This window comes from Cyrtonyx montezumae, unplaced genomic scaffold (assembly GCF_038088225.1).
Source record: "Cyrtonyx montezumae isolate F1298 unplaced genomic scaffold, pur_monq_1.0 scaffold_25, whole genome shotgun sequence".
NCBI classification, from domain to species: Eukaryota; Metazoa; Chordata; class Aves; order Galliformes; family Odontophoridae; genus Cyrtonyx; species Cyrtonyx montezumae.
Genome location: NW_027071992.1, coordinates 10,997,859 through 11,142,037, shown reverse-complemented (window position 1 = coordinate 11,142,037; position 144,179 = coordinate 10,997,859). Strand labels below are relative to the sequence as shown.

Below are 144,179 nucleotides of genomic sequence, written 5' to 3'. Positions count from 1 at the left end.
AACTAATTGTGTTGTTAAAGAAGTTAGAAACCCCTGATACCTGACTATTAGTTATATTATGCCAATAGCAAGTCATACTATCTAAAATAGTAAAAAGTAAGTGAACATCGCCTAATGGAAATGGTTTTTTTAGGAGTTTTATGTTAAAAATTCAAAGAAAATTCAAAATATAAAGAGGTCAGCAGGAGTCCTTCTGTTGAATTAAATTGTAATGCAATTAAGTACTTTTCTATTTATGCTGAATCATTAAGTAGATGAAAGTGTTTTTCTCCATACAGTTCTACATGTTTCACTCTCGTAGGCAAGTACTTGTCTAATACAGGACTTGCAGAAATGCTTGGGCTGCTCTCCTTTGAAAACCTCTAGAAATTTGGATTCCTTACGTACTCAGCATGAAAGGATTGCCTTCTTATATTCCCCCAAGACCAGTTTTAATAGTAACTTTTCATCTTTACAGTGTAGGATTCCTTAGTCTGTTAAGATTTAAAATTAATAACTAGTTACATTTTTCTCATCAACTATGTACTCTGCTATAACAAAAATAAATCTCAATTAAGATCCTATTTTAGCACATATCTTCTACTCTTTTTTGAGTTTTCCATGATTAAAACATCTTTGGCTGCCAGGGTACAGAAAGAGAAACAAATATGAAGTCAATAGATTTAAACTTTCGATAATTCTCTCTGATACTTATTTCTGCCAAATATTTGCTTTTCTATTCTTTTCAGACAAGAAAAATGCAAATGAATGGTTCAAAAATATGTTCCTTGTATCTTTAAAAAGTTTAACTTTCAGAGTAAGATCATTGATGTGAAAACTTAATTACGTTAATAAATACAAAATAAGTATTGATTCTGTTTCTTTTCATAGTGTGTTAATTATTGATTTAACCAAAGTAGTTTATTAGGAGTTCAATAAAACAGAACACTTTCTTAGCACATGCCAAAAGAAAGTGGGAAAATGTTTAATTCTTAGCATTTAACTACATATAGAATAATATATCTTTCTTTCTCTAGGCATTACAATATAGCCTAATTTCCTATGAAGGGATCTTAGCAGGAAAACCACTGCTGATAAAGCTAGCAATAACTTAGTAAATATTACCAGAATTAACTGGTAATTAATCAAATAAGAAAAAATATAAACTTCCCAGTAATTCCTTATTCCTGCCTTTCTGTGTGTTTACTGAGATATGCTGAATTGATATTCCTTTATTTGGTACCTTGGCCTCAATTTATAGTATCATCAGATAAGCACTTTGATGTTTAAGTCACGGAAATCTAGAGTGTTCACTTTAATTAGATTTAATACCTCTAAGCCTATGATTATTCTTAGTATTGCATTGCAGCCTAACATGTAAACTGTGAGAGAACATTTTTATCTTTGAGTTGAGCATGCATTTAAGCTCATTGCTGAATCAAGTGCATTCACTCAACTGAGGATCAAATGTCAGAGTCTCGCCTATAAGCATAGAATCACATAACTGTAGGGGCTGGAAGGGGCTTCTAGAGATCATCGAGTCCAACCCCCTGCCAAAGCAGCTCCCTAGCCCAGGTTGCACAGGTAGGCGTCCAGGCGGGTCTGGAACGTCTCCAGAAAAGGAGACTCCACCACCTCTCTGTGCATCTGTGCCACTGCTCCGTCACTGCACTGGGAAGAAGTTCCCACGCACGTTTGTGCTGAACTTCCTATGCTTCAGTTTGTGGCTATTTCCCCTCATCCTATCACCACACAGTGCTGAGAAGAGTCCAGCTTCATCCCTTTGCTTCCTACCCTTTAGATATTTTGGACATGGATCATATCTCCTCTGAGTCTTCTTTTTTCAAGGCTGAACAGACCCAGGTCTCTCAGCCTCTCCTCATAAGAGAGGTTCTCCACGCCCTTTATTGTCTTTGTAGCCTTTTGGTGGACTCTTTCGAGGAGATCACTGTCTTTTTTGTACCAGGCAGCCCAGAACAGGACACAGGACTCCAGGTGAAACCTCACCAGGACAGAATATATGGGGAAGATCACCTCCCACGACCTGCTGGCCATACTCCTTTTATTCACCCCAGGAAGCCATTGGCCTTCTCGGCCACCAGAGCACACTGCTGGCTCATGGCCAACATGTCATCCACCAGGACATGCAGGTCCCTCTCCTCAGAGCTCCTCTCCAGTACGACATCCTCCAACCTGTACCAGATGCTGTAGGAGACAGTGTCAAATGCCTTGCTGAAACCAAGGTAAGCTACACACACTGCTCTCCCCCCATCCACCTAGTCAGCAATGACAGCATAGAAAACTACCAGGTTGGTTGAGGACAACCTCCCTCTAAAAGGTAATAATATTGCCTTATAATGGAATACAAACAGAATTTAGCAACAGCAGATAAAAAAGAAGAAAAATTGGCTCACCCCCCATCACCAAAAATCAGTAATAGCCCAAGAAGAGAATAATCTCTATCCAAAGAGATAGCATTCCCTGGACTGCTAATCCTTACAGGTGAGGAGGGGTTGCTCCAGGCTCCACTACATCCAATTACTCATGTGTATTGCTTGCACCTGAACTCCCTGGGTTAGCCACACCTTCTCACCTTGTGTTCAACCATTGTTTCAGGCCATGTCCAGGCAATTGTGTGCAAGCTCATAAATGAGGTTGAGTGGAAGCTGTTTGGGTTGCAACAACTGTGCCCTGGTTTTGTTTGTGATCTTGTAAAATATGAGCCTAGCAAAGAACAAAATCAGGGTCCTAAACTTCAGATGAGTAAATTTTCAGAAGCTTAAGGAATTACTGGATGAGATCCCCAAGGAAGATGCTAGACAATCACAGAATTGTAGGGGTTGAAAGTGACCTCTGGGGACCATTGAATCCAACCCCCCTGCAAAGCAAACTCCCTACAGTATGCTGCACATGTAGGCATTCTTGTCCTTAATGACAAGGGAACTGACTATAATGGGCAGCTCTTTAAGGATGCCTTTCTGGGACCACAAGAGCTCTCTATCAAGTACGAGATATAAAGTACAAGATATAAAGCAGATGAGACAGAAAACCAACATGGATGTACAAGGACACGACAGCCAAACTGAGGGATAAGAAGAAAATGAGTAAAAAGTGTAAGCACAGACATGTGGATGGGAAGAATGCAGAGATGCCATTGAAGTGTACAGAGGGAGAATTGGAAAAGTGAAGGCACAAATGGAACTGAAATTGAATTTAGTGATGGAGGTAAAAAATAACAAGAAGGGATTCTACAGGCACACTGATTAGAAGAGACAGGCAAAGGATAGTAAATCTCCCCTAATAAATGAGAAGGGAGAACTGGCTTCAACAGACATGGAGGTAGCCTGCATAATCATTGAGATCTGTTCTTCAGTCTTCATTGTCAGTCAGGCTTCCCAAACCTCTTGTGTTTCTGAACTTCTAGGTGGGGGTCAGAGGAATAAAATCCCTACCAGTATAAGAGCAGAGCAAGTCTGAGACTGCATCATAAGACCGAAGGTGTGCAAGCCAATGGAACTAGATCAGAGTCTTGAAGGAACTGGCTGATGTGCTTGCCAATCCACTCTCTGAAATATTCAAAAAGTCATGACTGTCAGATGAAGACCCCAGTGACTGGACAAAGGGAAACAAAACATCACACTCATTTTTAAGAAAGGTAGAAAAGAAAACCCAAGAACCCACAGGCTGGTAACCTTGGATTCTGTGTCTGAGAAGATCATGGAGTAGATCCTCCTGGAAGTTATGTTAAAGCGTATGCATAAGAAGGAGCTGAGGCACAAAGGCCAGCATGGCTTCACCAAGGGCAGGTCATATCTGACCTATCTCATGGCCTTCTATATTGGAGCACCAGTATTGGAGACAAAAGTGTAACTGACATCATCTACCTGGAATACTGCAAAGACTTTGATTTGGTCCTGCACTACATTCTTAACTCTAATTGTAGAGACATGGATTTGAAAGGTGTTATATACTATAGACATGGAATTGTTTGGAATGTTACAGCCAGAGGGTTGTGATCAACAGATCTATACCCAGGGGGTGGCAGGTCATCAGTGGCATCCCTCAGGTGATTCTTAGCCTTCTTAGCTGCAAGCACACACCGTTGATTTATGTCATGCTTTTCATCCACCAGAACGCCCAACTTAGCAGGAGTTCCTCCAGTTTGTACACATATATAGGATTTCCCCAGTCCAAGTGCAACACCTCACACTTAGCCTTCTTGACATATGCCCACTTTTCAATCCTGCCCAGGTCCACCTGGATGTCCTCCCTTCCTTCTGTTCCATCAGCTGTACCACTCAGCTTGGTGTCATTCACAAGCTTGCTGAGGCTGCATTCTATTCCTCTGTATATGTCATTAATAAAGACATTGAAGAGCACAAGTCTCAAAACAGACCCCTGGGGAACAGCACTTGTGACTGGCCTCCACCTGGAAGTTTGACCACAATAATAAGAAGGAACAGAACAGAAAGTGAGAATTTACAGTGTAGTAACTTACAAATGAGGAAGGTTTTAAAAAATAATATTTTTTTATACAGTCTTGAGGCTGGAATCTCAAAATAAACAGACAACTTGGGAAGATGGTCCAGTTCCCATCTCAATATTATCATAGTAAAAAATATCTACAGTAATAACACAGTACATTTTTCATTGGAATCTAGAGACAAGGATGACTTATCATTCATAAGGCCAGGTAGCAACAGGACAAGGGGAAATGTCTTTAAACTGAAAGAATATAGATTTAGACTAGATATTAGAAAGAAATTATTTACTGTGAGGGTGGTGGGACACTGGAACATGTTGCTCAGTGAGGTTGTGGGTAGCCAAAACCTGGAAGCATTCAAGGCCAGGTTGTATGGGGCTTTGAGCAGTCTGGTCTAGAGGGAGGTGTCCCTGCCTATAACATGGGGGTTGGAACTAGATGATTCACTTAAAGGTCCCTTCCAACCCAACCCATTCTATGATCTAATGTTGTCCTATAATATTCGTGTTCACAAAATTTATTTAACATTTTTGTTAATATTTACGTTTTCTCTAAAGACAAATGGAAAAAAATTGTCTCCCACATTTCTCCTCATCCTCTGTGAATCAGACTGCCTAACACAAGTGTATATCTATTGATCAAGAAAAGCAAAATGTAACTTTAAATAAGATAAATCTTTGGATTAATGACAAATCACTTTTTAGAAGAAGTCAATCCTTCACAACTGCTTATAGAGGCACTGGGACTTCTGCTTTTTTACTGATTTTGTTGTGCCTATAGAAAATTGATCCTGGTCTGAATCATTCATTGTGAGAAACAGCTCTTATCTTACTCCATTGTGAATATATTCCTTAAACTTCCTCATCTATTATTCTTTCAATCAAGTACGCTGTTTGTTTGTTTGTTTATCTTCTACAGCATTACTTATTTTTCCCCTCCATTTTTTTTTTCCTTTACTCTTTCAGCTGCTTACCAGAATGCCCAGTACATGATCTATCATCATTTCAGTTGTGGATAAGGTCTCATTGTTTTCCACTGACATAGAAGTGCTTTCCAAAAACAGTTAGCATTTGCAATCTTTTCAGTCTAGTTCAGTATTAAAATTTCCCTTACTCATTGTCTTCATGTGGTTTTTCTCCTATAGAAATGACTATTGTCTGGTCTCCAGAGAGCACAGTTGTGCCGCAGCACCTTTCTCTGCTCGCGTCACTCGAGCATCATAGTCTGGAAAGGGTTTTCCATTTTGCGGTTCACCCATTTTATTTCCTTTGCCTTCTCTGAATTCTTAGCAAGGATTTTTTTTTCCTTTCTTAACTGCAGGGCTTAAGGGATCACTATATTGCAGTTATTTGTGGCTTGGCGTTCAATCACTTTCTCTCTCGTCTTACAATACTACCCTCCCACCAGTTCAAGCTTCTAAGGTAGTTAGCTCCTCTCAAGAAGCCAGAAAACAGAAAGAATATTTTCTTTCTACTTTTTATTTTCATTTAAAGCTGTCAGAAGAGTGCCCTTGTGGCATCTGGAAAAAAAAGATGATGCAGTGGTATACTAACTGCCTTTGTAATCTACAAGCACAAAGAACAAAGGGTCACAGCACATTCTACATGAGTCCATCTTGCCAGTGTGACCTTTCAAGACTGTTAATGCATTAAGTCTGATCTGAGATACCTAGTGTGGGTTCACAGGGGGCAGATTCTGCCTGCCTCCCCTTGATGGACAGGGGAAGGGTGACAAGTGTCATCTACCTAGAATTCTGCAAAGCCTTTGACATGGTCCTTCACCATGTCCTCTCTAAATTGGAGAGGTAAGGATTTGAAAGATGGACTGTTGGATGGACTAAGAATTTGGTGACTGGTCACAGCCAAAGGTTTGTGATCAATGATTCTATGTCTGGGTGGAGGCCAGTAACGAGTGGTGTCCTGCAAGGGTCAGTAGTCTTCAACATCTTTGTCAGTGACATAGATGACTGAATTGAATGCACCCTCAGCAAGTTTGCAGATGATATCAAGCTGAGCGGTGCCGTTGGTATAACAGAAGGAAGGGATGACATCCAGGTGGACCTGAACAGGATTGAAAAATGGGACCATGTGAACCAAATGAGGTTCAGCAAGGCCGAGTACAGGGTGCTGCACTTGGGCTGATGCAATTCCAAGTATTTATACAGAATGAAGGAGGACTCCTTGAGAGCAGCCCTGCAGAGAGTGTCTTGGTGGTCCTAGTGGAGGAAAAGCTGGACATGAAACAGCAGTGTGCACTTGCAGCCTGGAAGACCGACTATATCCTAGGCTGCATTGAAAAAGGGGTGGCCAGCAGTGAGAGAGAGGTGATTGTTCCCCTCTCCTCAGCTCTTGTGATGCCCCACCTGGAGAAATGCATCCAGGTCTGGGGCCTCCAGCAAAAGAAAGGATGTAGAACTCTTTGAACATGTCCAGAGGGGGGCCACAAAGATAACCAGAGGGTTGGAGCACCTTTCCTATGAAGCAAGGTTGAAGGAACTGGGTTTGTTTAGCTTGGAGAAGGCTCATTGTGTCCTTCCAATATTTAAAGAGAGTGTACAAAAAGAACGGGGAATGACTGTTTACATGAGTTGATAGTGAAGGGAAAAGGGGGAGTTGATTTAAACTAAGACAGGGGAGATTTAGTTTGGATGTTAGGAGGAAGTTTTTCACTCAGAGTGTGGTGACACACTGGAACAGAGAGGTTGTGGATGCCCCATCCCTGGAAGCATTCAAGGCAAGGCTGGATGTGCCTCTGGGCAACCTAGTCTAGTAGTTGGTCCCCCTGTCAAAGGCAGGAGGATTGAAGCTAGGTGATCTTTAAGGTCTTTTTCAATCCAGGTTATTCTATGATTCCATAATAAGCCTGTGTGAGTGATGTTGTTCTACTCACCGAAGTCAAGCGCATCTCCTCTGCTGGGACTGAACTTGAATTTTTATCAACTGCATCATCTTTATAGGATATTCCTCATTTTTTAAAATAGTAGGGAAGTAAATATAAGCACTTAAGTTCTTGAAAATATGTTTATATACCATTGTAATTACACATGGATTAAATTTCTATTACACTGTCTTCACATATGCCAATTTAAAGCCATTCTTCATCAATTACCAATGCAGGAACAAGCCTTCTGTGAAAGAATTTCTCAGTTATCCTAGTTTTAGTATAACTTCAGAGTTCATAAGTTATGATAGAATGTGTTCCATAATAATAACGAAGTTGGAGTGTTTCATGAATGCCTTTCCCTTAACTAAGGTTAATAGTTAAGAGTTAATCTTAAAATGCATTTATACTGATTTAATAAAATACTAACTATGTTGTGTCTGAAGAGTCTAGTTTTTATTTGCTAAAATAAGAGAGGCGCTTAGTTTCAAGAAGTTTATGGAGCTAATACTGTCTAGAACTAACACAGTCTCAGCTGTTTTGGTAGAATTTCTATGTAGATAGAATAGGAATTAGCTGACTTTCCAATCCATGGAAATCAACATTTCCTTCTGTAATATACTGCAGATATCAAACAAGGTTTAGTATAATGATAAATAAGTAGCCATGAAACAGCTCTTACATAGCATGAAAGCCTAAATATTGTCAACTTATTACTGTAAACTAACAGAAGTTGTTCTAATATCTTGATGTTACTTTATTTTTCTGCACAACACAATCTAATGTGCTTATGCAGCCAGACTACTTTAAGGAGCAGAATAAGATCAGTGAGTTATTCTACTTTTAATATTTAAAGTTATTAAATTTACAATGGAATATAATCATATTTTAAAAAGAAAAATGTTCTTCAAGTTTATCTGAAGATTGCAGTCTTTAAGTTGATATGACTGAAGTGCGCTTGGTTAAAATTTATTCTCAGAAACATATGTTCTCATATAGTTAACTTGTAGCAATAAACTCCTTGAAATGAGTCACATTTATCTCTTTGATTCAGATAGATTTGGATCATACTGTTAAAAATAATCAATTACAGAAACTAGCATCTAACTTTGAATAATAGAAAGAATTGATCTCTAATAATAGAATATTAATAATACAAATAATAATAGAAAGAAAGACCTGTGGTACAGCAAAGACAGCACTACAGATCCAACCACTCAGCCAGAAAGAAATGCTCTGCTCTTTCACAGGGAGTAAAAATGCATATTGTGACCAACTGAAGGGCAGTGTTGTCTTTTCTCAGAAATAAAATGCAGAGGGCACAGTGCCTTCTAAACCACGAATATATATGAAAGGGAAAAAAATGAGCTATCTCATTGATGTGTTTTTCATTTTTGGTTTGGAATGCTTGCATCTTTAAAATGCTCTTTTAAACAACTTACACCCATTTTCTCTCTGAGACATCAAATGTGCTGAGGAAAGGGACAACATTTCTTTCAGTCAGAATATTATTTTCTGAATTCAAATCTGTGTGTGAATCATAATGAATTTAAATACAAAATATGAGAACGCAGCTATACACTGTAAAAGTATCTGAAACTTTTCTCCCTTGTATATAAATCAGTTTGTAAAGGTCAGAGGAATTTATTCTCTCTCAGTGGATGACAACAATGCTTGTCAGTGGGAAAGACTACATTATACACTGCATGTGGTCATGAAAAAAAAAAAAAAACCAACTATTGGATGCATAAAAGTGACTCTGAAAATTATTCCTGCTGTTGGCATTACTGTCTGTAAAAGTCAGGACTTTGGTGAAATTATTATGACTTCCCTATACTTCCAATACTTGGAACAAACAAACAAACAAGTAATAGCGAGAAAAAGATGGAGGTGTTTAATGCCATTTTTGCCTCCATTTTTAATAGTAATGATAGATCTCGGTCTGCTTAGACCTCAGAAGACCATCACTGCAGGAGCAGTGACTTTTCACCCGTGGTCACTGAATTTGTAAGGGAATAGCTTAATCAGCAAAATGTTCACAAATCTATGGAGTCTGGTGGAGCTTACCCCAGAGTGCTGACAGAATTAGCAGACATTATAGCTCAACAATTTAGAAAGGTTGTGGGAATCTATGAAGGTTACTTCTGGGTGGAAGCTAGTCAATATCATATCCATCTACAAAAAGGGCATGAGAGAAGACCAAGGAAACTACAGACATGCCAGTCTAACCTCAGTGCCTGAAAAATTAACGGGTAAAACTATGCGTAGGTGTTACTGAAAGTCAAAGAACAAAGCTACTTTCAAGCATAGTCACCATGAGTTCATCACGGGAAAGTCCTGTCTTAGTAATCTGATCTCCCTTTATGATAAGGTGAGCTGCTTAATGGATGAAGGTAAGGTAGTGGATGCAATCTTTCTGGAATTCAGTGTGGACTTTCACACTGTCTCTCATGGCATCTTTCTGGACACATTGTCACACTGTGGTAGGTTCACGCTACACTAGGTGATAAATTGGTTGAACAGTGGAGCTCAAAGGATTGTAGTGAATAGCCCTATATCCATCTGATGTTCAGTCACTGGTAGTGTTCCCTATATGCTCATCCCTATGGCCAGTCCTGTTCAACATTTTTATCAGTGATCTGAATGCAGGACTGGAACAAGACCTCAGCAAGTTTGCCAGTGATCCTAAACTGGGAGAAGTTGCTGACTCACTGGGAGGACTAGGGAACTTGCAGTAGGCTCTAGATACCTTGAAGCAATGAGCAATCATCAACAGTCAGAAGTGCCAGGAACTGCACCTGGGGCACAGCAATGCCAGGTACAGACAAAGGTGGGAGACAGCTGGCTGGAGTGCAGCTCAGCAGGAAGGGATCTGGAGGTGCTGGTGACAGCAGCTCAACGTGATCCCAGGCAGTAAAGAGAGTAAACCACATTGTGTGGGCGCTGAACACAGCACTGCCAGCCAGAAGTGATTCTCTTGCTATATTTATTGTTGATGCAGCCTCAACTTGAGTACTATGTGCATTTCAGGTCTCTACAAAATACAGGATGAAAACTCACCTTTATTTTTTAGCTAAGCAAGAATGAACACCAAACAAGAAGCCGGAATTTCTTTAAGTAGCTGTCTTATGCCAGAGTAAAATGTTCAGAAAATTATATATAACAGTTTTCTACTCTGAGAGATATTTTCAAACTTGGTACAATTATACCTGTGAACTTTACTTGGACTAGAAAGGCCCAGTTTGTATGAGAGTAAAGAAGCAACTGGAGCATGCAGTCAAAGAAGGTACAGAGTTACCTGATGGTTTCTGGATTTGGCCAGTCAAAGTCATTACTTATCTAACATCAGTGATAGTCTCGCTTTGTGCAGGAAGCTTGACGAGTTCCAAACACATTCCTGTGACCTGGAACGAGTATTCAATAATCAAAACTAATACACATAGTACCATCTCTTACTGTCTATGTAAACTGACAGTCTCTGTAAATGGTTTTTACTTCTATTCTAAAGCACTCCAGAGATAGAAAAAGGAAAACTCCTTTTTGAAAGTTAGTGTGAAAAGTTGAGATTATTTCAAATGACACCATCTTTTCCTAATACTTGAAGGGCAGAAGAGTAGATAATGGGTATCCTGATTGGCCGTGCACTCTAGCCAACCCATTTTAACCAACTTCCCAAATCTATAGTTATCAGATTCCTACCTGTGTAAGGCTATCATGAAAATATTCTTGAGAGAAGGGACATTTGAACAGATAGATCACTGCAAAAGCCATAGAGAAATATACCTTCACAATGGGAAGTGATGGATGACTCCACTCCATGAGGATAATTTGTGCATGGATATGCAGGACACAGCCTAACCTCATTAGGACCCCAAACCATGTGCTTGGTAGTAAGGGGAGTGTCACAGTTAGGAAGTGCTGAGGAAATATTTCTAATTTAAGATGCAATTGAAGACTATGACCATGAGATAGAGAGGTGGGAGTCAGTTGTGAATGCTCATGAAATTTCCTGAAGGAGTCTTTATTTTCTGAAGGTCATTGAGTCCTGTGCAAGCAGCTACAAAGACGGTATTTGTTTGGCCAACACACCAAGTTAGCCCAGGTGGCTAGATTGTAATGCATTACCCCCTGAGGCCAATGGAATGATGTTCATTAACAGCCATGAGAATCATGGCCACTTTAAGGCTTCTGGTAAAAGCTCAGAGCTTGACTTAGATTTCCATCTGGAGGATTTTACAAACACAGGAATAACTTAAAGCATCTGAGCAGTACCAGTGGAGACAATGCAACTAGTCACTCAGAAATTTGCTTCAGCTGACTCATAATAGAACTAAGGACTGAAACTCTAAGCAAGTTTACTACTGAAACAAAACCCTTCCTTTTAATAAGTGTTTTTAACAGTCTTCAGAATAGTGTTGTAGCACATCTTTTAAAAGCACTGATGAATAAATGTCTGCCAAAGTTCATTCTGAACATTTTCAATTTGTGCTATTTTTTTAATGGTAGACTAAGCACATTTACACATACTTCATTTGATTAAAGCAAGCTGCTTACATATTCATTTCCTTAACAGATATTAGATTATACGTATCTCTACATATCACATCACTTATAGCCTATGGCTGCGCAGGTCATGAGCAGGAATTTACATTAATTTTTTTGGCCTTCAGGTGCACTGTTTTTCCTATAAACTAGCACTTGGATATATCCAGTATCCAACTTGATGAAATTACAGGAAAAAATTGCACAGTGTTTTGCAGAGCCTTGTCATAAAGAATTAGAACAGCTTTTCCACAAACACCAGATTAATGTATTTTAAAGTTTTGAAACACAGCTTTTGTTTGTTTGTTTGTTTGTTTGTTGTTTTTTATTAAAAAAAGAGCTGTCTCATTTCAGGAGCTGATGGTTTAATGTATTATATTGTATTGAGGATATAATATTATGTTGTTTCTTCAATTTGCAGCACAAAGTTAGTAAATGTATCCATGCTCTCATTTTCATTAAAGTTATGTAAATATTTATGCACATAAATTGAAAAGCTGCAGAGTATTTACTGAAATCTGTGGTAAAATCTGCTGTAAGCAGACACTGTGAGTTTAAAAACAAACAAATATACAAACAAACAAACAAAAAAAGTTCAAGTCTAGTAGAAGGTCTGCAACCGCAGCACTGAACAATAGAAGTTGTTACTTTCAAACAAAAAATGGTCCTGCCCTGTTAGCAGTACTTATGGTTATTTTCCCTGTTAGTATGTAGTAAAACCTGACTGTCAACAAAAAGTCTGTCCTGCAGCTTTGCACGCTGAAAAATGAAGGCACTAGAGGTCTGCAGAGAAGATTGATGCAGACAATTTCCTCCAGTTCTGTTTTATTTTACAAGTTCCACAGCAGCCCAACCTGCCTTACATAGGGTAATGATCAAGTTCGTCTAATAAGAGAGACCTAATGACTGTTAACGTTTGAGCCACTAACACATTTGCAAAAAGTTGACAGCATAGATAGAAACTGCATCTTATAGCACATTATCTAAAAGTGGCCACAAAAATACGGACAGGCGTGTAACTGTGTTACAGAAAGTGTCTCCACTACTGGAGCTGTAAACAAATGGCTGTTCCAGTAACATTTCAACTCTGCCAGTTTTCAAATACTCTGAAGAAAAAAAATTGGTAACTCTTTCGTAATTTGTCTTTTTCAAGATTTTATATAAAATACATTTCGTAAGGACTGAAACTTTCCTCTGACAAAGTTAGGGGTTCTACTGACTTCACTGGAACTTGAACCTCAATTCTTAAAAATGAAACTAGATATTTGTTGGGAACAAAAAGTAATTGTTGACTGTTAGAAAATAATTATCTGATTTTAAATGACACTCCTTGTCCAGAAATTATTCTAAAACATTAACAGTTGTACTATTAAGCCTCTGGGAAAATATATATCTGAATAAGAAGCTCCAGTATTGACCATCTGTGGAAGTCAACATATATAGGTTGCTAAATCCTTTGATTTTGATTGTATTTTGTAACAGCAGACAACTTTCTTAATGAATAATTGTAAATTTCTTGTTCCTAGCTCAGGAATCCACATCCTATTATGCTTTCTGTGGTAATAAACATGGTGTAAGTTTTACTCTAGCAATAGCTGTTCACAGAAACAGAATACAGTTTGTTTTGCCTCTTCTACTTGAATAGTAAGTGGGCTTAGCATGAATGGTGGATTAAAATGTCTCAATAATGCACTGGAGTAATCCTACTCAACAGAAGAAAAACAGTTCTTCTATACCTATAATTCTTTCTGAAGAAAATGATAGAGCATATGAACAGACCACTGCTGCAGATTTTAAAACTCATTTTAAATATTCTTCTGTATTTATCTCTACTGACTATGCTCATTATAACATTACTTTTAGAATACTGGTGGCCCTAACTTGCACACTACAAGCATATAAAAAGTTGCATTTCCTTCTTAAAATAAATAGTCAAATTTTAAATAAATCAAAAGCAGCAAGTCTTTAAAAAATTGAGAGCATAGAAGAGAAAGTGAGAGAAACACAAGCTCACACCACTGTAACAGTAACACAGTATCAGGAGAGTAAAAATCTTCAAGACCTATAATGCAAAATGTATTTATTTTTAAGCTTTATCCAGAATTCTGCTATTGCCTGCTGGCGCTAGAAGCAGCTACCCTCATTGCTTGGCTCAAGTGGGACTTCACACTCTTGTAAATTTAAAGGCTTATATTTCTCTTGCCATGGTAAAAAGCACATCTATTGAAATCAGCAGAAACAAATGCTTACAAAAGTTGGTAGATATAAAAAGAAATTCTTTTTATTTCTTTAGGCTTTAGACACCAAACTCCCATCAGATCTCTATTTTCTTTCAATATAGAAAGAGTAGAATCTGATACTGATACAGAGAACACACATATCCATGAGGTCTCCTACACACTGTAACGTAGGTGAGTGCCAGAACTAAGTGGATGTATGTACTGATGAACCATATAACTCATCATTCTTCCTTTATTTTTCTTAATTAATTTAACAACATCATCATACATTTTTGGTGTATGTTTAAAATACCTTTTTCAATTGAATATACAATAAACCAGACCTACCAGCTAACCTGTAGACAAGGCTCGACACACTAAAATAGCATCAGCATACCAGTTTTCCTTGTTTCAGTACAACTGGAACCAAAAAGGAATGACGCTTGCACAATAAGACCTAGCTACAGAATCCAAATAGATACTCATTATGCATGCATTATAATATGAATGATTCTTAATTAAGGAATTTGCTGAAAAGAGATATTCTATGGGTTTGTCATTTGCCATGCAGAAGAAAATCACTTCAGAGCTCAAGAGAAGCCTATTTACCTTCTGGGAGAATGACCCTTAGCACAAAAATGGGACAGTAAATTTCAGTCATCTTTTTATCATCTATCCGCAATGAGTAAAAGGACTACTGAATATTCAGTTTAGCTTACACCTCAGAAACAAGGGGAAGATATGAATCTGACAGTAATACAAGTTAAAATAAAATTACTTATGGGCCAATTACTTATGAGGCTGCAACCATCACTTCAGCGTTATAAAACTGATAAACTCCTGTTCTCTTGAAGGTCTTAGTGCCCCCAGAAAAGAAAGCGATGAACATATCCAAAATTCACAAAAAATTTCTCCTCATTCCCACCATTCACCTCTGGTGTCACTTAACTTCTGTGTGCAAAAGATTGTAGCACCATTACAGCATTTCAGAAATACTTTTTCTTCACAAACCTGAACAACAGCCACAGGGCCTGCTTCTTCCTCAGCTTCTCCCTTGTCCATTTTCTCAAGTGCAGCCTACTATGTTATCTCCAGTGCTTCCATAATGTAGCAAGCTACCACTGTACTTATTAGAGCATAATCTGAATTAACCTAGATTTGTTGATCTCCATCTCATGACCAGTACTCTAGCATCATAGTAGATGTCAGCATAGATAATAATTAGCAGAAAATGTATCTCTGAAGAAGGAGAATTATTTTATTGCCTAAATGTAGACATTATTTTCTGCTGTTCATTCTCAACACCAGACCATGCCCTTCCACTTTCTGAACAGATAGCTCCATTTTTTTAAGAGAAGAAGTCTGCCTCACATTTTGAAACTGATGTGGACATCTGGCTAAATGAGAATAAAACAAAAGAATGATCATCCAGTCAGTCTGATGACACAGGAGTACAATAGTGCAATATAAAAGGTTCAGACTGGCTCATGTAAAACTCTTGCCTATGGAGTTATACTTGTACAGTCTTTGCAAGGAATGAAATCCAAAATACAGCAGAATGATGGGCATTATGCACTAGTCTTAGTCCCAGCAAGAAAGTTTGTACTCCAGACTTTTGATACAATACAGAAGCTACTCAAGCTATTTACCTGGAGTGCTTATGAGGGGAGAAAATAGAAAATCAGAAGACAGATTACATAAATAAATATCCTTCTTCCACTCCTGGTTGCCTGGTTGGTCATATCAAGTCCACAGAATGTATTTATTTCCATCGCACTCAGTAGCCAAACACTGACAAAGCAGACAGCATCCTGGACCTGGTCTTTAAGAAGGATGTAACAGTGATAATTAATGCTTTAAATGCTGAGATGGAGATGCACCAGAATGCCCTGATCTCAGCAACACTCACAGAAGGAGCAGCACAGCTGATGGATATCAATTAGAGTGATTCCTTCTGAATTTCCATAGCAGATAAATTCAGAAGATACTCAAAACAGCATTGCAAACAGACAAAGAAACCAACAGTTCTCCAAATTGCATAGACCAGAAAAACTTTGTTGTTCCACAGAAGCTCACACAGTATTTCATGGTGGTCCCCAGCAAACTGAGGCTTGTCAAGTTAGCAGCTTTTATCCTAGAGAAATCCAAATGAGAAAATCAACACATTGCTGGAGGCATTTAAGAAATGTTTAGTTATTGTACTAAGAGACATGGTTTAGTGAGGAAATTCTGGTGGTAGGGGACAGCTGGTCTAGATGATCTTGGAGGTCTTTTCCAACCTTGATGATTCTATGATTCTATGATAAGATAATCATCTTTTTTTTCGAGTTATGAACAAACAGAATTCCACTATGAGCTCCACTAGGAGGAATAAGATCAAGGTCAAACTGATGGAGTGCTGTGAGCTGTACTGGTCAAAAACCTAAAGAAGCAAGGGTGTTTTCATTGATATAATTATAGAATACATTGTGGCAAGAGGCATAGAGATGAAAATGTACCTGTTCGAATATACAGTTTTTTTAAAACCTCATATTTGAAAACTTTGTAACAATATGGATTTTGCATTTACATTTGCTCCTACAGAATTTATTTCAATTTTACAGCATCCTCATCTTAAAAATTTGAATTAAGATCCATATTGGAATAGACAGATTAAAAGTACTATCAGCTGAACTGATTCTGCCCAAAAAGGGTGAATTTCATTATGAATACATAACATTTCTTTTGCATATATGTAGTGTTTGACAGAATGGTCTTTCCTCAGGAGTGGAAGAAGGAGCAGATAGTAAGAAAGACAGAAAAATGCAGTCTGGGCCAGTGAATAAAAATATTAGCAGACAGGTTAAAAAAATGATAATGTCTATTTATACATAGTACAATTAAGAGAAATGTGAAATAGTGCCATACAACAGATGAAGTGGCTAATCCACTCTTCATCTTATTTTAGAAGTCATTACTGATTGGTGAAATTCCCCCTGATGTGAAAAGATAAAGCATAATCCGCATTTTTTATAAAGGGAAAAAAAAGAAGTCTCTGATAAATTCTGGTCACTTAGTCTTAATTCTGCGCTGAAAACTATGCCAAGGCACATGGAAAACAAACAAGTGCCTGATGTCAGGATGGATTAAATAAGGGCATGTAATGCCTGACAGATTTGGTTGCTCTCTACAATGGGATTACAGCACTGATGGATAAGGGAAGAAGGACAAACAGCATCTACCTGAAATTATGCAAGGTATTTGACACTGTACTGTTCAACATCCTTGTCTCTATATTGGAGAGACAGATTTGGCAGATGGACCTCTTAGTGGATAAAGAATTGGCTGGATGGCCTTCCTCAGAAAGTTGCAGTCAATAGCTTGATGTTCAGGTAGAGATCAGTGGTGGGTGATGCTCTTCAGGGCATGGCAATGTGCAACATTGTCAGAGACATGGATAGTGGGACTGAGTGCACCCTCAGCAATTTTGGAGGTGACACTCATGTGTGCTGGTGGGAACGGATATCATCCAGGGGGACCTTAACATGCTTGAGAGGTGGGCACATGTGAATCCCATGCAGTTCAATGAGGCCAATTGCAAGGCTTTTCCACCTGGGTCAAGGCAATTCCAAACATGAATATACACTGAGCAGAGAATGGATTGAGACTAGCACTTAGGAAAAGGACTTGGGGATCTTGTTTGATAAAAACTTAACATAATCCAGCAGTATGCACTTGCAGCCCAGAACTTGCAACTGCATTCTGGGTTGCATCAAAAGAGGGGTGCTCAGCAGGGTGAGGAAGGTGATTTGTTCCCCTCTGCCCTGCCCTCATGAGGCCCCATTTGGAGTATTGTGCCCAGATCTAGGACGCCTAGCACAAGAAAGGCATGGAGCTGTTACAGCAACTCCAGAGGAAGGCCACAAAGATAAATCAGAGGGCTGCAGAACCTGTGAAGAACTCCTGTGAAGATAGGCGGAGGAAGCTGGGGCTTTTCAGTGTGGAGAAGGCTTTTGGAAGACTTCATTGTGACCTTCCAGAACCTAAATGGGGTCCACAGGAAAGCTGCATTTTGACTCTTTGTCAGGGAATGTTGCAGTGATAGGACAAAGGGTGAAATTTTTAAATTAAGTGGGTAGATGTAGATTAAATATTAGAAAGACATTTACTCATAGAGTGGTGAGGAAATGGAATAAGTTGCCCAGAGAAGTTGTGGATGCACCATTTGTAAAGACATTCAAGTTGAGACTGCATGGGGCTTTGAGCAACATGACCTAGTGGAAGGTGACCCTGCCCACGGCAGAGGTTTGGAACTAAATGATCCTTGAGGTCCCTTCCACCTGAAACCATTCTATGATTCTATGATTCCATGATTCCATGAGCTAAATTCACCACTGGAAGCAGCGTAACTACACTAACGCCACTCTGTAAGGCAATTGTCCAATTCACAACAAGCTGCTTATCATGGGCATTGCTGCACTAATGACATCCTAGTTAGTGTTCACAGAGGCAGGACAAAGATTCTTTTCACAGCACTGTCTTGTGCCATACAAACAATTATGAAGGGCTGTAAAAATATAGGTGTTTCTGTTTGAACACAGTAATCTGGCATGGCTAGCAGCTGAAAGCTACTTGGAGGGAAAGAAAAAAAGAAGACAATCAGAGTCATATCCTGAAAAATAATGAATACCCTGGGTCATGTCTGCAGAGACTAAGATGGTAAAAAGACAGAAAAATCTTAGAACTATGCAAGACACTAGCAACTGGAACATGGTCACAAAATTAAACACAGTTCTGAGCGCTTAGTTCTGACTGTATTTACTTGTGCACTATGATCCAGACCTTTTCTTAATTACAGTACTCACCTGTTTACCTGCCAAGCTGTATAAGTGCTGTATATTCTTAGGCATCAGACTCCCTTTTCAGAAAACATTGTCCTAAGAGTGAGAAATAATTAAAGAAAAGCAAATTTTACAGATGTTCAGACCTGTGAAAAGTAGGAGAATTTTGTCTTTGAAAAAGGACCTGTGAATTTTTTGTAGGAGCTGTTAGGTGATAAAAATCAACTTTATGGTTAACATGACTAGTAAGATATGTTTAGAAAAGGGAGTGGATACCTAAGTACAGAAAGTCAAGGACAGTGAAATAATGCACAGATTCTCAGACAGCCACATCACCTGACTATACAAGAAGCTAAACTGACAGTAAATGTTACTACAAATTGATTTTTATAAACTGCATATCATGATGAACAAGTACTATAAAGCATACGCAAAGGTAGTCTAACCTATTTTTTTCATATATTTCTTGCATTATTATACAGAAGTACAGCAAGCAACCTGGTCTATAGGAAGGAATAAAAAAAAATTAAGCAACTAATTCACTAGTGAAGGTATACCTGAGATTTTTCTTTTCTACTCATTCTTTCTAAAACAATGAAGGCAAACTATCTTCACAGTAATAAAACAAAACCATACTCCTTCTTTTTCATAACTTCATCCTCAAAAGAAAACAACAACACTACAGCTAGGAAAAGCTTTTCACAGTCCCTTGTACGCTGCATAGAATGGTGCTTCAGCAATATTTTTAACAATGAAAACAATAGCTGGGACGTTTAACAAAATCATGATACGTCAAAAAAAAAAAAGAAAAGTAAACAAAGCCAAAACGTGCTGAGGCTGCTCATGCCACTTCTATGTAGCAAGCACACTCTTGACTTAGCAAAATCCTAGGAAAGAAAGATGTAAAGATGTCAGTTAACTATAGGTATCTGGGAAAATAAATACTGGAGGCATCAGTGGAACAAACAGAGGAGACTTGGGACTTTCCTGCTCTTTGACACTCAAACTGGTTTTGTTTTCTCGTGCTCACATCTGTCTTTCTGAAAAAAGCTTTATGTGACTACCCAGGAAAAAAAAGTGTTTTGGCTCTGCACAGTGTTGGAAAAATGTCAACTACATCCAGTCTGTGAAATCAAGTGATTTCATAGATTTACACAATCTGAGTATTAACTGGAAATTGTACAGCATGGAGAATAATAATTAGAAATAGCATGATCTGTGAGGAAATATTGTTTATGCTGAGAAAGGAAGGACTGAAGATGAAACATGAAAACAAAGCACAGATATTTTGATAATGCAAAAGAGAGCAAATAGTCAATCCTCCAAAAGAAGCAACTGTTTTAAGTTTATGGAGCAGATAATAGGTTTAAATAATAAGAAAGACATCGAACATTCTTGAAATTTTTCTAACAGTATGGACAGTTTTAGTTCTGAAACAAATTTCTTGAGATGTATTATCAAAGGTCTCTAAAAACAAACAGTGGGAATAACACTATTAGCCACACTTTGCTCTGACTCCTATGACCATCACATACTCTGATAGTCAGCTACAAGTATGCAAGAGTTCTTTTTGCCATGGAGAAAGATGACAAAGGGGTGATAATTAGAGAAGTAGATTTATTCAGCAACAACCTGGGTCCAGCCCAGGTTGATCAATGGGTCACAGAACAAGTAAGGTGATTGTCTGCTTATTAAAATAAAAAATAAAAGATCAGGCTTCTGACAAAGTTAATTTCCAAATGACACTAATGAAAAATAATAGAAAATATGTGATCCACAAGTCATTATCATAAATTAAAGTTTGATAAGATAATAAAAGAAAGGAGGGGCAATAAGTGGTCTTTTTTTCTCTTTTTTATTTTTTTTTCCTTTTTAGTCAAAAGGCTGATCAGTGTAAGAGTAAGTTATTTGTTACTGTATAAATATAACAACAACAACAACAACAAAAAACTGGAACAAAGGCTGAGCAGTGAGAAAAAACAGCAGGTGTCTCAAAGTTATTTAAGGTGGTCAAGTCCAGACAGGACTGTGAAAAGTTTACAACAGAAACCTAAGCAATCACCAACATGGCGAATGAAACTCAATGTTAGTACATACAGAATAACCCACATTGGACAGAAGAAAAAGGAAGCCTTTCATCATCCTAAATTAACTATGTGAAGCTGGGAAAAGAGTCTGGTATCACTGCTGAAAACTCATTAAAGACCTCAGCCCAGTGCTGAGCTGTGGTAAAAAAAGCAGACGTGATGTTTTGAAGGATAAGAAATAGGATGGTGAATAATACAGAAACTATTGTAGTGCCGTGATATAAATCAGTGGTTGAGTCTCAAGGGGAATGCTATGCATTTTTCTGATTATCCAGTCTCTGAAAGGACATTACAGAACTGGCAGTATTCAGATAACAGCATCCTGGTCTAGGGGGAGGTATCCCTGCCAATAGCAGGGGGTTGGAATGAGATGATTTTAAAGGTCCCTTCCATCCCAAACCATTCTTTGAGTCTATGCAAATGATTAAAGGGATGAAAACCTCATATGCAATAATCAGAAAAGATGAAAAAAATTATTCAACTTCTGAAAGGAACAGACTGTCAGTAGCAAGTTTTCTCTTTGATGAATTATGGAGAAAGCAAACACAAATTTTCTTTCTCCTTGCCTCAAGACACAAAAGCAAGTTCATTAACTGACATGAAAATATTAAAAATTTCAAAATAATAGGAAATACATCTAATGCATTAATCTGTATACAGAGAAAATGCCATTGAAGCCAAGTATATCTGTGCATTCATTTTCGTCTTAAATACAATCACAAGATGGTTGAGGCTGGAAGGGAACTCAGGAGATGATCTCGTCCAACTCTACTGCTCAAGCAGGGTCCCCAAGAATGTACTACTTGGCATTGTGTCCAGACATCTTTTGCACTTGTCCAGGTAAGGAAAAACTGCAGCATCACAGAGCAATTTGTTCCAGTGCTCTGTTACTCTCACACTTGAGAAACTTTTCCTCATGTTCACTCAGAATTTTCTGTGTTCCAGTTTGTGCCCATTGCCTTTCATTCTTTTGATAGGTATCACTGAGAAGAACCTAGCATCATCCTCTTGGCACTCTCACTTCAGATACTTGTATACTTTGATCAGAACCCTCTGAGCTTCTCTTTTCTGGGATGAACAGTCCCAGTTATCGCAGCCTTTCCTCATAGCAGAGATGCTTTTCATCATCTAAATGGCCCTTTGCTGAACTTGATCAAGGAGCTTCGTATCTCTCTTGTACTGGGGAGCCCAGAACTCTGCACAGTACTCCAGGTGAGGTCTCATCAGGAACGAGTAGAAGAGGAGGATCATTTCCCTTGACCTCCTAACTGCAATCTTTTCTATGCATCCTAGGATCCCATTGGCCTTCTTGGCCACCAGGGCACACTGCTGGCTAATGGCCAGCCTGTTATTCACCAGGACACCCAGGTCCCTCTCCACAGAGTTCCTTTCTAGCAGATCAGGCCTTAACCTGTACTCGTGGACCTGGGTTATTCGTTCCCAGCTGAAGGATCCTGTACTTGATTTTGTTTAATTTCAGAAGGTTCATTTCTGTCCCTGTCTCCAGTTTGCCCAGGTCTTGCTGAATGGCAGCATGGCAATCTTCTTTGTCAGTCACTCCTCCCAGTTTTGAATCATCAGAAAAATTGTTGAGAGTGCACTCTACCTCTTCATACAAATCACTGACAAATAGGTTAGGAAACATGGGACACAGAATTGACTCCTAGTGAACACTGCTTAATACAGACCTCCAACTATGAAGTAATTTAAAGAAAGATAAATAAAAACTACTGAGTGGTATGAAAACTTGGAAGAAACAGTAAACCAAATAGATATAAGGAGTAAGCTTAGGAGGCAGACAATCTTTTGCTTTGCAAGCATCTTCTCATATTTCCTCAGCTAACAGGCAATGGCCAGAGTTGACTGCAGCTTTCTGACCCAAACCAACTATAAAACTAGACTTTTTCTATCCATTTCCCTGTGTCTGTGAGAGAAATAAGAAGTGCTGTGTAATGTATATACACAAGATTCCCAAGTTTCCCAGAAACGGAGACAGATAAAAAAATCATCATCATATAATCATCTTAGAATGGTTTGAAGGGTTCTTAAAGATCATCAAGCTTCAACCTCCCCTGCCATGTGCTGGGTGCCACCCAGAAGATCAGTCTGCCTGAAGCCCCATCCAATCTGACCTTGAATATCTCCAGGGATGAGGACCCACAGCTTCTCTGGACAGCTTGTGCCAGTGCCTCACCACCCTCTCACTGAAAAATGTTCCCCCTAATATCTAAGTCTTCCCTCTTTTAGTTTAAAACTGTTTCCCCTTGTGCTATCACTATCAGACCATGTAAAAAGTCTGCTTCCCTCTTGCTTATAAGCTTCCTTTAAGAACTGGAAGGCCACAATGACATCTCCACTAAGCCTTCTCATCTCCAGGCTGATCAAGCCCAGCTCCCTCAGCTTTTTTTCATAGGAGAAGTACTCCAGCCCTCTGATCATCGTTGTGGCCCTCCTGTGGACCCTCTTCAACAACTCGTTATCTTTTTAGTGCTGCATATCCCACATGAGGACTCTCATGTGAGTCCTCATGAGAGAGGGATCAATAGCTCTGCATTACAGTAAAGATGAGCTGAAATAGGCCACAGAAAAGACACTTTTACACTTTTAACTGACTTAAAAGAGTTATAAACAAGTAGAAAATCAGGAATTTGGTTCAGAAAACTACTCCAAACTCAAGAAGGCATTCAAAAAACTAGCATATTGCAGTGTGTACACCTAAAGCATAGAAGAGTTTGATGCAAAAATCACCCAGTGGCTTTTAAAAATTCTCTAAATACCAGAATGAAACAGACATAACTCTCATCTTTCACAGTAAGTAAACTGAGATTTAAATTCAAGGAGAGATCTTCAAGGAGATGAACAGGAGTTACACTTTTAGGTCCCATAGATTTTCATTATACATTGTTAATAGAGTATGCAGCCATGCATTAATCCTCTGAACAGTGTTAAGTTCGTTTGGCTTTAAATAAGCATGCAGTTTTGTTTTCTTCTGTTGCTTCTACATGTGTGTATAGTCATAGTAAATGTGGCTTTTTGTGGTAACCAAACTACTTAACTTAGGTGGTATTTTTTCCTTTACATCAGAGGAAACATCAAATAAAAGATAATTAGCTATTATTATTTTTTTATCACTGTGGTTACAAGAGTCCCAAATGGATAGATATTCCTATCTCATCCAGAAAGCTTTTTTTTGTTCCGATGCACTTGGCAGTTCACACATAATGAAATGCATGTGACATTCAGGTAACGTCAGAGACGGCACATGGCAACAACAGAAAAGCCATATTTGGTCAGGGAGGCAGACTGCCGCCTTCTACTGCGCTAAGACTTATGACAACATCATTCTCTGGGATTTGCATGACTAAAATTAGGCAAAAAAATATATATATTATCCATGAAAGAGAGAAAAGGCAGTGTATAGGCTGTAGCCAGAGGCAGCTTCAGACGTGTCAATTCAGCTGTGTAAAGAATGTGCCAGTCCCACTTTTGGAATAGTTTCCACACTTAACATACAGAACGAGTCATTAAAAATGAGGGGGAGTAACATGAAAGGGTGAGGCATGTGGCACACACTGTGCTACCACAGCATACCATATATTCCAGATAATAGCGTGCATTAGAAAATCCATTTACACTTTCACTGCTGACAAGGAAAGCTACTGCCAATTAAACTCTCTCTTCATTCCAACCTCAGTTTCTGTTTCAGGATAAATTCCTGGCCCCAGTGAGTCAATGGGAAATTTGCCACAGAAGTTAGTAGGAACGATATTTATTTGTTTTGGCTTCTGCAAATGTTTATGTTCCACGAATTTACATATATATATTTATCATATAATATAAAGCATACTATGTTTCACCCCTCCACACTTTGTCCTCAATTTTTTTAACTAGGTTGGAACAGTAAAGTCTGGAAAGTATTCCACTGAATGGCATATTACTATCAGACTCAAGAACACCAGGCAGTTGTCTAAGGGGCAGAGCTCTTGTCTAGGAGAACAACTCATCTTTAGTTTCAGCCCTCCTTTGACCTCTGTCTGAGCAGATACCCCATAAAATGAACAAAACAGGGCATTAATCCACGCAGCTACTGGAAGTCTGGGTTGCACAAGTTCAAAGTGGACACCACAGGTGAAAGATCTGCTGAGTGCAGTCACAAGAGTATTCCCATGGTTCTGGGCCTAATCCTGCTGTGCAGCATCAATGGAAACTTTACCATCCACTTTGCTGTTAGAAGACATGTTGCATATCAATTATTTTCTCAAAAAAGAAAATAAGGAAGTATTATTAATTCATAGATCACAGCCCACATAGTATAATACAGAATTTAAGCATATAGAATCCGTTCAAAAACTATTTGCAAATTGTACTCTTCTGTTTCAGGAAGTTCATTCTTCAGTACAAGCATTACATGAATTCTTGTTTGTGGCTGACTAATATGGCTGCACACACCACTCAAAAGTACAACAATGCAACAGTACATCTCTCCAATCTGCTGCCCTAAAAAGTAAGTCTGCGTTCACCCTGCAGAAACCTGTTTTAGGTTTGAGGCAGTTTGGATGTATATTTTGTTATGCATATAAAGAATGTGGAGGAACGTGAGTGAACTCTGAAGAAAGGGAACATTAAGTTAAGAGCTAGTATTCAAAATCAATCTGCATTCTGGGTGAAATTCTGTGGTTCTTTAGCAGTTCATGTGTGCTAGGCACATTCTTTAAGCAAGAGTGAATTTTCTTTTTACATCATAACATGCATTATGCTTGTAAGGTGACCAGAGAGAAGATCCAAGGTTATTGTGTGGGACTACAGAAATTGTGCTATGAATGCTTCAGTGTATAAATGAAGCTAGGACAAAGGAGGGATGTAAGAGAAAATTAGATAAATTTTGTAGAATCATACAATAGTTTGGGCTGTCATGCAGAATCACAAAACTACAGAATCACAGGTGTAGGAAGGGATCATTGACTGCAATCCGTCAGCTAGAGCAGGTTCTCTCAAGTTAGACAGTGCTCTTCTAGCAATACCACTCACCTCCAAAACTCCATACTAAAAATGAGAAGAAAAAAATAATTTAGCTTTTCTAGATATAAGCATATTGTAAAATCTTTTCTACTCAGTGCTTGCTGATAATGTCACCAGCCATGAAAGGCATTTACCCAGTACAGAAGATTTATGATCAATACTTTAATCATAAATCAGCTCAAAGGTAATCATGGATATGAATCATGTAATTTAAGTTAGAGGTGAATGGCAACAGTTGACTTCTAAAAACAAACCAAAATAAAAACAAAACCTTCTAAGCAACACACTCTGTGTTTATTACGTGATACAATGGATTATAAACAAGAGAATTATATATTAATAATGCTGCCACACAGCTTTAAAAGGACTAAGCATATCTCTTGAATGAGGTCTAGAGCCGGACTAAACAGCTATCTTTATGTTCCACTTCAGACTTTGTGCTGATTCTTAGTGAAAAGCATTCAAAAGAAGAATTTCAAGCTGTTGGTTTTTGCATTTGGAGTTTTTCGGAGGGTTTAGTTCTTGTTTTGTTGTTTGTTTTTCTTTTTTTGTGTGTTTAAGACAATTCTATTCCAAAAGGATGGTGACACTGGGATTTTCATCCCCCTACAGATAATTGCTGTAGTTGCTATTGACTTCAGTACAACTAGGCTTCCAAACATATATTTTTAAATGGCATTTTACAAAATCACTGAATTGTAAATGTTGGAAGAGACCTCGATCATCAAGTCTAATGTCCCTGCTAAAGCAGGTTCCCTATGGAAGGTTATACAGGAAAGTGTCCAGATGGGCTTTGAATATCCCCAAGGATACTCTACAACCTCTCTAGGGAGCCTGTTCCACTGCACTCACTCTCAAAGTAAAGTTCTTTCCCATGTTTAGATGGAGCTTACTGCATTCTGGTTAGTGGCTATTGTTTCCAATTGAATCTATACCACTTTGCATGCATAAAGCATTTTAGTCCAAATAGCAGTGTCATTGTCTGGAAGAAATTATACCTGTTGAAAGTGAACAAGATGAGCAAGAATTCAGGTCTTGTAGATGAGTTGTTTTTTGCACGACCAGCACGACTTTATATTGTAACAGAAAGATCTGAATCAGCATCATCACATGTGGGACAGGCATTAGGAATGTCTTTTGATATGGAGATAATGTGTTAGTGAGACGCATTAAATAGCAGATGACATCAGAAACAAAAACTAAGAACACACAGTCCCTTTGTGCCTTGGAATAGTCTTCACCATAATGTAACATTAAAAATTATTTAATCTCACAGATTCACTTTCCATTATTTCATTTTATTACCCACTGTTACAATGAAATCTCTTTGGTTTTTAGTTTGGTGAAAATTGGAAGCCCTATAGTAGTTATCTTCAGGTCAAAATGTGCTCCTCTAAGCATGTATTTTCCTTTATTTCTCCAGAATGTGCAGTTGAAAATGAGAGCCAAAGCACACACATAAAGTTAACCTCAGTGGTTAAAATAAAAGCAATAGCCAGAAGACACGTCCATATGAAAAATTCTTCATTCTGTTCTTTTTGTTCCTTGGAATAGACTTGTAAGTTAGAGCTGAAACTCAATCCTTGTCATTAATTCATGAGTAAGATATAGCGAATTATAGAATCATAGCATCATAAAATTGCCTGGGTTGAAAGGGACTTCAAAGATCATTGAGTTTCAACCCCTCTTTGCCATGGGCAGGGTCACCAACCACTAGAGCAGGCTGCCCAGAGCTACATCCAGCATTGCCTTGAATGCCTCCAGGGATGGGGCATCCACTGCCCCTCTGGGCAACCTGTTCCAGTACATCACCACCCTCTGAATTAAAAACTTGCTCCTAACATCTAACCTAAATCTCCAGTCTTAGTTTAAAGCCACTCCCCTTGTCATATTACTATCAACCATTGTAAACAGACATTCCCCCTCCCATTTGTACACTCCCTTTAAGTATTGGAAGGACACAATGAGGTTCTTGAAGTATAAAAAACATTGAGGTATCTTGAAAGACAGTACTGTTTAGTGTTGTTTTAGTCTCATGACAAGGCACTATCATTTCCAAAAATGATTAAAAATAAGATATTTTATACTGAAAAAAATCAATGTTTGCAACCTCATCTCAAGAAAACATTGCAGAAAGCAAAACCACAACACTGCCTTTTATTTTCTTTGTATATCTTGCAGATCTGTGGAAGCTGATAGATAAAAGTCAATTGAAAATATACCCAGCTGGAAAATTAAACTAAGTTCAGCATGGAAATAGCAATAAGAACAAAAGTGGCTACAAGAAAATAAACAAAGCTATAGACACTGAACAGCTAGATAGTTGAGACATACAGAAAAGACTGAACTAACTTTATGTAGTGCTTTTCACATTGACTCCAATGACAATAATACTGAAGGCACTGGTTTCAATATAAGAGAAATGTACTGTACGCTCGTTATGAAGTTTGACAAATGTTCTAACTGTTCATTATATGATGGTGTAATTTACACTGGTAGGAGTTGCAGAATCATACCCATTATTCAGTTTATTTGAAAAAAAAATCCACCTGAATTTTAATTTGGCTTGCACACAAGTTCTTAAAAAATTAAACAAATCACATAAGATAAACATCTAAATGATTCAAACATTTCCTCAAGTTGATTGCACTGAATTCCATTTTATTCTTGTAACTTAGAGAATGCAGTAGTGTTAGTCGCAGGCAACCAGTTAAATTCATCAGCAGATGGAATAGAAAAAGCATATTCATCATAGTTTGTTTTAAGAATGAGATGTATTCTCTGTAACTTCTCAAGACTCCCCTTCCAGTGAGTGAAGACAGACAAGCACTCCCGGAGGACAATTTCACATTACGCCAGGTCAAGCCTCTGGCACCTCAAGTATGCTTAAACTCAAATTGCTGCAGAGGATAATCCTGTCCTACCAGATATATATCTTTATATTCCTTGTATGTTCACATTCAGTGAGATCAGGGAACAGATTCAGCTGAAAATGAACCACAAGTGCTCTAGACAACACTCTTCCAGAAACAGAAAACCCAATATGAGTCAAAAATACACAAAACCAGCCTATTTGAGTAAATAAGTATGGCCATATAAGGTCTTTTGAAAGCTAAGAGTGCACAGGTAGCTTGCCAGAAGACAAAATGCAAGTATTAGGCCTTAAAGCATACCAAAAGACTGTGAGACCATAGTGTATCAAGTCTGACATTGGCATAAGGCTCCGGGTACTCTTTACATGTAGACTGCAGCCCTGCCTCCTATCCTCGCTGTCCATTCTCCATCCCATGATCTCTCTAGCTGTCACTAGATATATACAATATTGGTATTACCTCTTAACAATATACATCTGAAACCTGAGTTTCAGTATTGCTGTTATATATAGTTATGCTCTTCAGATTTGTATTAGTTCCAATTTACACACTCCGAACATAACAGCCCCAGAAATATCTAGCATGTCTATTCAGTAACACTCATGCATGAGCCTCAGATCTTCCTCTTCCTCTTTTTATCTCTCCTGCTGACATACATACAATATTATGCAATTAATCTTACCATCCCATTTTAGTTTCTTTTCACTTCTGTTCCAAGATGTTGCCCACTGCTATGACTACATTTGATCTGCTGACTACACTGAATTTTGAAAGAAATACTTTATCCAAGAAATATGATTACAGAGTGTTAAAAGCAGTGTATCTTTCCATTCTTTTGAAGTATCAAGCTCGCAGTGTTTATGTCAAGAATAAAATGTTAATCCATTTTATTCTTCTTTCAAATCCTTTAGGAAGGTTTAGCTTTATAAGAAGCAATACAGTTTTTTCACATAAAAGCTACTGTAAGCAATATATATATGTAGAAAATGTTTGGACTAACTACCACACATTTTGGCAACAGTAGTAGATCCATATTTGCAAACTTAGAAATGGAAAATAACATTATCTTTTTAATTTTCTCCTTTTTCAACGTCCAGTAGAAGGGAGATTTAGATCTGGAACATTAGACAAACACAAGAGGTGCTAGTTTTCAAAGAAATTAAGATATTTTAACACACACTCAAAGTGAGAAAGAGAGGGGAAGAGAGAGGGCATTTCTCAGAAGCAAAAGAACAGAGAAAGTACTTGTGGAAGGACTTTACCATTAACAGGCAGCTGGTGACATGAGTATTCCTCTGACTCAAGAGAAAAATAAGGAAATGCTGATTTGAAGATGAAGAATTCTTGGAAAGCAAAACGGAGACTAACTAACAATTAAATGGTTTTAAATACATATTTCATTGTGTTACTAAAAAGTAATACTGAAAAGAATCAATTAATTTCCTCTGAAGTGCTTCTTCAGTGTGTTTTCCACAGATGAAGGTCGCACAGACTATACTGTAAGTGGTGTGCCTCCAGACTATATATAGTTCAACAAGCATAGAACTGCGAAGATCTGTATAGCGTCATTATTTAGGTAAAAATCACCACATCAAATGTTGTTTTCCAACCTAATCTCTATGAAAACAAAGGTCTGCCTTTCAGCAGTCTAAAGCATAAAGGCTTAAACTATCAATGTAAATCAATATTTTCTGAAATGCAGATTTAAAAAGGACATCAATTAAAATCTTCACTGCATTTTTCTTAAAATGCAAGTTATATTTGGCAAAATAAAATATCTGACTGTCATGGCAAGGGCTCAGGAGCAAGCTGAGTAACAAATACTAAGAGGTAACACTAGGAGCAGGTTGATAACAAAGAGCAAGGGTAAGAGAATACACTTCTGCTTAGTAACCTTAACATGATCTACTCAACATGCAAAAAAATTACACACCTTAGTAGGCCTCCAAACCTGAGTACATAATCTCCTTAAGTAATTTAGTGAGTCTATTATGTCTACTGGAAATAGACCTGCTCAGTTGTTCATTTCCCTAAACTGTTCATTTGCTGACAGTCTAAATCTCTTGTGCAATATTTGAGCCTTCCAGTTACTGTAACAGCAATTTTAGCTTTCAGAAGGCTTCCCCTTCCTCTTAAAGACTGAAATTTGTTTTGCAATTCAGCTCATCTTGTTTATAAATATTTAATTTTCATTTGCCTTACTAAAATTCGTTGAGTGGATAGTAACATGAATTTATTATGAAGAGTATTTTTCTTTCTCTATCTCATTAATGCACAAGAGTTCTGTTGCCTCTATTAAGCATACTGCTAAACAAACTTCTGCAAGCTGAATCCAAGTGAATGGAGAAAATGAAACATAAATTCAGAGTGCAGTTCTTTTATTTCCCTATCCAATTTTTTCTCAGTCACATGCTCAGCTGGAGTTCAGAAAGGACTCCTTCTCTGTTAGGGAGAAATTCAACAGAAGTTAGTAACTGGGCAGTTCAACGTATATCTGAATATATTTTCCCTTTAAGACCAACTTCACAGCTACTTTATGTTTTATCAGAAATTCACAAGATTAATCAAATGTTCTCATTATTAATGAATAATTTGGGAACTGGAGAGTAAAAAGTTTAGCAGATATTAATTCAGCTCTGAATTACAATACCAGAAATGGTTGCAATGCTAAACATATCAAGTACAGCCTCTCTATACATCAGTCTGAATGAAAGCTATATACTGTATTTACTGCTGCTGGCTTAATGCAGTACAAAGGGGAAAAATGAAAGAATACAGCAAACATTTAACAAAAGTATTAAAAGAAAAAGTGCTTCTGCCTCTGCGTCTATGCAGACACAAAGGGGTAGACAGTGTGCACTAGAGTTGAATGAAAATGTATTGTGCTCTTACATCAGTGGGAAAGCATACAGTCAAAAATACTTGTACTGGCACTTGTGAAATGTCATGATGATCCATTTTCTTTAAAATTGACTAATATTAATATATCTGTGTCCTTGACATAAAACAACCAGTGTTTTGAAAAGTTTATCTTGTTCCACTAAAATAGACACTGCTGTTCTCTATATAAACAAAATATCCATTCATCTTTCTATTTCAGACATTCGAATATGCTTCTTATTATAATTATAACTGAACTTAGGGTAGATTTTGAAGTTTATAAAAGATTAGGCAGTGCTTGACCTCATTCCCTTCTTATTCCCAGACAAAACACAATTCTCACAAATGCCAGGAAGGTTCCACAACAGTTGCACTTCTTCAAAATACCAAAATACCATTCACTACAGATGCCTCTGGCATTTAAGTTTCCTGAATAGGAACTTCTTCAAAATTTGATGCCTATAACATCGACTTTGATACTATTTTATATGTTATGATACTATACTTGATTTTTATATACTGCACATATAGAGAAGTCTCATACTTTATTTCAGAAATTTATGAGTTTTGATGGGATTCTCTTAGCTACTGAGATAGTCTTACAAAACTCATTGGTTAGCAAAGCTTGGAGACAGTGAAAGCAATCTACCATAACTGGTTCGGTATTATTAACTGTTTCTGGATTTTGATAAAATAAAAAGTGTTAATGCTAACATCCACCATCGGTTTTAAGACTGATGCCAAATCTACACACTTAGTTCATTACAATTAATATCACAGAAAATTACAGTTTGAAAGTACAGAGTAGTTAACATTTTTACTAAACAATTTTTACTAAACCAGTAGTCAAACTGAAAATATTTATTGTCTTTAAGATCTTAATTGGTAAGAAGTAGAAGAATATCCTATGATCTGCAAACTTCACAAACACTAGAAGAGTTTTGATCACTGATAGAAGTCTAACTGATTTGGTTCAGTCCTACATAAATCTTGGTTCGCTCACAAACACTGATAAGTCATTAAATTCCCAAGAGGTGACTACCAGTAACTCTGTAGTAAAAATAACCAACAATAAATAAATAAATAAATAAATAAATAAATAAATAGAAAATAGAATGAAAATCTAAATAAAATAGATTGATTTGTTCCTGTAGGAAACAAAGCAGGAGTAGAAAGATCACTGATGTAATCACTGTGATACATCAAGTCAGTTAACTTTGTATCAGAAAACACTCCAATGAGGAAGTGATGGCAGCTAAAAACAACCTTCTGAAGCTATTGATAAGATCATCAGTTTGGAACAGATACATGAAATAGTATATTTGAATGAGTAATTTTAGACATGAAGTCTGGGAAAAAAAAAAAGGAACTAGAAGATTCTTCCAAGAATGAGTGGCAACATAGCAGGAAATGGGAAGCCATGAAAGTAGAAAATAGAAAACAAAAAGAGAAGGGTTCAAGATGTTCGTACAGCATGGAAAGCATTGAATCAATAACAGCTGCATGGGAAATTGCATGGGACTTTAAAAATGCCTTACATTTTCAGCATGGGCACACATGGTTAGAGCTATGTGAGTGCATAAGGATTTAGATGCTTGATTTGGTGCTTATGTTCCAAAATCAGATACTAGGAATTATTACTGCTAATTAATCCTGAATATCTATCAACACACTCAGCTGCTATTGCTCAAGATAGGTGACATCTCCAGTAGCATCTTAACTTTAATGATTTTCACTTCTGTTCATACCTATGGACAGTCCCACATTCCTCTGCTTCCCTCTGCTGTGATACTCTAATCAAGGACAATCTCAGAAACCCAGGATGAACACAGTCTGCAAGACTAATAACAAACATTCCCTGGAGCTAGGGCTTACAAACTATGACTATTCTCCCAGATGTGTGAGCTAATCCGTAAACTGATCTTCTCTTGCTCTCCCAATTAATAGTTAATTATTTCAGGTAAAGCAAAACACCTTCTAAAGGAGACACAGCAACCATTCCACCTCAGAGTATTTCATAGCCAGGATACTTTCCTGGAAGATGGGAGACACTGATTAGAGCTCCCTCAGGCAAAGGAAGAAACTGAGCACAAATCTACTGCCATTTAACTGCTGAGCTAGTGCATAGCATGAGCTGGGAGTGGCCAGCAAGGAACATAACAGTAAGGGGTTTTGAACAAAAAAAAAGACTATATGGCTAATTTCAGGAAAGATGAAAGATACTGTGGTATCCGAATCTCAGACTACCACACAACTTAATCCTAAGTATTTTTCCAGATATATCTCTAGCTTGCTTAGATTTACCATATAATTCTCCTTTATGCAGGAACTTCTATGTAACTAACCCAAATGATATTGATTCACTAATGTCTAAAACCTAGGCACTGCAGAACTTTAAGCTGAAGCAGTTGTTCTGTTCTTTTGTGAGTTTGGTGCCTGCTGAGTCTGGTGTCCTTGCCAAAACGAGGAAATACATTGGTAGCAGCACAGATATGGGTGCACACCAAACAACTGAATTCAAAAGTGAATTTAGACTGAACGCACACACTGTAATCCAACAGAAAGTCACAAGGAAACAGTATATACAAACAGTGAAGTTCAAAGAAAAGAACTTAACAAAACTTCTCTAATCCTGCTTGTCCATATGCCCTATTGTGATTTTCTCTTCAGTCGTTTGCAGTCTTGTCACCAAACTTGCCAATCTAGCTGTCTCCCAGAAAGCTACCATCTCAACTTATAGGCCTTACCTTATCACATTCATAAAAATAGCAAGATCAAACATTAATCATTAAAGTGTTCTGTGTGAATCTCAATTCCTGAACATATATAAAATTATTTAAATTATTTGTAACTCAGATTGTAACTTCCCCTAATTAGCAACTCTGTATTAGATTCTCTGTAGTGATACAGACTGGTACATTTCCAAGAAAATCTGATTTATATCACACAAGTATCTTGCTTGTATAATTAATATGCATCAGAAATTTATGCAGGAATGCTTTCTACATGGCATGCATGTCCAGGAACTGAGTGATATATCACACACATTCCTTTCAGATCTCAGATGTCAGAAAGGGTGTCCCACAACACTGCTATACTTGCACCTGCTCAGGCAGGTGTGGGCGAAGCATTACTGAAATAAGCATAATACAGATATACTCAGAAAGAAGTTACAAATAAGATAGCATAAACTTCTGGTACTTCCATAGGCCATTATCATCCAATAAGAAACATCTCTTTATTTAGTTTTCCATTATTTTTTTTTCTTGACAGCATGCCTAACAGGGTTTCACACAGCACAGAATTGCCTGGTACAATACTGAGATAGTATTTTCCTGAGAACTGTCTTATCATTTCCAGGATTAGACATTAGTCATGCACCTGAAAGTCAGTTTATCTTAGAAAGGATGGGAAGCATAAGGAAATTTCATTTACTATATTTTAACAAATAGTCCTAGTGTATAATCCTTCACGTGGCATGGTGGCCACTTCAGTCTAATTCCTTTCTTCCTCCTCAAATCAGAGAAGGACTGCAGCCACCCCACTTCCTAACTCACAACCTCAAGTTCTCAGGTAATTCTTTCAACTGAAACCAAATCCAAAAAAGGAACCAACTAACCAGCAAAACTACATCTGCAACACTGTACAGACACTGTAGAACACTTAGTTGTTTTTTTTTTTTTCCTGTTACATAACTAGGGAAGAAGAACATAAAGTTCCTTGAAAATTTTCAGACCTCAGCACCCAACAATCTTTCTAAAATTAATACTAGGCTTCGAAACACTGCATAAGAAATCACAAGCCTGTACTACCACAGGTAGTTACTCATACTGTGTGTTAGGTTATCATCAAAATACCAAAAATGTTCCAGCTACATACAGAAGCTAGCAACTGAATGTTTAGTCAAGAATACTCACATTATATCCATGTCTCATCTGAAATGTGCATACATGTAAAATCCAGATCCAATTTAGAGATATACATACTGAAATAATATGGAAATGAACAGTGACAGTGCCAAGGTACATAAACCAAGGTTTATCTTGTGAAAAGTTATATTCCCATTGACATGTGGAAGTTCAGACTTTTGCAATCAAAAGGCGTGTTTGCAAGTCTAACATTTATAATTACACAAACATTCCCCCACCCTTAATGTCAAACACACCGAATGCCTTTCCGACAGTAAGAGGCTTTCCAGCTGGTAAAGAAAATAGCACGAGGATTTCAGTTGTACATTAATTCAAACTATTATCTATCTATATTTCTAAATGGAGCCTGTTTTGTTCTGGCTACTCTAACAAAGCCAAAGGCTATAAATGGACAGATTGGATATTTAAATATGTATGAAGATTCATTGTAAAAAGCTGAAAAGTATTACTGGGTTAATACATGCCTTTAATAAATGGTGAACTGTTTACTGTAGAAGGCAGTGGCTCAAAGGTTACTTATGTCTATTTAAAATATATTAATTTCTAACCCATACATTCTCCATCTGTGAAAAGCTTCCAGTCCTAATTCACCAGACGTTAGCCTTTTGTGAACGCTTACCAGTGAAAGAGTATAAAGTTCAAACAAAATGCATTAAATGAGCAATAAGTTGGCCTGTCTCCTCCAGACAGTTATTTCTACTTTGGAAGGCAACACAGTCACCTGAAATTGTAAGCAGCTGGCAAGTCACAATTCTGGCACTAACCCTTTTGTTCAACTCTGGAAAGGATGTCTCTGATTCTACCACCTTCCATTCTGTTTCATGTTTAGGCAACAGCAGCCTTGGAAAGGTACTCAGGTCTGGAATCATCATCTCACCTAAGACAGTGCCTGCTGTAAGGTAGATCTGCCTGCTGTAAGTGAAGATCAGATTTGAGACCATCTACAGAATGTGAAGATGTACACATCCAGGGGATCCAATGAGAACCATCCACTGGTTATGAGGGAACTGGTGGATGAAGTTGTATAGCCACTAACCATTGATCTCACCAATTGGAAAAAAGGAAACATAACCCCCATTTTCAAGAAGGGGAACAATGAAGATCCAGGGAACTACAGGACAGTCAGTCTCACCTCTGTGCCTGGCAAGATCACAGAGCAGATCCTCCTGAAGGCCTTGCTGAGGCACATGGAAAATAAAGACAAGGCCGTTGGTGGTAACCAACATGGCTTCACCAAGGGCAAGTCATGCTTGACAAATTTTGTGGCCTTTTATGGTGGTGTTATAGCGTCAGTGGATAAAGTAAGAGCAACTAATATCAACCGCCTGGACTTGTGCAAAGCATTTGACACTGGCCTGCACAACATCCTGGTTGCCAAATTGGAGAGAAATGGATTTGATGGATGGATCACCCACTGGATAAGGAATTGGATGGATGGTCACATTCAGAGAGTTGCAGCCAATGGCTCAATGTCCAAGCAACCTGTATAGAGGGAAGTATCTCTTCCCATAGCAGGGGGCTTGAGATTAGATGATCTTAAAAGTCCCTTTCAACCCAAACCATTCTATGGTTCTATGATTCTATACCTAACCAAAGTGCACGGTATATGAGATTGATTACACAGGCTTCTTGTAATATCAGTGGAGAGTGTGACATAAACCTTCTGCTGCTAATTTTCTGTATTTCTCTGATCAGGTAGAATATGGGCTTAAAAACTGAATCTAGGTAATTAATTATATCTGTACTGTTCCAATGTTAAGAGCTTAGCTACATCATTCATTCTCATTATAGACGATTTTTAATACAATAAATAGAAAACAGTAGAGTGTCATTTCTGAATGTAGATTCAAAAGTAGAAAATGGGGAAATGTCTAGAACACAGAGGGTTACAGCTAGATTTGACTTATTAAACTGCCTGTTTGAGACTGACAGCTACAGCAGCTTACAGAAAGCACTGCTCTCCAATGATAGCTTTGAATTGAAACAGCAGAGAAAATGAGAGCTTTTAGAGTGTCCCCAGTAGTCACTGCACACTATCAGTACAGCAGAGATCAGGTTCAGGGTGGACTACCACTAGAGTGCACAAACAACTGTGCTCCTGAACAACAGCTGCTGTAGCAGTGGATCCAGAGGCAGAAATAAGGGTGACGGATACGACTACCAGTGGAACCACTCCCAACTGCGTAACAGGCTTCAATACCTTTATACTATGCCTTAATACCACCAGTAAGATACCCTTGCCTTAGACAAAAGGGGTAAGATCAGATACAGTCGTATCATTCTGGATCCCCAAGAGTTTTTAAGCAACTATATACAAGCCAAGTATTCTTCAACAGGAACAAGTCTGTGCATTCAGTGCGGAAGGCTTTTGTGTCATATCTACTTCACCAGCTGCCAAATAAAAGTCAAGTAGCTCTTAAGCACTAGGCTGATAATGAAACTGCTCTCAGCATAAGCAAACTGCAGTAATTCTTAAAGGGCAAATGAAGTGCTTTGTGGCAGAACAGAAATGGAGCTACTGTTGAGTTTGGCTGCCTTTTTCAGTTCCAAACTAAGAACAGACTGTAGCCTAGCAGTACGTTTCTGCGTTTGTTCATCTGATGAGGTCAGTCAGTTGAAATTAATTTTTATTACTCTATATCAAATAAGAGGAAATGGGAATCATTAAGATACCTTTTCTAATCAATTCCTTCAACACACCTAGCTTCCCAGAGGATAAACTACCCTCTGCTGGAATAACAGGGAACTTACAGGCAAGAAAACATTTCCTTTTTAGCTTGGCACAGAGCTTCTTGAAAGCATTCTGTTCCAAACTAGGCTGTCTGATGCTGCAGGCTTACTAAAGATCGGTTTTACTCCAATAATTCTGCAGCTAGTGACATCTTATATAACAGACTCACTTCATACATGAATCATTCTCACAATACTAACCTTTCTTAGATAAGCATAAACAGTTTTTTTTCTAAGAAACAAGCTGCTGATTTTCATAGTATCCAGTAGCTTGTTGATTTCTATTATCTTTTTTAGTCCTGGAATCTTTCAGAATTCAAAGCTCAGTGTTGATCATGCAAGATTTGATTACAAACAGGAGTTACATATTTCACAAAAAACTCCTGAATAACTGTAATAGCAAGCACTTAAAAAAAATGTTTTCCAAAGAGTCCAGCCACAGTGTTTATAAGGAAATAAGTTATTGCATAACACCAGTTATTGTTAATTCACAAGGTCTGATCCAAAGGTAATGCCTCCCATTCTACTGAGCTGTCCCACAATGCTGAAGGCAGATACCAGCGGTATGGCAGTAGAGGTTGAACCTTTCCACCAACATCATGTTACATTTTGTTGCTGCATGACAGATGACAGCAGAGGGGCACTCTGATGAAATGGAACCTAACATAGAAGCGTGGAGGAAGGAAAGGTGTGTCATGGAATTCCTCCAAATGGAAAAAATGGCGAACAATGACATTCACTGATGCCTCATGAAAGTTGATGGAGACCAAAGAGTGGATGTGAGCACAGTGAGGCAGTAAGTGTTGTTTTAGCAGTAGCAATAGTGACATGAAAGACAAGCTATGTTGCACATGGCAGTGCAGATTTTAATGAGAGCAGAATGCAGGCTCTTCACTGCAGGTGAAAATGCAAAGTTAATGGTAGAAAATACTCAGAAAAATACCATTTTGTAACTGAGAATTTGCTATGAAATAGTGTTATTGTACTCTTTGTATTTGTTGTAGTTTCCATGGAAGTAAAGAAGAGGGATTCATTTTCAATTGACTGTGTATCTTGAAAACTAGAAATACTTTCAAGCCCAGTCCCCAGTAGGCAGGATGGTACAAGAATAAACTTTACTAAATTTTTGAGCTGATCATGACTCCTGTCTAGATTCAAATCACATGCTAAGCCAGATGTCACGCTGCAGACTCTACCTTTTTTCAAAAGATGACCCAGATATCCTCTCAGAAGCAAGCATGTCACATTGAGACTACTGGAAATCTTCTTGAATTACTTGATCAGGACAGAAACAGAGAATTCAGTTGTACAGGGGTAACATTTTTCCAAAGAAACTTAGTTTTATTTTCCAAACAGATACTGAAAAACATCAAAGTCAAGTAGGAAAACAAGGAATGGAATGGTACAGTCATATTGCGAACTAAGCCACATCCCCTACTGTTAACCTAGCTATAAAAATCTCAGATCTGCTGATTTCATGAAGTCATATACAGTTTTTAACACTTGATGCAAGTTTCAACTTTCAAACATTAACAGTCTCAGTTCTTTCTTCAAAACTACAGAATATGACTGCTAACAGACTCTTGGGTTCTGTTATCACACATAAAGGAAAGAAAAAAGAAATGGAAAAAGGCTGCCAATTGGTTGAAACTTCTAGCACACAAACATCATCACAGAATTACAATAAGGATCCTCAGAAAGGAACTTCACTCTTCAAATCTCTCATGAAAATCTGAATAACTAGGCAGCAGTAGGACCTGTTAGATAAAGACTCAGTGTGCACTGCTTGAGTTGTTTGCTTCCACCATGGCCATCAACTGCCATACTCAATAAAATGAATAGTCCCCTGCTGGAATACAATAATAATGATTGCTAATGATAATTAAAAAATCTAACATATGTCCTAAAAAGGCATGTCTTTGTTTTAATGAAGGTGCAACCATCTGTGCCCCAAAGGCATTCAATTTTTAACATTTTTGTCTAAATAGGGTCTGAAACATCTGTCTATTTCTGACGACACAGACACACACACAACCTGTACTATTTGTAACTCATCAGGTAAGATCTGAAGTAGCCACAGATACTTTACAGGGCTGTAAAATAAGAACATACGTTAAAAGCTAAGTATTTGCCTGCTTTTATGAACTCCTCTTTCATGCTGTTTGCATCTGAAAAACAGGTAAACTCTGTTCACCTTAAAAAAATAATAAAATAAAAATAATAAAGCAGTGCATGGATATAAGCAACAGGTGAGGAAGAATTTATATAGTTCCAAAGAAATTAGTTGAAAACTAAGCAAAAACTAGAAGCATTTTTACTCATAAATCAGATAATTTCATAACTGTTAACATAGACCTATGTTCCACCAAAGTGACAAACGTTATTACAGAGGAAAAAGTCATTTGATGTACCATATAGATTAATTTAAGCAAGGGAAAAAAAAAGAAAACCAAACGAACAAAAGAGTAAAACTTCAGTAGCATGATTGACTAATATGGAACACATGAGTGTGCACTAAATTACAGAGCTGTATCCTGTGGGAGTGCAGAGGTGTCTCGCATGCCTCCTCACCATCAGCTCCTCTCGCAGTGGCAGTGTGTGGCTCCCGTGGGCAGTCACATATAGAGGAAGAAGACAATGGTGGGGAGTGCTCTCACTGAGCTGGGATACTCTTCCCTCCCCAGAGCATTTCCCCAGAAAGGAAAGCCTCCATGCATCAAGCTGTTTTATGAAGCACAAAGGAAATGTAGTACTACTAATGGAAGTACTATCATTCCTAGTCAGACTAGTAGTAACCGGATCCCTTAAAAGAAATCTAATACCAGTTTATTTGTGCAGCCAATACATCTAAATCTAATACTGGTTTACTTGTAGTTGTAAATCTAATACTGCACTATCCATGATGATGCTATGTAAAAATCCACAGGCACAAAAATATGATGTGTTCTAAAATACAGAAACTTGTATTTACTTACAATGCTATTTCCATTGCAATTCTATTACAAAATCTGCTACTTCTTTTTAAGTATTTATTCATCTTACTCCTTGTGTATTTTTTTATTTCCTATTGATTCACTGAACTTTCGGTTCAGTCTATTTCTACTGCCTATTAATAATAATTTTATTTTGGCATCCAGGCAAAGTTCAGTAACAGCTCTTCTAATGTTGTTGACTTCTACCTTAAAAAAACAAAACAAAACAAACAAACAAAAAAACCTTTATAAACCTTTATTCTGCCAGAAGTGTGATAACTGAATAAAAATTAAGCAAAAAACAAAACAAAACAAAACAAAAAAAGCAAGAGTGAAAATCTCCCACCAAAGGAAAAAGTTTGAGAAACTGGTAAGTGATTCAAGAACATTATTGAACATAAGGTATTTAATGGGTGTTTAGCATGCAAATCATCTATCAGGCCTGACATATATGCCAAGAACTCAGGACAAAGTTTCCAAAATTGGCTCCAATTCCATTTCTACCACTCAACTTACGAAGCGGGTGAAAACACACTTCTGTTGGAACTCATAACAGCACCCTCAGGAAAGATGCCACCATACATGAGCTTTCAGATCTCAAAACTACAGATATCTCCACATACTAGAGGCCTCTGCATAGGTTAATTGTCTGCAGTTTGACACTTCTGAGCAATGTTGGTCATGTTTTGGTACCATCAGCTGGCTAAAGAGCTTTGGAAAGGTCATCACGTGGCAGCTGAAACATTCTGAATAACTAGGAGCCTCCTACCACACCACAGAAAAGTCAAGTACACTAATTTCAATCTGATTTAAGTTTCACCAAGCTAGAAATACAGCCACAACTTATTAAACAACTCAACAAATCAGAACATAGTAGTTCACTCAAGTATTTGAATACTGATGTTCTAAAAATTTTTAAAGCATTAAAATCAGGAAAAATAAATAAATAAATAAGGCAAAGCATTCTTTTGCTTGAGCCGAAGGATATCACAAAGCATACCTGGCCTGATTTAAATACTACAGTCACACAGGAAAGCAAAAACATTTATAAATGAACTGTTGCACTGGTTAGTAAGTCATGTGTTTTAAAAGTTGTGTTTATTATGTGACAATCATGGCATTGTCTGTGCTAGTAAACACCAAAGTATTGTAAATCACCTACACTTAAAACAGTTTACATGCATTTCATAAAGCAGCAACCACTTTTTCTCATCTACTAATTTTTAAGAGGCAGTTTTATTCCACATGTGATTATCACTTAGAAGCTGCTTTTTTTAATTGGTATTTTGACTTGCCACATACGTGGTTTTCTGAGAGAAGCAGTTTGGTGGTTACTGAGTGCTACACTGTGTAACCCTACTGCTGCGACAGTACTTCTACTCACCTTGCAAGTGCAACTTCTTCGTTTTTTCAATTTCTCGTTCGGTATCTTCTTTCCTCTGAAGTCTTTCATGTGATTACAGTTTTCACCCTGCCTAGGATCCCAACATGGCAGAATCATTAATTCAAAGGGAAACTCCCAAAACTTAGTACATGTTTCTAGTAATTCAGGAATGTTTACACAATGGATAGATACAGTAAGATCACATGTAACATGTCCCACAATACTGTGACTGATTTTTACCACATTCTCTAAAACTAGCAGTATTTCAAAAACCTGGCCTTCCTACTCTTGCACTCAGAAGTACATTTCTGCTGTTTCTTCACTGGTTTCCCTGATTTCCCTGCATTTTTAATTAGCTCTTTAGATGTAATTCACTGTAAGGCAGACCTGATAGAACAAAAAAAGGCATTCATTCCTCCATATACATGCCCACACACTCACCCACTTGAGCACCCTCTAATTGTGTAGATGGGGACTTCTGAAGACACAGACACACACACAACCTGTACTAAAGAGTTAACATAATTCACAAGGTCATGTCTGCAGATAAGCAAAAAGTCAAAGGAGAAGCTGGAACACAGAAACACAGGTGATTTCCTCTGCCCTTAGTCATTAAAAACCTTTGCACTCCTTCAGGGAAGCCAGCCGATTCTTCTCCCATGCTGCTGTGCTTGTGTAAACTTAGTGCCACACTATAGACTCTGGAACCTGAAAACTTAAGTGTCAGTTTATGAAGGAAGGACAAAGAAGGAAATGAGTCCAGTTGGTTGGTCACACAGCTTGAATTCACAGCTTGCAGTACACTGGGGCATTGGAACACCAGACCAAGTGCTCTTTCCCTGCAACACATGGAAAACTATTTAATAGATAAACGAAAAACAACCTCTGTGCAGTGCTTTCCTTTGGAAGTATTTTGGGCTGCTTATAATTTCTCTCTGACAATTAGGCAAGCTTAATTGAGCAACCTCTCCTCCCACATGCAGCTCTATGCTTATGACAGAATTTTCCAATTTGGAAAAGCCTGAACAGCTGTCATACCAGCCAAACAAATAACGTCCTATTTATTATCTCAGCACAGACCAACACCACTAATACAGCCTATTTGTTGTTTTAAAAGCACTTTTCCTAAGAATGAACTTTATTTCCAAAGCAGCAAGACAACAAAACTACAAAAGTGAATGACAAGACCATAAAAATTGAATTTCTCTTCACGTCTTTTCATGCAACATTGAAAACCAATATAATTTACCCTCTTCCCTTCAGTACACAGCCTCACATATTTTGCTCTGACGGTACTTTTGTTATAATGTTTACTGTCACAGGTTGAAAAAGAAAAGGGAGGTGAAGGATAGTGAAGACAGAAAAGGCTGAGGCTTTTATAACACTTTCTGCTTGTACATCAGATAAGAGGTTCTTATACGGACATAAATTTCATGCTCCAGGGTACAGGCTTTTATCATTTGCAGCAGTAAGAGAAAGGACACAGGGTCAGGTGGGCTCCAGGTGTTGGAGGCGGTGTAATGCTCTGATGACCACATTCTGGACCTGACATTACAGCATCCTCCCTAGGAGGAACACCGTGCAGATATGTGTCTGCCACAGTGCAAGATTTTGTTGACAGTTCTGCTCCAGGGACTCCGCAAACATCACTCCTCGTGTGAATGCCATCACGCAGGCACCGGATGTAGCAGCTTTTGCTCCTCCATCAGCCGGCTGGAGGACGAACAATGATAAGGGGGCTTTGTTGGCTGGTATAATTCTATTGCTAAGTCTGCAGGTAGTCAAGCTAAAAAAAAAAAAAAATGTTTTTCACAATGTACAAGCAAGTTCCATGCACATACACACACCCTTCTGAGTTTAGTAACGCAATTAACACAGCTCTGAAGCCAGCTGTAAGCAACACTTCGACGGCAGGCCGTGCGAAGAGGTGATGTCTGGCAGCAGGAGACACCAGACACCAGCGCGCTCTGATGCAAGAGCGCCCGCTGCGCGTTTGCTCTGCGGCATGCGGTATGGTCCGGCTCTACCTGCGCTTATCGCCTCGGTATCTCGCCCAGCTGCCAGCCCTGGGACACAGCTTCGCCCGGGGGATGCTGCGAGAAGCCCTCGCCGCCACCGACTGCGAGCCGGGCAGGTGCCTCCCGCCCCTCCCGCGCCCCACGCTCCCTACCGCCGCCCACCCGCCCTCAGCGCTCCGCCTCGCCCCGCCGCCAGCCCGGGGCGGAGGTGTCCGCGCCCGGCCCCGCGTAACCTGCCCTTCGCGGCGCGGCCAATAGGGCGAGAGGGCGGGGAGGAGCGGCGCCGACCGCCCCAGCCGCCTCCGCCTTCCGCGGCGAAACTCGGCGGGAGCGCCGCGGGGAGTTAGACGGCGCCCGCGCCCCGCACCGCAGCGCAGCAGCGGCGGCGGGACGGAGGGAGAGAGGGACGGGTTGAGCGGCGCGCACCGCGCTCCGGACCTTCTCGCACCGCCCCCGCCGGCGCCTGGAGCCGCCCCGTCCCGCGGCCGCGCTGAGCCCTCCGCGCCGTCCCTGAGACACGGACGGGTGCCGCGCTCCGCGGGGCTTCGCGCTCGGCCCAGCCGCGCTGCCCCGGGCCCCTCCGACGCGGAGTGGGGACAAGCGGAGCTCGGCTCTCCTGGCTCTGCTCTTCTGCTCTTCTCTTAGAACTTCTTTATATTTTTTTTTTTGTTTTTTTTTTGTTTGTTTTTTTTTTTTTTAACTAAGCCACGCGACTTTCTTTTCTCTTTTCTCATTCGATTTTTTATTTTCAGGCTAGGCTGTTCCCTCCACAGTTCTGCCCTTGTTCCCTCTTTCTGCACCCCTCTTGCCTCCCCACAACACCTCGACAGCACACAGGCACCATGTCCTTCAACCTCACTATCATGCCACCTGCCAATGGCACTGCCAATGGGACTGCCAGCGCAGCCGAGGGCAGCAGGCCCGCCACCATCCCCACTGTCATGTTCATCTTCGGCGTGGTGGGCAACCTCATCGCTATCGTGGTGCTGTGCAAGTCCAGGAAGGAGCAGAAGGAGACCACCTTCTACACGCTGGTCTGCGGGCTAGCGGTCACCGACCTGCTGGGGACCTGCCTGGTGAGTCCAGTCACTATCGCCACTTACCTGCAGAATCGCTGGCCAGGAGGACCAGCGCTGTGTGAGTACAGCTCCTTCATCCTCCTCTTCTTTGGACTCTCTGGCCTCAGCATTATCTGTGCCATGTCTATAGAAAGGTACCTGGCCATCAACCATGCCTATTTCTACAACCATTATGTAGATAAGAAGCTGGCAGGGCTCACACTCTTTGCCATCTATGCTTCCAACGTTCTGTTCTGTGCCCTCCCCAGCATGGGGCTCGGCAAATCAACCTTGCAGTACCCTGACACCTGGTGTTTCATAGACTGGCGAGCAAAGAAGGCCACTCACGCGGCATATTCGTACATGTATGCTGGCTTCAGCTCCTTCCTGATCATGGTCACAGTGATCTGCAATATCCTGGTCTGCGTGGCCCTCATTCGCATGCACCGTCAGTTCATGCGGCGCACATCGCTGGGGACAGATACCACCTCCAGCCGCTTATCTGACTTTCGCAGACGCCGGAGCTTCCGACGGATGGCCGGAGCAGAGATCCAGATGGTTATTCTGCTCATTGCCACTTCCCTGGTGGTGCTCATCTGCTCCATTCCTCTGGTGGTGAGTAACATTGTGCAACCCTTCTTCTTTCCATCATGCACATTGCTGAGTCTGTTCTCTTCTGCTACTGTAGGTCAGAATCGTGTTTAGATGGTGCTGCAGGCGCTCAGAATAAGCTCAGTGCAGTTTGCATGCATGCATGGTGATAGAAAGCTGTGCTGGTTTATATTTACAAGAAAAGAACCCACGCTTACACCAAGCCCTAGGCTCCTTTGATTGGTTGAAATGCTGTGCCAAAAATTCTTAACAAATTTTCCACTGTTTAACTGGAATCAACACAGTGAAAATTTCACTGGGAGGCGAGGGCACTTGAAAGTTCACTTTCAAAATTAGTTTGTGATGAGTGAGGTTTGAGGCTGGCCTGCTCTTCAGGATGCCTGCTGTGTTTCTAAAATGCGTGTCATTGCTGAAGGGTACAGCAGCCCTTAGTATGCGGAAGGAGGTGAGCATTCTGTTCACATGGCACCAGCAAGGTGCAGGACGCTTCACACTCAAACCCAGAGCTGAGCTTCTCATACTGAAGGACACGCTGGGGAAGATCCCACAGTTTCACTCCTTCAGCAGCTCCCCGCTGCAGGAGGGCTGGAAGCAGCAGCGTCAGTTGTTGCGGTCATTTTTAGTTGAGTGAGAGCTGGAGGAACCTGGCCCACATGGAGCTAGAGAAATCCCAGAGTGCCAGACAACATTACCACTAACTATTTGCTAATTTTCTGCAACAGCTGGTACAATTACTGCCATTGACTTGAACACGTGGCTCCTACTTTCCTCTGTTCCTCCACCTTATCTCCAAGGAAGGAAAAAAAACCCTCCAGCTTGAGGCTCAGTTCTTGCGTGCCATCCACCGTAATACAACTTGGCGAACTTCTCTCCCCTCCTGGCTCAGAAATGTTAAACAAACTGCTGGCTTGCCGTACTTGCCACCTTCCGAAACACAGTTTAGGGAGCCAAGCAGTTGTTGTTAGACATAAAGCGGTGTTGGAAGATGGATTGCTTTGAGGGAATTTAGTGTAGATAGGAGCTATTCCAGTGTCTGTGTCACAAAGGGATTGCGATGTGTGTATTGTGTGGCCATCAGGGGATGTGAAACAGCCAAGCCGCAGCACAGTAAGGAAGCTGAGAGAAGTACATCTGCAGAGAACTCCAAGAGAGGTCAGTGAGTCCCTGTTCAGAGGAGGGTGTAGTCGCAGGGGTCAGGCCAGTTTTGCCACATTACTGAGATAAACAGGAGCCAGTGGAGTGTGGCTGTGCTGGAGCACCAGCAGCTGTCGTCCAGCACTGTCTCCCCTCCTGCAGCAATGTCATTTCACATCGTGCTGTGGCATAGCTGAGTGCTTTGCCGTTTGTTTGCTGCTTGTCAGGAAAGGAAATGGAAACGTGCTGCTCAAGCTGTGCATGGGCTGTCTACGAGGCACGCGTGTGCTCGATCGAGGAACCGCGCGCAGCTGTTACGCAGTACAGCAGCAGAAACCTCCTCATGGCTAAGCTGACTTGCAACACTGGGGGAATCGGGTCACAGGGTGCCAAGCCCAGCAGTAGGGCTTTAGAAAAAAAGCCGAAACCTTGTCCTTTGGAGGAAAAGCTGGAGAAAGGCTGAGGATGCGAAGTGACACATTATGTTAGGAGCTAAGAGTCTTGCAGAATGTACAAAAAAAAAAAAAAAAAAAAGGGGGGAAAGAGGGAGGGACTACCAGAAAGGAAACTAGATTGTTGACAGTTAAAATTAATGATCCTGGGTGGGGCAAGAGATTTGTTATTTAAACAGTGGCTGTTGAAAACCTTACATGCGGCAGAAGGTATGTGAAGGTGCAGGTGACCAAGTTCTGCACTCTCTCAGACCTTGATTCTGCTGCTTACAAAGGCATGGTTGCCTTGAGAGAGTTCACATGCAGTTGTTCTTCTCAGCTAAAGCAGCAGGCTTCTGTGTGTTTAAAGTGAGGTAAAAAAATGTCATTTAACTGTTTCCATATTTCACTCTGATGCGTGATGAGGAAAAGAAAAAAGGATGTTTTGATTTACAGCACTTGCAGATGCATCATTACAGAATCCAGTACAGTTAAATTGCTTCATTATAAGGGTAGCTTTTGTCAGCCTCCTGCTGAGGGAATATACTGTAGCCATTTATGCTTTGTTACACCATGATGATGCCCCTGGAGCCATTCAAGGCTGGATGGGGCTCCAAGCAGCCTGATCGAGCTGTAGGTGTTCACTGCAGAGCAGTTGGACCTTTATGGGTCCCTTCCAGATCAGGCAGTTCTACAATTTAATGTACTGCTGTGCATGTGTATTAAGCCCTCTGCTTATAGACAGAGGTTAAGCATTCCAAGATAAACTCAGCAGTGACACCTTCATGTTATACATCCATAGAGAAAGCCACAGGCGGAGACAGGAAAATCACTAACATATACGTACGTTTTTATGACTCAGAGGAGTTCCCTGGAATAAATGTGGGGAGCCCACACCGCAGAGGAGACTGCAAGGCTCGCTCGTCGCACAGAGCCTGGCAGACACCAGGAGCATGCGAGTAGTAAGGTGGTGGTGGCATGATTCAGATGCACAAAGCTGGCTCAGAGGGTACTCTGTGACTGAGATTTTCTGACGGGCTGATTTCCTACTGATGATTTCAGCTGAATAAACTACCACTGAAGTCAAAGCAGAGAAAGTTATGAGTGAGAGACAAACTTCTAGCATTTCACAGTGAATGCTTTCACAATACAATAAATTAGGAGGCGGTGGGAGTCCAGCGAGCTGTCTTTGTCAGAGTTTTAACAAAAATTTTCACATTTTAAAATAATAAATTGCCCTGAACTACTAAGAAAAGCCTTGTCTTGATTTAAGAAGTGTTTAAAGAGCAGCAAGCTGAGTCACAGAGAACAGCCGTTCTCAGTAATGACGCTGCAAGTGCTCAGCTTACAAATAGGGTTGTTCAGCATTTTAATGATTTATTCATAAAATCAGCAAAATCTTACAGTGACGTGCTGTGGAAAAGTTATTGAGGATTATGCAAAGCACTGAATGAGCGTAGAAACAAAGGCGGATCAGACTTAGCGAGGGAAGAAGACAACAGAAGAGCAAAAAAAGTGTTAGCTGTAATAACCTTTTGATACAACCTGATGTGTTCTCAGTGTGCAGTGTGGTTGGAAAGGATGAAAAAAAGCCTTGACAGGAGTTTTAAGAGTGAAACTAGAGAAAAGTGCATCAGTTGTGTGCTGCCTCTTGCCTGCACTTCACGTTGCTTTTTTTTCATATTTTAAAGATGTGTGAGTTTATAGAACATAGAATTAAGTATAGTTAAATGTAGTGAATGAGCCATGGTGGTGCTTTATCAGGAATAAGTTGCTGCCCAGTTCCTAACAATGGTTTTCAAGAGTAAGTGGGCACACACTGCTTGTAGTACAGTCACTCCAGTGGTCTGCCAGACGCTCTTAGGTTTATAGATACATGATCCTTTTTCTTATCCTGACCTCTGCATGCTGTTGAGTTGCACTGAAAGTGAAAATAAAATACTGTGCTCCAGGATGCGTGTGTGGTTGATGAGATGAAATAGTCAAGGGTTTCTTACATAATATTTAGTTGAGGTAAAAGTTCAGGTTTCTGTCTGGTTTGATTTAAGTGGCCCAAAGCTGCAGCCAGCAGCAAGGTGCAGACACAGCTACTGAGCAGCGGGGCCATCTCTTATAGCAGACACGAAGTCCTTGAAAGGTAAATGGTGCTGGCTTGTAGAGCTGAAAAACTTGTTTCCTGCTTGGTACCATTTTAAATTTATCCTATCAGTTTGTGGGACATTTTATGAGGGGAGGTTATTGCTTCAGTTACTCCATGATGCTAACTATACAAATGGCTTTATAGTACTTCACAGAAACAGAAATCATTATTTGTGTAGGCATTCAGTGGAAAAAAGAAAATCAGCAAACCATGCATTACTGTGATCCTACCCACTAACTGTTGCTTCAGCATAAGCTCAACACATTGTGGAGCAAAGTTCTGCTTAACCTCTCCTGTGAAGAGAGGCTGAAGGAAGCAGCTGGGTTAGTTCAGCCTGGAGAAGACAAGGCTCTGGGTACACCTCACTGCAGCCTTCCAATACCTGGAGGGACTGATAAACAGAAGGGAGGGTGGCCTTTTACACAGACAGATAGTGACAAAGTGGAACGGTGTCAAACCGAGAGTGGAGATTGAGGTTAGTTGTTAGGAAGAAATTCTTTACTCAGTGGGCAGTGATGCGCTGTCACTGCTGCCCAGAGAGCTGTGGTGCCCCATCCCTGGAGGTGCTCAAGGCTGGGTTGGATGGGGCCTGGGCAGCCTGAGCTGGTGGGAGCACAGCCCGTGGCAGGGGCAGGAGCCAGGTGGTCCTTGAGCTCCCTTCCAAACCATTCTGTGATTCTAAGATTAAAAAAAAAAAACATATGCAAACAAGCCACAAATACTTTCAAAATATGTTGCCTGAATTCTGTGGCTACAGATGTAACTCATAAGTCTCATTCTTTCAAGATTTGAATTGTTCCTATTTGCTTTTTTCTTAAATTAGGATTTCAAATCGGAGAAATTCAAGCATCAGATAATGTAACGTAGCAACTACTTTCTGAGTGCTTATTTAGAGTATGCAAGGCGATGCCCCTTGTCATGCTGCAACCTGTAACAGAAGACTTTGTAGCCAGGAGAGGATACATCTCCTCTGTTAGGGTGGGTGTTTCACGGGGATGTAAAAAAATGGTAACGCTAACATTCCACCACAGATTTGATTTTTACAATATTGTGAGTAATAAGCAACCCAGGCAATAGCGCTGAGTTGGTGAACGATTTTGACTTTTTGGGGGGATTCTGTGATAAGATGTGGGGCAGTTCAAAGTTTTCATTAAATGGGTTCATTTTAGGAGTCTCTGGCCTGCATGTCACGTATCTGTCAATAAGACAAGTAACATAAAGCAAGCTGTACAAATTTTCTTTTTAGCTGCGGTGTCAGCACTTAAGAAGATATTTTTGCCTGATCTCTCCCAGGCAGAGAATGGTGAATCGAATGTTTCAGTTTCAGCTGGTGCTTATCAGAAGAACAATCCCACTATTAAATCGCTGGTGTGTAACTATAGCCCTCAGTTAAAAGGAAAAAAAAAAAGATAAAAATGTCAGGCCTGCAGAGCTGGTCTGCGTGCTGCCTTCAGATGTGCGTCCTGGCTCTGAGGTGTGAAAGAAATTCTCATAGGAACGGCCAAGCCTATTTGAAGAACGGAGTCCAGCCGCTGCCACAGTCGCTTCGACTTAATTTCCAGCCCCTCCGCGGTGCCTGCTGCTTTGCAGGTCCCGAGCTCGCGTCTCTGAGTGCAGCAGCGGAGCCCCGGAACGGGTCGGGCTGCCGGCTTACTGCCCGGCCGGCCCAGCGCCTGCCCTGGGGCTGCGCTGCCACCTGGCGGTGCGCGGCGGGACGGCCTCTGTGGGGACGGGGACAGCTGCTCATCAGTGATGGGTGTCAGTGAGAGAGGCGGCAGGTTGGAGGCAGTGTAAATACTGAAACAACTCGTGGCCACTGAAGCCTAATCAAAGTGAGGTGGAGGCGGGCCTCCAGTGTAACCAGCTGTAGGACTGGTGGGGGGAACGGCTTCAAGTTGCACCAGGGGAGATTCAGGTTGAATGGCAAAAAATACTTCTCCGAGAGAATGGTCCAGTGCTGGGATGGGCTGCCCAGGCACTTGGTGGGGACACTGTTCAAGAAACATTTGGATCTTGTCTCGATGGACATGGTTTAGCAGGAGGTACTGGTGGCAAGTGGATGGTTGGACTGGGTTAGGGTTAGGCTTAGAGTTAGAGGTCTTTTCCAACCTCGGTGATTCCATCATTCAGTGTAAAGTAAAGCCACAGCAATGGATATTGCTATGTGTGTAGAAATACTCTTTGATGTGCATCAGTTGTACCTGTGGCTTAATGGAGAATAAGGTATTTGTCAAACAGCCACCTGCAGTGTTGGGAAGAACTAGGGAGGATCACTATATTGCTACATATATGTAGTGATATATATATATATATATATCCTAGGGGACCACTATATATAAATAAACTATTTTTCCATATTTTGAATTTCCTGCGGAATGGCTTTGTTACTGATAAACCTGGATGGAAGTGCTGAGGAAGTAAATACAGATGATCATCTGCTTCACGTTCACTGATCTGAGATCCTGTGCGTAGCACTGTTGCCGAAGGACTCTGCATTGCTTTAAACATACTTTGCCAGTAGCTCTGGGGCACGCTCAAGCTCTAAATCCTGACAAGCAGAATACCACCGCATTGTTCTGCTGCAGGAAACTTTCTCCAAAAGGACTGTGATGTTTTTCATTTTTTTAGACTTGGATAGCTTCACAAGCACAACTTCTATTATTGAGAGGGCTTCTCCAGCTTGGCAGCAGTTTTTGCCCATGCTTGTCCCCCTCCTTGTCTGTAAGCTCATAGCTAGGCCTGACTTATTTCAGGAGTCAAGGTGGAGGTTTCAAAACACCCATAATTTTGTTACTGGATTTTCACTTTATCACGTAAGAAGAGAATTAAGGGATTTTTTAAAGAACACAGCATCTTCCATTGTCAGTTATTTTCAGTGCCTTTCATAGAATTACAGAATTTCCTAGGCCTTTCTAGAACTCTATCTAGTCTTGCTAAAATGAAGAATAGCTGTTTGAGACATAACTCAGTCATATGATGTCATGCTCCTTGGGAACACTGAAAACATAACAATTGATATTGAAGAACTGGACTGTGCCCCACAGCAGCACTTACAGAAGTGGCCCCAAAACAAGGGTAGGGACTATAGTACTGATTTTCTCTTGGATTCCAAGGAAGAGCCTGAAGGAGGCATTTCTATGTAGAGGATGGGATCTTAAGTAGTCTTAAATTTGGAGCAGATAAACTGGACGTGCTAATTCAATAGTTATCTAGCAGCTGCTTCAGAATCTCAAATTCTTAACTACTCCACATGTATTTTTATACCTTGCTAAACCAAGTCATACAGGTGAGCAGTGTACTCCAGTCCAGTGCTGTAATCATCTAATCACACTGACCTAATAAAAAATCTTCTACCTGAAAGACCTTTATTTTCATTTTTTTTTTTTCCCAAAACATGTTCCAACAAATAAGCAACTGACATTATACAAACAATTTCAGTAAGGACAGGTGCCAGCCGGAAGTATTTCTAAACTAGGCAATCAACAGCTCTGGGCTTGTTTCTGGAGAATAATATACTTGGATTATAATCCGAGTTTCAGATTCTTTCTAAACACACAATTATTACATCTTTGCCGGAGGAAACACTTGGCCACATCCCCTCAATGGACTCTGGTGTCTTTGCAAATGGCATAAGGCCTGAGATACAGAAAGGAAGCAGGATATAGGCATAAATCCTTGTTCCTGGGTTATTTCAAGGAAGGTCATTAACAAGGTAGTTGTAAAAGCAGCATCCAAAAATCAAAGATTCAAGGATTAGTTATGAAAAGTTAAGAAAACATCACTCCTTTCCTACCTACACACAGAAGATCAGTTTACAGCAGATTCATCTCTGATTTTTTGCAGTTTTCAAAAACAAATTCACAGTTGTCAATCTCAGCTGCCTTCCTTTGGCAGCGTCTTCTCTTGTATCTTGCAATTGCAAATTGAGATCTGTGTTTTGATATATAATCTTTGATTTATTGATACAGTTGTAAAATTCTGCCTTCTTCCTTCTCCTACCATTTCGATAGGTCCGTGTCTTTGTCAATCAGCTTTACCAGCCTGACTCAGTGAGGGATGTAAGGCAAAACCCTGACCTGCAAGCCATCCGCATCGCTTCAGTGAACCCCATTTTGGACCCTTGGGTCTACATCCTCCTCCGCAAGACTGTGCTCAGCAAAGCCATCGAGAAGATCAAATGCCTCTTCTGCCAAATTGGAGGAGCTCGGAGGCAGCACTCGGGGAGCAACTTCAATTGCGTGGATGGTCGCAGGACCTCTTCTGCCGTGTCAAGTCAGTCACCCTCCTTCATCTCCCGTGAGCTGAGGGAGATCAGCAGCACCTCCCAGACACTGCTCTACACCCCGGAGTTAAGTGAGAGCAGTGTTGGTGGTCGTGTGCTGCTTCCAGGCCCCAGCGCAAGTTTGGCTCAGTCTGACACTACGTCCGTAAGGACACTGCGCAGCTCAGAGACCTCAGACTCCTCGCAGGGGCAGGACTCAGAGAGTGTCCTCCTGGTCAATGAAATCAGGTCTGGTGCTGGGGCCTGTTCTACGTCCAAGGGCAGCCCCCTCCAGGTCACCTTCCCCACTGAGACATTAAACTTATCAGAGAAGTGTATATAGCAACAAAAGGCATCAACCCTGGTGATCTTTCCTGGTACGTTGGAAAACTGGTGCAATAGATAGGCATTCTACCTATTCAAGTGGAAAGGGGATTAACTGTGCTCCAAAGGGCTATTTTTCTCTTGCCATGTGATGGGTACGTTTCTTTTAGACTACTGAGGACTGTGTGGAACAGACGCTGCATTTTGTGCTGCCATCAGAAGTTGTACAAGACTGGTCTGATGAGACTGGAAACACAAACGTGTCTTGTTCTGGGACACAAGAGAGCTACTAGGGCTCTCAAACAAGAAAGATCCATCACATTATTTTCCTCTTTTTTCCAGTCTTTCTTGCTGTCTTTGTTTTTTTTTTCATTTCTTTCTTTTTCTTTCCAAATCTGGTTGAACTGTGTTTTCCTGTGGCTGCTCAGCTGTCAAGAAGCTAAGGTTCTGGTACTAGAGCAGAATGTGAGGCAACTACTAGGAACTGGACAGAGCTACTCTGACAGCTGCCTGCAGTAGGATTTCAAAGTGTCTCACTAAAGCATGAAAATGTGAATTTTTAATGTTGTGTATATATCAGGTTTGAAAATATTTAAAATTCTATTCTTCTCTATGAGAAGGGTTCTTGTTAATACCAGGTATATAGAAATGATTGCCAGCCTTCTCTTCCCCCAGTATTTCCTGCTGATAAGACATTCTTCATTTAGATTTGTTGTCCGTGCTAGATTCACGGTTGATAAGATAATTCTTTAGCTGAGAATACATAAACACTTTGAGTGAAATGGAAACGTATTTACTATTGAGAAAAAAGGAAACACATCTTCAGTTAAGAATATTCCTTTTCAGTGTATGTACAAGCCAGATTTTATTTACGTGCTGATAATGTTTCCGTGTATAAACACATCTGCTCCTCGCTGAGTACTTCGGCCCACATTCTGCACACACTTAGGCACACACTTAACAATGCCCATCAGAGTAGCCCTTCTGCTGCCAGGGAGACTCCTCGTGTGTAAAGTTAAGGACATATAGAAGTGCTTTAATATCAGGGCCTACAACTTTCAACCCCTGGTTAATAGTCTTAATATTCACTTTAGTTAAAGCATCACTGATGTAATAAAGGTATTTTTTCATAACATTTATCATTTTACTTTGAATAGTAAATATAATTTTATGACTGTAATCTGATATTCCACCACATAAACGTACAAAACCATGAAAGCAGATTCTTCATTTAAAAGTATAAGTCATCTAGAACCACCTCTTGGTTTTGCACCCCTTGTACATTATTTGTTCCTAGAGTTTTAATGGAAAAGACATCACCAAGGACAGCTGTTAACCAGTGACAAAAGGACCTACTGGTGTTTTATTTTGTGAGGTTAGATCTTGTTCCAGAAATACTGTTTACTAAAATAATTCTGTACAGATATTTGGGGATGTTTGTCTAATACTAAGCATGTTATGCTGCTTAAAGTGTTCTTTTGTGAAATGCTTTATTGTAATGAAAATCTTGAGCCTTACGTTGATGATATGTTTAAGCAGTTGTACTGACCAAAATGATTTTGGAGATCACAATTAAATGGAAATGTTCTGCTTGAGCTCAAAAGCTTCTGAGTCCGCCATTCAATGCCAACTCCCCATTTCAACAAACCACCCCTCTGAAAAACCTTGTGCTGAGCTGCTCCCAAAACTTACTTGGTTCTGGAAGTTTCCAGACCTCCACAGAACAATCACCATCAGCAAGAAGGAGCCATCTTAGAAAACATCCAATAGAACTGACACACAGCCATGAAAATTTCTCTTATAACTACAAAAAAACTCAATGAAACCTCAGCCTGCCTATTTTCCTCTAACAGAGGAGCAGTAGAGCTTGTTTGTGTGTAGGAAGTATTCTGCACCAATATTGCAGCAGAAGCCACTGCTGCACTGATTGGAGAGCAGTGCTACTGAAGTTCCTGCAGATGGGTATCTGCCTGAATTCTTTGCAATTAGTTCAGTTAGCCATGGCCTGCTGCTTACCAGTGACCTCACTGTGCTCCCTAAGACAGGGAACAGTACCTGACAGACTGTAGTTTTTAAATGAGCATTACTGATGGAAAATAGTTTGTTTTGATAGACTTCCAAACAAGAATAGAGCACTGTGAGAGGCTTTCTAGCTTCCCTTTGCAAAAATGAAAAGTAAGCCTTCCTTCTTTCCACAGGATTGCTGGTGTATCAGTGCTGGACAGGACTCACAAGCCCACAACATCAGCACTATTCTTAGGAATGAACAAGAATCTCCCAGTCAAGTCACGTTAATGGAAAACGTATAAATTCACAGTTCAAAAGTATCTTATTCCAAAATTTTATCTCTGTAACTCCATCCTGTTTCCACCCCATCACCCCCAGTCCCACACCCTTAGGATTGTCAGTCTGCCTCTGCTCACACAGCCTCACTGCAGCTTCACCAAACCTTACACCCCACACCTGTACCTTTCCCCAAGTTCCAGAGCTAAACTCAGTTTATGTCCCTGTCCTGTGGCATGGTGTGAACAATCTCAGTAGGAGAGAGTCAGTATTGGTAGGAGACAGTGGTTTCTATGAAGATTTGAAAATTAATTTGGACCTGTAATCAGTACGTTGGCATTACAGTTGGGTCTAGGTTTAAGGTGGTCTGAAAGATCTTGTTATAAACCAAGCTTATACATCTCTATGTCTGCTCAGCCTAATATAAATCAGTGCTATAGGTGCAATGACAAAGCGATAACCTTATCAGTGTAACCCATTATCTTCAAATGGCACCAGTTGTCTTGATCAAGAAGTCTTCTACACAACTTTTCAGCCGATATTCTTCTGCAAACCTGCAAATCTGATTTACTTAAAGCTGTAAATTAATCTACCTTAGATTACCTTAGAATTACAAACTACTGTCTAACAAACCTTTCCACTGCTCAGCCCTGTTACAGACCTGTCTGCTTTATCAGATAAGAAAATAAAACCAAGTCAGAATCCCAAGCTTATTGAACTTCGGTACAAAACTCACTCCCTTCCTTCAGTCTTTGACCATTTACCCCTACCTACAGTAAACCTGCATAGCCCAAGCCCATATGCTCCTGCTTTCCTGAATCCCAGTCCTGTGTAAGTTCACAGCTATTATATGTTCTAGAAATAAAACTCAGCACTCACTTTTACCTTCTTCCCATTATTTTTACCATCTGGGGGACACCAAATGCTACCTTTCTCATTTTGATCCCAAACATAAACAGTTATTCAAGGAAGTTTAAGGGATGAGAAGACCAGAGTTCGCTTTTTTGGCAATCCATAACCACTTTTAAAATCCCATCTCATATTGTATGATTAAATTAGTCATTGTTATCTGATCCATAATTTATCCTCTAATGCTGTTGGAAAGTATTTGTTCTTTCTCAGTGTAATCCATCTACTCCAAAAGTAATGGTTTCTATATATTTCCGTGGGAACTACAACAGCTACAAAGAACACAGTAACACTCTTTGACAGCAAATTCTCAGATACAAAACACTTCAGCAGAGACACCGCCACTAGCCGTGCATTTTCACCAGTCATGAACAACAGCCTGCATGCTGTGCTCATTAAAATCTGCATCAGCAGAGCTGAGCCACTGCTTCACAGTTGCTATGATGGCATTGCTGCTGCTGACACGCACCACCTTCTGTCTCACTGTGCCAACATGCACTCACTGGTCTCCATCAACATTCAGCAAGTGTCACTGAATGTCAACGGGTGCCATTTTCTTCTGCACAGAGGAATTTGATGACACACCTCTGCTTTATATGCACTTCCATGTTAGATGCCATTTCCTTACACTGTTCCTCTGCTCCCATCTGTTGCATCTGTTGTTTCCTTGGTGGGAAGATTCAACCTCTACTGCCATTATCATCAACATCCGCTTCTGCAGTCATGGGCGAACAGGGTAAGAGACATTACTTTCAAGACAGCTATAGTGTTCAGTTTTCAAAAGATAATTATCTCAATCTGAAGGGGTGCAATACCATTTCAGTATTTGCAGCCACTTCAAGCTTCTTTTTTGTAGGCAATGGAACTAATTAAGCACCTTGATTCAACTCATCCAAAGATAATAAGGCATACGAATGTTATATATTTCTTTCCAGATGTAAAATTTTCAAAGGGAAAAATCAGATCTAAATCCTCAGCGATGTGTATTATCCTCTTTAACCACCTTGCTACACTTCAGCATCCTCATACATGATTCATATGGAAGACAAATATATAAAAGCTACTGGAGCCATTGACTGCTAGTGATGATTATGAACAATATATTTTGTTTAGTAAAGTAGTAGTATTTCCCTTTTTGATAACAAAGGCTTTCTCCTTTGAATCACATTCTTTTTGATACCCCTGAGATGGTCAAACAGCTTACCACTAGGCTTTTATTAAATATTTTTCTTCAGATTTTTTTTTTTTTTTATCTACAACTAAACACATCCAGCACAGACAGAAGAAGCCAACTGGTTATATGAGTAGCATCTAAAGTGGTCAGTGGTAACCCTTATTCTTGTTACAACCTAAAGAATAAACAGGCGTCACTACACAGCAGAGATGTCATTATTTTATTCAAACAGATCCAGAAAATTTTGTACATGCAAAATATGGCATGCTGTACAAAAAAAGAGAGAGGTTGCAATGTCAGTAGTAAAGCCACCACCCCAGGAGTAACATGTTCACAACAATTTATCTGCTGTTTCAAGATTTTACTGACAAGATAATACCTAGAATTTATAACCTAGTAACATCAGAATGAAAAACACACAGTACTGGGAATGGGAACACCTCCAGCCCAACACAACTGTTGAGCCTGATGGTACAGATGTGCAGTCCCATAGCTTCGACCAACACCACCGACGTCAACAGTAGTTTTGCAAAGCATTTCAATGAAAGCAGAAACAGTGATAACAATGACTGCTGCAAGGAGAAAGGGAGTCCTTTCCATATGAGTAAATACACAACACAGATACAATTACAGAAAGCAAAGAAAGATTTATTTTATTAGAGCCAGCTTTTTTGCACATTTCCTTTTCCAGAGAATGTCTCTTCTTTGTAAAGAGCTGTTAAACTCTTCTAGCACTTCCTATTATTGAACAGATTTTATTACTTGTTCAGAAAAAAAAAAAAAAGAAGATGAAGAAATTCTACAATAGAGCATTTAAAACAGGAATCAAATACCTATTCGACAAGCATTTGAAAATTTACTTCAGAACCAACCAAACAAAAACACAGGATGGCCACATCTCACATTTTTTTTAATAGCCACTGAAATTATAATTATTTTGGATATTTAAATCTAAAAAGTGCACATTATACGTGTGCATGCACAGAGATCTGAAAAAAAATCCACAATTGCAAAAACTAATTAGTCATGAAAGCTTAGTCATGTAAGAACACAGCAATAAAGTTTTTTAACAGGACAATTAATTTCAGCGAAAAATGTAACTGTGCTCTTAAGAATTAGCAATATTCAACTGAACTATGCTCTGAAGTTAGGTGACTTTTCTACAGTAAAACTCTATTGCAAAATTCACATGCTTCTTGGGCAACAATAATATTATTTTCTTTAGAATTTGTTATTCTGAAAACAGAAATCAAGTATTAAAGACGTAGAGATTTAAAAAGGTTTCAGTATTATTTGAAATATCTTCTTCATTCAAAACATCACAAAACTTAGGTGGAAGTATGTTCCCAGTCCTGAATTTTTGAGTACTCTTCAGTAGACTCTTTCATCCAGTTCAGTCTGGAGGCTATTGTCTCAATCCTGTCTCCTCTGACAACAAAAAGAGAGTCTTAGCAAAGAGTACACCAGAGAAACTGTCTAATTTTGTTTATCTGAACAGTTAATAAGAAACCAGTGGCCATCTTCTCCTTAATCAAAGATTAGAAGACTAAGCAAACAAGTCTCCAGTATGAATATCCAACACAGCAACTAAAATCCAAAAAGTATAAAAATGGAGACTCATGCAATGATGCCCCAAAAAAACTGGTTCACCCTAATTTATTTGTCAGGTTGCAAGAACTGTGAAAAGAAAAAGTGATCCCCTTTATAAGGTAAGCCTTACTTAGAAAGGAAAGGCTAAGTAAAACACAGTATCCTGCAGACATGTCAACTTACAACATTTTACTTGCAGTGGTATTTGTAGTATGGCAACTAAGATAAGAAAAGCTGAAAGTCCACTCTTCTGGTGGAACATTTAAGAACAATTAAGCATTCAGGTGCTTGTTTGATATAGCACTGCCCTTCATCTAAAGTATTTAACATTCACCTGTGAAAGCAGCATGAATGGTTTTACTAATTTCATTTGACTAGAGATCAGATCCCTGGTCTATCACAGACACAACAAACACAAAATAAAAGTCCATCTCTGCTTCATAGAAAACTTCCTCGTAGGAAAATTAATCTCAATGAAAATAAAAGCTTCTGATAACAGGTAACAGTTCACCATAGCTAGAAGACAAATAATGATAATGATTAAGAACTGAAATATATATTTTTAATCCCTTTTTCTTCTGCATTTTAAATAACAGATCATTAGTTACTCAAAAATGAAGTAAAATAATGAAATGTGGTAAGATCAGTAGTCATGTGTTTCAACAATACATTTGTGAACGAGATCTTCAAAATAAAATCTTGGATTTCCTCTTGAAAACTCTTCTTCACTTTATAAAAGAAACAATTTTAATCTTTTACTTTTGAAAGCTCCTCTACTGCTTAAAAAAGCAAAACCCAATGTGATAAATGACATTTGAAGCAGTACTGACAATCCACAGGGCTGCCCTACCGGGCTCTGATAAAAATGGACTCATCGGGAGTTGAAGAGGAATTCTCTTTCTCAGTGATGGTCTCTACTGTGCCTGAAGCAGACACAATCACGACAGTTTTAGCTTCTGAAAGAGCTTTCTCCTTCTCTGCAATGGCTGCACAGACTGCTACAATTTCATCACTTTCAAAGTCATAGTCTGGGATTGATGCTTGTGCAATCTCTTTCCCTTTGGCCTGTGCTTGTACTGCCTCGGACTTTGTTGCCTTCTGCTGTTCATGTAGTTTTCTTGCCCAAGAAAGGTCCTCCTTCCATACTTCAGGGTTCATTGGAAAGATGTGTAAGGATACCTGAAAACTCCGGATTGCCTGCAAACAGAAAGGGAAGAAAGAGGAATTGGAGAGTTGAAGCCTGTCTATTTCATTACAGAAATTTACAGGGAAAACAAAACAAAACAAACAACTGTGTGCCTCATTTAGGCAAAGCAAAAAATGATTTTATTACAATCTGACTTCAGAGGAATATTCTCCCTCAGCTCTGAGTTCAATATCAGCATTATCCCCCAAACAACACTGCATGCAAATGTCTGAAAATGTGAAAGCACAATCAACAGACCAAGTATACAAAGGTACAAACAAGAGGTCATATATCAAAAATGATACTGTAATTAAGTAGAAGCCAAAATTATTGCACTTGCAAAAATCTGTACCAGTCAAGGTGACACACTGTTGCACAGTTACTATGATGACATCGTTGCTGAGCCACTCACCACATCACTGTGCTCTTAACCACCATAAATATTCACAAGTGTTGATAAATGTCAGTGGGTGCAATTTTTTCTGCATGTAGGAATTAAATTACACCCCTCTGCATCAAGTGCATTTCCATGTCAGACACTGCTGTGTCAAGACTGTGCCCTCTCACACAGCAACAAAATGTAATGGGATATTGGAGGGAAGGTTCAGCCTCAGCTGCCATGCCACCAACATCCACCTCTGAAGGCATATCATGAAATAGAAGGCATTGCTTCTGCAGCAGCCCTCATATAATAACAGTGGAAAGGTCAAAACTGAGTTAATCTACTATGATTTATAGGTACATACACATAGGCACATACGTATCTCACACAATCCAAATAATGTGAATAAATATTTCACATTTATGATTTTATGGCCAGTTTCAGAAGTAGCCTGAATGATCAAATTCTTCAATGATGAAGCACACAAGCCTACCTAAGGGGTGAAAAATTACTGATTATACTGCTGTTAATATTTACATACAACGACTACATAGACATGAGCAATTATCAAATGTCGTGTTCATTCATAATTACAAAAGGAATGCAGATTAATTTGAAAAATGACTACTTTTCATCTGAACTGACAGAAATCGACAGTTCATTCTTCTCCTGGCACACAGTAATATACAAATACCATATGGCACGAACTCAGCAGAAACAGATAGAGATCAGATCTTATGAAATGCTGACTGTGCTATCAGTGTTGCTGCAGTTTTACTAGGCAGCTTTTCAGTTCCAGGAAAAAAGACTTTATAATTGGTCCACAGCCAGATCTCAAGTATAGGAGCATGCTGGAACTTTAAACAGAAAGTGTAGTGCAGTTTAATTCTTGCAGAAGTGTCACTTTATTCAACTTTGCTCCCATTCATTTCCAGGGATAGATGAACTACAAGTAAACAATAAATGCTCTTTTTTTTTTCTGTTAAGCACATAACATAAACAAACACCATCTGCCTTTATGCTTTCCAAGGAAGAGAACCCTTAACTAAAACCTTTCTATACAGATACGTTAACCTTTCTATACAGTTATGTTCATACATATTAAACAACATTAAACATCATTTTATGTACAATATATTATGTATTTATATAAATATATTATATATATAATATTATAAATATATTTATAACAATATATTATGTATTAACATACACATTAAACAACATCATTAAAAAACATTAATATCAGAATATTTAATAAGCTGGAAAGCCATCCTGAGAAACATAATTGAAAACGATCATCTTTGTAAGTCTATTAGAAAAAATATTCTGAGAATCACAGATTTTTTTTCCTATTTCACATACCATTAATCATTTTAGTAATGACGAACCACTGCTGAAAGGAGATTATCTTGTAGTAAAGCCATCATGATCTACGTGGATCAATTCAGGAAGTACCACTTTTACATTCTCCTGATGGAGATGATGCAACTGACACCTGACACTAGGGCATACAGTAGGTTTTTATTTTACATCTGACAAGAGTCTACCTGACCTGTTTTAAAAGTTGCTCAACAATTTTAAGTAATATTTCTCTATTATGTAACAACTCTTACAGATGGACCTTTTTTCCCCAACATTGAATATAATATTTTATTTCCATTAAAGTCTGTTATATCTTCTGCTATTCACAGTGACTACAACTCATTTTTACAGAAATCTCTGCTATAATTAAAGACACTGATAAATTTCCTTATTACATTCTTCTTCTTTAAACCCCAAAAAATGCAAGTCTTCCAGATATTTATATCCACTCTAGTTTCATCAGTTTATATAATTTAATCTGAATAGCAAATGTCTTTATTTCAACTTCAAACAGGCTAAATTTTTCTATGCAGATTTCTGTTCTGATCATTTCTTCTTTTTAGCAAAATATTCTAATTAAAAATTATTTCCAGCAAAGATAATAATTCTGAATTCAAGACTGAGCTGAACTTCTCATTACCTGCGGTTCTTAAGTTTATAAATCCATTTTATTCAGAAGTATCTTAGTGAGAGACTGGGGCAAGCTCTTTGGAAGCAACTGCCTTAGGTTGGCTTTACCTTAGAGATCTGTACAGTAAGTTCTACTGCATACACAGGCATAATTCATTTTGATCAAGGGAACAAAAAGCTATCCCATCTGAGCATTAAGCACATTTGACTCCTACCAAATGTTAATGCTAAAAAGGACATGTTCTCAAGAATGGATGTAGACCCGCGTCTATACATACCTAAGGAGCAGGAGGCAAAGGGACGAGGCTGGACTCTTCTCAGCACTGTATGGTGATAGGACGAGGGGAAATGGCCACAGATTGATGCATAGGAAGTTTGGCACAAATGTGCATGGGAATTTCTTCCCAGTGCAGTGACGGAGCAGTGGCACAGCTGCACAGAGAGGTGGTGGAGTCTCCTTCTCTGGAGACGTTCCAGACCCGCCTGGACGCCTACCTGTGCAGCCTGGGCTAGGGAGCTGCTTTGGCAGGGGGTTGGACTCAGTGATCTCTAGAGGTCCCTTCCAACCCCTACAGTCCTGTGATTTTGTGACCTGCTGGGAATACAGCTGAAAGTGCATTTAAACTCTCAGAAACTTGTTTGCTCTTCTGCTTTACGAACTGAAAGTAAAAATCAGCTCTCAGTAGAAGGCACTTTCATGCATTACAAATACGTTACCTACGTACCTACCTGAGTGGTACCTACTCTTGAGAAAGACTGTTTAAAGCTACTGAAAAGAATTCAACAGAATTCTTTTTCATCTGACAAAGTGTTTTCTCTCAAATTTTAGCTTAGTACTTCCCAAATTCTGGTCAATAGAACATGTATGTGGCTGGCATGTAGTTCTGTTCAGCAGAACAAGAAGTATGGCTGTGCTTTCTTTTTTTTTTTTATCTCCCTATAGAAATGTCTTTTATCAAAACCTGATGAAATTGGTGTATTTTAGTTTTTGCTTCACACTTCAGATTAAACTACAAGAAATTCTAGGCCAAAAATATGAATCAAATATCTATTTTCTAAATTGCAGCGCTCTTCTGGTTTACGAACTGAAAATAAAAATCAGTTCTTGATTTTCCTTTGTGCACATGAGTACTGACTATACTAATATACTGAACATTCTATCAATGTGCTTAAAACTGTAGAAATAATCTACACATTATGTTGCACTGAAAACTATCACAGCAGTGTAGTTAAATATTTTAATTTCATGTTAGTCCAAAATGAAAGAGAACTGAGAAAGAGAACTGAAACAATAAAGCAGTGAAGCTGCTCTTGAGAAAGGCAGGAGTTTCTAAATTTCAGAGAGTACTAAAAGCACCGACATTCATACTTTATTAGCCCTTTGTAAAAAATACAAAGCAGTGAAAGATGAGAATATCATGGTAATGAAAGGCTAATGGGAAGAGAATAATTACAATAGACAATTTGTTCAAGAAGTCTCCATAATTTCAATACTTAAGAAATTATTTACTCTTGTAAGACTTCTCCAGTCTTTTTGTTAAGATTCCTTAAAAATTCCTGTCTGAAAATAGTGCACATTATCTGAAGTTTGTAATAATTCCCAATGCTATTCTCTGTATCTGAGAGCACTCTCATTAGAAGCCAATTCGAGAAGCCAATTCAGTATGCCTTAAACATACCAAAAAGCAAAAAGTGTCCCATGTTAAAGCACTGGAGATGCCAACAGTAGGTTACCAACCACCAGGCTCCCTGCTCTGACAACAGAGAGACGACAGCATTTGGAATGCAAAAATTACTTAGCCTCCCTGTCAGTCAAATCCTGGTTGGTTAAACTCCACCTCACTGTCAACACAGTGTAATTATAATGGTGCTTTACTTCAGATTCACAATGTGCTTTGATGCAAATCTCTGATTGTTCCAAACTAAGATGCTTTGGTTAGCACTGAGGAGTCAGACAACCCTTCTGGTTAAATTCTATGTTGCACTCCAAGAAACCCCCTGAAATTCTATAAGTAGAGCTAGTCTGAATTAAAACAAAGTGAACACAGCATGAATATTAAGTCCCCAGCTCTAATTAATAAAGATATCTGCTCTTGTTGGAGTGATACAACTAGTTAATGCAGCTGAAGCTTCCATGGCCTTATGTGCAGACCTGCTGGTGTAACTAACATGAGTATATCTGTAATTTTCATTGCTGTGCTTGTAGCATTTTTATTTTTATTTTTTATAAAATAAGCAGCATCAGCTACCTGGGATTCTTGCAGGAAATAACTTCGAATTTCCTCAGACTAATGTATTTAAAATCTCAGACATAATTTACAGTGGCAATTTTAGGCATTGAAAAGAAAAGAGGATTTATAGATTGTTAATGTAGACATGACAGACCATCTGCCCTTGCCTTCCACAACAGAAAAGCAATGGGATGTCACCAGTTATTTGACATGATGCAGATACATACGGATTTATACTAAATATTCCATGTTTTGATACTGTGACAACAGAAGGTAGAACACTACACACATAAGTGCAACACTCAGCTTCTATTTTACATTATTCTCAAGTTTTGGGATAGACTTTTTTTTCTTTCTTCTCCTTTCAAATACTGTTCCTTACTGTAGTTTAAAAACAAATCATGTTCTCTGTGATTTGTTAGCCTGACTCAAAGAAAATCGTAACTATTCTTTATGCCTGAAAATTTTTCAACTCAAACATTGCAACTTTTCAGAAATACTCTAATGACATTATTTATGCCTATAAAACCAGAACATAGCTAATAAAAATAAAAAAAAAATCTGGCTTTATTTTGTTTTTATCTGAGAGTCCTTTATGGATTATTTTTCTAATCGACTTTTGTGAACATATCTGGACTAAAAAGCTCACTCACTGTGTTTCCACACTTCAACATGCAGAAAGCTATTCAGAGTTGGATGACTTGCAGACTGTGGGTGATTTGATGTGAGGGATGTTTCTTCTGTATCACTTAATGTGCACAGTACAGCACCACAGCATATAGCTGGAGCCAGAGAAAAGATGCACTCCAGCTACTGCAAAGCATCTCAGCCTTTTTATTCTCTTATTAGCAAGAGAATCAATTTCACCTTTCATAAGGAGTTACTGAGCCAAAGGAATATGTGGAAGTTCACTCGTGGTTTGCTGCATTTGAAGCAAGGAAGCAGGAGCTAGAAAAATGAGATATCTTCTAGCAGCCATGTATAAAACTGAGGATGGGTATCACCTGGGACTTCACACAACTTTCAGCTTCAAAGCATGGTTGTGCTGTATTGTAGCAACACAGCATCTAGAATGTAGCCTATGCAGTTATGCTTCAAAGCATGGTTGTGCTGTATTGTAGCAACACAGCATCTAGAATGTAGCCTATGCAGTTATGTCATCGTGATTATTCTGCTGCATAAAGCCAGCACTAAAACACAGCACATGATACAAAAAGCTTTGAGCTAGGCAGGTCTTACACAAGTCTAGCAGCAAAACCACACAGGAAGCACTTGTGATAAACAACCAAATAGAGGGCATACTGCTGACTAACAGCAAGCATGCAACTGCCTTGATACTTCTGTATTTTCACTCTCTCACACACATTTCAGAGGATGTAGTTTGCAATTTTAACATGTCAGTGTTGTATATTTTCCTACCAGTGCTATCTCTCCTAATCCAAGCTGGGCACGTCCCAGTGTCTGCCAGGCATCCCAGGAACGTGGGTTTCTCTGAACAGCCATTTCTGCTGCATGCACTGCTGGGAACATTTCGTGTAAAGACATCAGGACCTGTGGCAGAAAAAAACAAGGAATAAGAATAAGCAAACTGAAAAGAGAATTAAGTTCTCTGGCCCTGGCATTACTCAGGTAACCACCATCTATCCTGTATTAAAGACAATTTCATCTCACCTTCTCAGTTTAAAAGTCAGCTGCCTATCGCACCTATACTTGCTCCATAGCTCACGGAAAGAAACAGGCATGCTACAGTATGATTTCATCTGAACTGTTTTAGCAATTATCCAGAAATAGATTAATTGCTTCTGAAGGCATCCCCTCTCCCTCCCTACAAATCCCACGCTCAGTAAAAGAGTAACAGAATTGTGGCATTACATGATGGGAAAACATTGAGAATTAAGCACAATAAATAAGCAAGAACTGCTGCAAAACTCTTGAGTTTTATTTTTTCTTTTTAATAGAAAAATGAAATCTACCCAGTAAAGTTACAGTGAGCATGATAAAATTATGGAAAAAAATGGTAATCAGCATGAAAACAAAAGTAAAACAACTGTAAAAATGTAATACTTGAGATAAAGCTTGCTACTGAAGGATGCTTTACTTAGATATGAAGTCATCTACAAAAGAAAATATATAAAATAGTTGTTTCTGAACACGGAAATCACTTTTACTGAGTACTACAGCTTACTATGAGCCTGTTACTAAAGTATTCTATCCCTTGCATTGAATCTTCATAACTTAGCCTATAAATCATAGCTAACAACACGTAACGTGGCTCAAAGCTTGTCTTGTTTTTCCAAGACCTCCATGAGATTGGCATGTTACCTGAAGACCTGCATCACTCTGAGATCATGATTTCAGACACCCGCATGCTATGGTGATAGATAACAGTGCAAGAAACAATGACAACTACATTCCAGCAGTATGATGGAAATGTTAACCACACAAGTAAGACTCATGTGTGGCTAACCGTTTTCTTCCCAACTGGTCAACCCTCAAGCATGATAAATGTCAAACACAACAGCACTGCTGCTCAAGCATAAAATGCATTTAACCTTTCTATCCTGTAGCATATTAGACAAATATGAATGTGATCTAGATGCAGATTCAAATTCAACTATCTTGAATTAATATTAATTAATTCATAAAGTACTTGCACAGCATTAGGGCAGCTACAGTAAAATAGCTTTATCGTGGAAAAATAACTGTGCATGCAAGAAAGATACTGAACTAAATCTCCAATAAAGCCTTTGGATCCATACCTCTGGTGTTTTAAGAAGACGTTTTCTGAGAATAGCTGCGGTATGGTTTCACTTTAATTCAACAGTTTACACACTGGAATTTTAAAATACCTAAAATTGGTTTCACTTTAAGTCAACAGGCTACATGCTGGAATTCAGAAGCACCTAAAAAATTTTAGGTACGCCCCCTCATAGCTGTAAGTCATGTCATGCCATTTTCTTCTTTTCCCTTAACAGCTATCAATACCAACACTTTCTCAGAAAATAATAATAATAATTGCAATGAGTACTATGTATTTTTCCAAGACTTGGTTCAACTGCCTTTTTGTTTGGATCTTCTGTCTGAAGCAGATCCATGGATTAAGTCAAACTGTTAGTAGCAGAGAGGTGCAAATCCCACCAAGACTAAGTGATTCTGCCCCTCTCAATTGGCTTTTACATTAACCTCTTAATGCATTTATTCTTGTAGTAGAAGACAAACTCAAGTATATAACTACTTGAACAATCTTATATATCTCAGAGTATTCAGTATTTCTTATACATACTTTCTTCTGCAACAACTCCAAAACATCATTATAAATAGAGGATATATTTTGTAGTTTTGAATGAATTACAACTGCCTTGTCTACTGAACTACGACCTTACTAATAATAATGCAAGCCAATTACTCCACTTCCACTTGTTTTAAACTGCTGTGTGCATTAATTTAGATAGCTGCTTTAAAAGTGCTTTTCCAAATCATGATGGTAAACACTGCACTAGTAGCAACTATGGCATCAGTTTTTCAAATTACTAAAAATTAATTTGAATTTTCAAATTAACAATCCAGCACAAGAAGTGTTTTCAGTTACTAATAAAGAGACACAGCTATACTTACCAATCATTATGAATAAATAACCTTAATGCAGATTATTTTCATGCAATTTTATTTTCAAGCAAAAAGTCCATCAAAATGAACGTGGAATGGCAGACCTGAATGTGTTCAGCTTTGTTCTGGGTTACTCCAGCTGTAACATTATGAGCACTTTAATAAAACAGACTACACACAAATTCACTTTATTGCCATTTTAACAATCATTATCCTTTGGTTCCTTTTATTTATCTCTTTTCTTTTAATAAGTCACACCAAGTTGGTTAAACATGATATTATCGTAATGTACTACTTTTCTGCTTCTCATCATTATGTTTCTAGCCTTCATTCATTCCAGTCCACATGCCTGAAATACTTGAGATGACCTATGATCATTTGATTTGTTCCTTCGGATGTGCAACTGAAACAGGAATCTGTCAACCATTATCAGTCCTTACTCCTGACAGTATCCTCTACTGATGTTTGCTGCTAATCTTCTCTCTTAATTTTATCTCTTCATTGTTACCATCATTTGCAATATTTTAAGACACTTGGTTATACTTGGACATTTAACTTTACTGTTTAGAAATAATTCTTCTGAAGAAAACTGAATAAACAGAAGTCTCCCCCAAAAGGCTACCTCCAAAATAAGCACTCTTTGATTTGGTTGGATTTCTTTCAGAAGGAACTCCTTCTGTGGAGAATGTGCCTTGTTGGGAATTCTTGTTGGAATCCAAACACTTAGAATATATTAACAGCAATTTCATGTAATCACTTTTGGTTCAAGTTATACTCAAACTATTTCAATGGTGGGAATTTTTTTGACAGTAAGTGTCACCCTTTGCTAGTCACTGCCACAAAAACTCATAAAAACTCATTACTAGTGAAACATACAAGCATTATTTTAAGAAGTAACAAAGTGTTAAAATAAGTAAGACTAGTCAGAAAGTATTTAAAATGGGTCTTTACCCTTTCACAAATTCAGTTGCACATACAAATAGCATGGTTCTTCAGAGGAACTATGTATTTCGCAGAAAAATGCACCAATATAACCCTTCATTTGAGAGAATGAAGATACCAAGCTTTTACTCACCACAGTTATGCTAAGAAAAACCTCCATGAAGGGGCAAACCTATCAGCAAAACAGACCTTTATTTTGAAGCAAGCTATGACAGGAAAGGGCTATTTTGCCAGAATCACCTACCTGCAAAGTGAGGATGAAGATATATTTGCTTATAAACGTTACTGTTAAGAGCTGACTCCATAAGATTCTGTTCTATTTCTGTTGCTCTAATTTCTTGTATGAATTTTCTTTGCAAATTTCATTAGCAAGACGGTACTCAAATTTCACTGTTAAGTAATCTTATCCCATATTTCATTTAATTTCTAGTTATTGTGAAGTTTATATCATATACAGATGTCTACCTGTGAAGTCTTTATCTTCACGAGTGAAATAAACCAACCTATTTGAAATACTGAAATATTTATCAGTTTACTAGTTTGCACAGTGGAGGTAACGTTAGAACATTACATAATTACTTTAAATCACAAACTGGTTAATATGAGACATTTCAAGAAAACTACAAATATATAAAAATATAAAAACACAATTCTCTCAAGTCAGTGTAACAGATACAGCTACAATATTGTTAGAGAACACGTGAAGATTTCAGTAATTCCCTTACTGAATTTCATCTACTGCTGCTCAGACTAAACGCAGTTCAAAACCACAAGAACTTCCAAGTTCACAAGCCAATGCTATGCTGTAACCCCCTCAGTCAATCTCCTTCCTCTTAACCTTACACAGGCACTGTATTTGCGCTGTAGCAAGAAGTACTATTTTGCTTTGAAGTAATTATTGTTTTAATTGGTAAACTTCTAGTCTTTTTTTTTTTTTTTGCTATCCACAGAAGTGTACAGTAATACCATTTTAAAAACAACAGATCTCAATACTTGTTGGTAGCAGAATTTCAGTCAATCACGTGAAAAGAGCATCTTAAGACTCTGTCAGAAGACCGTGTTAAATTCAGTTCATTCATACCTACACTGAGTTCACAGAATCTGGACATTTGGGTTGGAAAAGACATTAAAGATCATCTTGTCCCAAACCCCTGCTGTGGGCAGGGGTTGCCACCCACTAGATCATGCTGCCCTTGGTCCCATCCAACTTCATGTACAATACCTCCAGGGATGAGTTCACTGACTGTAGAAGTCAGTGAGCCAAAGGTCTGATACAGCAAATAGAATCCCATGGAGCCAGGAAAAAATATCTACATCTCTCTTATTTTTTCTTTCTGCATTTTGTCATGGGCAGGTGGGCAGCAGTCACCCTCCAACTCGTAGCCACAAACCGATCCCTTACCATCAAGTCTGTTTCCAACTAACTGACAGACATACAGACCTTGTATTAATCTAAATTTCATATCCTGTCACTTAAACATATAATTACTAATGATCATGTTATCTACTAGATACAAACCAGCACTATTAGCTGATCTGTTGTAACCTAAACTAGGGATTATGAAATCTGTCCATTTCTGAGGAAGCTTATCAATTTTTGATGTATGAAGAGAGATGAGTGGAAGTTGAAATTATTTCTTCACTGAGCAATGGATTTCTTAATCCTTAAGAACAGGGGTTGGAATGATTTAAATAATGAACTTGGACTATCAAAGAGATATGCAGCTGAAATCATGATCCTGTTCCCTGAATGCAAATTGAGGACGCTGTGTTGTATAGAAAGTAGATCAGGCAGCTGATAAACAGCCAAAAAGCTTACTAAATTGGAAGAACTCCTTTTTTGTTGTTGTTTTCATTTGCACTCACTAATTTCTACAAATATCTAAAAACAACTGTATTGTATAATTTGAGATACCTTTAAGAATGTATTAAGTTATGGGAAAAAAAACCAACAACAACCATAGATCCCTGCTTCTCCTCTCTCCCCAGAACTAAACCACGTAGATTCAGTATCCCAAAGAACAGCAGGAATGCTGTCGTAGTGGCGTGGCATGTTTGACAATCTGTTTTCTGAGATCTCTGCAGTACAAGTATCACTGGATGAACATTAGCCAGGTGAATTCTCTGGAATCCTACCTGCCCTTTGATATCTCTCTTCCTTCAGGAAAGAGTCCTGTTTGGTCCACTGTACAAAGGTTCAGACCCTAATTCATACAACTCCTTCATATTTTATGACTTTTTATCATTCAAAGTAGCAATGAAATAATGCACTGGATATTTAAGAATTTAAGCCACAACTAATTTCTTAAAGACTGAATTAATATAGATGAGCTTCCTACACTCCTCTGAACATAATGCTACTGATCTAATATCAGAATGAATAATAGGAGATGTGTTTTTGTTTGTTTTTTTTTCAAAGTATTTAAATAATAATAGTACAAAAATGAGCTGCTGCTCGCATAAACATTCATATGCCATCCATTCTCAACAGGCGAGCAGTTAAAACTGGTAAGGGAAGATGAAGCTGAAACATTTTGCTTAAAAAAAAAGAGTATGTGCACCCCTAACTTCTCTACACATTATAATCACCACTTTTAATTTAAGAGATCAAAGAGTAGCTGAGAGCAATGAAATGAAACTCATCAGCTTTCATGGGTTTTGAACCAAGACTGAGTTGAGCAACTCCACAGATCTCATATGATTTTCTGGAAATGCACTTATTACAAACTGTCACTGACAACTGAAAACTTTAAACACTATTTCCGCTCTTCAGAAATTAGGAAAGACGTTTGTCCCACATCAGTGAGAATACAGATCTTTTAATCCTTTCCATAAATATTTACAGATTCCTACTATGTCACTAGCTTATTTTCCTGAGCTGCATATTAACAGAGTATATAAAATGTTACTTCACTGCTGATAAAGCAAATACTGATGAACTGCAAAACTGCTAAATAATCCATGCTAAAATTGTCTTTATAAGCCTTACTGAATACATAGATCTTGAAGCCCATCCACAACCTTCCATCCTACATTAAATGTCAAAAAAACATGACTTCACAGGGAAATTTTTCTTCACTGACAGAAAATGAGTAGAGACTATAAAAAACCTCTGCATGCAGTGAAAAGTTACTCTTAACATGAATCACCTCCTCAACTATATGACTCGCACCAAGACTGGTGGATTTCATAGGCCTGTACTATTGACCTCAGTACTGGTCAAGCCCTTGTAGAAATTGGTGTTCTTCCAAATCTGGAGGTACCTAAACTTTCCCATTTAGCTACACAGTAATAGCTTCAGTATTTGTGTTGGTGTGATGGATAGGAAGAAAATATTCAGTCAGAAGACTGTATCATCTAAATATTAACCACAGTATTTTTTTGAATGATTTAAGTATTCCTATTTTGGCAAAAGTGGATTTTTACAGCTCACATCAGAGCATTAAAAGTAGAAAAGATATCAAATTACACCTTATACTAATCAGCTTCCAGTAAGCATAAGTCATACCACAAATAACATCCGTAACAGTTACTACTGCGTACTAAAGAAATGCTGCTGATTTAATGATCAAAATAGAATCTGTTTAAAAAGATATAAGAAATGACTTTATGAAGTACATGATTTTACATAAATTCATCTTCTACTGCACCACGAATAAGAATGTATTATGGAACAACAAAAAGTGAATCCAAAGAGAAACAGTGAAAACTTCACAGCTGTTCTCCCTTCTTCAGCAAAGGGAGCAAAGTTCACGTTGAAAGTAAAAATCTGGATTTCCTTATTAGAATTGCAGAATCACAGAATCCTTAGAGTTGTAAGGGACCTTTATAGGCCATGTAGTCCAACTCCCCTGCAGCGAACATTTATCATTTACAGATAAATCAGGTTGTTCAGAGCCTGGTCCAGACTGACCTTGAAAGTCTTTAGGGATGATGTGTCCATCACCTCTCTAGGCAAGCTGTTCCAACATAAATCTCCTCTAATTAAATTTGAAACCATTTCCCCTTGTTCAATCACCACAAAACCTGCTAAAGTGTCTGCCCCCTTCATTCCTGTAGCTCCCCTTTTGAGGCTGAAAGTCCACTATCAGGTCTCTGTGAAGCCTTCTCCTAGCTGAACAGCCCCAGTTCTCTCAGTCTGTCCTGTCCTTGCAGGGGAAGTGTTCCACCTCTTTAACATTTTTGTGGCCCTTCTTCAGATGTGCTCCAAGAGGTCTATGTCTCTCATGTACAGAGGATTCCATACCTGGACTGAGGACTCCAGGTGAGGCCTCATCGGTACAGAGCATAGGGGCATGATCACCTCCCTCGCCCTCCTGGCCATGCTTCTTTTGATGCAAGCCCAGGATACAGTCAGCTTTCTGGACTGCAAGTGCATGTTGCTGGCTTATATCCATGTTATTCTTTCAGGTTTAGCTCCTCTCCAATAGTGTCATTAAGATAAGTGAAGAAATTTTACAAAACCAAATCAGTCATTCAGCTGATTTCTGAGTCCTTCCTGGTGAGCTAAAAGGCTAAGTGCCCTCTTCCACCAAGTCACCTACAGATACCATGTCCATTTAGCTGAAGAACCAGGACTGAGTGTGACAAGTACACAACCACACCAATATCATGTTTTGCAGCTATAGTACTAACTGAATGATGCTGTGGTAAGCATTTGTTTGCAAAGGTTACACAGCACACAAGTCCAAACCCTGATGAGCTAGCAATTCCTTATTCTCCTCTTATCTACAATGTGAAAATATTTTTATAAGAAATTCAAATTGCAAAATAATCACTAGTACGAAAACATCCTTCTTGAAGGAAACACCATCAGAGCACTCAAACCATTTCTACCCACACTAGAAGAAATTCTTCTAGGTATCTGCTTTTTTAAAATAACAGTTACATTTTTATTATTAAAAAAAACAACAATATATGGGTTCACACCTTAAAGGAATATCTTTACTGGGGGAATAAAAAAGATAATGCACAAATGAAGAACTATGTTAACAACATTCACAGCTGCACTGAAAACTGCTAACTGAAGCAGAATTTTATTATACAGTCTCCTTCAACAGAAGACTGAAGGTCAAAACGTAAATCTATCAAGAGGAAAGTTCAAAATAAACAAAAGAAAGTAATTCTTAATGCAGTACATAATTAAGATTTGGAACTCCTTACCACATAGTTTCGTGAATGCTAAAACTTTACATGAGATCAGAAAGTGATGAGACAAATGCTGAAGAATAAAATCATTTAAGCACTTCTAAACACAAAGAATTCCCACATCCAAAGATTGCTGGAGGCTGGAAAAAGTATTGCTCCTGCCATTTATATGACTTTTGCCAAGACATTCCCTATTAAATGTGGTCAAGATACAAGACTAGACAGGTCTTTCACTTAAGCTAGCATTGTTGTAAAGGTATTAAAGTATGAGTAAGTATTTAATGGAGCTTTACACTTTTTAAGATGTTATGGCATCATATAAATGCAGAATTACATAGGAATTTAGAACTTAAATCATACAGAAGATCTGTAAATGGTATAGTATCTAAAAGAAATGCAAACCTGATCCAAAGTGCACCCAAGTTATGGAGATATAGAGCTCCTACAAGGTTTGAACAACATACATGTGAAGAAACACATTGATATTTATTAGATAAAAGTTAGAAGAAATTATTGAGTACAAGTCTAGTCCAATGAAAAAGTAGGGAAAACAAATGCCCACTCTCTCTGCATCCTTTAAGATACAGAATGAGTGAACTGTACTAGAAAAATATCTGCAGTTTCAAGTAAAATTTTCTGAATCTTAATACCAACATAATTCAAATTAATCACAGAGAGGCTTAGGTTGAAAGGGACCTTAACAAACTTAAGAAGTCTCCAACTCCTGCCATGGGCAGGGCTGCCAGCCATCAGATTAGGCCGCCCAGGGCTCCAAGGAAGAGGTCTCCACAACATCTCTGAATCAATCAATTAATCAAGCAACCTTTCACCCACCCACCCACCCTACTACAGTCATGTTTTTCTAACATAAGGTATTTGTATCCCCTATACACACATCTGTTGATAAAGCAATTCAAATATCCGAAATAATTCAAGAAAAAAAAAAAACCTTTAAAAACATTAACTAATTCTCAAATCAAATTCACAACTAGGAAGGATCTAAAACTTATGTAGCTGCACAGAATAAAAAACTCAGGATTACTACACTGAAAGCAAATTTTTTTTTCAATTAGTTGTTCTACAAAATCTTTCTTCAGTCTGCAGACAACATGATAATAACCAAAGAAAAAAGCCACAGTGACCCAAACCTGTGCTTCTTTCCATTTGCTAAAGCAGAATGCTAGAATCAAAACTACAGTAGCAATAAAGATTTTAAAACTAACAATATACCAATCTTCCCAACAGTTACATAGAACATTCATTGACGTACTGCTTTAACTTTGTTTTAATTCTCTGAGCTTTAAAAATGTGTATGTTCACTGAGAAAATATGTCATGAACAATTAAGAATTGAAGTATTAAATGAGGATTCCAGAAGACACAAAAACAACAGAAAAACTAAAACAACAGAAGTCCCTCCCAAAATCTGAATATGCATATATTGTAGTACACTAGCATGAAGAACATTTTCTATACTTTCTAAAAAAGAAATCTGGTGAGGAAGAGTGTCATATGAAGAAAGAGGCCCTGTTCACTTCTGTTAGAATAGTCTTTATAAATATGAAGACATAAACTTAACATTGCTACTTGCCATCTACCCTAAAGCCTACTAAACCATGTCCTATAAACATAATAAATAAAATACAGGTGACATTTTCAGGAGCTTGGAAAGTGTTTTGCTTCCATTCATGTTGATTACAACATTATTTTCTTCAAGGATGAATAAAAACTAATTAAAAAGTGGAAAATTTTGATGGGAAAAATGGACGATAGTCTTTATCAATCAAAATATGAAATTCAGCTTTTACAGGTATTAAACAGGAAAACAACATGATAAAAAATCTGAAGCAACACACTGCTTATTCTCATTTTTAATACAAGTTTAAAACATTTTCATAGAATAGCATCTTTATTTAATATGGGGTGTTAAAGTACTTTTGTATCTTGTCATACAGATAGAAACAAGAATTTCCCCATCCAAACAAAACCACAGAACCTGGAATTTTTGCCTTCTAAGCTAAACAAGGAAATAATAAGCTGCTGCCATCACTTTAGTGATGTGTTGATGGATGCAAGCCTTAGGCTTTGATGAATTGAGATCATAATTATACTTCAATTAATGCTCTTTTCTAAGACTAACTTATCTATCCCGTCATTGGTTACAGCCAACATGAGTTCACGAGTGGAAAGTCCTCTTTAACCAACTTAAACTCCTTTTAAGATAAAGTTACCCACCCATAGTTACTCCCCCCATCCAAAGAAGACAGCTAATGTAAACTGGAATGTCAGCAAAACTTTCGATACTGTGTCTCACAGTATCCTTCTAGTCAAAATGTCCAGTATACAGCTAGACAAAAATACAACGTGATGGGTAAAAAACTGGCTCATGAGTTGGGCTCAAAGGGTTGGTTACAGTAAATACAGTTTCACAGGGCTCCATCCTGGTGCCAGTTTCCTTCAAGGTGTAGAAAAAGGCATATTAAGTAAGTTTGCAGATGACACTACATTGGGAGGATCTTTTGATTCCACTGAGGGTATAGAGGCCTTGCAGAGATATCTTGATGAATCAGAGGGCTAGGCAATCACCAACTATATGAAGTTCATCCTAATACACATCCTAGCAAAGATGTTACTGACTGTGATTGGTTGGGACATACCACATTTTTAATTCCTGCTATAAGGTACCCTGTTGTGTTGAGAAAAAATGGAAACCCTAAATAAGTTTTGCTTTAGTCTATCCATACATCAATTTCACACTGCTAGACAGTTGTCTAGTAATGATCACAGTTGTTTATTTATGAATTTCCAAATGGATAAAGAATTGTCGTGATTTACCTGTGATTTCATCTCATAAAGTGTAGCATCATCTGGAGTTAACTGAAGTGCTTCATCCCACTTCTGAATAGCCTCCCGGTACCTGTAATTATAACAGCATTAGAGTCTTGCTACACTTAACAGAAGACTTAAATCTTAAATACTGCTAGTTTTAAAGATGACGCTGCCTTATTTAAAAGGTCACAGCATCACATTAATATTAATAATTTTTCCAGCCATTTACCTATAAAACATGTTGATATGCTTTAAGGAATTGGGTATTTGTTCTGATAAACAAATGGAGTGCTAAGTTCTACTGCACAACCAGCCTTAGGTGAATGTAAAAGTTAACTTATCAAACTAAAACTGAAATTCTTGAATTGAATCTAGTTCTCTCACTGTCAAAAACCATCTTCACCCAGGTGTAAAAAAGATGTAATCTGAACCAAATACGCCTTGCTGCAGTCATTATTTAAAATTACTTTTTGTCCTCAAAAGCTACTGAACACTGAAGTAATCCACCTGCATTTCTGTATTTTGACAGAGAATTAAATACAGAAGTTTGAGTAACTTGAGTATATAGGGATAGAAAATATTCCAAAATAACTCTGCTTTGAGAAGTTACAGTTGTTCTGTAACGTTATCCTCCCCTAGAAAAAAAGAAGCGAGTTTGCCAACAGAAAAAGAGGTGAAACTTGGACAAGTACATACTAGAGTTTCAACATGCAGTGAAGAATTGTAACAGCATAATAAAACAGTTACTGGAGCACAGTCTTCAGACAACCCCATATTAATAGCATCAATGCCACTGCTGAATGCCATAAGTTCTCTGAATCCCCTGTTTTAAAATCTGCTTTTGCTATAGAACTGTGTAGGAACACATTTATTTTTTTTAATCAAATTCCCTGTGAAGGTACAAATGCTGTAGATAAACGCATTCTTAACATAGCATTGATAACATTAATTTCCATATGTGCTTCATATATAGCTTTTATCTTCCTTCACTTCCCACTCTTCTTTCTCTTTCCTTCTCCCATTTTTTGGTTTTCTGGTTTGTATCACATCAAGACCAGTTACATGAAGACTTACATTTATGAAATGACTGGAATGCTAGATTGGAAAAGCAACACAACTGAAGCTGAGGTCATGGCAGCAATTCAGGTACCAATGGTTTGTAAACGACACCAGTATTTATGCTTAGTACTCAAATTAAACTTGTGACAAAGGGTGTTTTAATGCATTTTCCCATTTCCTCAGTGTTTAACTACCAGCTGCACAGTCGCACAGACAGGTGTTCAATAGAAGAAACATCCCAACATTTTCTATATAAATCAGTAAAAGCATTAAGCTGTCTTTTAGTTAGAAAAACTACTTTTCCAGTAGAAGATCATAGTTTTGCCTGTGACCTTGTGCAGGTGCAGTACAACAAAACCTTCATGAGCTTTGAGCTCAGTAAGTTGGTGTTCTGGTCACGCAGCGAGCTGCAATACCATGGGTGTGGCAAAGAAACCTGAGCAAACATGATGGTGACATAACTAACCAGAAGGAAGAAGGAACAACACTCACTGACTTTCTGAAAGTAGAAAGATGTAACATTGAAGTTATGTTTCAAGAATGTGCATTTTCACTTCAGTGGAGAAAATCACTGCTCATTGAGATATCAATCTGAACAAGATAAAATTCATAGCAAGAACAGACTACCTCTGAAGATAGTGCCAGTACAGGCAAACACTGCCCAAATACTGTTTTGCTGCCTATTTGTCAACACTCTTACAACAAAATAAAGTGCAAGGGAAAGGAGGTTGTTCATTCACAAAGACACTGAACCATGTGCATGCAAAATCTATGAGCAAAGCAGTGACCTCAGAGTTGGTATCATCCATAAAAGCAAAAGAGTGGACATTAACTTGTCAGTACAGTACTCAACCTGTGAGCCTCAGAAAGACCAATCAGAGCGAAATTAAGACGGACACCAGAACTGATGTCTGAAAACACATCAGAAAAAGACTGAAGAAGGAATATTTGTCTGCAGATAAATGGTGAACGTCTGCCCAAAAAAAAGAGGTTGCTTACAGTATGGAGATATCCACACAGATATGAAGTACTGACCTTTTATACATTTCCCTAAGAAAAAAGTGTAACAAAATAGGACTATTTTATCCTTTTATAAATATTCAGAAAAAAAGCGTTTCTGCTGTTCACATTAAACTAGGGATACTGCTCTTAAGAGAAACTGAGCTATTCTGCTTGCTCCAGTGATGCAAACTTAGGAAAAAAAAAGCCTTTTCTATTTAGTTCTTTAATCAAACAATTTTTCTGCCTCATTCTTCTGAAGGAGAAGATTATATACCACATTAAATATCAGATGCCCTACAGAAGAAAGTTGCCTGAGGATATAAAATACAGTTGTAAAATCAATGTTCCAGTAAAAGTTTTATGAAAACCATAAACCTTGGCTGACATAAGAAGTGAGCTAACACAAAGCAGTTTTTCTAAACTAAAAAAAAGTAAAACTTGATCATTTTACTGCATGTCAGAAACTTAGGAGATTTTTTAATTTTTTTTAGGGGGTTGAGGGGAAATAGAACTTCGAAGTAAATATACATACTCTGAATTTAATTAACATTAATTTAATGAATATTCCATGTGTTATTCCCATCTTTTATTAGAAAGTAAGCTCATAACAAAATTAAGTTACCAGCATGTAACAAGCTAGTACGCATCAGATAAGCAGCAGAAACTACCAAGTCATGGCTAGTAAAAGCAAGGAGAATTATAGCTTAATGCTGTTCCACTCATCTTAATGCAGATCACATGTGAAACTGAACTCCTTAAGATGTGTCTGATATGGAACAAGAGCACACATATTCAGAACACGTTCTGTGGCACAGATGATATGCAGAAACATGTATTTGAATCTTAAGACCTTAAAACAAAAAGAGAGATGAAACCTAGTACTTAAAATAAATTGCTTCAAAAATAGCTTGTATCAGAAACAAGACTGAGATTCAAAATCCCCAGATCCATCCACTTGTGATGTTTTAAACATTTTTTAGAAACCTCTGATGTTTAATAAGAGCAGGGTATTGCTCCAGGCACAACTAGGTTGGACATGTACTAGTTGGAAAGCAGATTTGCAGAAAAAAAGATCTGTGGGTCCTGGATGCCAACAAACTGCCTATGAGACAGCAATGTGCCCTCATACCAAATAAGTTCAACAGCATCATGGGTTGCTTTAGCATCATCAGCTGATGGGGGTGATGTTTCTCAGCTTTGGTGAGACAAACCTCTGGAATGCTAGGTCCAGCTCTGGGCTATCAAGTAGAATAGAAGAATAACATGTACATACCTGAGCAAATTCAGCCACAAAGAAGTTTAAGGTCTTGGAGCTTCTATCATATAAGGAGAGGCTAAAAGAACAGAAACTGTGCAGCCCGGAGAAGAAAAGGTTAATAGGTAGTTTAACACGATTCAGAAGTGGGGAGCAAGAGTAAAGAAGATGGAGACAAGAGACTTCTCATCGGTGCCCAGTGACAGAATGGGCGCAAACTGAAGCCACGAGAAAAAAAGTTAATATAAAGGACAGCTGAATATTGGAATAGGTTGTTCACAGAGGTGGAAGTATCCACCACTGAAGATATCCAAAATCCAATTTGACAATATACTGAAAAAACTGTTCTTGTTAACTTTGCGTTGGAATTGGAGGAAGAAAATGTTCTGTGGTTTTTTAGTATTGTATGATTCCATATGATCAGCAACCTCCGTGACACATGGTCTAAGAAGAAAAATGATCATCTCAACTGAAAAAAAATTAGAATAACAAAATTTCATTTTACAAAAAAAATAGAGCTATTAATTTTTACGCGGCTGGAACTGCTGTAGAAGCTCATCTACCGTAACAATTAAGAAGTAACAAAAAGTTAATAATTGGCATACATTCCTCTTACATAAAATCAAAATAAGACTTCCAGCAAAAGTAAAACCCCAACCTATGCATACAGTGTAACTAAGCATCTAAGCTCTAGTAATATACAGCTTTTTTAAGAAAAGACTCACATATTGAGGTTCTGAATTATCATTTACGGGAGTACTAGGATAAAGTATATTGAATTTTATCTACCCACAATTATTTCAATCAAATAGCATGCCTAAAAGATAAAAAGATAAAAAATAAGCAATTTTAAACAGAACACAGACATTACTGAAATGACAAAGAAAGAAGAAATTATTGAAAAGTGGATACATTAGGGATGATTTCAGATACAAGACTTGATGGATCTTGCCAATTTTATTTAACAAGATAAGAAATCCCACAGCTTCCCTGAAGCATTAAAACTTCTCTCTTCAGATGTGCAGCTGACCATCTGGGAGCTATACAGACTTGGCAGATTTCTGTACAGCTTGCTGAACTTACGAACTTATCTCATGATTACACTTCACTTTCCCAACAACACTTCTGGGAAAACAGGATCTCTTGATCTCCTAAGCAAAATCATTATACAAAACTTGTCATTTCATAAAAACATATATAATTGGAAGCTTCTGGATAAACTAACAAGCAGCAAAAACTAACACTCAATTGAAATTACCTTTAAGAGATCATACAGGATCTGGAGTCCTGTCGCTTTGCGCAGACAGGCTTGCAACACATGGCACTTCAGGCACGAATTGAGACAGGACACAATCAAAACAGCAATGAAAATATCTGAAGATATACTGAAGAGACATATCAAATTCAGACTAAATGAGACAGGCCTGAAGGAAAAGACATCTCTGATGTGCCATGTCAGCAGAAAAGAAGAGGTAACAACTCCTCAGAATTCTTACGGTCTTGGAGAAATTCCTGCAATCAGATGTTTTAGAAGGATGAAGACAAACATAGACAGAAGAGGAAAACAAGATTTAAAAAAAAAAATAGAATATGGACACTTATAAAATACTTCCACCACATCACAGGGGATGAAAATGATTGGTCTGTGGCCAAGGTAAAGTGAAAAAAGAAGCTAATCATAGGAATAAACTTTCACGCTCAGTGATGATGCAGCACTGCATATCAGAAAAGAAGACACAGAACAAATGAAGAAGGAACCTTAAAAGTAAACTTCACAAAAGTATTATTTTTTTTAATAAAAGATAATTCTACACCAACAAATCACTGCTCTACAGTGTAATATCTTTACAGTAAATGATGTGCCCTGTATTACCTGTGATTGTCAAGGCAGTAAGTTAAAACTGCCTGCTTTACTATCTGATGGAGCTTGTAGTAATTTTTTTTTGTTGATTTAACAGGCTTATTTCAGTACGGTCACACAAATTACCACAGGTAAAGTACGCGACAGTTCTTCAGAGGAAACCGACCACATACAAGTCCTTTTCCCACAGTAAGCAACAGATAAATGTGAACAGGCTTGCTGTAACTGCCACCCAAGTAGATAACTATACTTAACTTAGCACTGGAGAAAACAGTATGCACACAGCTAATGCACATAATTTTAATTCTTAACTCTTCTCCAAGTTCATACTCTTGTACATACTAGACACCTTGATATCAGGTCACACAGTTCAAATAGTGAAAAAAGTCAGATTTATACACACAATTAAATAACTTCACTTCCAAGAGATGTATCTCTCAAGAACTTCCAATGATGAACAGATGGGAAATACCATCTCACCAAATGACAAAAACATTTACTATCCATTACCACACTAAAATACAGAACAAGGTTTCCAATCTAAGATCAATCTCAGTATCTTAAATTGTATTTCACCCACACGCATACCTATGGACACTCTTATTTTCTGTATTAGGCAACTAAAACTACTTTTGACAAAGAAAGCCCATAAAATCCATTACTGGAGACAGGTATTCCTGTAGCTAATACCTAGAAGTGAAAATTACATCATCAAGATTCTGGTATCATCTCTAACAGACATCTGCATACATATGGGAATAACATTTAATTTCCTCATGTATGATATGAAAAAGTAGTCTTATCTGAAATCATTCATTACTAACGTCATGATCATTTTATTGTTCTGAGGCACAGGAATGGAACATACAGCATACAATTATTTTAACAATAAATGACAGGAGTTAAAGCAACAAACTGAAAGCACTGGATCCTAATGGAGGTAATAATTGTCTCGATTTGACAATCTATCACAAAATGTCTTTCACAAAAACATTTTATATTTAAGTGTGAGGGCCCTGCTTCCTCTGACATATTTTGTATCTTTTTTTAGAATCTGGTAAATTACTGTTCCACCACTCAAATAACACACTGCTAAGAAGGACAGCTAATTTGCAACACAAATACAACATATCCAGCACCTAGTCAATTCTCTCCCCACTAAATGAATAATTACTACTATCAGTATGCAGAATTACACAGGGCTGTGTCCTCAAGGAGGACTTTGGCAAGGATGCATGCCCATTTGCTGGTGTTTATTCCAGAACCATGAAATTTATCTGTCATGATGAATACAGAACTACACGGTTGTCTGACAAGCAATTTGTTGAAGTAAGAGCATATATTTTTCTTTAAAGAAAAAAAAATCTTTATATTCAGCAGAAACTCAAACAAGTTGTAAACTACCAAATCCAAGTTAAAGACATTACATTCGTAAGTCTAGAAACTGGGAATTACATAATTTTGTTTCTGGCTTCCCTGCAGAATTTCTTCAGGCCTGGTACTGATACTTCACTAATTATTTCCTCAAACATGGATTAGATATAAAACTTACTTTATCATGTAACACATAAAAAACCTTCTTATCTGCAATAAAATAAGACTACTGAAGACTGGTCCAAAGAGTTTCCCTAGTGCAGACAAGAGCCAAACTCTCACACCCTCTTCTCCTGGCCACATCTCCAACTGCGCATCCCAGAGCATCCAAGGCACTGGGTTCCTGCTAATCACAAAGACTTGTCTATCATCTTAAATTACCCAAAAATATTCCAATGAGCCCAAATAATTAATGTTATTTGACAAGGTCAGGCAGATTTTAATAGTTGTGGTAGTATTCAGAAATCCATAGTGTACTTTTGAAAATAAGAATGGCCAACAGCAGAAGTTCTCCACAAGCTACTAACTTAGCCACCGGAATATAACTGAGTGGGAGCATGGAACTGGAATAACTTATTACACTTCCTTTAAGTCAGTGGTGGTTTTGCTTTTTAGTTTTGTCATGAAAATCACACAACCCTACTGTCTGACTGTGTATCTTATTAACTCTCCTTAACTTTCTAAAATTTATTATAACAGTATATAAAAGGAGGCTATAAGAAAGAAGGGAACCAACTCTTTAGCAGGACCTCTTGTGATTGATAGAGTAAGAAGAAATGGTTTCAAGCTAAAAAAAAAACCTGGATATTAGAAAAAGGGATTTTTTTTCATAAGGGTGGTAAAGCACTGGAACAGACTGCCGACAGATACAGTGGGTGCCCCATCACTGCAGACACTCAAGTCAGGCTGCACTGGGTTTTGAGCAATCTGATGTAACTGTAGGTGTTCCTGTTCATTGCAGAGGACCAGTTCTTTCCTACTCCAATGACTTTATGAACTAAAGACGCATTAACAGATGGTCTACAGTGACTGAAGTGTTGGTATATAATAATGAAAATATTACCACAAAAAAATCTGCTACTGCAATGTACATTTAACCCTAAGGATTCAAAAAGAAACAAGCTGTTTCTAGCTTAAACAACTCAACAAACACTCTGCAAGGTCTAGAAAAATCAAAATGACATCACTGGTGGATTTCCTCTCCCTGAGGGTATTTAAGAGATACATGGACATGGCAGTAGGCATGGTCTAGTGATGGGACTCAATAGGTCATTGTTGATGGTTGCACCTCATCATGCTGTAAGTCTTTTCTGACTAGACGATTCTGTGATTATATGGGTGACAGCTCTTCAGGAAGCCAAAATAAACAATGATAAATAGGAGCAGAAATTAGGTTGACACATGGAAATTCAAATTAAGAACAGGAATACAATGCAATACAATACCTCCTATTTCATAATTAGTTAAGCAATAATAGGCCACAGTAACCTTATAAGCTTCATAGTAGAAGGAACTGCATAGCTAAGGTAAAACCAATTAACTACTCTAGTATCCTTAGATAAAAACTGCAAATTAATACAAGTATCAGAACTAAAAATAGTTATAATACTTCTAAAATATTTTAATATATTGGGTACTGAAGCAACATATTTTATTGCTAAACTGAAATCTTACATATAAGATTATAAATCTTACATATGAGCTTCAGTTCCTCAAAACAGTTTCAACAGCACTTCCTCTAGAAAGCAACAGTAAGAAAAACATACATGAAAAACCGTTGTGCTATATTTAACGCAGTAGTGGCATTCTGGACTTAATTGTGAGTTATTTGTTCAGATTATCCTTCAGAAACATAGCAGTAGATCTAAAATGATTAATGCTATCTGTTTTCTTAGTAGTTCAGCAGGCATTTAATTCTCCTAACCTTTCAAATACTTCTCTACAAATAACTGACAACACTATCTCCCACTCTTCACGTTATGGTCCTACTGGTTCTTCCAAATTAATCATAAGAAGTACAATAAAGTCAGATTCTGTTCACAGCACCAAAAAAGCAACAACAACAAAAAACACCAAGGTAAATAAAATAACAGCATTTCTCTAGCTTTCTCATAAATGACTTATTACCAAAACAGTGTGCTCGAGGATGAGATACCACCCTCACTAAAAGAAAGACGTTGAGGCTCTAGAGTGTATCCAAAGGGCAATGAAGCTAGTAAAGGATCTGGAGCACAAGCCTTAACAGTAAGTGGCTGAGGGAACTGGGACTGTTTAGTTTGGAGAAGGCTCAGGAGAGACCTTATCACTCTCTACAATAACCTGAAAGGAGACTGCAGAGAAATGAGGGGGGGGGGGGGGGGTCAGTATTGCAGGTACCTAGTGATAGAACAAGAGGAAACGATCTTAAGTTGCACCAGGGGTGGTTCAGACTGAGTACCAGGAAAAACTTTTAAGAAAGTGTGGTAATGCATTGGTACAGGGTGCCCAGAAAGGTGGTGGAGTCACTACCCCTGGAGGTGTTCAAGAAAAGTGTAGATGTGGCACTGAGTAATATGGTTAGCGGGCATGGTGGTGATAGGTTGATGGCTGGACCAGATGATCTCAGAGGTCTTTTCTGACCTTAACAATTCTATGATTATACAGTGCAGATACATAAAAAGCAACAGTCTTTAGTCTGTTCACATTCTGTATGTTCTTGTTATTTGTATCAAATTCCCCTTATTTTCTTTTCTGTTGTTTCTTCTGGTCTCCCTACATTTGTCAATATAAATATTAGAGTAACAACTACAAAAGCTACATACAAAAGAAACTACAAAAGCTATATATAAAAGCAGATACGAATGGATTAAGGTAGGTGAAATGTGTAATTGTCCATGGCATTTTCAGATTCACAGAGGGCAATTATAATTTATTATTCATGAAAGGACCTTTAAATTAAGTAGGCAGGTACCCTTTAGCTCTCCCAGTATAAATGGAAAGATTATAAAGGATGGATATAAAATGACTGTAACATCTCAGTATAGTTACTAGCAAGTAAAAAATGTCAATTAGCTGAAATAAGTGAAATATCATTTTATAATAGTCAGTACACATAGAAGGACATAATATACACAAACACAGACTGTATGTAGGCTGGGGCTACTGCTACTCAAAACCGAAGGATGGCATCAGATACTCTCAAATCTCAAAATGACTTGCAAATTTACACAAACATATAAATTTAAAATGGAAATGGTAAGCAAAGTGGGGACTCTCACTACCAGCACCTCAGCCACCAGAAGTGGTGAACCTAAAACTCATTTGGCAAAAACGTTCTGTAGAGCAGGAAGAAGAGGTAAGCACAAGTTGTGCTCCCAATCCCACATGACAACTGAGATAATATAAAATGCAGCATGTTTCTACTGATGAGCAGCCTCACAGGAAGCTACAGATTCAGATTCATGATTGGTTTTCGCAGGCACATAATACTGCCTATTGAGAAAACAGCATCAAGAAATGTTTGACTATTTCCTTCCATTTTTCTTATAGCACAACATGAGAAGAAAAATAAATTAATAAAGATTCAACAGAAGATTAATTTCATGTGTTTTTATCTACACTGGTTACTGGTAGAAATAATCAAGCCATTTAGACCACAATATCTTATGCTTCTAAAGCCTAACTTCTAAAATAAACTCATTCCTCATTTTATGACTCAAATTCCAAGCCCTGCACCTAGCGGTGAAGATGAACACAAACATCTTGAGCTCTGGAATGATTCCCTGCCAATTAAGCAACCAATGGATTTAGAATATAATTTCACAAAAGGACATGACAACAGACATGACTTAGCTTAGATCATCTATATAACTAAAAGGCCTCTTGTGAAGAAAAAAATGAGGCAAGCAAAGTTTGATCATTTCAGCCTTGTATCTGGACCTGTGCCTGAAGAGTGGGCCCTGAGGGGTGGGGTGGACACTACTCTGTTGGAGTAGTGCTTGGAGAGCTGCTGTGGAAAGCCCACAGTTTGGGGAGGATGGTATCCTGTGGGAGCATGTGAAGCAGAGGCAGACCATGGGGGATCAGCCAAGACAAAGCATTTACGACAATGGGACTGCCACAGCTCATATTTACCATTCAGCTGTGCCACGAAGGGGGAGGAGGTAGATGAGGATGGATGGGAGGAAGATGTTCTTAGTTTGCTTTTAGTTGTCACTGCTCTGGTCTGTTAAGAACAGGAAGTAAATTACATTAATCTCCCAGTGTGGAGTCTGTTTTGCCCATGATGGTAATCAGTGAGTAATCCTGTCCTTACCTCAACGCTTCAGCCCATTTTCATCATACTTTTTCCCCTTCTTCCATTAAGGAGGAGGAATAAAAGGGTACTTTTGGTGTTTAGCTGCCCATCAGGGTAAAACCACAACGATCACTTAAAATGCATTCAAAAACTGTAAGTTAATTAGAAAAGTTCAGGTCTCCTGTACTGAAGCAATGCTGCATACAATAAATATCAATTTACCTAAAATTAACTGTACCTAAAACTTTCTTAGATTTTGTGAGATATTTGACTCTGGAAATTAATTTTATTTTGGTATTTATGATACTAATATTTGCTTATTTCACTCAGTGTATCAGCAGCACTAACATTTTTCTCCAGTATCCAATACAAAGAGATTCACAAGAATTTATGGGATCTCTTTAAATCCCATAAAAGAAATCAGGTGCTAAAACACAAAACTCATGAAACTCAATTCATTCAAATCCACCCACAATACACAAGGAAACTGATTTTTGAAAGGCAAATAAAAATGTATTAATATAAAGTTGTAAAACCATACATTGTTCAGTTCTTAGTAGACCCAAAATGTCAAAAATATTAGTAATTTTGATCAGTAAAGTTCTTTGAAAACTGGAACTTGAAATAACTCTTACTGAGCAACAATTTCATTTTAGAACATGCAACGTTTCAAATGAAATGTCCAGGAAAACCAGTTGTGTCAGTAATGCCAGGGAAAGTTGATCTTCTAACAATCAGAACAGTTCCACTGTCAAACGAGACTTCAGACAATTAAAACACATACGTCAACATCCAGATTCATTGAGGTAAATTTATCATCATCATCACAAAGCTAATTGCCAGGAAAATGAATGGTTGTATTAAAGCCTCCAGACACATATAAATTCTTACAGAGAAACCTAGACAGCAGAACACCATGCAGTAAGTTCATGTTATTTAACATACTTAGTAGATGTCTTCTATTTTTAACAGTAAAGTAGCATTGCAGGGCAAGGTGACTACAAGCCAGTATTCAATGCCAGCATCCCTCCAAAATTTCCCCAAATAATGTTGTTTTAAAAAAAAAGTCCAAATCCATTTTTTTTTCCAGAAGAGACAAAATGTTAAGCCATGGTCTACAGTAGACCTGGCAGGTCAAAGACACAGAATGTTTTCTAAGACTTGTCATTTAGTTGCTGAAGTTATTAAAGCAGTCTGAAATGGCTTAAACAGAGCAAGTTTCTCATGGAAGTTTCTTATAGAATGAAGATTTCCACAATTGTTTATCAGAAAGTTAGAAAAAAAAACTTAAGAGATATATTTTCTCTGCTATTTGGCTACAGAGCACCAACTAGAGGTAGACAGAAAAAAGTGCAGAATATTATACATGGGATTCTTCATTTGAGATTGGGATAGACGAACTGATCATGCATCTTCAGCAAGTTTGTGGATGACACTAAATCAAGGGTACAGTTGACACACTGGATGGGATGCCATCCAGGTTATCTAGAAAGGCATGAGAGGTGGACCCATGCAAACTTCTTGAAGTTCAATAAGGCCACATCTAAAGTTGTGCACCTGGGTCAAGGCACTCCCGAACATGAATACAGGATGGGGAATGAGTGGACAGAGAGAAGCTCTGGTAGGTAGTGATGGATGGAAAAATTCAACAAGAGTCAACAACATACACTTGCAGCCCAGAAGGTGAATTGGGCTGCATTAAAAAAAAAGAGGTGACCAGGAGGGCAAGGAAGAGATTCTCCTCCCCCTCTACTTTGTTCTCATGAGATCTCACTTGCAGTAACGTGCCCCCAGTGTCCAGGGGTCCCAGCACAAGAAAGACGAGGTCCTGTTGAGGCATGTCCAGAACAGGCAGGTGGACCACCTCTCCTATGAAGACAAGCTGAGGGAGCTAGGCCCATTCAGCCTGAAGAAGAGAAGGCACCAAGGAGAACCCACTGCAGCCTTTCAGTAATACCTAAAGGGTACCTACAGGAAAGATGGGGAGGGACTTTTTATCAGGCAATGTAGTGATTCAACAAGAGGGTAAAGGCATTACATTAAAAGAGCACAGCTGTAGATTAAACTTCAGAACAAATTCTCCGCTCAGAGGGCACTGAGGTAACTGGCACAGGCTGCCAAGAGAAACTGTGGTGCCCCATCCCTGTAGGTGTTCAAAGCCAGGCTTCATAGCGCCCTAGACAACCTGATCTAGTAGGTAGCAGCCCTGCTCACAGCCATTCAATCTCAATTTGAAATACAATGGTAAAGTTTAACAAATATAATCACTATAACATCATGACAGAAAGGTGGGTTTCATCTGTTTTTAAAATTTTGGTGGTTTGTTTCTGGGAAGGTGGCTCTTCTGCTTTTTTAAATAGATGCAACTTTTGCTAAATTTAGCTTTTTATAACACAAAAATACTGACCACAACACTAAACATGCTTTTGAAAGGACTGTCTTCTTATGACTCTTTACAGGTATCCATACACACACACACACACATATATAAGGAATATATATATTATTTATTTATTCATAAGGAATATATATATATATAGGAATTATAGACTACTTATTATGAATACTGACAAATTAGTGCCAGGAAAAAAAAAAAGAAAAAAAAAGTCTCAACTACTAAAATATGGATTAAGCAGCACATCTTAAAATATTGTTTTAAAATACAGCAATGGGCTAGAAAATCTCACTGAGAAATTTTTACAGAATAATTCTCCTAGAAGAGTAAACCATTTCATGGAAGGTGACTTATTAACTGCTCTGTTTGTAGCACTTTGAAAATATCTTGTTTAATATGATACTGAAAAAGCTAAACCAAAGATACTATTAGTTGATCTAATTTACATTAGCAACTGACAAAGCCAATATCGATTTTTTATTTTAATATTGGAAAATCTCTGTAAGCTCAGCCACAATATAGTGTTCCAGATGAAATTGCTATTTCCCAGCTATAGAAGTAGAAACTTTTAATTTAATAGGGAAACAATAACACTAGAAATAAGAGAATAGTTAACTTATATTTTTCATAGGTTATTGAAACACAACATGCAAACCAATAAGAACATAAATCCAATAGTGTCTATTTGTAAAAAACAATTCAGGTAAGCATTTTCTGCATTCTTTTGGGGTTTAATGAGAAGAACTCTATCTCCACCTGCTGGACAGCTCAGAAAAATGTTTATTTAAAAAAAAAAAGTTATCTACATCAATATGCAATTCAACTATACGAAAGACACCAGTATGACAGAACTACTCCTCTCCTTACAGCCAGCCTTAAAAGCACTTTACGTTACAGGATTTTTCATTCTATTATTTAGCCCTACCTGAGCTCTTAACCCTACACATTCCATTATTTACTCTCACCAGAATCTCAAACTTGTCTCCACACAAAGGTTTGTGGCCAACAGAAATTGCACTTGCAAACTGTTGGTTTTTTTTTCAAAAGACTGAGACAGAGTACAGTTTTTTTATTACTTCATGCAGTGCAGTATTTAAAAATATACATACATATACAACAATCAACAAAAAAAAACTCTTTAAAAAAAAAAAAGATATTCTGGTGCATGGGGACACATCCATGCTAGTATCTAAGCTTGGACAATATGCAAGCATTTTCAGTTTCGTGCAAACAAAAATAATCTCTCTAAAACAGTCTCCACAATAACACTGTTTGATTGAGCCAATTCTCACCTTTGCTTCATCCACACTTCCTTACCCTCAGTGTTCAAATTCCTGCCACACCCAGTAAAGATTCTCCTTCGTCCTCCCCTTACTGTTAATACATTTGTAAGAAATAAAAAAATTGTTCTCTTTTACTATAGTGGTCAGGTTGAACTCAAGCTGGGCTTTCAGCTGTCTCATTTTCTCCCTACATACCTTCTCCATTTCTTTGTACTCTCCCTGAATTGCCTGTCCCTTCTTCCACAGGAGGCAGACTCTTATTCACTTGGAGTCTCAGAAGATGTTCCCTGTTCATCCATACCAATTTTCTTCCTCACCGGCTCGTCTTAGGGTACAGGGCTGAAGCCTGTGCCTAAAAGACTTCCCTCTTGATGAGCATTCAGCCTTCCTGGACTCCATGACCCATTCAACCAAGGGACCCTCCCTACCAGTGTTCTAAACAGTTCAAAGTTCTCCCTTCAGGAAAGGAGGAAAGGGGACTTACCCCTTCTGACTTCACCAATGTCATGGTTTTATGATTTTTTTTTGTTATCGGTATTCCAGATCATAACATCATGTGAGGCACTGGGAATTAAAGAGTTAATGCTCTAAGTCCATGTACTGCTGAATTTATGGATACCTGGCTCTCAGAAGAGAAGGATAACCACATACCCCAGAGGACTTTGTATTCCTGTTTTCCACCCAAAGAGAAAGATAAAACTGCATGCAAGTCCCAGAGACTTCCTCTTTTGCTGTTCACCTCAGCAGTACATGTTCCATAGTGGTCTGACCCTCAGGCTCAGTGTAAGGCCTTTGGTTTTCAGACACTCTCACTCATTTTATTTGATTTGTTAGCTTCAGCTCTAATTATATTGTATTATACTGTATTATTTGCATTCCAATATCTTATTTAGTAAATTAGTTTTCCTTCTCAAATCACTGCTGCTGTTTTTGTGTTCAGGCCCATGTCCCTACTCTTTCCCTTTTTCCCCCTTCCCCTTCCCTGTGGTGTGGGTCCATGGGTCCCCTGCTCCATCAGTCATGGAACCAGGCAAAACTGGCCCACAATGCACTGACAACCAAGAATCAAGGACTCTACCATTTCATGGTCAGTATCTCTCAATGTCATTGAAGGGACAGAGGAAAACACCATTTCTGCTCCTACTCCATCAAGTAACAGCCCTGAAGTCTCTTTAGATAGCTGTCAGGATTCTCACGACTTCATTGCTGTCAGCTTAAAATACCAGTAAGGGACAATAATCAGAGGGGTGAACCAGACAAGGGAGTCTCCTAGTAATGTCCCTGACCCAGGTACCAGGGAGACAGCACACCTCTGTATGTCTTCTGGCTGACTCAGAGGATTCCTCTGTTTCTCTCAGAAGAGACAGTCATCTAGGACAATTTCCCTTCTTCCCTTTTTGGCAGAGGCAGTATGGCAGGGAGACCACACGGACACCAGGTTTCAGTCAAGGAGAGCGATATATAAGTTTTTTTTTTTATTGTGAACAGGGTCTCTTCTTACACCTTTTTGTCTACAGACTGTACTTTTCCACTAACAGTTCATTGGTTAACTATCCTGCTAAACAACAGCAGTTGTTTTGTGAATTCTTATCAATATGGACATGACAAAGCAATGCCAGACCACAAGGCTCCCAACAGTCCTTCACCACATCCCTTGTTTCTTCCTTTCGTGATTATTTCACCCAGGGTTTCATGGTCAGGAGTCCAATATTTCTGCCAGCTACGGAATGTGCAGAGCCCCAAGGCAATATTCCCACATCACAGTCAGTCATCTCACCCTGATGACATTCCAAGTGGACCTCCAACCACATCCTCACTCATCTCTCCATCTCTCCGTCAAGTTCCAGAGCCTCAAACATATTACAGAAGAGAACCAGGGGAATCAAAGTAGGTAGGGACAGTTTGCCTGCAATGCCACACTGGGACCAGTTTCCACTCCTCATTTCTTAGGTCCCATCCCTCTGCCCAACAGTGGCATGGTTGGTGGTTTACCACTTGGGAGTTATTATCCCAGTGCCTTTCTCCCAGGTACAACTGGAAGTTACTCCAGCAGTCTATCTCCTGCTCACAATCCCTCGAGCTCCCTAACCTCTTCACCTCCTCTATGAGCTCTGCCACACAATGAGCAGATCACTGCTTCCCAGGCAGCTGTCATAAAAGCTCAAACACGTTTTGCTGGTGACAGCTTCCTTCTATCATTCATTTGTGCCACTCCTGATTTTTCCAAAGGCAAAGAGCAGGCTGCACAAGTTTTTTCCAGTTACATACTACTCCTTGACCCCAAAGACTCTCTTCACACGCACAGGTCACTCAGTTTGATTTCAGACACATACTTAACTGCACACAAAAACAGAAACATGCTGGGGAAGTAACACCATCACTACCATGATTATCCTTTACCAGAAACTACCTGGCCTACACAGGCATACAAGGACTAAGTGCTACACTACACGATGATACTGGATCCACTTGCAAAACTCTATCACATTAGGAACATATGAATAACTTGTGTTGGATGGAACCCATAAGGATCATTGAGTTCAACTTCTGGCTCCACCCAGGACCACCCAAAAATCAGACCAAAAGTTTCAGAACTCTGTCCAGGCACTTTCAAACTCAGGCAAGCTTGGTGCCATGACCAATTCCCTGTTCCAGTGCCTAACCACCATCTGAGTAAGGAATCTTTTCCTGATATCCAACCAGAACCTCCCCTGTTGCAGCTTCATACTTGATTAATATACTATATTAATATACTGTAGTCTCTTTTCACAGAATCACAGAATCACAGGGGTTGGAAGGGACCTCAAGAGATCATCGAGTCCACCCCCCCTGCCAAAGCAGTTCCCTACACCAGGTCGCACAGGTAGGCATCCAGGCAGGTCTTGAATATCTCCAGAGAAGGAGACGCCACAACCCCCCTGTGCAGCTGTGCCACTGCTCCGTCACCTTCACCGTAAAGAAGTTCTTGTGCACATTCATGCAGAACCTCCTGTGCTGCAGTTTCTGTCCGTTCCCCCTTGTCCTGTCTCCACACACTGCTGAAAAGAGTCTGGCCTCACCACTTTGTCCCCCACACCTCAGATATTTATAAACCTGGATCAGGTCCCCTCTCAGTCTTCTTTTCCCAAGGCTGAACATTCCCAGTTCACTCAGCCTTTCTTCATAGGGGAGATCCTCCAGGCCCTTCACCATCTTTGTGGCCCTGTGCTGGACTCTTTCCAAGAGATCCCTGTCTTTTTTTATACTGAGGAGCCCAGAACTGGACAAAGTTTCAATCAGAAACGAACATACTACTTTCCCATTTATTTATTTATTATTTAGTCTCTGCTTCTTCATCAAATCTGTTTCCCCTCAGAATCCCCTCCTTCTCTTCATCTCACCAGCAACATCAGCTAAGATACCACACCTTAGTTTCCCACTAGCTTTCAGTATTTTCTTTTGATTATCTACTGTTAAATCAATACCACTCCTTTACCTGAATGCTGCACCATCCAACCCAAACGTGTAACTGCTACTACACTTCACTATTTCAGGAAACCACCTGTACAAAGTTGTTCATTTCTATACAAGTCTCTTTAAGTTGTACAAAATGTTTATTATGAAAAAAATAACCTTACAAGCCGCTTCCTTGTAATGGTATGTCAACTATTCCACCTCTTTAAGTAATAAAAGCCTCCCACAGAGAGCTCAGCTTTCAATCTATATGAAAGCTTTTTTAAAAGTAAGTATGCTTGAAAGTTATGTCACCAACAATACCACACTAATTGATGGTGGCAATGCCCCTTCAAGTATTAGATTTGAAATACAGAATTTCTGTTGAACCTCAGATATGTGTTAACAAAAAAGACAGTGAAAAATCTTCTAAAAACTACATTTTAATTTCTTGTCTTTTCCATACATCTTTATAAGCCACTTAGCTTTTCTCTGTGGTTCTCATAATCTCTCTGGAAAGACACAGTTCTCATTAAATTCACAATAAAATCACATGCTACTACTCATGAATGGGTTAAGTTTTTGTACTGTTCTCTGATAAACGTTAAACTGAAAGTTTTAGGACAAAACTCAACCACTCAGGCTAAACAAAAGCACCAAGAATTACCCGCCTCTAAGCTGTTCTCTCTGAATGCCTCAGTCTTCTTCTGACTGTCTGTACTGACAGGTACAGCTTAACAGAAGACAGGTATGTACTGACTTATTAAGGAATTACTTCTGTCAGGAAATTAACATCACTGCTGACCTGGAAAAATGAATAAAGCATGGATGTTCACACAACTACAGTCAGAATTCAGATTTAGATATCAAGTATTTTGAAGTTTTTGAGGGATCTAATATTAGAACTGTGTTGGTTTTTTTCTCTTCTAGAGAAGATCTAACCAAATTATGGAGTTTTGAAAAGCGATTTAGAGTGCCTCATCCCTCTTCTGTTCATATCTCACTCCGAAGTTACTTTCTGCTTGAAGCATAGTAGAAACAATTTATGAAACACCATTTCAAAAAAATCCTGTTCAAGTCCTGACTCAGGACTATTATCAGGAAACATTCAGAGGCCACCTAAACCTGATTTGTCAAAAGAATTAGACAAATCACAGCGTATTGGTTGCTCTGTGCAAATTTCCCTAGTCACTACATACGTATAAAGACACTTACTCTTCATAACATTGAAGTGAGATTACCACACATTTACAGGACAGGATGAGGCTACCTGAATAGCTGAAACATTATTTACAGTACAGCATAGCTCACAATATTTTATTTACCCTCTGAAATTTCATATGCAATCAGTTTTTCATCTCTCTCCGTTATTTCTTGTTAAGCAAACACGCTGATGTGAGACTTGAACACAGACTTCACAGCAGCCAACATCAACTCCAAAACACAAAAATAAACCCACTCAACATCAGACTGTAGACACAAAATTTAAAGACAGTGATTGGTGTATTTTTCAAACATGAGGAGAATGAATGCAGCAATCAGTAATTAGTTTAGAAAAAGGATTAAATTAACATCTAGCGCTTACTCAGCCAAAGAAAGACTAAGACAACATCGGTACCTCCTGTTTTCAGCCAAACTTGCACCTTCATCCTTCAGCTGTTTGCTTTTCTTTACACAGTCTTCGAGGAGAACTTCCTTCCTTCTCTTGGTGGCGTGCACCCAGTCCTCATCTTCATCAGCACCAGGGCCCTTCTCGTCGGCAGCCTCAGCTTCAAACTGCTGGGAAGTGGCTCTGGAGACCTTCTCGCCAATCTTCCTCTTCCAGCCAAAGGAGGCCATTGGGAGAACTAGAGGAAAGCAGATTTCAGTGAACACAGCTTACTCATCTTGGCTCTCAGAGCAGTAATGCGCAGCAGAACGCCCGTCACCCACTTAGGTTCTGCCCACCACCTTCACGGCAAGCGTTAGCGAGGGCTCTGAGTAAAGACAGGCAAAAGCATCAAGCGATGCACCCCCCAGGCCCAGCTGCTGGCGCGCAGCGCTACGCCGAGCTCCCGCGGAGCCGCAGGGCCACGGCCCGGACGCAGGCATGACAGCTGCCCGCAGCCCATCCAGCGGCGGAGAGGGTCAGCCCGCCGCCACAGCCCGCTACCTGCGGCCCACAGCCACCCCTCAGCCCGCGCCGCCACTCACCCGCCGGAAGCGGAAGGGCGGGGCGACAGCGCTACGCCGCGGGGGGAGGGGCGGGGAACGGTAAGTGCCGCGCATGGGGGCGGGGCGTGGCTGAGCCGCGGCGGCGGAGCGACGGTGCCGCGGTACGGAGACCGAGCCGAACGTGGGCGGTACAGCGCAGCCGCCACGGCGCTGCTCTTTCCAGCAGCCCTCAGTTACCGGCACTGCCCAGCCATCACTGGGCAGTACTTTCTACCCTGACGATGCATAACACCACGAGACAGCACGCACCGCCAAATGGGATGGGTTAAGTACTTCAGTTTTTACTTTAGGTTAAGGTTCTGGAAGTTTAAAAAGTGAACGCAGTTATAAACAAGCGTTTTTGCATTCATTACTTTGTCAGAAAAATCAACATAGGAAGTAGGCACATCTTTATTAAAGAACAGGACTTATTATCTTACACTGGTAATCAACTGGTAAAATAACATCTCCAATTTTGTAGTTAATGTTCATAACAAGACAAACACGACAGAGGTGAAACCTTCTTTGTTGTTTTTAGCATTACACACCCAAATTATACTTTGCTTTTTAACTCATTACCCATTGAGCTCAGAAATAATCAGGTTTATCTGCGCTTCTGTAAAGTCAGAACACAGGAAAAATAACAGTACACTCCAACTGTATAAGCTTTGGATTGTAGAGCAACACATTTGACCAATTTCTATATCTGCATCCATTGCATCATTACATTCCCAGCATTTTTCTCAGTGAAGTTCAGTCTCACAGGTGGACAGGATGCTAAAAAAAGGTCTTCAAGCTCAGCAGGAGCATCTGAAGAAAGCAGTTTAAAAATAAACATTACAAAGCATAAGAAAGTGACACTACAGACAACTGCACTGGATTCAAATAGGTTGTCATTCCCTTCCTCCCTCCCCAAACCTGTATAAAAAATCATCAACAAACCTTTGGCCATCATAACTGTTGTGTCATACCAACAAAATTTAACTTGTTCAGACAGCAAGACAAGTAAAAACCACGGTTGCCTTAAAGCACAGGAGAGACAAAATAAGTGTATAAAAATTAAAACCTGTTTGCACCTTTACACCTTGCACTGGCGATCAGCATTACAAATCTATGCACCAGGAGCAGATACCATTCATAAATACTTAGTTAAACATATGCAAGAGACAGTTTCAGTGATCCCCAACCAACTCCAGATGAGGAATTACTGCAATAAAAAAATCTGTGCGTTTGTTATATTTGTACAAGTGCAATATTTAAGTTTCAAAGCAAAAGGATAACAAAGTGAGCGCACCTATTATTCAGAACCTTTCCTTGCGTGACTGGAGAAAGGACCTAAAAGTAGGTTTCATAGCTGGTCCCATATATTGTCATCTCAATCTCAATAGTTACCAAGTTTTATCTAAGAAAATCCTTCCACTCTGCGCTACAGTAATATAACCTTGCATTACAAGGGACCATGCAAGACACTACTTGAGGACAAAAAAACTGAAATTGTACCTACAAACAAGATAGGCCACACAACTGCCCAGTTGAGAAGAGCTATAGCAGATTTGATGCTTAAGCATATGTAAATTTTCTCAAATTGTAACAGGAATTTCTGGACTGAAGCCAGCTGGACTGCATTAGACTGTTTGTGTCACCTGTAGTTAGCACTGTGTCAAGGATGAAATCTCAGACTCATCTTTGGCAAGAAGTCCCATCCATTCCGACAGGGTCCAGGTTTCACTGTTTATACTAATACCTTCTCCAGTTTCTAAATGAGAGAGCAATCTTTTAAACTAAGCCATGAAGCTTATTTTGAAAATAAGAATGAATCCCTGAATGTTTTATGGCAATTTACTGTTCAACATTTACATCCATTAGTGCTAGATGAAAATGGAACTGTGGGTATGTACATCCAATTTACAAGATAATTTAACATTTTTGAGCAAACACGTCTGATTTAGCATTTAAGGTCTTTCTAGAAACCATAATCACAGAATGAATCTTGTATGTTACCCATGACTGCAATCTACATTTCAAAACTTCCTAAATATTGACACTTCAGTTGTTATATTCAGATTTAGACATTCAATTGAAAAACAGCACTATTAATTTCCATAATTTAAATAGTAAAATTTGGTATAAGGGTAGCTTGGAAAAACCTGGCCCATAGGTAAATTTCAGCTGCAATATGAATTCTGTACAGGAACTACTAAGTTAACATGTGATGTTAGCAGACATATCAAGGTGTTTTGTTTTGTGTTTCTTTTTGTGTCAGTTTTGGATTGTGGAATAACACGCAACCACCCCTAGGCTGGGCTCTTAACTACATGCATATACTTCTAAGGATTCTTAGCCTGCAGTAGCTGTGCTGCTACTATGCTATGGTATGAGCTAGCAAACCTGTATAGATCAGGAGTTTGCTCACAGTGCTTCATAGCAATGTTTTCTTTCAGGCCATTGCATGGCATATCTTCTCAGCATCATGTCTCTTGGCACTGCTGTGGCTTCAACTGTTCTATTTACACCCCAAAGAATTTTACTCGTAACTGTGCTGCAGAGCACTTACATACATGTACTGAAAATTCCAATTGGTTGGGTTTGCCAACATTTAATCAAACTTATCAATTACTGAATGTCATATTATATTACCAACTTTGCTTAGTCTCATTTACTGCTGAATAAAGGAGGAAGAAACAGCAGTTTTAATGCATTACTCTTAGGATATATTAACAGTTCTGATCAACTGAGGCACAAATGTAGATGGTGACCAACAAGTCATACTTAGGTCATTGAACTTGTAAGTGCACATTTTTTTTATTTATTTTTTGACATTGCTCCAGATGTATGCATCACCAACAAGAAGGATAAAAAGGACCATGTAATGTAAATATAATATGAATACTACTGTGCACTCAATGAAAATGTTACAAGCACTGCCCAAGGGGCACATGACATCCTGTACCTGTATTAAGCTACTGGATAGCAGAAAATCAGAATTCATTCCAGCTTCAAAGCAATATACCTAACTGCTCACAATCACTTCAGTCCCTAGGTAAATTGCATATTGCAGCTAGTTTTTTCAGCGCCTTTGTTAATTTAAATTGATTACAACTGGAAGCATCTGACTACGATTTATGCATGCTTATTGCTGTAAAAGAAATAAGCCACCTTCAAAGTTATTGTGCAAGTATTTTAATAAGATTCGCACACATCTCAAAAAATTCTATTGTATGACTGCCTGGTCTTGGAGTTAAGTCAGCTGTTGAAGAGTCAAGTGAAGAGGTCACTGATGAGGTAAGGGACGTATCTGCAGATTTTCCTTGTGCATCACCATCTGAATCTTTCTGACAAGATCTATAGTTGCTCACTGAACCTGATCTTTGTGGAGTTGCAGTCCCAGACTTGGTTTCAATAATTTCATCTGAAAAAGGCAGTAGAGAATTAAAAAAAGTAGTCATTCACACCAAACCAGCCAGAAGAACAGCAAAACATCTTTCTCTTCTCAGACTTAATTTTGTTTTTAAAATCTTCATTAATATATAAACAGCTCTTGTGAAGTATATATAAATAATAAAAAATAAAAGCTTATGCAAGCAGTAACAGAAGTAATTGTCCTTATGTAAATTAGTACCGTGCTATGAACTGTGCTTCAGGACAGATCAACAGAGCAGCAGTCATCATGATCTTCAGTTCAGTAAATAATTTCAGTGGCTAACAGTTCAATTGATCTACCTAATTTATCTTTAAAGTTAACAAGTTTATGTTGTTTAAACCAAATAGCAGTTCAGACACTCTGTAGATGCTTTTTGCTAGTATCTACTTTGTTTTTATTGTATTTGGTTATTTTTTATTTATATTGTCAGAATAATTGATGCATTAATTGCTAGTATTTACAAAAGTGAAAGATGAATGAATGTGTTTCATTTTGTATTTTGTACACCTTAGGCTATGAGTTGCTATAGCAAATTAAGCTTACCTCCCACATTAGGAAGAAACACTTCCATCTTAGAAGTAAGTTCTGCTGAAGTATCTCTAATCTTACTTTAGAAACTGAACATTAGCTTGACTCACACTTGTCAATAAGAAGTTATTTCCAAGAAGAATTGGTGAGCACAGAACTCTCTTTTTGCATCAAAGCTACTTGAAACTACAGTTCCATAAAAGAAATACTGAACAGATGTTTGTGGCAAAAAAGGAACAATGAATCAGCTTCACGATTGAAAGGGCTGGCAAGTCCATGCCATTATGTTGTCCTCAGGAGCAGAAAGCTAGGAATGCTCTCCTCTAAGCTGAGTGACTAGGCAGTCTTCACCCATCCAACTGTGTTTCTATTTTTCTTATGTTACAGTTGGTTAGTACAGGAAAGTGATTAGTCCCCTTTATCAAATGTCACTGGATCTAAGCAACCAGCTGTATCATTCTAAGGGATGAAACAAGAACAGTAGAACTGAGTCATATTAAAGTGACCAAAGACACAACATAAATCATCTTATACTGCAATCCAGGTGGACTCCAGCAAATCCTTTTTCCATGCCCTCATGTTTTCCTAGGTATGTTACATAAACCACTAGCTGTAGGCAATTTTGCTTATTTTTCTATTCTGCCCCAAAAAACACATTTAGTCTGTAGCTCTTTAGTTCATTTTCAGGCAGGTACCTAACTTACAGCTGTACTGTCATTCTATAAAGTATGATCTTTGCTTAGGTTAAACTACCAGCTTAGAAGGCACTTTAGTTACTGCATTTACAATTCCTAGCTCAAATAACCTCTATTACCACCAATGGTGCACTGATCTTGGCTTGCAAGTGAATCATGAGAATACTGTGAGAACAACTTGAGCGTATATAAGCTGAAGGACAGGTGGCCTGAGTAAATGCAAGCTCAAGAACAAAATGCAGAGGCCACAAAACTTGTCAAGTGAAGATAAGAAAGTAGAATAGATGTCCTGTTTTTGAAGATGAAATGGCAAAACAGATGCCTCAGCTCAATGTAACATCAGTGGGAACCAGTTCAGGCTACCCATCCTTAAAGGCTGGAAATTTACAGCAAAAATGACTAGTAGCTTTAATCCCATGATCACCAGGGATATCAATCATTTCTTGGAATTCAGTCCATGTCCTTGGGATATAATAAATATGTATGTGCGATGTATTTAAATATGCAGCCATTTCTGTCTTTGGTGTGCATGTCTGGTGAGCGATTTCCATGCACCCAGTGCTGTAATAAAGGGAATACCTGCTTGACATAACTCATTGGTGTGTCAAGTTATTTTGTCAGATTTCTTGGTGTCATAGTTAACATCCAGCAACTCCTCATTCCCTCCTACATTTCCCAGCTCAATGGCAGAAGGAAATCTTAAGGCTAAAAGCAAGAAAACTCACGGGTAACAAAATAAAAGATGTTTTAATAAAAGAAAGTAAAAAAAAAAAAACAGTGTGATGCAAAGGCAGTCATTCACCACTTCTCACAACATGACTGATGCCCAGCCAGACTCTGAGCAATACCTACCTCCCCAAAATCTCCCTGGCCTTAGTTTTATGGGGGTTTTGTTTGCTTTTGTTGTTGTTGTTTGACAAACATGCTACTGTACGTCGTAGCATATCCCTACAGTCTGTCTGGATCACCCGTCTAGGCTGTCTCCCTCTCCAACTTCTTGTTTACCCTTGGCCTATGTACTAGACATAGCAACACAAAGAAAAGGAAAACCTTGATACTTTGCTTGTTCTGCTCATCAGTAGCCAAAACACTGGTATTATCAACACTTGGTCAAAAATCCAGAACACAACATTATACAGACTGATACAAAAATATTCCATCTCAGCTAGACTCAGTAAAGTACAAATCAAGAAAAGACAGTACAACTACACAACAAGCTTTATCTTCACATGGAAAAGATGTTCACAGGTCTAAATTAATGTTTTAATCTGTCCCTCAGACAGGTTAGGTTGATCTAAGTATTGCCTCTTCACAGCACTGTAACCTTTTGTACCAGTGACATTAGTGCTGGTAGAGACACACAAAGCAGAAATTCAGGAGTTGATGTAGCAAAAAAGGGTTTTGAGACAAACCAATTAATCATTTGATCACAAGAGCAAAGAATCACAAGTGCATGAGGAAAAAATAAAGCCCAATCCGAGTTCTAGTGTTTATCTGATAAAGGGCAAAAGTTTTAATTTACTTATTCACAAGTAAATTAAGACCTGCCACTTAGAACAATTTTCCTTGTAACTACATTAATGCAAGTCTTCACCTACCATCAATGCTACGGAAGTCCAGTAAATATGTTCTGCTGTCCACCTGATACAGCTGTAAACTCATTTTAGAATACGCACTTGTCACTGGATTCTTCCTTCGAACACGCAAGTAGTATGGATTTACAACCTAGTACAAAAGAGATTTGAGTTAATGACCAGAAATGCTTGAGATGCAGAGCATACTGTTCTTATTTCAACTCACTAGTATTAAGTGATTTCATACTTGCCTGTCAGGGTGTGTTTTTTTCTCCTACTGAAAAAAAACAACACACACAAGCACCCACAAACATCCTCAGAGCCCCAGTAGAAATGATAGACATGTTAACAAGATTTCTTCTGTCAGATAAACTGTCTCTCCCAAAACCATTCTTATACCATAAGCAAAAGTTATCAGCACACACACACACAACTGTTTTCCAGTAAAGAAGCGTCATCAGAAAAACTGAGGAAGAAAACCCTCTAACTTCAATGAGGTATATGAAAAAAACAGCATTCCTTTTAATTCATGATATAATACTGGGCAGCTTGACAAATCAAGCATGCACTCCTGGATTTCAGGTTCTAAATTGAAACAGTTAATACATACATATGCAATACATTTCCTGGAAACCACATCCATATTCATCATTTTATAAGAATTCATTAATATATGTTAATGTCCCTTAGGGTGTGCATAGTGGGAACCCAAGGTGGTCACAGACCACTTACTTCATCCTCATTTTTCCATCTTCAGCTTCCTCCTGATGTCCCTTGGCTGACCTTCTTGTTCTCCCCCAGTTTGGCAAATTTTCATTGCTTGTTATGTCGTAACAAGCAACTTTCTATCTCGGTACACTATAACTCAAAACAATTTACGTGAAACCCAAGAAGTTCTTGCACTCAGTGAATGCAAAGATAAAAGTAGTCTATTGTGATTTCAGTGAAGCATGGATCATTCAGAAAAACACAACTGTTCACGTATTAAGCAAAGCAAAACTGGGAAGTTTTAGAACTAGGAAATTCTAATGTATTTTCGCTAAACTAATATGTTGGTAGTTAAAATAATGTATTGATCACTACTGCTAAACCAGCCTCTATCAGGAAGATCCATTTTTTCAGGCTTCTAGGCTATGTAACAACACAGCTCAAAAATCTACTGTTGGTTGTAGTAAAGAAATTATATTCTTTTACCTTCCATTCATAATCCAGCTGCTTAATTGCTCGACACACTTCGGCCATTATATCATTTGGTCGACTCTGACTCCGTATGCCCAAGTGCCACTTGGCTCTTCTAACACCCTGGTGTTTTGATTTCTGTGGATTCAGCTCATCAAGAGTATGGCGAGGACGGGGTGCTTCAGCTACTAAGAATGGCACTCTTTCAGGATGAGGGCGAGACAGATGGTGATCATCAAGAAAAGAATCTGGCGGGCTTGTAGCCAGGTAGAAGTCTTTGGCCTCGTTCATTATTCTTCTGTTATCTATAATGAGGTGATAAGCAACTGCTAAAGGATCCTGGTGATTTCGGCTATACAGACAACTCAGCACTTCCTCTTCAGTACATTCAAACTTCTCACATACTTCTTTTAAGGCTTCATCATCAATCATGGTAGAGCTATATGAAGGGTCTTCGGGAAACAAGTATTTGGGAAGGTCCTGCTTAAACCACTCATGTTCCCTAGATTTAAAAATAAACAGACTGTATGTAGAGCAAGCCTTTTTAGCATTACATTCTTTTTAAAAAGTTACATGTATGCAAAGAAATCACAACTGTTAGCCCAAGAGTTCCTTCTCTGTGCTTCCAACAAAGCAACCCATATACTAAAGCAAATGAAAAATTACATAAAGTAGAAAGTAAGCATTAATGGCTTCACAACATTTTGTTAGACATTCAGCACTAAAAAATAAAAACCCACACCTTCTTTCCTAGAAGTGTTGCAACTATCAGAGCTCCAAAAACACCCTACTGTAACTCATCAACTTGATGTATATACAAATGCGTGGTTTTTTTTTTTTCTTCCTCTAGTATCTTAGATTCAAGAATATTTCAACTGAAATTCTTATGCTACCCTGGTAAAATTCTTAGCCAAGAAGTTGTTTGTCCAGAAACCAATACTGCTGCAGTTTTGCAAGTCATTCTGCAGCAGCTTTATAAATACAGTCCTAAATCAAGAGTTTCTCAAAATTTGTATTAAGCATATATTTTACTGTGGTCTCTAATAAGTACTTCTTTGTCCAGGGAGATAAAAACCACCAAATGCCAAATGATCAGCTGATCTTTTCCTCTCAGACTGTAAAACAAGGGTAAGCTGTCTGACTAATTTCTTCATACTACATATGTGCACTAAGATAATAATTCTAACACTCTTTGAACTGACATCAGTTAGATTTTTACCTAATGTCTCTGATTGTTGCTCTCTTCATTGGATCCACTTGCAGCATATGTTTCAGAAGACTAATGACAGATGGATTCAGGTACTGAGGGGTATAAAAGATGCCATCACATATCTTCTTAAAAAGCGTTGGCACATGATCATCATCAAATGGAAGTGTTCCACATAACAAAGCATAGAGAATGACCCCACTGCTCCAAATATCTACTTCTGGACCTGCATATAACCTGGGAAAATATTATTTGTGATTTGTGTTTAATACTTTAAATAGACTTAGAACACACACCACAGTTTCTTATAATAATTGCACAAACTTAGCGACAACTAATTTTCCAAGTACTATAACATGCCTCTGTTGAACTCGAGTGCCCCCCTTTTTCAAATACGTACTGAAATCTAGGAAGCAAGTGTGTAGTTTCCCCTCTATTCACGTATAAATCCTCCAAAAACACAATTAAAGACAATGGTCAACTGAAAGAGTTGCTTCTAATACCAAGAAGCCTGTGTTACATATTGCACAGATTCCACTCAAACAATGGTAATGAGGTCATCCACCTATTCCCCAAATCTTAGATGCTGGAAAAATTCAAGGGAAGACCATTTACCTAGACTTACCACATCTATGCTACTGCCCAGATAAAGAGGACACGTGCCCTGCCATCAACAACAGATGATATTATGTTAGATGTAAACAACAGACTTGTCAATGACAGTCCAAAAAAAAAAAAAAAAAGCAGAAGTTATGTTCAGGCTAAATACCCATTCTGCAGCAGGTATTTCATGGCCACTCAACTTTGCAGAAGGCGCTGCCTCTAATTCTATCCATACCTCTACTTCCTATACCAGGCACATTATACATACTGGATTTGGGGCACTAGGCATCACCTCCACCTTACAGGAGCTATTCAGAGCTGGTTCTGAAGTTCTTATAAAAGACTATTAAGGCAATTAATGGATCAGCATACTTCACATCAAGCTGATCAAGAATTCTACAGCCTTTAGGATAAGCCAGTAAAGTAACTGAAGTACATGCACACATGCATCCAATCAAAAAAAAAGAAACTACCTTCCTGAAATTACTTCAGGTGCAGCATAGTTAGGGGAACCACAGCTTGTTCTTAAAAATTCTCCATCAGACATCATATTCGATAGACCTGAAAGTGCATAAGAGTAACTACTAAAAATTGAGACAGCAAAATGATTTCACTCTGACTAGTAAGGTACCTATGTAGCAAACAGTACAGGTATTTGTAAGATCAACTGTTTTACATTTTACACTAACTATATCTTTCTTCCCCAATCACATCTTTGGAATTCATATTTTACAGAGCAGTATGTTTCCCAAATATAAAGCACCATCCTTGCATTGTACTTCCAAGAGTGTTAAATATCTGCATTTCACACACAGAAAAGCAAGTAATAAGAAAGTCATGTTTGCAAGCAGTAAGGTGTGGAACTAAGTCTCATTTCAGAGAAATATTGTTAAGTAAGACCAAATAAGGCAGCTCTTACTCAGCTTTTTGCTCAGTAAGAAAAAATATCTGACCTGAAAAAGAAAGCACAAAGGAAATAAAATTGCACAGATGTGCAAGAACAGTATTTCTAGGATAAAGTATTAATGCTTACCAAAATCAGCTATCTTGGCATTCATGTGTGCATCAAGCAACACATTTTCGGGCTTCAGATCTCTGTGAACTACCATGTGCCTGTGACAGTAATCCACACCAGAAAGGATTTGCTGGAACAGACGTCTACTTTCCTTCTCATCAAGCTAAAACAAGAATTTTAAAAAATCCTGAGACAGTGAAAGGTAACTTTTTCCATTTATATTAATTACAGAAAATTTTCTAATGACCTGAAGCTATCATTTACAGTTTTGATACTTTATTCAGCACATCTTTGTAGCAGAAAACTTCATAGCTTACATAATTCTGCTTCTATCACAGCTCTAAAATGAGTAAGATAAAACAATGTCCACCTATACAACAGCCACTGACATCTGTCAATCATAATTTGGAAATTGGCTCAGTAAAAATTATATACTCAGTAACTAGAAACATTATCACCCTAACTTTAATTCTATCTAACTGAAATACCAAGGTACTTCGATACTTAAGTACATAATGAGATTTAAGTAAAACAAAAGCTACAGACAGCCATTGAAGAGACCATAATTTTTAGCAATTGATACTGCTAATGGCAACTTTGCCCAAACAGCACACTTAGTTGTGCATTCTTATGAACATGTCCTACACTATGTCAAAGTTAGCCACTTTTAGTTATTTGTTAAACTCACCTATCTAGACAGCTTGCATTTAGATTGCATTTGCATTACAGAATTAACAGAAACCAGTAAAAGAGAGTAATAAGGGCAGAATAACAACTTCCCAGTAACAGAAATAGTTCCTTAGCAAAGCAGTAAAAAAAGAGCATGACCAAAATATATGAAGATCATGTTAACATGCTATGGAACTAAATACATTTACAAGATGTAACCATAAAACATCTTTATTTTAAAAGCTAACAGCAAAATGACACTGAATACATTCAAAAAAAACACACCTTCATTTAAAAGAATGTTGCAAAAGCAGTAACAGAATGCAAGACATTGATTGCATAGTTTAACTACTACTTACCCTTCCATTTTTACAGATATAATCAAAGAGCTCTCCTCCAGAAACATATTCCATCACCATGAAAATGTCAGTTGGGGTACTGATGACCTGGTACCTGACAGAGAAAGGAATCTATTAGTCTAGGTGCTCAGGTTGAGAACTTAATTACATCTGGTTAAATATTTTAAAGTATATTTCTATGTATACAATTACTGAAATAACACTTTCTGAGAAGCTGTTTCCTTACTTTTTACTGAAGGATGCCGCTGCTGTACAGACTAGTAGAAAATTTATATTTCTCCACCAAGAACATCAGCATCCACACTTTCAGAAGAACATTCTTAGCCCATATGATTTCCGTGAAAGTATTTAAGGGTTACCACTCAGACAGCTTTGCTCAGTGAGAAATAAATGTAAAAAGACTTCTGTAGCTCCTTGCAAACATACACCCTTCAGCTCTATTTATGGCAAAGGAATGTTATTGTCTATTAAAGTGTACTTCAAGATTGAAAGTATTAATAATGAAAAACAATTTTTTTCCACAGTTTATCATTGTATTTCTATTAACTTTAAAAAAAATTAAGAGTAACTACTTAAAATACTTCGAAGTACTTTCTGTGCACCTTTACATAAAAGGTTAAATATAAGTATTTATTTTCCCCCTTTACAGTAGTCAGAAGCAACTGATTCTTTATGCGATTAAAATAATACACTCTGATAACTATTTAGTCAAATTCAGATATAACATTAAGAAAACAGGACAGTCTCTTCCAGATGAAAATGAAAGCTTTTAGACTCAAGCACATGAAAATTCTGACTTCTAAACCAGGTGAATTCACACTTGCACTACTAACTCACTCAAAAGGCTGATTTCAAGACAAGTTTGCTAAGTCATTCTTTAACTGCACAGATAGCAGTGAGTTCATTCAGGTGAACCCATGTAGACCTATTTCAACAGCTTACTATTATGGTATACAACACTGTAACAACCTTGATACCACTGAAACAGTTATCAAAGTAAGATCTTCAAAAAGCTAGTTGAAGATGCCTTATCTTCACCAATTTTTTGCAATTTCTTGGTTGAAAATACCTCTACGTACTTGCTCATAACCATACATATTCTGAAGCCATGGCCAAGCCTCGCTACTGAAGAAATCATACTTTAAGCCTTTCAGAAAGAAATTGCAGTGCAACCTCATTTCTAACAACATTACATTTCACGATTTTCTCTTTACTTGAGAAAACAATAAGCTATACAATTCAGACCATCGTGAAATGCAGTTCATAGCTGAAGTCCCCACAGTGATTTCCACTTTCTGGGTGGAGAGACTGTGAAAAATGTTGGAAGATAAACCTCTCAACATCTCTGAAAAAAAGCCAGTCCACACCTCCTGGAAGATGCAACCATTCTTCTCTATAGTCAGCTCATTTTTCTAGTTACAGAAAAGGCAACCGCAGAACACAATACCAATAACAGAAGTAAGACCAAACTCCACAGAGTGGATGACTGATTGTAGGAAGAATAATTTTTACAGAAGAAAACACCAAATATTCTATTGCTAGTCTAAAGAACGGAGAGATGCTTCAAAGGACTTTAATTAAAGCATGATAAAGACAGACCTAAGTCTGTGGTTATTTTAGAATCCATTTGGATGTGATGCTCAAGGACATGATTTCACGGTAGGCTGTTAAGAGTTCGGGTAGCATGGTTTGGTTGCCGTAGGACTTGATGATCTTGAAGGTCATTTCCAACCTGAGCAATTCTATGATTCTGAAGTTGTAAATACTGATAAATCTATACAGTTTTTAATAAAGTAAGACAGTTTCTAATTTGGATCATTTGTCATTTAACTGAGGAAAGTCATTTACTTTTATCCCACCAGTTCCTCAGCCTAGTTCCTAATAGCATAAGCAGCATGACACTAAGTTATCAGCAAGTTAAACTGAGTAACAGTATAAATTATATCAAATGTTATTCATATACAGGGTAATTACCCTTCAGCTTTAGAAATTCAAGCCAAACACCTGAAAAGTTTAGTATTCTTCATCTTTTCTGCCACCTCCTACATCTTGACCCTTCCCTTCATATGCTGAAAAGAAAGCATTTCTCGCAGCACTATTCACTAAGAAATTGTTTCCTTGAAAACTGTTCAGCTGACTTAACAGCTTAACAGTACCAGAAGTACACATTCCTATTCTGCCTCGTATCTTGGCTGGCACACTGACAATTTGTGTTTTGACTACAGTTATGTGGTTTTGACTTTTTACAGTTATGTTCTTGAACACTGAACTAAAGAAAGTTATTGAGATGATGCGACAATCTGATTTAGCACCAGTTTGTATTATTGTTAAACCTAAAAGAACGTGTAAGATTGGCACCTAACAGTGCTATCACGATCCTAATACAAGGCTGAAAATACAAAAAACCTGCCATTCCACAATTAAAAGTAAGAATCATCCGCACTCTAGATGTGTCTTATTATATGCATAGGCAGGCTGTATAAAAAGGCAAAAATCAACAGCATTTATATCTGGTCTTAGAAAATAAATAACAAAGTGTCTAGTCTGGGACATACTTAGTTGTACTCTGAACTCTACTGATGAACCACTGATTGCCTAACAGACAGGCAGGCAATGATCTAAATACCAAACCTTTTTTTATTTTTGTGCATACTAGACATGTGGTAACAGCTATATAAAACAATTCTGAAGTATAAGATCACACTTAACAGACTGCACAACCTTAATTCTGAAAAGCTTCGCAGAGCCATCTACATTGGAGAAATTGCAGGTCAGATCAAACACAATTAAAATATTAAAGCACTCCTCTCTGTCCCACAGAGAATATCAGTTTTGTGAAAATACATTACAGTGGATACTGAAAACGGAATACTGCTTCCTGGAAGCTGTTTAGTTTATATTACTGCCCTTTGGACACGCTTCAAAGTCAGTGAGAGCAAAAAAGATTACTGCTTAAATAGATCTGATTATGGCAAGTAGAACTTACAGCTTAATAATATGAGGATGTCTGAAGAGTTTGAGGTTCTGAATCTCCCTGCGAATTTTTCCTACAACATCAAGGCTGCGAATTTTCTGACGATTCAGGATCTTCACTGCAACTTTATGTCCAGTTAACTCATGTTTGCCAACTGCAAGAAATAAAAAGTAATTTAGTCAGGTTCTTCAATTGCTCCATAAAGGACACTCACTAGATCTTTTCAAATATAGCCAAGAAATACTACAATTAAGATACTAAATATTCCACATATCCCCATTACCTTTAGGGAGGTTGAAGACCAGATGGCACATCATTTCTGCGGTAGTACCCCAAATACCTCTCTCAATTCTACTGAGAGATAGGAATTTAAAAATGTTAAGAACAACAATCTCACACTCTGAACTCTTGAAGCATGTCTAAATTTTTGCACTACTGCAAGCAAAACATTTTTGTATCCCAAAACACTGCCATCTTTGTTAAGGAGGAAGACCACTTCATTTCTCTGTATGAGTCATTCTAAGCTCATTTGATAATCCCCTCAGACATGCTCTCCCAGCAGCTTTTCCACTCTAACAGCAAGCACTGCTGTTACTAAAACATAACTGCATCCTTTCCCTCAAGAAACATGTTTCAGTAATTCAAATTATTGCTAATAGTATCCAATCCCATTGAGGCACCATCCCTAGCACTGTACAAGAAGCGTTTAGATGAGGTGCTAAGGGATTTGATTTAGTAGTTGGGTAGGGATAGTGATAGGAGGATGGTTGGACTAGCTGATCTTGTAGGTCCTTTCCAACCTTATGAACCTATGAACCTATGAACCAATCCTGAAATATTTGTAGCAGTTTCACACTACAGGACCTCCACGTAGTAAGCAAGTCTATCACACCAGAGCTTCATTATATAAATGCCAAAACATAGATGAAATGCATGAAATAGGATCCAGCGTTAGCTGCAACAAGCAATCTCTTACAGAAGTTTTTAAGTTCCTTTCACACTTCTAGAATTTTTGTTTTAGAGAAGTTGGTTGCATAAAACATTTTCTAGACTGTTACATCTCAAATTCCTTAAGTTTGCAGGTGCTTTTGGAAAAGACCACACAACAAAGCTACTAAGAAAATTCAATACCATATCACAGGTATGCTCCAGAACGTAAGCACCTCTTTCACTATAAGACTCTGATATCTTCATAAATTTCTGGAGGCAGTCATTCAACACTGTTACCATTACAACTATGTCCATTTCAGTTCAGTCAACATTTGACCTCCTGCCTTCTAAAGGCAAGCCACATTCCAGGACACTAAATGGTTCATTTCTGTCCACCTGACTGACACTGCTACCTCTGCAGAACACAGTGTACTTGCAGACATACATGTATCTCTTCATGCGAAGAATTTATCTAAACCCCAAGCTTTATTTAAATACAGCCACAGGAAGGCCATTATAAGCAATTCTAATGTTTTGTTAATAACTGCACTCTGGAGAACTAGTTCCAGTGTATTATACCTCACAAATAATGCATTTATCTGCAAAGCTCTCAAGAATTCTGCATTTTATTGTTATTTCAATGTGCAGCTAGTTGATCTGGAAGCACTTATCTTGCTTTCAGAAAAAAGAAAGCATTAGTGAAAACGGCAAGGGCAAGCACAGAATCAAGGACTAAACCAGTACTCAGACGGTAAAGCTTCAGGCTAGTGATACAAGATAACCAATGTCTTCCGAAAGACACAGTTCCTTCCCAAATTAATGGTTAGTTTCCAGCAGCAATCTGCATTCAAGAGTTAACTTTGACAAAAATAGGTCAAGTCTATCAATCATTTCTGACATGAAGCTCGCCACATTTAGCTAAAAATACAATGCAAGCAAGAAAAAAATTAATAGCAGAGAAACAGATATCAATAAACTTGTCCTCAATACTGTTTGCCTAACAAAAAGACAACTACTCTGTGAAACAAAGCAGTTTGTATAAATTCCAGCAGGGAAATAACAGCATAATGAATCATGCAAGACCCTGAACCACCATAATGTGGTAGTGGGACAAAGTCTGTACCCAACAGCACAGACATGCTCATTCCAACTGCATTGTGGGGAGAAGAAAATAAGCCTCCTCCGATTCTGAAAAGCTTTTATCTAAAAAAAGCACCAGAATAACCAAAACACTGTATAAGAATGTTCACGCTGCTGAGGAATGAAGGATAGCATATGTATTTGAGAAATTAAACACCTTAGCATATACTCAATTCTGACACACACAGACTTATCTATCAGTAAATTCGTTTCATTTCTGATTTGTCAGCACACCCTAGATTGAAACAGGCTTTTCTACCTCTTCAGCACTGTTTGATAACTTTAAAGAAATTACTGAAATGAAAATACAGCAAAAACCTGAGAAGTGTTTAGCAAATGAACAAGTTTAATGACATATTTACTCAGTAGTTTTTGCACCTTTGGCCATTTTTCCCCTCAAGTTTATGGTTATACAAAAATCTAGCTTTAAGATTGGAGCTTCCAATCATCACCCTCTTCATGAAATAAGACTGACTTTTTGCAAATATTATCCACAGAGTATACCAGCCAACCACCACAGATCACATACTTCAAATACTAAGGAACACTCTTGTCAGAAAATCTTTCATTCTTCCCAGACAAAAGTAATTTTCACTTTGCTGTTCAATGCCATAGCAAATACAAGTGTTTTTATATGCTTAAAAAAAAATCAAGATAAAAAGATCAGTTGTTTTATTTCACTACTGTAAAGTAGCTATGGAACATTCTTATTCTGCACGTACCTCACATTTGAACTAATCTGTAACTCCACAAATAAGCAATCAGATATTCACATGCCTTAAGAACTAACTAACTTTAAGATGGAGCAGTTCAAAGTATATTGTGACTGCTGGCTCTTCTTTAATGCAGCACAAGAATGGAACTGAAAGCAAGACCTCAGATGATAACATCATGTACAGCCCATAGAAAAACAAGAAGCCAGTGTTATCTTTCTGTAAGCTACTCTGTATTACCTCTTAGCATAAGTTTTATCTACAAAAGGGCTGGCTTACAATTTAGAAGTGTATTTAAGTTAATCAAGTTAATCATTCTAAGACTATACGAGTCTTTAAAAATAAAAGCATTGCAAAGAAAGATCCCCTTGCAAACTTAGTATTTCTCTATTTATTCTTTGATAACAGGCTCTAGGTTGACAATCATCTAGGCTCAAAAAGTCCTTCAAGAGCACCATATCCAACTATCAACATGACCTACCAAGTCTCATCACAAAACTGCATCTCTTAGAGATGCATCCACACATCCCTTAAATACCTGCAAGAACTGAGACTCCACCTAAACAGCCCATTCCAATACTTGCCCTCTCTCTCAAGAAAAGAATTTGGATATCCTATACAAATGCCCTCAGTGCAACCCAGTAACATTTCCCTGTGTTCTACCACTAACAAAAACTGCCTTCAGGTTTCAATACGGCTATGTACAGCAGCAATTTTTCAATGATACAGAGATAGATCCTTAGTCACTAAAAACTGGACTTTATTAAGTCACGTGTAATTATACAGACTCAGTCTGGCAGACCTGGCATTGCTGCGTGGCTCTCATTTGGCCATAGTTAAAGCTGTATGAAATGCAGAAGATTGATGAGATCTTTGGCACAGGAGATCACAGAAGTGCAACTTATTGGCAGGAGAAGACTCTTACATTTGCCTCATTTTACAGTTAGACTATTTTAGTGGTCTTTTTCAATTCTGTGATTACATGTAATTAAATACATTGACAGACATCAACAACCCAAGCCAAGACTCAGTAGAGAATAGCACCCTTTAAAACTAAGCTAAATAATGTTGTTACTAACTTGAAAAGGAGTTAATGCTGTGCAAAGACATATTACTTAAACACATCAGAGAGTAAACATATTCACTGTTCTCTCCCAAGACTCATTAAGGCCTGTTTACATCATTTTTGCAGTCTATACAGATCACTCTCCTTAGCCTAATTTTAAAGGCTTGGACAAATATTTTGTATTTGCATCCACAAACAGTACCCTCACTGTCATTACAAATTACTTTTAGTCTGACTGCTCCTCTCTTTATGAAATCTAACCATCTGAAACACTTGGAAGTAAGTTCTGATTTTGGTTTCAGCAGGAAATCTAAAAAAAACATCAACGTTAAAATCATAATAACAGAATGGTTTGGGTTGGAAGGGACCCCAAGGATCATCAAGTTCCAACCTCCCTGCCACAGGCATGGCCACCAACCTCCAGATCTGGTACTAGACCAGGTTGCCCAGGGCCTTATCCAACCTGGTCTTAAACACCTCCAAAGACAGAGCATCCAACACCTCTCTGGGCAGCTTGTGCCAGCACCTCACCACCTTCACTGTAAAGAGCTTTCCCCTTGACATCCAAAATTGCTGAGGTTAGAAAGTGTTTTATGCCAAATGCTTGTAAAACTTAAGTGAAAATACACTTCATAAAACTAATTTATTTTTAGCATTCTTTTTTCAGGTCAGTGGTGTTTTTGCTTTGCCTGGATACTGGCTAGAACCAGTTGTCTTCTCATGAATAAACATCTGAGGCATAGTCAGATGAACTAAGTCAGTAATTAACTCAGGATCATAGCACAAAATTAAGTATCAAATGGGCAGAACATCAAATCAGTAACAACAATCTGTGGTAGTAAAACACCAAGTGAAAAGCTGAATTCATCAGACAGCTAGCTTAATTGTGGGAGACCTTTGATAATTACTCACAAATCTCTGGTTTTCCAGTCCATTTTTAGAGCTGCCACTGCTGTTAAATCCCCTCTTCCAAGAAGACTGTTGTGGTTTAACCCCATTTAACATGGCATTATACTAGACACCATGAAGAAAATCAGCTCTGCACCAGCCACAACAAAGCAGTCTTCCTGACCCCACATCCCACAAACTCAAGTAAAATTCTAGCTGGGTAAAAAAAAAAAAAAGGGGGGGGGGGGGCGCAACCTTTTTCTTAGAGCATAATCTTTCACTGCCAAATGATGGAACCTTATCAGCATCACCAAAAGAGGCAGAGGAATTAAGGATTTTTTTCCTACCAGGCATCATACTTGCTACATGCTTTTTACAGCCCAACAGTGCAAGTCTGAGATAGAAAGAAACTTCAGTTACCACCAGTCTTAGCACTAGGACTTTCCACACCTCTGTATCATCAGCAGTGCTCACTAGTTAAATAATTTGAGGTATTTTTTGTTTGTTTTAAACGCTTTGCCTTTTGTAAAGCACGAAAGCTTATTGTCTTTATAAGGGTGTCAAACGTTTGCGGGACAAAACACGATTGTGTTTTGTCGACGGGCAGCTCTATCTGTATGCCGGCCACCTCTGTTACAGATGCAATCACACTTCCAGCACAGGCAGGAATTCTGCTCCGGGAACGATGCCTGCCAATGCGGAAGAGAAATCCCCCGCTCGGAGGGCCGCGCCGCCCCGCCCCGCCCCACCCCAACCAGGCCCGCCGCCGTCCCCCCGGCACCGCCGCCCCTCACAGCCAACGCTACCGCCTGCGGCCATACGAGCCAGGACCCAGACGCCAGTTCTCAGCCCTGATGCCACAAGACCCTCTCTGCTTGACAGCGCGACCAGCCTCAGGCTGGAGCCCCAGCAGCCCCCTACGCCGCCCAGCCAGGCCCCGGCAGGCACCCGGCCCCAGCCCCGACTCAGACAGATGACACGGTGCAGCGACTCACCCTTGACTTTGCCGAAAGTACCAACACCAAGCGTGTCACCTAAGATGTAGTGCCCAATCTTAACCCGCCCGTGCTCGTGCTTCTGTTTATCTGCCGCCGCCATCTTGAGCTAAGAGCCGCGTCTGCGCATAACGCTGGGCCGGTCCCCAGTGAGGAATAACCGCCCGCAGCCGGCCCCCGGAAGTGAGGGACATTTTCTCCCTTCCCGCCTTCCGCCGCAGCGAACCACTTCCGGCACAGGGACGGGTGTAGCGTACGCTGCTCCTTACAGGCTGTGTGTAAGATGATGGAGGCTGGCAGAGCCACGTTTCTGTCACTGTGTTGTACTTAGGGATGTAGTTGAGGAAGGGCAGCTGCCACCAAACCAGTCTTACTGCTACCATGACAGCAAACACAGCCACTCACAACAAACGGACCTGTCAAGGCTTCGTATTTCTGATCAGTGCCACAGATTTAACCTGTTAGTTCTTCTCAGCCATTTCCCTTCACCCGGGCCAACTGTGGTACCAGGAGAATACGACACCCCTGAAGCAGAAGCAGCCTGTCTTACCCATTTATTTATGAACACTACACTGGTGCTTCTGGACCAGAGAGTCCACCTCCCTGCTGCTCTGCCCTGGTGCACTTTCTACATACCACAGACCAGCATCTGTTTTTGTTCATAAGTTCATAAGTTCATAAGGTTGGAAAGGACCTATAAGATCATCTAGTCCAACCATCCTCCTATCACTATCTCAACCCAACTACTAAATTAAATCCTTTAGCACCTCATCTAAACGCTTGTCTTCAAACAGATTATTTTCAAATCACTTTCCTACCCTGTCTTCAAATAAACAGATGGAATTAGAAGAAAGAATGTCAATTGGGTGGTTCACATTGTAGTTCAGAGGAGGTCCACAAAGGCAGTGAGAGGGCTGGACCACGTCTCCTAGGAAGACAGACTGTGGGAGTTGGGCTTGTTCAATCAGAAGAGAAGCTCTGGGGAGATGTCACTGCAGCCTTGCAATACTTGAGGGGAGCTTGTAAGCAGAAGGGGGAGCAACTCTGTACACAATCTATAATAGCGATAGGACAAGGGGGAAAGTCTTTAAATAAGTGGAAGTTTGAGTTAAATGTTAAAAAGGAACTATTCAAAGAGTGGCAAGGCACTCACATACATTGCCCAAAGAAGCTGTGGATGTCCCGTCTCTGGAGGTGTTCAAGCCCTGGGCAGCCTATTTTGGTGGGTGGCAACTACCCAGAGGGGTTAGAACTATGTAGTCATTAAGACCATTTTTCATTTGATTAAACCAAGTCATTTGTTCAGCCAATGGCAAAACATAAGCCAGTAAAGAATGTAAGTACTACAGTTAATATGCGCCCTGTTGAAATTTGCACCAAGAACTACATTCCCCAGAGGACTTTGCGATGCTTTGCGTTCTTACGTGTTTACACTCAGAGGGAAAGATAAAAACTGTCTGCGGTCACGGGACACTCTCTTTCCTTTGGGATGGACTCAGCAGTGGGTGCTCGCTGCCGTCCGCCTTCAGCGTTAGCGTAAGGCCTTTGGTTTATCGGACACTCTCTCTTGCTCATTTTATTTGATTTATTAGCTTCAGTTCCAATTATATTGTATTATATTGTGATATTTTGCTTTCTCATATCTTATTTAGTAAATTAGCTTTCCTCCTCAGATCGTTGCAGCTGTTTTGTTTCTAGGCCCATCTCCCTTTTCCCTTTTCCCTTTCCCCCTTCCCCTTTCCTGGGGCGTGGGTCTGCGGGTGCCCCACACCAATTGTTGCAGAACTGGGCTGAACCTGCCCGTAAACCATTGACAGTGAATCATCCTTTTCCTCCTATTAGAGAAAGGTCACTACATGTAGGTGTTATACTGTGTGCTCAATTAATTAATAATTAATATTTAAATATTTACAGGGCTTTTGGCTTGGCAGTATTTTCCCTTTCTAGTCTACTGGGTTCACTTCCAAGCGCCAGCTCTAATACAACACCCAGTGTTTGTGTCTGATAATTGAAGCAGGAGAACTGTGGCAAACAATGAAATCACATGGTTTTGGGTTTAGAGAGAAAAGAAACAAAAACTGTTACATTCACATAATAGTGGTCAAGTCTCCCCAGTCAACTTGATCATAGGTTCATAGGTTCATAAGGTTGGAAAGGACCTACAAGATCATCTAGTCCAACCATCCTCCTATCACTATCCCTACCCAACGACTAAATCAAATCCCTTAGCACCTCATCTAAACGCTTCTTGAACAGCGCTAGGGATGGTGCCTCAACCACCTCCCTAGGCAGGCCATTCCAGTGCCTGACCACTCTTTCAGAAAAAAAATGTTTCCTCAGGTCTAATCTAAACCTTCCCCGGCGCAACTTGTGGCCATTCCCTCTCGTCCTGTCTTTATTTATCAGGGAGAAGAGGCCCACCCCCTCCTCACCACAACCCCCCTTCAGGAAGTGGTAGAGTGCAATAAGGTCTCCTCTGAGCCTCCTCTTCTCCAGACTAAACAATCCCAGCTCCCTCAGCCGCTCCTCATAAGACTTGTGCTCCAGACCCCTCACCAGTTTTGTTGCCCTTCTCTGAACACGCTCCAGGGCCTCAATGTCCTTCTTGTAGTGAGGGGCCCAAAACTGAACACAGTACTCGAGGTGCAGCCGTACCAGAGCTGAGTACAGGGGGATGATCACCTCCCTGCTCCTGCTGGCTACACTACTTCTAATACAGGCCAGGATGCTGTTGGCCTTCTTGGCCACCTGGGCACACTGCCGGCTCATGTTAAGCCGAGCATCAACCAACACCCCCAGGTCCTTTTCCTCTCTACATTCTTCAAGCCATTCTGCCCCAAGCCTATAGCATTGCATGGGGTTATTGTGGCCAAAGTGCAGGACCCGGCACTTGGCCTTATTGAACTTCATCCCATTGAGCCCAGCCCAGCTGTTCAGCCTATCCAAATCCCTCTGAAGGGCCTCCCTACCCTCAGGCAGTTTGACACATCCTCCCAACTTGGTGTCATCTGCAAACTTACTGAGGGTACACTCAATTCCCTCATCTAGGTCATCAATAAAGATATTAAACAAGATGGGCCCCAAAACTGACCCTTGGGGGACACCACTCGTAACAGGACACCAGCTGGACTTAACTCCATTAACCACTACCCTCTGGGCATGGCCCTCCAGCCAGTTCTCCACCCAGAGAAGAGTGAACCTGTCCACACCACGGGCTGTCAGTTTCCTCAGGAGAATACTATGGGAGACTGTGTCAAAGGCCTTGCTGAAGTCCAGGTAGACTACGTCAACAGCCTTTCCCTCATCTACCTGTCTGGTCACCCAGTCATAGAAGGAGATGAGGTTGGACAACCACAACTTGCTCTTTGTGAACCTGTGCTGGCTGGGTCTGATCCCCTGGTTGCCAAGCATGTGCCGTGTGAACTCCCTCAAGATCATCTGCTCCATAACTTTCCCTGATACTGAGGTTAGGCTGACAGGCCTGTAGCTCCCTGAATATTCCTTATGGCCTTTCTTGTAGACTGGAGTCACATTGGCAAGCCTCCAAACTTGTGGGACCTCTCCAGATAACCAGGAATGCTGATAGATGGCAGAAAGTGGCAGCACCCTTGGCTGGATCCCATCTGGTCCCATGTACTTGTGGCAGTTCAGATGGAGGAGCAGGTCTCTGACTGCATCTGCTAGGATCACCGGGGGTGTATTATGCACTCCGTCCCAGACTACCAGGTCAGGGCAAAAAGTAGCCTTGAGGATAACTATCTATTAAAGAGAGATGTGCAGAAGGCATTGAGAACATCAGCCTAGTCCTTATCCTCTGGTTGCATTCCCTGCCGCATCAAGTAAAGGAGAGAAATTCTCCTTAGTTCTTCTTTTACTATTTGTAAAAGGATTTTCTGCTCTCCTTTACTGCAGTAGCCAGTCTAATCAAACTGTAATTCATATATATTTATATGTGGCCTATTCTCATCTGTACCTTACTACCTACCATTTACTTGTTCACACCCAGCTTAACTTACCTATTTGTCCCTCACCTTTCCACAGGGACCCTCCTAAACAATTTGGGTAACTTCTTTTCTCAACTGCAGTATATAATCTTTTTTTCCTGGCAATACAGCCTTCCAGATTTTGGAGTTATTTCCCCCACACTCCCCCAAGAAGCAATGATCCACTGAATAAGTAGTACTCTAAAGGCCCTTTCAGAGTCACAAAATAATAAATAATATGGCTAAGACTGGGCATCCCTCTTCAACTACTGTATCTCAGAACAGAACTTAAAGCTGTTAGTCATGTTACTGGATTTGAGACAAACTCTCCATGTTATGGTTTTCTGGATACTTTACAGACACAGCAAAGCTTAGAAGCAAGCCCACAGCCAGCATTCCACTTCTGTTACAAGTGGGAGTTCTCAAAACAACCCTTACAAGCCTCTTCTTAAATGCAGCACAAAGGTAACAGCCCTTTTCAATGTAAAGATGCTATCAAATGAAGAGTCAAGCAAAGGATTACTTTTAATTAATCTTTTCATATCACTGAAAACTGTATAAGTATACATATTTTCAGATATCCCCTTTTTCACTGAAGTACAACATGTATAAAAGGTGACATTTTATGGATAAGACCATTTATTTTAGCAAATAGATGAGTCTTTATGATGAGCTGGATGCTGCAACAGCTGCTCTCTTCGGCTTCGGTGTGGTTCCCTCACGGAATCCATTCCTGTAAGTAATAATACAGTTACCATGTTTTGAAAGGTGACTATTTTCTCCAGACTGTATTATATAATAAGTAATATCATAGATCAAGTTCACCAGCTTCTTTTCAGCTTATCTCAGTAATGCACTGAAATCACTATGAAGTTCATATGTTCAGACATTTTAGTAACAAACATCATTGACAAGCTGTTCAGGCTAAGTGGCATTTTCTTCCCTCTTCTGAGAAAGTGAATTTGTCATATTGAAATAGTAAGACTATTTCAGTAAAAAACTCAGTAAAATTCAGATGCATCACATCTGCTGAAGTTTTATGTTATACTAAATAACTCAAAGTATTTCAGCCTGTGTCAGTACTGAAAAATCAAGGCTATTTCTTAAAGAAATTTTCTATACTTAAAAAAAAATACAACAAGCACAATAAATGTCAGCTCCAAGCTTGCTGTTGTCTTGTGTGGCACTGATGTTTCATCCACTCTTAAGGGAATGGAGGCTGCAGTTGCACAATGAAGTATTTTCTGGCTGCTGTTGGGAAGGACTGATAATTTAAAATACATATATGTAAAGGATCCCTTAACTATACCTAGAACTAGAACTTAAATTAGGTAATTTTACAGCATAGTACCACCCTTACAGTAACCCCTAAGTACAAATCAAAGCTTTATACGTTCTAGAGATCTATAACAAAATGTGATGCTACAGCTACTTACTGCTAACTGAGCTCCAAGTAACAAAAAAATAGGTATTTCCTTTTTTTTTTTCTTTTTGGATGGCTTATGTATGGAGATTAGAACACATTTCTGCTATAAAAATCCATGAAGGGGTGCAACCAGCAACTCAACTGACTCACAAGTACAAGCAATGGCAAACAAAGCACTATCCCTTTTCAAGGGCAGCCATTTTATTACCATACCCTGTGTTCTGTACTACTCAAGGAAGTTCCATCAGAAGTTCTTATGCATCCTGTATATTACTAATACTAAGCTTTTCAACTTCAAAGCAACATGCCGCATATCCTTTATATCACAGCATATTTTAAAAGAAAGATTGCACCATGTTAAGTGTTCTAAAGAAAAGTGTCTACTCCAGCTGACTGATTTTTAAATCAAGTGAAATCCACACAAGATATGCTACACTGGTTTACAATAAGACACCATACCTGAAGCGACGGTACACCTTTTTCAGGTGCCTCATGCGACCAGTTCCAGTGGTGTTGCGCCTTTTAGCCTTTGCGCTCCAGTTGTCTGGAATGTATAAATTAATGTTAATGTTGCACCGGATTATTTGAACAGCACAACTATTCACTTACATAAGTGAAACAGGTTATAACCAAGGATGATTTTTACACAGTAATGCTACAAACTGCTTATAGTTTGTAATATACAAATTTTACTTAATTTAGTTTCAAAAAGGCTTCAAACAACAAAATAAGAGTACTATTTTGGTCTGAAAAAAAATCAAAAGTCCTGAAGACAAAAATAAGAACAATTTGAACTCAAGTCCATTAGAACTTCCTTACTTACACTTTCTCTTACGCTTGGCAGGGTATCCACATTTCCCACAGGTAGATTTCTGCAGGTGGTACGCCTTGGACCCACATCGACGACACAAGGTATGTGTCTTATTTCGTCTCTTACCGAAGGATGATGTACCCTTCGTCTGAAAAACATGTCAGGACACTTATAAATACCATTAGAACGCTGTAAAGTACATACCTCAAAGCTCATAAAAAAAAAAAGCAGAAGTTCTTTAAACACCGTAAGCGTGACAGTGGCACGTTATGCTCAGTCACCAACCGAGTTTTAACTGTAAGCCTCTTCCATTTTTAGAGAGCTCCCTACACCTCTCTGCACCATCAAACCGTGTCCCTAATCCTCCGCTGAACGAAACTACCCAGCAGTTACCGCCCCCGAACTCACTCAACATTTTTCCAGGTTTGCCCCAGTAAAGTCTGCCATACACTGACCACAGATCACAGCGGATTCCCCTCTTTTAATATCCGCGTTGCCAGAGCCCCGGCTCGCTCAGATCCAGCGCAGCTCTCTTAACTCCCACTTGGGACGAGAAACCTGCGTTCACCCTCCAGAACGAGGCGGGGACTGGGCCCAGCGCCGCGCCCGCCACCAGGCCCTCAGGCCCCGGCCCCACAGCCGCGTCCCCGCAGCGCCATCCCACCACCAGGCCCGGCTGCAGCAGTGCACAGAACCGCCCCGGCCACCGCACAAAGCCCGAGAGCTCCGATAACCCATCGCGGCGCCGGATGCCGGCCGATGCCCGGCGCCCGCTGAGCACAGCTCACCATCTTCGCCGGCCGCCAGCACCAAAGAGGCCGAGCCCCGCCCCGCTTCCGCTATAACCCCACAACTGCTTCCGGTTGCGCGGCGGGGCTCATCGCGGCCGAGCGGAAGTGCATTCCGTGGGCCCGGGTCATTTCCGATGCGGCGCCTCGGGTTTGGCATTGTTTCTGATGGCGTGCTGAGTCGGGTGCGGCTGCCGGGGCACAGACCGAGGGGTGGCTGCCTGTAAATGTGTATTGCGGGTGAAGAAAATGCTTAAGTGAGATTTCTGTGCGCCGCTTTGCACGGGTCAGCTCGTGCCAGTCTGCGGGATCCACCCCTAGTTATAATGAGCTCGCGGAGAGCTGTTCTCGCAGTTAGCATCCAGGACGTTCTGGGCTGCAGAACACACTAAGAGAACAGCCGTAAACAGAGCCAGTGCCCTCCACCGCATCCCGCTGCAACCTGTGTGTTGTCCAAAGCTATCACTGGGGCAAAATAGATTCCAACAAGAGATGCACCACATAAATTCTCATCTGCTAGCCTACTGTACACCTCCAGCATACTTACAGGCTATGGAAAATTACATCTTAGAAGAGGGGCCGGGGTCATTCACTCAGTTCTTCCATTTTGGCAGTTTCTACCCCCAGAATAAAACTGAAGGCAGAGCCCTTTGCCTACATTCACCTTGTATCACCAATTTTACCTGAAAATCTCTGCTCACAGTCTGTCCATGTTCTGCCTGTAGTTAAAAGAGAAATATTTCCAAAGGGAAGTTGTCTCACACGAGGGGTCCAAGGTTGGCTGCATAAATCACCTTTGAGAAGAGCCCTTCTAAAAGCCTAGGCAGCCCCCTTAGGCTAGATACATAGATTGTCAAACATGGTAAGAAGAACTTTGCCCTAATTGAATGGAAATATTTTTAAATAATCTATTTTCTTTCAGAAAATAGAAGGAAAGAGAAAAAGGAGCAAATGGGAGGAAAGAGGGAAGGGTGGGGAAGGCAGGAGAGGGCAGGGCAGGGGAAAGAAAACCGTTTCCTATGGATGAAATGCCATACAGAGAAAAAATGCCTACTATCTCATTACGAATACCTCTTACATGCACAGCAGCTTTGTTGTGCATCTTTCAACTTGTGCCTCCTTTCCTCCTTCTCTCTAGATGTCAGGAATTGGGCATGCTGAGAAGAGGCTGGACTGATGCTATGGCTACAGCCTCCCAGAGAAGTGTACTGCTTTGGTAGCTTGTAAGGATACAGTACTAACGAATTATTCTTATCCACTGTGGGATAAAAAATGATTTAAATGTTTTCAAACAAGCTATGAGAGAAGGACTTTTGCTATTACCATGAAGTCAGTGTTCAGAAACAATGGAAACTTACATGGTGGGGAGTGAGCGAGGCTATGGCTGACCCAACACCACCCAGCAGCTCTCAAGTTCTATGCGAGTTTCAGGTGTGGATTGTGTATGCTGCTGCTTGTGAGCTGCAGCTGGCTTAAACCCATGAGCTCATGTAACAACAGCTACCAAGTGGTACCAGCCTAAATTCAGCACTGGCCAATTCAGTCTTATTCAGTGTGAAAGCAGGTGTTCCAAGTGACAGAGGAGATTTGGATTTCAGAGCTGTCTTTTTGATTCAGGAAACACCTAGGGAGGAATTACTGCATGCACCAGTACAGGCTGGGTGATGACCTGCTGGAGAGGAGCTCTGCTGAGAGGGACCTGGGTGTCCTGGTGGACGATAGGTTGACCATGAGCCAGCAGTGTGCCCTGGTGTCCAAGAGTGCCAATGACATTCTGGGGTGCATTAAAAAGGGCGTGGCCAGGTCAAGGGAGGTGATCCTCCCCCTATATTCTGCCCTGGTGAGGCCTCATCTGGGGTACTGTGTCCAGTTCTGGGCTTTCCAGTATGAAAAAGACATGGATCTCTTGGAAAGAGTCCAGCACAAGGCCACAAAGATGGTGAAGGGCCTGGAGGATCTCCCCTATGAAGAAAGGCTGAGTGAACTGAGTCTGTTTGGCCTTTAGAAAAGAAGACTGAGGGGGGACCTGATCCCGGTTTATAAATGTCTGAGGTGTGGGGGACAAAGTGGTGAGGCCAGACTCTTTTCAGCAGTGTGTGGAGACAGGACAAGGGGGAACGGACAGAAACTGCAGCACAGGAGGTTGTGCACGAATGTGCGCAAGAACTTCTTTACGGTGAGGGTGACGGAGCACTGGCACAGCTGCACAGGGGGGTGGTGGAGTCTCCTTCTCTGGAGATATTCAAGACCTGCCTGGATGCCTACCTGTGCCACCTGGTGTAGGTACCCTGCTTTGGCAACTGGCAGCCCGTGGTGTGGACAGGTTCACTCTTCTCTGGGTGGAGAACTGGCTGGAGGGCCGTGCCCAGAGGGTAGTGGTTAATGGAGTTAAGTCCAGCTGGCGTCCTGTAACGAGTGGTGTCCCCCAAGGGTCAGTTTTGGGGCCCATCTTGTTTAATATCTTTATTGATGACCTAGATGAGGGAATTGAGTGTACCCTCAGTAAGTTTGCAGATGACACAAAGCTGGGAGGATGTGTCAAACTGCCTGAGGGTAGGGAGGCCCTTCAGAGGGATTTGGATAGGCTGAACAGCTGGGCTGAGCAAAATGGGATGAGGTTCAATAAGACCAAGTGCCGGGTCCTGCACTTTGGCCACAATAACCCCATGCAATGCTATAGGCTTGGGGCAGAATGGCTTGAAGAATGTAGAGAGGAAAAGGACCTGAGGGTGTTGGTTGATGCTCGGCTCAACATGAGCCGGCAGTGTGCACAGGTGGCTAAGAAGGCCAACAGCATCCTGGCCTGTATTAGAAATAGTGTAGCCAGCAGGAGCAGGGAGGTGATCATCCCCCTGTACTCAGCTCTGGTGCGGCCGCACCTCGAGTACTGTGTTCAGTTTTGGGCCCCTCACTACAAGAAGGACATTGAGGCCCTGGAGCGTGTTCAGAGAAGGGCAACAAAACTGGTGAGGGGCCTGGAGCACAAGTCTTATGAGGAGCGGCTGAGGGAGCTGGGATTGTTTAGTCTGGAGAAGAGGAGGCTCAGAGGAGACCTTATAGCACTCTACCACTTCCTGAAGGGGGGTTGTGGTGAGGAGGGGGTAGGCCTCTTCTCCCTGATAAGTAATGACAGGACGAGAGGGAATGGCCACAAGTTGCGCCAGGGAAGATTTAGATTAGACCTCAGGAAGCATTTCTTTTCTGAAAGAGTGGTCAGGCACTGGAATGGCCTGCCTAGGGAGGTGGTTGAGGCACCATCCCTAGCGCTGTTCAAGAAGCGTTTAGATGAGGTGCTTAAGGACTTAATTTAGTAGTTGGGTAGAGATAGTGATAGGAGGATGGTTGGACTAGATGATCTTATAGGTCCTTTCCAACCTTATGAACTTATGAACTTATGAACTTATGAACTCAATGACCTCTAGAGGTCCCTTCCAACCCCTACGATTCTGTGATTCAGTGAAACAGCAGTCTGTCACTCCAGCACGTGTCCTGCTGCTACTTCCATAAAGCTCCTGGCATCCAGTCAGTGTTAGAGGATCTGCCTTTGCAATGCCAGCAGATAATATGACCATAGCACCCATCTAGCTAGGGGTTTATTGAATACTGCAGGGGCAGGAGCCTTTCTCTGTAACCCTGTTATAACACCATGTTCTGCAGCCTACCTGATCTGGTTAAGGATCAAAAATTGTAGCCAAATGAAACAGTTAAGATGCCCACTGATTTTTCCTTTTATCCTTCAGTGTGTAAGCTCCTCTGTCTCAGCCTGATCTGGTGTCCTTCTACATTGGAGTGACAACATCAGTAGACAATGGTAGGGCAACTGATGTTGTGTACCTGGACTGCTGCAAAGCCTTTGACACAATCCCAGACCACATCCTTACATCTAAATTAGGAGATTGAGTTTGAAGGATAAGGTTTGATGGATAAGGAATTTTTTGGAAGGTCACCATCAGGGAGTTGTGGTCAACAGCTCTATGTCCAGGTGGATGTGGTGACACGTGGTATGCTCTGAGAGCCTGGCACTCTTAAGCATTTTTATCAGTGGCGTAGTTAATGGGATTGAGTACTCCCTCAGCAAGTTTTGCAGATAGCACCACACTGAGTAATGCAGTTGATAGAACAGGTTGGCCCATAAAAGCCAAGTCTTGCATTTGAGTCGAGTCAATCCCAGATATGCGTACAGACTGGGAGAACTCCTTGAGAGCAGCCCTGCAGAGAAGGACTTTGGGATCTAAGTAGATGAAAAAAAAAATTAAGTTGAGACAGCAGTGTTGCCCTGTGGCCTGAAAGGCTGACAGTATTCTCAGCTGCATTACAAGAGGGGTGGCCAGCAGGTAAAGGAAGATGATCATTCCACTCTACTATGCTATCAGGAGGACTATCTGGATCATTGTGTCCAGGCAATAAAGATGTGGAGCTGTTGAGTGGGGCCAGAGGAGGGCCATGAGGATCATCTAAGGGTTGAAGCACCTCTCCTGTGGAGACAGGCTGAGGTAGATGGGTCTGGAAGGGTTCCGGGGAGACTTCACTGCAATCTTCCAATATGTAAGGGCAGCTTATAAACAAGAGGGACCCTGAAGGCTAACTTTAGACATGTTTGATAGAGCAAGAGGGACTGTTTTTAAACTATAATGAAGGATATTTAGGTTAGATATTAGGAGGAAATTCTTTATTCAGAGGATGAGGCACTGGAACAGGTTTCAAAGAGAAGTTGTAGATGCCTCATCTCTGTAGGCATTCAAGGCCAGGCTGAATAGGGCCTGGGCAGCCTGATCTACGGCCTGATGTAGTGTTTGGCAACTGCTTACAGCAGGGGGTTTCTAAGATTATGACCCCTGAGGTCTCTTCCAGCCCAAGCCATTCTATGATTCTATGGTTCCTATCCTTAGGTCTTCCTGACTTCTTTTGCCTTGTCACTTTCCTGGGGAAGTGGAGGAGCAACACCCAATTTAGTGATACTTGCTTTGCACAGGTTTGATGTTATGCTATTACCTAGCATAGACATGTTCAGCCTATGACCACAGGCTGCAGATGGCCCAGCACAGTTCGTACTGCAGCCTCCCCCTGCCCCACACCATTGTGGCAGTAGCTCTTCCCACAGGGCAGCCTGTCTTGTCCTGTCAGCACCAAATGAAGAGCAGTGCACTATGAACCCTATCTGGGCTGAAACCAGGGCATGGGGTGCAGTGTGATGCCAGCTCAAGTTGTGCCAAGTATATTTATGAAATTTGATATATTGGCTCAACACAGTCCTGTAAACAGCAATAAATATGCATCCATGCTTTCTGTTTTAGTAAAGGAATTTGAAAATGGGTTTCAAGATTGCTAAAAAAATCATCAATTTTTTGGTCTATTTGCAACTCCAATTTTGGTTGACATAAATACATTACTTATGAATTTTCAAATAGAGAGTATAGAGTTGCAATTCAAATTTTGATCATTACCAGACATTTGTAAGCCCTCTCTTACCAGAGAGAAATATACCTCACTTCACATTCATGCCTTATTTGTGTCATCACTTTTGGCAGTACCTACATTTGGGAACATCTGTTTTCAAGGATGAAGCACAGCAAGAGTTCAATTTCACCAAAAATCTGTACCGAACACCTTGAGTCCTCACTAAGAATGGCAACCACTGTCATAATTCCAACTGATTTGCTAGTTTCACAAAAATGAAGTGAAATATCCCTCGAGTTTTATATTTTTGTTGATTTCTTTTTTATACAGTTTAATAAGAGCATTAAAATTAAAATAAAGCTTATTTACACATATTTACAGTAGTTACATATATGCGCTAACTTTCATATATTTAAAGAGAGCTGCTCTAAAGGTAATGCCTCCTGTTTTATTATGCTGTCCCACAGCATCAGAGGCAGATATTGGTGGTTTGGCAGTAAAGACTGAACCTTCCCACCAATGTCCCATTTCATTCTGTTGCTGTTTGACAGGCAGCAGCAGAGGGGCAAGTCTGGCATCTCATATGGAAGTGCATGTGAGGCAAAGGTGCGTCACTGAATTCCTCCATGAGGAAAAAATGTCATCCATTGACATTCGTCAACACTTACTGAATGTCTGTAGAGACCAAACAGTAGATGTAAGCCAGTGGTGAGTGGTGTTTCAGCAGTGACAACAGCAACTGTAGGTTGTCTCCACTGGCACAGATTTTTACAAGCACAGCATGTAGGCTCTTTTTCATCAGTGGCAAAAATACAGAGCTAATCATGGTGACCATGTGGACAAGATAGCATTTTGCAACTGAAAATCTGCTCAGTCAAACAGTGTTCTTGTGCTCTCTATTGTAGTTTCCATGGAAATAAATAGGAGGCATTACTTTTGGAACAACCTCACAGATGTAGCCCAAGACAATTCCTGTTCACTCATGTGGCCCAGGCAAGCCAAAGGGTTAGGACACTCACAAGCTAACAGCATCGTATGAGTGCTGTACAGCTATACAGTCCCTGATAAGACTGTTCAGGGGTTTGCTCCAAACCAGAGTAGTTTTGCTGGTTCTGCAAAACCAGAAAACTGCTGAAAGAACTTTTGTGTGGCAAATAGTGGTCTTTATGGTCTTAAAATGAGAATGGTCTTAAACTGAGACAGGGAAGATATTAGGAGGAAGTTTTTCACACAGAGAGTGGTGACACACTGGAACAGGGTGCCCAAGGAGGTTGTGGATGCCCCATCCCTGAAGGCATTCAAAACCTTGGATGTGGCTCTGGGCAGCCTGGTCTGTCTGGTGACCCTGCACATTGGAGGGGGGTTGAAACTAGATGATCATCATGGTCCTTTTCAACCCAGGCCATTCTGTCATATTCTATGATATGGTAAATGCAAGACTGATGCTCAAGTAACTTCTGTCAAATGTCCTCATATTGTATCACTTATTTGTGCATGTGTAGCCTGCCCTATGCACAAATGTGGGGAGTACAAGGGATTGGAATAGCAAAAGTTGGTGCTTGATATATCATAGAATCACAGAATCCTTAGAGTTAGAAGGGACTTCTGAAGGCCATCTAATCCAACTCTCCTGCAGTAAACAAGGACATCCACTTCTAGATCAGGTTGCCCAAGGCCTTGTCCAGCCTCACCTTGAAAGTCTAGAGGGACACAGCATCAACCACATCACTGGGCAGCATGTTCCAATGCCTCACTATCCTCACTGTAAAATACTTTTTCCTTCTGTCTATCCTAACTCTACCCTCTTTGAGCTTGAAACCATTTTCGCCTTGTCCTGTCACAACATATCCCACTGAAAGAGTATGTCCGCTTCTTTCCTGTAGCTCTCATTTACATACTGGAAGGCCACTATCAGGTCATCTTGCAGCCTTGTCTTCTCCAGGCTGAGCAGCCCCAGATGTCTCAGTCTGTCCTCATAGGAGAGGTGTTCCATTCAATGGATCATTTTTGTGGCCCTCCTCTGGACATGTTCCAACATGTCTATATCTCTCCTGTCTGAGGACTCCACATTTAGACACAGTACTCCAGCTGAGACCTCAACAACACAAAGGGGCAGCATCACCTCCCTCACCCTGCTGGCCACACTTCTTTTGATGCAGCCCAGGATATAGCTGACTTTCTGGGCTGTGAGAGCATATTGCTAGCTCATGTCCAACTTCCCATCCACCAGTATCCCCAGGTCTTTTTTAGCAGAGCTACGTTCAATCCTTTTGTCCCCCAGCTTGTATTGGTAATGAGGGTTGCCTTGACCCCAGTGCAAGACCTTGCACTTGACTTTGTTGAACCTCATGAGGTTCACCTGGGCCCACTCTCAAGGCCCGGATCGTGAGGGTCCACTCAACCCCACTATCAGTGTCACTGATGATATTGCCAGAAGCTAGCAGGTGCTTAATATCATCTTCAGAAATGCAAGAAAGCTGAACTGGGATCAGAGAAATGCTTTTAGTTCCTGTTGAGCACTGAACACTTTAACAATGCTAACAGTATCTCGAGGCTAAAGGAGAACTAAATAATTCAAGACAGCATTTTAATAGGAGTCAGTTTATATGCCTTTCTTTCTGTATATCATCTTTGGTTTCAAAAGTGGACAACTTACTGGAATTAGTGTGGAAGAAGCTGCCCTAAATATCTGTTATGAAGCTGTCTCAGGAAGGGTGACTGGTTTGAAAACATACCTTCATTTGTATGATATCCAAATGCCTGAGTTTGAAAATAAAACTTTGAATTTGAACAGGAAACATTGGTCACCACAAGATGGTAGTGTACTTCAACTAATACTTCCAAACACTGCACAGTGAATTAGGCTAATAAATTAAAAGCAATATAATTTATACAGTTCTTAAATCTCTATGTTCGTGGCAGAAAATATGAGCAAATGTCAATGCTTATGAAAAAGGCAGCGGCATCCAGCTAAGAAACTAATGATTAATGAAAATGGTTTTCTTTCTATTTAAAATGAAAATGGATAGAAGAAAATTAAACAGCTGCCACTAACTTATGAAATTACTTGTTAAAATATAGTGAATATGAATGATCAAAAATATCAGCAGGCTTTGCATGACGAAGCTTGTACAAAATGTATTAAATACATTTTATATTGTTGCTTCATGGCAGTATGTCACAACCATGTATCCAATCTCTTCTTTACCACACACTCACAAAAAACAGCATGAAAGGATGTCTAGTGTAGCATGCAGAAATAAATACCAGAGTTTACTAATAAAAATAAATTATTAGAACTCACACTCCAGTGGGTCTCCGTGTTTTTCTCAATACTGAATTTAAAATGTCAGCCACTCCATGAGCCATCATGGCATGAAGTGCTTTGTGCTGGTAACATGCAAACATGTGGCATCCCTTACATAGCACTCGTGCAGTGCTTATGTAAGTAAGTTGCATTATAAAAGCAATGTTATATGTATTGTTTTATTAATAATCCTAAGCACTGGAAAAGAGACTAGGTAGTTGGAAGCTGTCAGTACTCCATGGATCATGGCTGAAGCATGACTTTTTAATATACCACCCCAAACAAACACAGCAGGAGTAAGAACTCCCACTCACTTGTTCAGCTGCTTTTCTTCACATGCTAAAAGATCTAGAGAAAAGGACAACTTTTATCCTGGGGCAGATAAGAGGGATCCCAGGTCCTTCCTCTCTGGAAACACCATTAAAATCTTTCTTTGATCCCTGCTGTCCTCTTGAGCGTACCTCTGTTTAGCAGCTATGAGCCTGGGGCATGGTGCAACAGCATGCTATGGGATTTTGGAGTTTTCTTTTTTTTTTCTCTCTCTTTATGCTTGTATTTAGACATGTTACAGTGTTGTGGTGCCTTGTACAAAAACAGTAAGTGTCAGAGAGGATTTTACTCAAGCTTGCAGAGATGATCTTGTTGCAGTGTGGGCTGAGTGTTGAAACACATGCATAGAAAGCCACAAGCTCTTTTACAAGTTAATAACTGTGAAATATTATTATCACAAGACAGTCTTTTTCTGGATAATGTCTTAAACTCTTGCTGCTTTCTTTTTTTTTTTTTTTTCCTGTATGCACATGCACACACAAGCATAGTTCAGAATTTTACTGGAGATCTGCTAAAAGGTGCCTCTGAGCCCCCATGGTCCACAGTTGTAGACTGCTTCACAATCCAAGTTGAAAGGTTCAACTTTTGTCTGTTTTCTCCTAATGCTGCAGCAGAAGGTGTTTTAGTTACTGGGAAAACTTTTGTACCACTACAGGTTGCAAAGCTCTGGATTTTATTTTTCCTCAGATGGCTCTGGAGTTTTTAGAAGGGGCTGGATGAGTGTTTGTAGTGGGGTGGCAGATACACTAGATGAACTTCTGGCATTGCTTCCAGCCACATTTCTTTAATGCTGAAATTTTATAAGAGATCTCTATGAGTAAAAACATGGCTGTACCTCCAGCTTCTCTGAGTGTCACATTTTCAGACAAATGCTTTTTATCAATTTTATGCTTGGAAAAAAAAAAAAAAGAAAAGGTCAGGTCATGACAACTTTCAGCGTTCAGATGCCTTTGTCCTATGTTCTGCTTGGCCAAATAAAACCTATAGCCTCTACCTTAGGAGCCTACCTTGCACTGACAGGAGTGCATTTTAAACATCTGTCCTGTGCCAGAATAATGCAGGTCTCTGTCTTTGATTTGCAGAGTTATACTAAAGTGCATTAAATTGAAAAGATTAATTACTGAACAAAAGAAAAGCAAATGTCACTCAGTCACATGTATATATCTCTATGTAGGCACATACACGTGGATGGTACACACTTAGCAGTCCTACCAATGTTTTCTTTCTTTTTCCCTTTTTAAATATAAAAATCACATCAAAAGCTTGTCTGTTTCATAGCTGGATGCAGACTAGATCTGAGGTGAAATTTGTTAACTCAGAAATTCAGAGTTGAGCATTAAGATGTAATTTACAATGACAATTCTTTTATACTTCCCAATTTCCTAGTATGTAAGTTATAAGGGAAAATCGACTCTTTGGAAACAAAATATAAAGTGGTGTGAAATAGAACATCTTTCCTGCAAGAAAAATTGAAGTCTTTGTCAGAGGCTTGTGAAAAAAAGCCTTACATCTAAGGTTAGAATCAAACAGTTGACTACTTTACCCTCTCATTTTTCTCTCATTTTATGTATAATCACACTCCTACCAAGGTATATATCTGCCATCACATTCCCTCTACCTGGTACCCAGCTCAACATCAAGTGAATGAGTTCACCTTTAATAAAAATGTGAATATTATTCTTCTCACCAACGAATTATTAGAATGTGTGCTGATGGTCCCAGCAGACTCCCAAGTCACTGCTAAAATGCACATGCATGCCTTACAATGCTTTCTCTCTCCAAATGCAGGGAAGTAATTCAGTTTGACAACACCAGACCAGGTTTGTCACCTAATGGTGTTGAAAGTGCTGGTACAGGATTTATATGATCCAAGACATATCTGAGTACATGGATTAATACAAAGCTGTGAGTGAAATGTACATGAGCTACGTAAAGTGCCTTGTTTTCTTTCAGAAGTATGTATTTGCTCCTAACAAATATTTGCTATTCATAATTTCAGATTTTACTTTAGATCTAATGTTCTGTGTATGCATGTTTACAGTAAGGTGAATATCAGAAGAAAACATCAGAGAAGAAGGGCTGAGAAAGACTGTTGTTTAATCTGAGAACCAGTAAAAACAAACCAAATATATCATTTATTTAATTTATCTGACATCTCACTTCAGGAATCCTGAATTACATTTATCTTTGTCTGGGATTGCCATAAAGGGCTTCTCACCCTGGTCACTTTGTCCTATATGGAACTGTGTAGTTTGCTTTTGTTATTGGGTCTCAAGACACAAAATGTATGAAAAAAACTCTTTGCACTGAATCGGAATAGACAACTGTATGTTTTAAATTTATTGAAAATAAAGCCTGTTTCTTCATGATAAGTTAGCCTTCCTCCTTCAAAATCACTGTTGCATTTAATAATGATCACTGGCTGAGAGCCTTCCCTGAGTACAAATGCTTTGCCAGGAAATGTCTGCTCAGGCTTGCAGTTAGAAATGTTATCTTATGTTTATTCTGGAATAGCTTTTTCCTACATCAGGCATTTTCCTCTTTCTATTTACTGGAACTGAAGTGTACTGGTTCCATCAGGAAATTCCCTTAATATCCATGTACAATTTCCATCTTATGCCATTTCTCTTGAACAAAAACAGAGGATAAAGTATTGCCTAGCCATATTAGTGTGTGCAAAGAGGACTTAAGAAAGAACTGGGGATTTTTGAACTTTTCCCTATTTGATCACAACGTGGATCTTACAGTCATGAGGCCATAAAAATCAGCATAGACTAGTACATGCAGCAGAGCCTGTCTCTTCAAAGCAGATGCAGTTATGGTTACAGGTCTCTGTTTCGCACCAGTGGGTACAGGGAAATGCTGTTCTGGACATCCAGATCAAATAAAACTTTCCAAACTGTACAGCTAAGTATCTCCTATTATTTTGTTTAGATATGCACCTCAGTACCTTCCAACCTCTGACAGGGTGACTTTAGATTTAGCAAGGCAAACTCAGAAGATATATGTGTGCTTATGCAGAAGATAGATTAGCCAGCAGTGTTCTTAGATGGCCAAGAAATCCAATGGTGGTACCCTGGCTTGTATCAGGAATAGTGTGGTAAGGAGGACTAGGGAAGTGATAGTTCCCTAAACTAAAATTGGTGAGACTGCATCTCAACTACTGTGCTCAGTTTTGGGCATCTCATTATGAGAAAGATATTGAGGTGCTGGAGTGTGTCCTAAGAAGGGCAGCAAAGCTGCTGAAGGTACCAGATCACAAGTCTTATGGGCAGCTGCTGAAGGAACTGTGATTGTTCAGTCTAGAGGAAAGGAGATCTGGGAGAAACCTTATCACCTATATCATTACAGCTTGGTTTCTTTTCCCAAGCAATGTAAAAATAGGTCAAGAGGAAATGGCCTGAAGTTGTACCAGGAAAGGTTTAAGTTGTATGTTAGGACAGAGTTTTGAAGCACTGGACAGAATGCTTAGGGAAGTAGTTGAGTTATCATCCCTGGAGATACTTAACAGATGTGTAGATGTAGTGCTTAGGGACTACTAAACTTAGGTTTAGTGTTAAGTTTGGCAGTGCTAGGTTAATGATTGGATGTTATCATCTTAAAATCATTTAATTTGAAAAAAAAAAAAACAATTTCACAATGGAGAATATGCCTTACAATTTCAGATGTGGTTTGTCATGTTAGTTAGTACTTGTTAATAAATTAATTATAATTTTTTTTCAGTTGTGCTTGAACTTATATTATGTGGAGATGTAACCTAGGAAGTGGCTACTTGAGAGGACAGAAATACCTGTGGGAATATTGCCCTGTAAGAAGATCACAAAACTGTGACTAGTCCTAGTCTACTTATTCTGTCTCACTGTATTCTAACATCTGAATACAAATTGGTAAACCCTGAAGCAACAATATTGGCAACTGAATTTTTCAACTGTCATTTGACCACAATACAAGTTACTGACTAGTAAAAAATGATCACGAGCCTTTTTCAAGGTTCTTTTCTCAAGATTGATGCGTTTTACATGAGGCAATATAACCCTGAGCAATACATCCCTAAGCAGTGTTTATTCCTGGCTCCAAAGGTACAGTACAGGGTTATCAGTAAAGGGCAGAGGTGTCTTCTTTCATTGCCATGGGCACACACAAAGAAACACAAGTCTTCATTGACCATTTAGGTTTTTGTAAGCAAATGTTATCACAAACCCTACACTTTACGTTCTCCCTTGGGAAGATCAATATTTATATCTTTCTGGGGGCATTCATAAAAATCTCATAGTTTTTGCCTGTACTAAAACATCTGGATGTTGCTGTTTGGTAAATACTTTTTCCTAGCTATTAATTGCTCTATAGATTCTCTCCACTCCTAAGAAACATCACTGAGTTAAGTCTCGTGGTGGTTCTTGAACCAAACAGGCACCCAGCAGGATCTGCTTACTGGCTAATTAAGAGCAGCTACCATCTCCAGGAATACTGACGCTTCCAAAAGTCTCCCCTGTTAGATAAAAAAATTCCAAAATGCATTTCATACAGAGGCTAATCAAAACTTGTTGTAAAATTGGTATGTAATAGTAACCATATGACATAATGGGTAGTCATTGTCTGCAAGCTCTGTATCTAGAAGTATTAAACTGCACCATTAATAGTGGTGACAGAAGAAAATATATATCCATCTGACACACACACACAAAATGAATAAGTGAATGAATGAATGAATGAATGAATGAATGAATGAATGAATGAATGAATGAATGAATGAATGAATGAAAACTACAGTAGTTTACTTGCTTCAGTGCTGCTCCTTTGAGCACAGCTGTGACTACAAACAGAATAACTTGCAAAAGGACACTGTTCCCATTTTAAATGTTTATATGCTGGTTGTAGCAGAGGTAACAATTGCTACTGAGCACAGTGAAGCTCAGGTGAATCTCTGTGACCATATTAGCCCTTTGTTATTGCGACTAAGCATTTTCTTGTATTGCAGTCTGATGGTTGTTCTGCGTTCCCAGCCTAGAAACTGGGAAGGAAGAAGACAACCAGACATCATTTTGGTGCTGAGAGCATAATGCTCTATATTCCCATCATCTCACTGAAAGTTTACAAAGGCTTGCTTTATTTATCTAACTTTGGTTCCAGATAAAAGCTGTCTACAAAAATGCATTCCAGGAAGTTTCACAGCAGCATAAGGGTTATTTACCAGACTTCCTGAATACAGTGACAAAATTTTAACAATTTTCAGATGGTACTAATAATGCTGAAATTGAAAAAGACATCCTACTAAGATCTGCTTCTTTGAAGTTTCACCTTTTTTCATAAGAAAAGAGTCTTTGTTCTTCTTAATAAAAAATATATATATTTTTTTGATTTTAATTTCAAGATTCTTGGAAATTTTTAGGTGAAAACCAAACTTAAAATAATATTTCTTTAAAAAACTGTAATGCATAAGCCCTACTGACTTAGAAAGAACCTGGAATATGAAAGCTTGGACAAGGCTGGTAATGGTTGATGTTTAACATTCTACTTGCTCTACAAAAAATGATCAGAAAGAGATGGTATTTTGAAAAGCACCAAGATATCAGTAACAGACCTTCTGGATCACCAGTGCAAGATGTTGCAGTCTCCAGTAATCATAGAAACTTACTTGTGAATATGTTACCCTATGAATTAAATTCAGTTTGACGATGTAGAAGAATACAATAAAATAAATAAATAAACAAAATAAATAAATAAATAAGAAGCTTAAATCATTGTATACTTGTGAAAGGTTGACCTTGTCTACCCTTGAGGGTCAGTTGCTTGGAACTAACTCTACAGTCCTCAGTGTGATTTAATCCTTGAGATACTCTTTTCTATCTTATTTGTGCTTTTGTGTCACCATTATGCAATGCATTATTCATTGCGATAGTTCTTTCAGTTTAGCCTGTTTTATGTGACTCTCTGAGTTAGCTTATTTGAAGTGTTAAAATCATGAGACCAGCCATCTGATTCATGAAATGCACTTCTTTTATGCTCTCATAATAGACATAATGCATACATGAGCCTCTGATCCTGGATAGGCATATCAGAGCATATCGATCTGTTGCTGGCAGATTTTCAGGTTGAGAAGCACTCGTGGTGGACCTTACCAGGCTCCCATCCCACAGTGATAAAGGCCATTGAAAATCTCACTCATGTTTATTATCCATACCTCAGTCACAGTTACCTCCAGAGGCTGATGGTATAAGCTTTAGCTTTTTTTCAGCATGAACAGTGGGATGAATCAGGGAATATTAAAAGTAGTTTTAGAAATGAAGAAATACACAACTTGAAAGGACACCTAATTCTGGCCCTTTTGTGCAACTGGTCATTAGATAGGATGGTGAATTTGGAATCTACCATCATGTCCAGCAGAATCCTGTGAAGCAGCGAGCAACAGAGTGGCTACAACCAGTAGTCTAGGATAAGCAGCAACCATAAGAGTTTGTGTAAGGTGCTAGTTTAAAGACACTTGAGTCCACTCAGTGTCTGGCTGGATCTTCAAGCAGAAGGGTCTCCTTTTGTCCTCCATTTTATCTTTCATTTTTCATTTTCTTTCCCCCCTCTCTTCTCCCTGGCAGTGCATTGCCACCCTATTCCCAGCTTTGTTTTCTAACAGAACTTCCTGGCAGATGATCTAACTCATTAACAGTGCAGAAAAGCACTCAGATTTTTTGCTGGACATATTTGTAATGCCAAACCCAATGCCAGATGTGAAGAAGCAACACATCATGAGAAGTGAAGTAACAGCAGAAAAAACTGGAAAAGCAGAATAAAAACCCAGTATTTTGGGCATTGTCAAGATACTAAATTTGTTCACCATGTCTTGTGCTGTAAGATTAGAACTTAATTCTTGAGAATTGTAGTGACTTTTTTGGCCAGGTATGACCTTTCCGTCCCCACAGGCTGAAATGTCTGTGCTGTAGACAAGTCTAATTTATCACTTAGCTGCTACGAAAACCTTCTGAATTTTGAATTACGGTAACATGAGCTCTTCTCTTCTGACCCAGTTTGTTTAAACCAGAATTCTTTCTGCCCTTGTTTGTGTGACACAGTCTCTGAAGTACATTCATTCCAGTATCTAAAGGCAATATCCTTCTACAAAGTCCCTTGAGAGAGGATCATTTGTATTACGGTTAGCACAACATCAGTGCTATTCGACATATTTTATAAAGACACATCCCAAGGCATTGTCATTAATCCTTGAAACATGACAAATGTTTTAAAAGCAAAACAGGCAATTAATACACTTTTTAAAAGTTAGATGGCATTAGCAATCAGAAACAAATCTAAAATCTCCCTGAGTCAATTTCAGCATTTAAAATCATGATGACAGGATGTTCTTTCTCCACTCAGTTGTCACTGAATCCTTGGCATTTGCAACAGCCACGGAGCACAGACTGTCTTCAGGGCTATAATGCATAATGAACTTGGACAATGAAGACACAAGACTATTTAAGGCTTGGTAAACTATTGAGTAACCTTAGCATCAATCCTACAAAGGGCTGGAAGTCTACAGGGAAACATCACTGATATAATGATATTCTGGCTGACCTTAGTGTGAAGTAAAATACAGACAACAATGTTTCATGCTGTCTCCAAACCGGGCAGGATATCATTAGCCCAGCAAGTGAAGCATTATATTAATCATTCTTGTACTAGAATTATCACATAGTACAAGATAAAAAATACTTTGCCTTATGGCTAACCCTTTTCATCTATCTACTTCTTTACTCTCCCTATACTTCCCTTTTAAGCTTAAAGACAGTTCATTTCTGAATAGACATTAGAAATGATTAGCAACAACTGGAAGTTGCTACCATAAATTTATTTTTACTGCCAAATGTTTAGTAGAGCAGGAATTATTGCTGTTTTCACTATGGGTAATGGAAAATCAGCTTCATCTTCTCTGAGTGTTATGCTCTGTCCCTCATTGCTGTGCATTCCAGGGGAGTTAACTGGGGAGCTCCCTCCCTCCATCAGACCTCTCAGTAATACTTTGTTATTTGTAGCAGTGCTTACCAGTCACAGCCTGGCACTGTGCTAGTGCTGCCTGAAGTCACCCATCAGAAAGAGCAAGGAGGCAATCCCGCAACTGCACATAGATTTACATTGCCTTAACAGATGAAAGTAGGAAACTATCTAAAAGGTCCTAAGTGCTAAGCAGAGAAAAGTTATTATAAGCACTCTATAGAATGGAACCAACCATTCACAGTCCCACTGAGAGGAAACTGAGCAGCAATCCACTGCACAATAGCAAAGGAGCCACAGGCTTGCAGTCCTAGGAAGGGCACAAGTCCAGCTCTAACCTCACTCTGTTTTCCACCTTGCCAGCATAGTCTCTTTGCTTTTATCACTGCCAAAGCCATGGTCAGTAAAAAGTAGAACCCTATTCTCAAATGTAGGAAGATAATGTCTTTGGCCTGTGGTACCCAAAAACGTTAGCCATAAGACAAAACTTTTGACATACAAGTCAAAAATTTTGTCTTGCCAAAATGGTTCATGCAGGTAGATTCTCCGTTAGTATTAATTCTTCTGAATGAGTGACGAAGCACTGGCACAGGCTGCCCAGGGGGGCTGTAGAGTCTCCTTCTCTGGAGATATTCAAGACCCACATGGCTGCCTAACTGTACAGCTTGCTGTAAGGAGCCTGCTTCAGCTTGGGGGTTGTACTACATGATCCCTAGAGGTCCCTTCCAGTCCCTGCAATTCTGTGATTCTGTGATAAAATATCAACAACACTACTCAGTAAGAGCAGACTCACACCACACATATATTTTTTGCTGGTTGTATTTGGCTTCTTATGTGTTCATTTGTGTGTGTTGTCTGTGAGCAAAGTACAGCATATCTCTATTTTGAAGGTTGTTACAACTAAGATGTACTAACAGAAACTCACATTTCTATCTAAGCAATTATAACAACTATCTTCAAGGCATATGTCTGGAGAGAGGAAATAGTCTTTAGAGTTCCCATATATCAGGCCAGCAATTTGA

At 39.3% G+C, this 144,179-nt stretch overlaps 4 protein-coding genes and 1 non-coding gene across 5 annotated transcripts; 1 reads left to right on the top strand and 4 right to left on the bottom strand.

The window, feature by feature from the left end:
- Nucleotides 1–45,456: 45,456 nt before the first annotated feature.
- Nucleotides 45,457–56,365, top strand: PTGER4 (prostaglandin E receptor 4). The gene is made up of 2 exons (XM_065739947.1): nt 45,457–46,488; nt 54,201–56,365. Exons 1-2 carry the CDS (start codon nt 45,658–45,660, stop codon nt 54,792–54,794), a joined length of 1,425 nt encoding a protein of 474 aa, XP_065596019.1. The 5' UTR covers nt 45,457–45,657; the 3' UTR covers nt 54,795–56,365.
- Nucleotides 56,366–61,558: 5,193 nt separating this feature from the next.
- TTC33 (tetratricopeptide repeat domain 33) lies at nt 61,559–98,866 on the bottom strand. Its single transcript, XM_065739956.1, has 4 exons — nt 98,605–98,866; nt 79,056–79,137; nt 67,945–68,076; nt 61,559–61,928 (listed from the first exon to the last, which is right to left on the bottom strand). Exons 1-4 carry the CDS (start codon nt 98,823–98,825, stop codon nt 61,578–61,580), a joined length of 786 nt encoding a protein of 261 aa, XP_065596028.1. The 5' UTR covers nt 98,826–98,866; the 3' UTR covers nt 61,559–61,577.
- Nucleotides 98,867–101,440: 2,574 nt separating this feature from the next.
- PRKAA1 (protein kinase AMP-activated catalytic subunit alpha 1) lies at nt 101,441–119,272 on the bottom strand. The gene is made up of 9 exons (XM_065739907.1): nt 119,136–119,272; nt 113,416–113,557; nt 110,430–110,523; nt 109,420–109,564; nt 108,860–108,947; nt 107,796–108,020; nt 106,592–107,078; nt 105,422–105,548; nt 101,441–102,588 (listed from the first exon to the last, which is right to left on the bottom strand). The coding sequence occupies exons 1-9, from the start codon at nt 119,236–119,238 to the stop codon at nt 102,344–102,346; spliced, it is 1,656 nt and encodes a 551-aa protein (XP_065595979.1). The 5' UTR covers nt 119,239–119,272; the 3' UTR covers nt 101,441–102,343.
- Nucleotides 119,273–123,625: 4,353 nt separating this feature from the next.
- RPL37 (ribosomal protein L37) lies at nt 123,626–126,246 on the bottom strand. The gene is made up of 4 exons (XM_065739906.1): nt 126,144–126,246; nt 125,368–125,503; nt 125,004–125,088; nt 123,626–123,851 (listed from the first exon to the last, which is right to left on the bottom strand). Exons 1-4 carry the CDS (start codon nt 126,144–126,146, stop codon nt 123,782–123,784), a joined length of 294 nt encoding a protein of 97 aa, XP_065595978.1. The 5' UTR covers nt 126,147–126,246; the 3' UTR covers nt 123,626–123,781.
- LOC136050945 (small nucleolar RNA SNORD72) lies at nt 123,956–124,035 on the bottom strand. Its single transcript, XR_010622440.1, has one exon. It is a non-coding gene; the product is annotated as a small nucleolar RNA SNORD72 (small nucleolar RNA).
- Nucleotides 126,247–144,179: the final 17,933 nt, after the last annotated feature.

Bases quoted from the DNA above. Each gene is read 5' to 3' on its own strand.
- PTGER4 (XM_065739947.1), top strand. From the start codon at position 45,658: ATGTCCTTCAACCTCACTATCATGCCACCTGCCAATGGCACTGCCAAT. The intron at 46,489-54,200 runs GTGAGTAACATT...CCATTTCGATAG, and splicing joins TCTGCTCCATTCCTCTGGTG to GTCCGTGTCTTTGTCAATCA.
- TTC33 (XM_065739956.1), bottom strand. From the start codon at position 98,825: ATGGCCTCCTTTGGCTGGAAGAGGAAGATTGGCGAGAAGGTCTCCAGA. The intron at 68,077-79,055 runs GTAAATCACGAC...TTTCTGCCACAG, and splicing joins TTTATGAGATGAAATCACAG to GTCCTGATGTCTTTACACGA. The intron at 61,929-67,944 runs GTAGGAAAATAT...TTCTGTTTGCAG, and splicing joins GATTAGGAGAGATAGCACTG to GCAATCCGGAGTTTTCAGGT.
- PRKAA1 (XM_065739907.1), bottom strand. From the start codon at position 119,238: ATGGCGGCGGCAGATAAACAGAAGCACGAGCACGGGCGGGTTAAGATT. The intron at 113,558-119,135 runs GTGAGTCGCTGC...TATTTCTTGCAG, and splicing joins TACTTTCGGCAAAGTCAAGG to TTGGCAAACATGAGTTAACT. The intron at 102,589-105,421 runs GTAGGTGAAGAC...TGCCTTTTTCAG, and splicing joins GGACTTCCGTAGCATTGATG to ATGAAATTATTGAAACCAAG.
- RPL37 (XM_065739906.1), bottom strand. The intron at 125,089-125,367 runs GTAAGTAAGGAA...TATACATTCCAG, and splicing joins TGCCAAGCGTAAGAGAAAGT to ACAACTGGAGCGCAAAGGCT. The intron at 123,852-125,003 runs GTATGGTGTCTT...TATTACTTACAG, and splicing joins AAGGTGTACCGTCGCTTCAG to GAATGGATTCCGTGAGGGAA.